At 35.8% G+C, this 144179-nt stretch overlaps 2 protein-coding genes and 1 long non-coding RNA gene across 7 annotated transcripts; 1 reads left to right on the plus strand and 2 right to left on the minus strand.

The window, feature by feature from the left end:
* Window positions 1-18303: 18303 nt before the first annotated feature.
* LOC149553803 (uncharacterized) lies at window positions 18304-21467 on the minus strand. Its single transcript, XM_089789164.1, has 2 exons — window positions 19935-21467; window positions 18304-18781 (listed from the first exon to the last, which is right to left on the minus strand). The coding sequence occupies exon 1, from the start codon at window positions 21302-21304 to the stop codon at window positions 20114-20116; it is 1191 nt and encodes a 396-aa protein (XP_089645290.1). The 5' UTR covers window positions 21305-21467; the 3' UTR covers window positions 18304-18781; window positions 19935-20113.
* Window positions 18304-87303, minus strand: LOC149553802 (uncharacterized). Of its 5 annotated transcripts, none has more exons than XM_089789163.1 (2): window positions 85986-87297; window positions 18304-18803 (listed from the first exon to the last, which is right to left on the minus strand). In XM_089789163.1, exon 1 carries the CDS (start codon window positions 87190-87192, stop codon window positions 86002-86004), a length of 1191 nt encoding a protein of 396 aa, XP_089645289.1. In that variant the 5' UTR covers window positions 87193-87297; the 3' UTR covers window positions 18304-18803; window positions 85986-86001. The 5 variants fall into 5 exon arrangements, with proteins under 5 accessions (XP_089645289.1, XP_089645288.1, XP_089645286.1 ...); XM_089789162.1 differs by lacking the exon at window positions 18304-18803 and adding an exon at window positions 52431-53209; XM_089789160.1 differs by lacking the exon at window positions 18304-18803 and adding an exon at window positions 71349-72493.
* On the plus strand, window positions 80003-80498 carry LOC149553804 (uncharacterized). The gene is made up of 2 exons (XR_016353425.1): window positions 80003-80079; window positions 80171-80498. It is a non-coding gene; the product is annotated as an uncharacterized LOC149553804 (long non-coding RNA).
* Window positions 87304-144179: the final 56876 nt, after the last annotated feature.

A 144179-nucleotide genomic window follows, 5' to 3' on the forward strand; every position in this document is an offset into this window, starting at 1 on the left:
CACCAGTCCACAGGACTCTTCTGTTAACTAGGACTTCTCCTCTTTCAACATCTTTGAAATGTGATGATTTGGCATCTTCATCAACATGCGCTAATCATGCTTGTCCTTCAATTCTCCTCTATGTCCTTCCTTGGTGTTGAGGACACTCAAATGCCCTATACCCTTCTTCTCCAGAACGAATACAAGTTCCATGAAAACCCCCTCTACCAGAACCTTGCCCTTTTCCTTTTCCTCTATGATCTCTATTATTATAATCATGGAAGTGATTGGAATTGTTTCCCCTCTAGTTTTGATTGCTACTATTGGCCTCATCCTTCTTATTTAGATCTTCATTTCAACCTCCATAAGAACATTTGTCAAATATTCCACCACGACCTCTACCACTATTCTTGTTATCAAACATCTTATTCAGATTTTCCTCAACTCTTAGGGAAAATTGCTATGCCTCTACAATATTGTTTATTTCAACCAGATTCAAGTCCTGTTGAATACTTGGCCTCAACCCATTAAGGTAACAGGAAATTTTTTCCTTCTTAGCTTCTACATGGCTTGATGAGAACTCGATAGAACTCATTGGTATACTCTTGAACAAATCTTCCTGCTTGCTTCAACCCTTGTATTTTCTTGAGCAGATCAAGCTCATAATCCACAAGAATGAATTGCCGCTTCAATTTAGCTATCATCTAGTCTCATCTGTGATTTTATCCTTCCCTCTTCTATTTCACTCCAATTGAATCTCCTACCACCAAAACTTCTCATGACCCTTCATTTTAACCTTGGCAAACTTGACCCTCAAAATCCTCAATATGTTCATACTCAAAGTATTTCTCCAATTTATTAATCCAATCAATCAACTCCTCTACGTTAAGATTTCCTTAAAATGTGGGAACCTCAAACTTAGGTATTTTTTTAATCTTGGAGATGACCCTAAAAAGCCTCTCTTCTTTTGGGTTCAAAAATTACTCTTCTTCAACATTTTCTTCTTATTCTCCTTCAACCTTAATTTCATCTCTTAAGGCAAGATTTATTTCTTTGTGCATTTGTTCTTCTAATGCTTTCATTTGTCTCTAGAGGGCTCTAAAACCCTTAGATTTAACACCTACGACTCTTCCACCACGCTCTCTTTATGAAGGCATTTTTGTGCTTTTACTAAAACCCTAGTGCAAACTACCTCACAATTGACAATCCATCTACACACTTAGCCTAAACCATGATCCAGGTAAAAACTGTCTCACAGTTGGCAATCACTTTACAAACTCAAGAACTCTCTCTCTGATACCACTTGATGAAGGGTGCTCCCTACAAATGAATAACATTACAAAAAAAATAACAACTTGCAAGAACAAAATATGGGCTTCTTATTATTGCCACAAATGTGAAATTACATTATTTTGAAATACAATATGCAAACCCACATTAGCATGTTCCTTACAACAATTTGTAACACGAAGTTGTGAACTATCACCTATAGTTGTCCCACACAATCTACAGGTCTTCCTTATATAGGCAATTTTACACTGCCTAGGAAGTTTCTAGACATCAAACCCTAAACCTTGAGGCTGGCCAAACCTAAAATTACATAGATTCAGCTTAAATAAATTATGCCATCTATTTTGGAAATTTTGGTTAGTCTAACTTTGAAAGACCATAACTTGAGAATCGTTGATCCATTTGGCTATTATGACACTATTTCTGAATCCTCGGCTTCTAATCTACAATACTGAAATTGGTGCAAGCTCCAATCAACACTGTTTTGGAGCCCATCTAGGACATCTAAGCCTTTCAAATTTGAGCTTAAAGTTTCTCTACAAAAATTACACATCAAAATTTCACAATGACTTCATGAATACTACTAATATGGCTCTAAGCCTTAATTGGTAGGTTGATATATCCAAGATGAACCTCCACCTCTAAAGTTAGGACATTCTGAGCTCATATGACTGACTTACTAAGTAGAAAGCCTCTAGAAACAACTATGCATTAAGGCAACCCTTATTCAAGAAACATAAATGAAATATTTTTGGGTGATGCAAGATTGCTCTTACACAGAGGATGCTCCTACATCAAGTTACCTTCTCTTTCTCACATTCAATTTGTTAATGGCACTGCTCTTGTGGGTATTGACTAGGTCCAAGAAGTTGAGTTCATTTGACATGCTCGACATTTATTTGGTCATGTAGGGCCAAAAAACTTAATGAACATGAGTCCATTATTTTAGCACTCTTGAACATATTCAAAGGGGGATTGTTAATATCATGTGGTTTCAAATTGGGTCACTCCATTTGACATATCGAAACATTCCTATTGTTGTTCTAGGCAGTCACGACTCTTTTAACAAAATGTGTTTAACAAGCTCTGAGAGAAGGTAAATAATTGGACTCATAGATGGATTTCTTTTGTTGCTCGGGTTACCCTTCTCCAATCTGTTACTCAGGCTCTCTCTATTTATAGGAGTATGGTTCAGGTTGCTCTTGTTTATTTTCTTGAGGAGTTTGATGTTTTTTCTTAATTATTTATTTGGAGTTGTAATTTGTGTAATTCTAAATAGAGTCTAATAAGCTAAGAGATTGTTTGTAGGCTTAAGAAGGACAGCAATCTTGGTTTGTGCTCTATTGTCTTAAGTAGCCAAGCTTTGGCTGCTAAACTTCATTAGCAATAGTGCTCTAGACAAAATCAACTTTGGGGTCGTATAATCACTAACAAGTGTTTCAATGGTGTTGATCCACATTTTATTTCCTCGCTTCCTTTGCAAGGTCATGGCTCTATGTTGTGGAACACTATAAAGAATGGTGCTTGGTTAGTTCAGAGGGGTTTTTTCTAGATATATAAAGTAGGCTTTAAGGATTTTTTTTGGTCCAATGCTTGGAACAGCCACCCTCACGTCTTGTCTATATACCCTCATCTTCAAACTCTATGTGCATCTCTTCTTCCTATTGGAAGAGATAAGGTGGTTCATTATAAGACCCCTTATCACTTGGGCCTCGTTGTTGGCTATAAATGGAAAAACTCTTCAAATTGGCCACTCAGGAGCTCAAAGGAGGACCACCAAGAGCTCTCTAGGATTTTTCCATCTAGGGAGTGTTGCTCTTTGTTGGGGTCAAATGTCTTGGGCTTAGGGTGGTACTCTATCTGGTAAATACTCTATTTATGTTAGGTACCACGAGCTTACAAGACAATTGTTTGGAGATGTTGTGGTGCCTTGGTGGAAACTAGTTTGGAATTTAAAAAATTGGTCCAAAATAAAAAATTCCATGTGGTTGGTGGCTCATAATTGGTGTCTTACATGGGATAATCTTTGTAAATGTGGATTTCAGGGCTCCTTATTCTATGTGTTGTGCAATAATGGATAGGAGTTTGTCTCCCATATTTTCTTCTATTATTCATATTCTACCCAGATTTGGTACCTTTGGTGGAATTCTTGGGGATGCCCTTGTAGGCATGCTTCCTCCTTGTCTTCCTTTTGGGATTGCTTGGGGAGTGCCCCCACTAAAGCCTTTCTTCTTCAAGTTGTGTGCTTCACTGGTCCTTCATTTAGTCTTTGACATATTTGGATGGAGAAGAAAAGACATGTCTTTCAAAATGTCTAGATCAGAGCCATGCAACTCTAGAGGAATTTTTCCCACTCTCTGCATGAAACAATTCATCCTAAGTGTATGTTGGATGGGGGTATGGTTCATAGTGACCTTACCATTTGCAATCACCTAAATTTTCACCTTTAGGGAGGGGTCCATGTGGCTGCAGGTCAATGGTTTCAAAGTTTTCCCAGACAACCTAGGCGATAGATGAAGTGATAGGTGAATCATGAAGGGCATTGGACTCCTCCACTTGGAGTTCTAAAATTCAACACCGAAGGTTCTTCGTAGCGAAATCCAGGTCCTAGTCGCACTAGGGGAGTAGCTCATTGTAGTTCTAAAAAAGTCCAATTTCTTTTCTCGATGCATAAGGGTTGTTATACTAACAATCTAATAGAGGCATTGGCCATTTTATATGTTGTAGGACAATGTTGTTTGAGGGGATCGCACGGGATTATTTGAGTCTAACTCTCAAGTGGTTGTGAACTTCCTTATTCACAGATGCTTCAAGATGTTAATTGGCACATGAATTTGGTTGTTAATCAAGCTCTTCTCCTTTGTAGATCTTTGGAGTTTGTTTGTTTAGCATACATCCCTTGAGAGTGGAATAGAGTTGTAGATTTCTTGGCTAAATGGGCTTCAAATCCTGGGTAAAATTAGAATGTTATAGATAGTGGAATCAAGATGTAGATTGTTTGGCTAAATGGGCTTTTGATCATGTGCAGGATTGGAATGTTATGGATAGGGGGCAATTACCCCCAAATTGTCTCATCAATTCGATGACCTTGTTGATCGGGATAGAGCTCATTGTTGAGATCTCTCCTTTATATCTCTTCTTTCCTTAGTAAATTTCTAGCCCTCGTTTAGTTATTGATAAAGAGAACACAAACCATTTTTAAAGTTTGTTCTCCCATAAGTAATTTGTATCCTTATTTTCATTAGCTCTTAGATTGTAGATAATATGTTTACCTTTTTCAAGCCATTCCTCTTAACCATGTACTATTGTTTTTGTTAGAAACAATTTGAGTTGATTTCTAGACTACTGAGTGCAAAATTCTTTTTTATCAATATTGTAGATCATAAAACATGATCTATCATCAAAATAAAAGTAGAGTGTAGAACATTGAGATTTTCATCCCATTGTTAGGATTTTCGTTGTCAGTATAAAGAAAGCCAAGAACAAAATATTAAGCTTTAAATATGTTAGAAATAGATAATATTGAAAGGGCGGTGAATCAGTATTCTACAAACTTTTACCCACAATAGAATATTGTTAATTACTTTATAACTTGAATATGAAAGTAAACCAACAATATTGAGCAGTTAATATAACCATACACATAGAGAACTCATAACACCATTATTTGATAACTAGGGAAACCTTGGCCAACAGAAAACTCCGGTGGGGTTGATACCCACTGGATGATTCACTAAACAATAGGATCCGATTAAGGATATTGACCCTGTTAGGAGTCTATGAAGTACATATAGTGTCTTGATTCCTTGTTAGAGGACTAGACCTTGTTAGAAGCCTCAACCCTATTAGGATTTGCTTCAACCCTGTTAGGAGTTGGTAGATTAATTACAATGTATGCAAGAAGAGCTCGCTGCCCTAACATGCAATTATACAATTCAATTCCTTCACAAAATAGATATACATACAATACTAGCTTATTCTTGTAACTCGCACATGCTCTGATCTTACATCAAATTTTTTAGTTTGCATGTCACATCTAATCATGCAACTTCCACAATATCTATGCATCACATACATTCACTATGCAACTCACTTTTCCACTATTTGTGCAACATAAGATCTTTACTCATATCTTGTGCATTTACAAATTGTTTCTTCGTCGGCTTCCATGTATTCACACGCTTGACATAATATAAAATAATATCCACATAGTCAGCTTAACATGACTTAGTAATTATTTTGAAACCAAAACAATTCCTAAACTTGTACAGCTCTATTTTCTACTATGTTATGTTTTGCATTGTTAAATACCAGCACAATTAAACTTAATGTAACTTGTGTTGTACTAACCGTACACACATGCACTGGTACATGTCATCGTGACAATGTTACAAACCTTTTCTCAACTGTGCATAAGATAATTCTTTGCACATTGTTCGTACTGTTAACATCTATTCACTATACTCTTGCAAATTATCTAATACTTAGACAATTTTCTATCTCTGAATGCGTAAATGAAATGTTGAGTATGTGTTGCCATAAATAACAACCATCAAGACATCTAACTAACCATATTGCCAACAATCTCCCCATTTGGCATTGATGGCAACATTTGGGAAAACTGGCTAAGTCCCAAAATGATGTCATACATAATAAAAACAAAAAAAAATAACTACACACAAATTGCCTTTAAAACATAACAATTTTATTCATGTTTTCGTGGATCATTACATTCCTTATCACTCATTTACATTGATTGATACATAAGCTCCCCCTTACATATACATTTATACAATTTTCCTCTACATAATAACACAATACTCCCCCTTTGACATCAATGGAAAAGGTGTCAAAAATTGTATCACAAAAACTTGTTGCATGTTGTTGATCAGCTCGACATTCTGGATATGCAATCTACAAAATCAACCTTCAGTATATCAAAGTCTTTCTTCTAGTTGCCTTTGACTGTATTTGATATACTGATGAGTGCACAAAGTGCATAGGATGCCACTTCACTTGTGCTCAAGTTAGTATAGGCGAATTTGTCATAGGAATTCTTTGTTGAAAGACATTCCTCCAATTGCCTCTACAAAATTACAACCTTGGGTGCTAGATATTCTCTAAGCACCAAGAATCTTGTTATTATCTTCTCCTTGTCACATTCAATGATTATGACAGCATTGTGGATCTTCTCAATCTCACTCTCAGAATCTTCAATTCTTATCCCTGGTTGTTGCAATCTTGTAGTGAGTGACTGAAGCTCACTCATATGGTCTTTGATCTTTGCATCAAAATCAGATAAGTATAGGACATTGCATACTGTCCATACAACTTCTTACCTTTAGCAATACACTGTCTCAATTCCTTGATGTTTCCATCAAGTGGCTTCAAATCATTGCGCACATTAGTCCACACTATGTTGAATAGTGTTGCATAATGATTATTTTGTGCTTGCACTGCTGCTACTTCAGCTAAGGTTGTGAATTCCCCATCAAAGGTCTTCACCAACTCTTTTGTCTTAGCTTGCAAGTCTAGATTAGCTACAGTTGTGGAAACTATCTTCTGCATGCGCTCCAAGACTTCAGCAAGGGTCTTCTCCAAAGACTTTACAAATTTGTTTTTCTCAAACAATTTGCTCAAGGTGCCCAATAGCTCTTTCTAGTCTTAATCATCATCAGATGGAATAGGTACTATTGTTGATGTTCCACCTATTAATACTACCGAAGATACAGTAGTCTTTTTCATTTGTTCCTCTGCACTCTTCTTTTCCTCAACCTATTTCTTATTCTTCTCTTCTTCTTCTATCTTTTTCTTTTCCTCTCCTTCTTTCTACTTCTTCTCATGTTCTTCTTTTCTTCATCTTCTTTTCTTTTCTTTTCTTTTCTTTTCTTTTCTTTTCTTCATGTTCCTTTTTCTTCTTTTCTTCTTCTTTTCTTCTTCTTCCTTCTTTTTCTCTCCCTCTTCATCATCAAAACTGGTATAGGCAGTGATATTTCCAACAATATTTGCCCCATAAGCTACAAATAGATTCTCCTATATATCCATAGTTATGTACGTACTATCCACTTACATGGATTCAGTACCCATAATAATGTGAGGTGGAGATAGTGCTTGATGTGTAGCTTCTACCTCTTCCTCTTCATTGGAAGGTGTATCTGCTTGTACATATAGTGGACTATCAGCCTTTGCTTGCACACTCTCCTTAGGTATTGAGGACATATATTTCACTATAGCCTCCTCTGCTTCTTGCCTTACCTCCTCATAATTGCCTCCCATCATAAAAATTGTTCTTCTTTTGTTCCTCAGCAAGGGCTCAATACCCCTCAAAATTTTCTCAGATTCCTCTTTTGATCCAACATCATATAACTTATTTATGGATGTGATCCACATATTCAAATCTTCTTCTACCACTCTTCTCTTCCTATTGATCAACCTATTCTATAGGTCTTCAAGAATCTCATTCTAAATGCTATAAAATCTCTTATTCCTCATAATCATATTTCTTATTATATCATTCTCTAATTGTCTCCTATCTGTACTACTATGCATGCTATAAAATTTATTCAACTGAACAAAATTGTCATCATTTATAATCTGCATGTTCAGATTCTCTACCTTTGGTTTCCATGCCTTCTTGCTTGTGGTTGTATTGGCTTCCTACACATCTTTCTCAATAGGTTTATCTTCATCATCATCTTCTGAGCTTCCAGAACTGCTCACTTGCATGGTTTTCCTCCTTTTGCCAAGCCTGCTACTAATCTTCTTTACTCTTTTCTTTTCTTTAAGTGCAGGTTCTTGCTTAACCTTTACCAGTCTCCCTAACTTCCTCTATGCAGTAGGTACTTCCACCTCTGACTATCCTCTTGTTTGCTAATAGCTTTCTCTTATAGGTTGCACTTGCAGAACTACTACATATGGTGCAATGGGAACTTGCGTACATGGTTGTGCCTCCTTCCTCCTTTTGAAGGTTCTGCTATTGCAATAGGTGTTGTTGCCAACAATTTTGTTTGCCGACTGGCCTTCATCACCAGTGCAATTCCCTTTATCTCATTGAATTCCTACCTGGTCATTCCAAATTCCTTGAGTATGGAATCTATCTCCTTCTCTACTTTCTTCTTACTCTCCTTGATGTGGAGCTTAGACTCGAAAATCCTTAACCTTTCATCATATGTCCCCCATCTAGGACATTTTGTGTCCTGGTCAAACTCGAGTATGATCTGCGCATACCCTTCAATAAGTTCAGTGCTCATCTCATAGCCCATAGGCTCAATGAACTTCACTCTAGGTATCACTGCTTCCATGCAGGTGTTGTCAATTTCCATCATGAAGCACAAATCATCCTTATACTTCTCTACCATAGAGGGAGGTATCCTATACCTCGATTTCATCTTAGACTGAAAATTCTTCATCATCCTATCAATATCAATGTCTCTAACATTCTCAAGTTCGGATCTATAGCTTTGAGTTACAATCTTCATTGCGCACTCACTACTATCCCAATTAATTACTCCAAGAAACTTCTTAGTAACATAAAAGAAGCCTTTGCCTTTTAGATTTGATAAGATGTGGTTGGCGCACCCAGGCCTGTATGAAAAAATCAAGGAGCGGTGGGGTATTGAGGTTGATGGAACAGCCATGTACAAGGTCGCTAAGAAACTTAGATTCATTAAGTTAGAAATTCGATGGAACAAATTGGACTTTGGAAATATATTTCATGATAAAGAGATGATTTTGGAGGATCTTACTAAGGTGCAGGAAGAGATCTAGGCCTGGGGTTATTATGATATTAAGATGAACTCTGAGAAGGAAATTCTTGCTGATCTTCACAACATAGTGGGGAAAGATGAAATGTTTTGGAAGCAAAGGTCTAGGTCTATCTAGCTCAAGGGGACAAAAACTCTAGATTCTTTCACCTTTCCACTATGAAACATAGGGCTGCCAACAGAATTTGTGAGATCAAAAAGGGAAATGACACTATCAAGGAAGATAATGAGATAGCGGAGGAGGCTATCAGGTACTTCTCTTCTATGCTTATTAAAGATCTTAACTTGGATGAAGAGGACCAGAATTTTATTCTTAATATCATTCCCATGTTATTAGTGATGCTTAGAATAGGGCCTTAGTGGCTATCCCAAAACTTGAAGAAATTAAAGAGGCAGTTTTTGCTCTGTCGGTTGAGAAGGCCCCTGGCCCTAATGGTTTCCCCACCTTTTTCTTCTAGATGTATTGAGAAATTATTCAATTTGATCTTGTCAAAGTTGTTCAGGAATTTTTTGGTGCCAAGAACCTGTCGAAAGAAATCAATGCTACTTTTTTGGTTCAAATCCCTAAAGTTACTGGAGCGAATTCTTTTGGTGCTTTCAGACCAATCAGCCTTTGCAATTCTTTTTGTAAGATCTTTGTGAAAGTCTTAACTAATAGAGTTATCAAGTTACTTCTGGAGATTATTGTGCCTCAACAATCAGGTTTTGTCCCTGGTAGACAAATTTTGGACTCCACCATTGAGGTTCACAAAGTTATTCATTCCCTTGAAGTTGGCAAACAAGAGGGTTTTCTGCTCGAACTTGATCTGTCTAAGGCCTATGACAAGGTGGATTGGGGATTTTTGAACAGAATTCTTGAAGCTTTTGGTTTCAATGCCAAAGTGAGAATATTTATCTCACAATTGGTTTCCACCCCTTCTTTTGAGGTCATGGTTAATGGGATCCCCTTTGTTCTTTGAATCCTCGAGGGGCCTTCGTCAGGGTGATCCTTTATCCCTTATCTTTTTCATCATTCTAGCTGAAGGTCTAGGTAGGCTCATACATTCCAAAGGGAGCAGACGGGATTTGGTGGGCCTGAACCTTTCTTCTGGTCCCCTAGTTTTCACTCACCAGTATTCTATGGATGATACCATTTTGGGGGATGAGGCCTCGGTGAGAGAAGCTAGAACCATGAAAAGCATCCTCAATACTTATTCCAATGCCTCTGGGCAGCTCATCAACAGGGACAAGAGTTTGGTGTTCTTCTTCAACACCCCTTTAGGCAAATAGAAGAAAATTGCTAGCATCTTGGGTTGTAATATTGGGGCCCTTCCTTCCATTTATTTAGGCCTCCCCTTGGGGAATAAACCTCTTGACAACTTTTGGGACAATCTAATTGACAGATTCAATAGGAAGCTAGCGAGATGGAAAGGCATCACTCTTAGTCAGGCTGGCAAAGTGTTGTTGATTAAATCTACATTGCAAAACTTACCCACTTATGCTCTTAGCCTCTTCTCTATCCCTTCTAAGGTGGCTAATTATCTGGAAGCTATTCAGAGGAATTTCATGTGGTCAGGCACCAACGAGAACAAGAAATACCCTCTGGTGGCTTGGGATAACATCTGCAAATCTAAGAAGAAAGGGGGTCTAGGGATTAGAAAGATGAAACAGTTCAATTGTGCTCTTCAAGAGAAACAAATTTGGAGACCCTTTAATACCAATGGTGAATGGAGAGATATTCTAAAGTTTAAGTATGTTGCAAACCTCAATCTTAAATAGTTCATTAGTAGGGATCCTGACCCTAGAGGCTCTAATATCTAGAATGGCCTTCTGAGGACTAAGTGCTTAACCTTTGAGAAAGCGAAATGCCAACTGGGTAATGTTGAAGATATTAATTTATGGCACGATGATTGGCTTAGGTCTGGCCCTCTTTTGGATATTGAGCTTTTTAATAGATGGGCTAATGTTTGTATAGAAAGATTTGCGAGCAGGGTGAGTGACTATAGGATTCATAATGAGTGGATTGATCTGGCTGAGTTGTCCCTAGAGTTGAAGCCATTGATGGACATGGTTAGGCATATTCCTTTGTCCCATAATAAAGATTCCATTATCTGGGGGGAGACTATGAATGGCATTTATACTGTGGCCTCTAGCTATGAGACTCTGCAAAATCATGGCCCAACCCCTGTGTGGGCCAAAGCCTGGTACCCAAGGCTTATCCCAAAAATTAACATTTTCTTCTGGATTATGCTCCAAAATCGTATCCTTATGGTGGATAACCTCACCAAGAGGGTAAATATGATGCCCAACAAATGCATTTTATGCAAAAATCACTTTGAGAGTGTTGAGCATCTTTTTATCCACTGTCCTTTCATCAGAAATATATGGTCTCTTTTCTTGTCTTTTTCAACATGTCCTGGTGCTTCCCATCCAACATTTTGGGGCTCTTTGAACAATGGAACCTTGGGATGTTAGGGTGTGACTCCATGGCTTTGTGAACTGGACCTTACCCCATGTGTGTTGGGAGGTTTGGAAAGAACAAAACAATAGAATTTTCAGGGATAAGGAAACAAACGCAGACATTTTTTTTCACAAATGCCTTAATGCCTTGATGGAAAACTACACCAATATCAAAAGCCCTATCCCTTCTCTTAGTACTAAGGGCAAGGACAATAACAAGAGAGATGGATGCAGATGGTATCTTCCACCTGAGGGTTGGCATAAGGCTAATTTTGATGGGGTGACCAAAGGCAGGCCGAGAAAGGCTGGGGTGGGAGGCATCATCAGAAATGCTTTTGGTATAGAGATTGGTGCAATTGTTGCCCCCCTTGGAATAAAAACTAATCATTATGCGGAGGCCATTGCGGCTCACCATACTATTAAATTGGCTAGAGAAATGGGAGTGAAATATCTTTGGCTGGAAGGAGATTCAAAAAATATTATTGATTGCCTAAATGAGAAGAATAAGCCAACATGGACGACTGCAAAAATCACTGATGAATGCATCCAACATCTCAAGATCTTTGAAAAAACCTATGTGGCACATGAGTACCGGGAAGCCAATCAAGTGGCGGATAGGCTGGCTAACTAGGCAGTCAAGTACAATGAAGTGGCTAAGTGGACGGATGGTTTTAATATCCCATCCGAAATTAATGAGCTAATCGAAAGGGAAAGTATCTCGAGTAGATTGGGTATAATTAAAAGGCCATTATGATTGTTAATAAGTTATGGGTAGTGGTCAAAAATATAATGTGTGGATTTATTATGATTGTTAGTGATTTATGGGGAATGTGCAAAATTGTGATGTGGAAGTACAATAGCACTTGTACTTCTCACATCAATAATATCTATCAACTTATTTCAAGGACCGATTTTGGGTAGAAAATTCACAAGGTGGAAAAAAGGTCCAAGAAAATGAGGAGCTCCAAAGTTTTTTCTGGAATTGAAGGGCTTCGATACTAGTTATAGAGCTTGCACAGAGGAGGATATCATGGTGGGGGAAAGACACAGGAAGGAACCAAAGGACGAAGCCCAAAAGTGGCAAAGGCATTCCAAGGTGTGGAACATTCAAAAAAAAGAGGAAATCTCGAATTTCATTGAATGGCTCCATGGTTGAAAACCCTCCATTACTAGGAATATGGTTAAGAGCTGGAGTGAGGGAATAGTTAAAATCGATGGAGTGGATTTCACGATGACGGAGGATGTCATTTCCATTGTTATTGGCATTCTCATCATGGGAAAAAAAATTCTACAGAGACAGGAAAATTTCAAGGCAAGCGATGGTGGAATTCACAAAGGATCAAGAGGAAAAAAAAGGCGTTAGTGAAGAAAGGAACTCCTTATCTTTCGAGCTCTATCAAGCTGTTGTGGAGATTCATGATGTGGGTTATCATCAAATATATCTCCCTCGACATCGGATTTGATCGCCTTTGCACACACCACTTTGTGTTACTCAATCACTTCAGGTATGGGGCAAAAATTTCTATTCCCTTCTACCTATACTCTTCTATGAATGAGAACATTAATGATTATCAAGAGAAGCATACTAGGAACCCGACGCTCCATGAGGGGCTTTTACTGTTAATCTATGAATTCTTCAAGGCTAGGGCAATGGAAAAATAAATTAAGTATAGGACGGAGGGCAAGAATGGCAGAGAGGATTCCGAAGAGTCGGAAGAGGACTATTTGCCCTCTGATACAGAGGACAGCCTTGAGATGCATACGGACCCGGAGGGGGATGACTCCCCACAGTGTAGCTCAGGTTAAAAAATCTTCAAAATGGAAAGGAAAGAGAAAAAATTTCATCCCGATCCCAAGCAAGGCCTTGACGCCTCCTCAAACATGGACTATAATGAAAGAGCTAAAGGCATGGGTACGGGGGGAGAAAGTGGAGAAGGAAAGGAGGATCTTAGAGAAGGGGGAGGCATGGAGAGGAAGAAGGGCAAGAGAAACATCACCATCAAAATGTCGAAAAACAAAGAGGACGAGGTCACGACATCTTGGAGCCAGAAAATGAAACTCTATGAGGCCAAGGAGGACAAACAGGGGGAGGAGAAGGAGGGGGTAGAAGGGGACCTCAATCAGAGTGAAATGGAGGAGCAAGAGAAGGGTTACAAGGAATTCAAGACCAGCAAATACAGATATGCTCGATCATGGGAAGGATAGGAATGTGGTGTGGCAAAATTTTGACACTTTTTCTGCTAAAATGGGGATCAATCGTGAGTTGATCAAAACTCTGGTCAAAGAAAATGAAGAGGGTAAAATCCAAATGGAAGAGCTGATCAACCCTACCTTAGTGATTTTCAGCGACACCGCTAAGGAATATCCAGATATGGACATCCTCAACAATGCCAAAAACATCGTGGTGGACAGCTTCCACACCACCAAATGGATTCTACATGAAATCCAAGAGCTCAAATACAGGGTGAGCAGCTTGGAAAGGGAGAACTACAACTTGAAGAACAAGATAACAAAGGAAGAAAAGAGCATGGGCAATAGAGTGGAGGAGATCAAGAATATGGTCCAGACGATGGAGAGTTCAATGCATATTATTGTGGAACAAAGCTATAATATTCTCAAAGAGGCCAATGAGAGTATTAAGTTGTTCATTAACAATATGGAGGAGAAAAGAATTAGTGAGGAGGAGGACCCTGCCCCCCACAGCGCAAAAGAAAGGACCCTTGATGATAGCTCAAGGAATCGTACTAGATCCAGCATGAGGAAGGACACCCTAGTACCTGACCAAGAACTCTTAGACATGGAGGCAGCTGGTAGACTATCAAAGTTGGAAATAAGTGTAGCAGAAATGCTGAGAGATATCACTTGAGCGCCCTAGCTTTCCGTGGCTAGTCCTAGATTTTTGTCTTCACTCCTTGTCTTTTTTCTGGCTGTATGTTTTGTTTGGAGAGTTGTTTCAACTGGTTGCTTTTAGTTTCTTTTGATACTTTAAGCATTCTGTTTTTGTCCATACTATGTATGTTTGGGTTTCAGGGCCCTTTTAAAACCTATTTTCCTTAATCAAAAACATAAAAGAACAAATGAGTCAATAGGGACTCAAATCTAAATATTGTGCTCTTTATTTCTTTATATTTGCAATATTGTCCAATAGCTACACTCTGACAATGTCACACAAATTTACTTTTCTCCTTTCAACGGCCATCACATATGTTGTATGAAGGAATCCAGCTGGTACAGAGTTTACCCTTGATCCATGGTTCAACTTGTACCCTATGATTTTGGTCAACAATTTGACTCCTTTTTCCTGAATAAGATCAACCCTCATATTTCTTCCGTCAAACTTTGTTCTCAAATCTGTCTCCACTATTTTCTTGACTTTTTTCTCATTAGCAAGACTACAACCTTCATTGCTAAATCATGTGACCTTGTGGATTAGATCATTGTCAATGACAATCTGTGCATCACCTAACCATAACATATCATCATGTACTATGTTCAATATAATTTGGGTCCACTCGTGATTGTTGAACTCTATGTAGAAACTTCACCAAATTCAAATCTTCAAGGTGTGTGTACTCAAATCTCTTCATCACCTATACTCTCAATCTGCAATGCATAGAACTCCTTATATCTTCTACATGTAACACATTTTCCAAAGCTTGCAAAAATGTGCCTACAAGATCATCTAATAAAGAAACAAATGGGTGTTTGAACTTGTACCTTTGTCTATCGCCAACATCATACACTCTTTGACCTGTCATTCTTCAATAATTGTAAATACTTCAATAAAATGGATTCAATATTTCGTAAAATACCTCAAATTTGAGATTTTAGGGCTTTTGTAATTTTGGTCTTAACAAACTTGCTTCGCACTTTAATTATTATCAAATCACTCTTCAATTTTCTCAAGATGCTTTGCATGAACAAATGGTACGTCAAATCTTGTTTGTAATCCTTAAATCATTTCAAATCGCACTGTACAATAAATGTGTATCTGCCACAAACTCATAATATTGTCTATGTTTACCAGTAACCTTGATCTTACAATTCCCACTTACTGCGATCACATCAAAACTTGCACACTGAACCATAGCTTTCTCTCTATCTTCTACCTTCTATTAACTGTGCAATTTCTAACTCACTCTCTAACATCAATTCTAACCACTGATGCTCGGTTGCTTCTACAATAGCTTAATTTAGACAGGTTGAGCCACAAACAATCTGTGACTTTGACTTTCCATTGGGTGCATCAAAGAATTGTTCTTCCAATACTATATGTAAACTCTCTGGATTACAAGCCTTCACAAATGCTTCTTTGAATTCCTCAACATGTTCCTTGATTGCTTCTTTCTGACTGTTGTTGCCTTCATTTTCATTACTTCTATCATTCTTCTTGTTGTTCCTTCTGTGATTAGGGTTCTTGTTAAAGTTCCCTATGTCCATTCTACAGAATCTTGTTGTGTGCCCAAGGTTATTGCATAACTGACATACAGGTGCATTTCTCCTCTGATTGTTCCCATTATGACTTTCCGGTGCTCTACAATTCCTTGCAATATGTCCAAGATTGTTATATTTGTAACAAACAAACTACTTTTTCTCTCCATTAGATCTGCTCTTAGATCTACTTCTTTCATTGCTTGTACAGTAAGTATTCCTAAACATTCTACTATTATTATTATCATCAACAAACTTAGGTTTCTTACATTCTATTGCCTTGTGTCCATAACCATGACAATTATAACAATAGAAATTAGTAATAAGTTTAAAAGACTTACCTGTACAATTTCTCTTCATATGTCCAACTTGATTACATGTGTAGGCATCTACCTCTGGATTCGTGTCTTACCTCTTTGGATGAATCATCTTGCTTAGGTTCTTTAACTTGCTCTGTTGTTCTAAGTTCATCAAATTTCTTTGTCAATTCAGTTTTTTGAACTTCATCAAACCACTTGAACTTTTCTTTAGGGATTTTTCTATAGAATCTAGTTCTATCATAATCTCATCTTTCTTTGCTAACTTCTCTCCAAGAAGATATCCAAGGCATGTCTTGTCATAAGGTCTTTGATGAAATATTTGTTCATCAATTTTCTTAGAACTTGTGTAAAGTTTCTCTGACTGTTATTTAGCTTGTGTCAATTCTACTTTTACAATGTTGTATTTTTCCAGATCTGCATGCTCTATCTTAATACTAATTCAGATTTCACTTGACTTAACTGGGATCTAAGGTCTACATTCTCAGATTTTAGATCAAGTTCACTCTTATTACTACAGTCTTAAGACTCAACTTTAGTTCAACAATTTTCAACTCATGTTTCAAGATCTCAATCATTTTCTTGAGATTTTGTGCATCATCATTAACACTGATCTGCGCATAAAGTTCCTTGTCAGATTTCAGAGCACCAATATCATCTTTCAATTTGTCAATGTAAACTTTTGCATCTTTGTATATATCTTTCAAGTTGTCTCTATCTTCAGTAAGAAGATCAATATGTTCAAGAGCTTCTTCAAGATTTTTCTTCAATTGTTCCATATTCACTAGGATCTTACTTAAGTTGTTAAGCCTCTTTAAAGTAACTGTGCTATGATACCAATTGTTAGAAATAGATAATACTGAGAGGGGGGGTGAATCAGTATTCTACAAACTTTTGCCCAAACTAAATATTGTCAATTATTTTATAACTTGCATATGAAAGTAAACCAACAATGTTGAACTGTAAATATAACCATACACATAGAGAACTCACAACATCCTTATTTGTTCACTAAGGAAACCCTGGCCAAGGGAAAACCCTGATGGGGATGATACCCACTAGATAATTCACTAAACAATAGGATATGGTTAAAGATATTGACCCTGTTAAGAGTCTATAAAGTACATATAGTGTCTCGAGTCCTTGTTAAAAGACTAGGCCTTGTTAAAAGCCTCAACCATGTTAGGAGTTGGTAGATCAATAACAATGTATGCAAGAAGAGCCCACCGCCCTAACATGCAATTATACAATTCAATTCCTTCACAAAATAGATATACATACAATACGGGCTTCTTGTTGTAACTCGCACTTGCTCTGATCTTACATCAGATTTCGCAGTTCGCATGTCACATATAATCATGCAACTTCCACAAAATCTGTGCATCACATACACTCACTGCACAACTCACTTTTCCACTATTTGTGCAACATAAGATCTTTACTTATATCTTGCACATTCACCAATTGTTGCTTAGTCGGCTTCCATGTCTTCACACACTTGACATAATGTTAAATAACATCCACATAGTCGACTTAACATGACTTAGTGATTATTTTGAAACTAAAACAATTCCTAAAGTCGTACAACTCTGTTTTCTGCTATGCTCTGTTTTGCACTATTAAATACCAGCATAGTTAAACTATCTGTAACTTGCGCTATAATAACCATGCACACATGTGCACTGGTACACGTCATCATGACATTGGTACAAACCTTTCCTCAACTGTGCATAAGCTAATTCTTTGTGCATTTTCTCCATTGTTGAGATTTGTTCAATGTACCTCCTCCAAGCTGTCTAATATTTGGACAATTTTTTGTCTATGAATGCATAAATGAAATGTTGAGTATGTGTTTCGATAAATGACAACTATCAAGACATCTAACTAATCATATTGCCAATAAAATATTCCTTACGACGATGGATCATTTTCTGGTCTTTACTTTCATCCTAACAATAGATCGTATTGTTTATTAACAATAAAAAATTAAATATATTCCAAAAATCAGTTGCATATAAAAACTACTAATTCAGATCTTACACAGTTCTAACTTGTAACCAAAAGTTCATATTGAAAGCCTATAATAAAGGAATGTTCTCAAAGTGCCAGTCATGCAGATTTATTATTAAGTGGTCCTTTGCTTTCCCTGTACACCTCTCAAACGCTGCCTTAGGTATTCTAGCATATACTTTTTTAATATTCAAAACTAGCAAATTCTTTTTTCATTAAATCTATCTTTGCCTTACAATCTCCCAGTTTACTATTACATATTATCCTTCGTGCGAGAACTCCCAGTCTTCTTTTTCTGTTTATGAAAAATTTAACCATCCATTAGCTATGCAAAGTTATATTTTTTCGTTCCAGGTGTATTCATCTCCTTTTCTGTATTGCTCCATTATTACAGTCTAAACGGACGTTGATTCTCCCATATGATTTTACCCTTGTCCCTGTAATTGGGGCTGCCTGATGACCCCTGAGACTCTCTTCCTCTCTATTCTTGAGTTGCCTTTACGATGCAGTTACTGACATCCATGCTCTGTAGGCTTTCATTCCATTTCATCCCTGTGCAATAACTTCATGAATACTAAAACAAAAAGGCAAAATTAAAATTAAAAAAATAATGCTAAAACAAAAGGCAAATTTAAAAAAAAAAATCATGTTGATCATTTAAATCAGATGGGTCTTAATTTGGGAAATGCTGAATGGTGGCAGTAGAAGGGATTATTTATACTATGCATATGGTACTCAAAATGCTAGTTATGAAGAGATTTATTGCAATATAACATATAAAGATGTAAAAGAGTAAATTCTTAACATTGTATTGAATTGGAACATTGAACATAAATAATTGAATCAACAAATAATAACAAGGAAACATCACCACTTAGTGAGCAAAGGGGTACTTGTCTCCATGTGTCTCCATGTTACTGTGATATAATGTGAATGTCATTATCACCTCTCAGATAAACTATATATTGCATCGTCTGAAACCTCTGTATTTTGTGTCGGTCTGTTTCTTCTTTCTTCTGGTTTAACAGAGTATTAGATACAAAGTGCAGGTCATGGAGTAGAAACAGCAGTTTAAGTCATGCACAGAATTATCTCCCATTACAGAGCTCAAAATAGCTTTTTATACGGTATGGAAAAGCTCAAAATGGCTTTATACGGTCCTCTATGAATACTTACAGAGCCAAACATAATATAAAACTGAAGAGTGAAAGATTATGAGAGCATCTGAGCAGTATAGTCATCCAGGGGTTGTAGAAAACAAACCAATGCATACTCAGAAGAAGAACTGGTAAACACTCATCTCTTAGGGCTGGCAAATCATATTTCTTATGCTACCCACTTCGTAGAAACTTCTCACAGAATTGCTGACCTTCTTTAGCTTTTATCTTTTGGTGGCTTCAAAACCTAATACCGTAACTCTGCATAAGCTCACATAGGTTCTCTCAAATTGCAGTAGATCAAACCCAGAGCTATGGAGATGGCAAATTTAGGCAAATTTTTTTCCCGACCTTTTTATATGATTACAAATGTGTAGTAGATGTATAAGTCCCAGACCACTTATCAAATGTCTTGTCCTAACATTAATTCGGGAATCAATCAAAATGATAATTACTATTTCAGTTGTTACAAGATTTTAGGCTACGTCTCAAACCAGATGACTACCATTTGCAAACTACTTGAGAATTCTTACACTGGGTGTGCTTACCGGCTTGAAGATCAATTACATAGAAAACCCCGTAGCAGTCCTTTTTCTTTCAGAACAGCACTTTTATATTAAGCTACCATCCCGTTCCCCCATAGGAAGAAGTAAATGCAGAAGAACTGATACACTGCCAAAGTTCATCGCTTCATCCTTTGAACAGGAGTGTCGCACTTCATAATCCTTTAAGCTTTACTTGAGATCTCTGAAGCATTACTCAAAGCCATTTCATAAATTGGATACAATGCCGGACGCCTTTGTAAAACATCGTTTAGAAACCTCTTCTCCGACATGAAAATGATACCGTGAAGCGACAGGCCCTTACGCTGCTTCCGCCCATACATGGACGTCATCGCTCGCCAAACTAGAAACCGAGGCCTAATAACCTTATTCAAGCTCGTACTTAAATATTGGGGGTACTTCACTACAGAATAGGCAGGAAGCTCCATTGTGTTGACTATGAAATCCATAAATCTACTAACCCTATCTGCTCTAAAACCAAGGGCTTTAGGACAAACTCTTAGCAACTCAAACGCTTTCTCCTCCGAGAGTCCGCACAGTTGAAGATTTTGCACTTTAGCTTCTAGTGTTTTCATGGGGTTAGTAACCATAATAACCAATACATACTGGTACATTTTGTTTTCTTTGTCGATGCCAATCTTGTGAAAAAAATCAACCTTATCAGGCGTCAAAGAAGAGTACTGCAGAAGGCTCGGCCGCGAGCTTATTAACTTGGTGAGCTCCGATCCGCTAAAACCAAACCCCTCCCAAAAAGCAAGCGAGGGTTTTAGGGTTTTCTCCACAGAATGGGTAAGAATTACCGAGTTTCTCCGCACGACTTTGACGAACAAATCCTGCGACTGAAACAAGTTTTGAAGAATCTCCATTTTGGGAAGAAGATCATCCTCCAATCCTCTGGTCAATATACGGGGTCTGGTAGTCAAAATATTGGCAAGGTCCTCCCCCTGAATGCCCTGCTCTTTGAAAAGTCGAATCTTGGGCTCCATTATTCTTCCCATACTGGTAGTCAGATACGTTGGCAAGCTCATCATCATTTTGGCGATCTGTTCTTCCCTGAACCCATTTTCGCTCAGCACATTGACGAATTGCTCAACCCGGTCGAGGGTTCGAATCCTCTGCAGCCACGGAGCACGATCGAAAATCGATTTAATGTTTCTCGGAGAAAGATTAAACTTGGTGGCAGCGAAATTTGCAAAAGGGTTTTGCATATGGGTACTGATGGAGCTTTCATTCTCATTCCCGGTCTCTGAAACTGTTGAAAGATTTCTAAGTAGAATGGAAGGGGGAGATGGGGAGAGAGGATTCAAGAACAAACTGTGCCGAGCAAGCAAGCGAACAAAGAGTCTGTTTCTCATGAGTATTGCTTTGATCTTCTGATGTTGGCAGAACAGTGAGCCTCTGTTGTGGGATCGAATGAAGCAAGGTTTTATTGTCTCTTCCCTTATCTTCCATTTCAAATGAAATTTAGGGTTTTGCTTTCGTTAAACACAATGAGCATATGATGCATAGATACAAGGGGTCTAATGGTCACCAATATAAAGTCCCTTGTGGAAACCCTACTTAAAAGGAAAGTGGACATTTACATACTCCAACACTATTTGGAAAGCTCGGTCACATTGATCTTCAGTCTTTTTCAATGCTTCTTTTTATTGTCCTTATTAACTATTTCAATTATCATTCATTAGATTTAGTTTATAAAATTATCAAAAATTATTCTAGGGCAACCAGTTCTTATTAGCAATATTCAATAAATGACAAAAAAAAAAATAATTAGATCAATTATATAACTTTAATTAGTAGGAATAGCATACAATTACTAGTGTTGTGTACATAAATATTAGATTAATTCTTCAAAAATTGTGGTTGTCAAAACAAAGGTTACTAGGGCAATTGCAAATATGTCAAACAATACTTTAGTATAACCATTTTGAGCCCCTGTGTGCATAATGAATTCTACAATATTTGTCTTCACTAACTTAAAGTCAAAACAGTAGTTACAAGTAGTCTAGTCGCATACATAAACAACAAAGAAAACATTGCAATGTGATTTACTCATTATGAGCTTAAGGTGTGTCAAGTTTAATATAACAACTACTAGTACCCTTCCCTTTGTTCAAATATTTAAGTGTTTTAAAGACCATGGTTACGAGGGCCTCTTATATATGTAATGAGAATTAATATATATACTATCATCTTTTTTACATGAAAAGTATCTTCAACAAGAACTCAAAAACCTTTCTAAAAAAGGCCATATTGTGCTTTTAAACGATTTAACATCATCGAAAACCTCATCTTGTTAATCCAAGAGACATTGTGTTTGACTTTAGAACATATAAAATTGATTGTATTGTAGGGCTCAATACATTGGCAAAATGGGTCATTCCATTAAAACTAAAATTAGGTAGCATAGTACTCACATCAAACATAAACATAGCACATAATCTCTCTTACAAAATATTCCTTAAATACCAAACAACATAGTTGTGTGGAGCTTATGCAAGTTAGAACCAAAGAAGATAAAAATTTAAAAAGGAAACTCAGATAAGCTACTCTAGAAACCACCCTTTAGATCTCAATTAAGAAAATGAGTGGAGCTTAAAGATTGAGTCGCATCCTCTACTTGATACCTATATAAACCCCCTCCCTCTCCATATTGTTGCACCCCCTTGTTTGCCTTCCTCCTCATCTTATTTGTATGTCAAATTTATCTTCCTCTTATTATTCTTTTCACATTCTTATACTCCTCAACTCCATTTGCTTATGTCCTTTTGACTAACTTTCGCATCTCCTGTCTTATCCTCATTCAATAGTTTCCACATTTTTCTTCTCTTAACCTCACTCAAGTGCATTTATCTATATATATTTCATCCAAAAATGTTTCTTTACCTATTCTTTCTCTCGTCATAATCATTTTTATATTTTTTATCCTTTGTAGTTCCTACCAATTTTCTAATAACCTTCTATTTTCTTATTAATTCATGTCTTGTGTTAATTGTTGTAATATTTACTTTGAATTCTCTATATGAATCTTAACTCTAGTTTACGCCATGAAAATTTAACTCTATACCATCTTCTCTAGTTTTTTCTTCATTTGTTATTGTTTTGATTAAGTAAAAATAGGTTTTAAAGGACCTGAAACCTTTACAACATCAAAAGTCTAGAGATAAACAAAATAATAGAGCAATAGTGAAAAGTATCCAATAGCAACATGAAACAGACCTCCAACAAAAACAACCAGGAGGTCACAAAAGACAGCTGAAAAAAATAGCAAAAGAACAGCAAAGGAACAGCAACCGACCAGCTAAGAAGTATTAATCAGGTCAACAACCTGATCCACCAGAGTTTGCATATTGTCAGCAGTAGCCTTCACCTCGTCCTTCTTACTGGTCACCTCATTCTTCTTAGAGTGAGCACGGGTACGTTTGCTTGGTCCCTGAGAGTCAACCGTAGGATGGGAATCCTGGCCCTTATCAGGCTCATTCCTTTTCAAGAGAATACTCACATTATCCACCAGTTGTTTGAGCAATTTCTCCAAGTTACCCATCCTCGTATCCAGTTTGGACACCTTCCCCTGAATGTTGCTAATGTCCTTATCCATGACCCTTTGTTTAGCTTCATTTTTATAATTATTCCTTTCATATAAATCTTTATGAATAAGGTAACCCTTTTTAGAACAACATCAATGAATTTTCATATACATTCAGTTTCACTTATCTCACTAAACTTATTTATTTTTGTTAATGAAAAATGACCTTGGACATGACTCTTTCAACAAAAAAATTGTGGTTGGAGTACATTCAATCACTAGTGTGGAAACAAAGAAATTCTAACCAAGTTATAGATTTACCTATTTACTCCATCTAAGAGCCATAGGAGGAAAATTGACCTATAAACATAGTATCCCCATAATTGGTTATAATTGAAAGGAATCTACATAGCAAGAAAAGACTCCAAAAATCATTATCCCAAAATCAGACAAACTTGTACCACATCAAAATTTCTAACAAGATTTGAAGTTTGCCTCATTCGGTACATCGATCCCATGTACTCCTAAGAAAATATGTAACTTTAACTACTAGCATTCAATGCCCCTCCTTCAACATCAAAGTATGGGGTTTAAGGCCCTATTAACCACTTTGTTAACTATCTAGGGAAGTTGGTTTGCAATAGAAAACTAGTTCTTACATAATAATCTTAATAAAAATATCTATTTCTTCTATTTAAATTCATATTACTAGATTTATGACATCTTCATATTTTTAATATTTTACATTTAATTAAACATCTATTAATATTATATTCCATTTGCTATTCTATATTATCTTCGCAAGTTTAGGAAGTTAGATAAACAATTCCCTTCTTTTTTTATAGAAAAAAGTTGAGGATAGTTCATCATCATCTTCATTAGATTTGAAAACTAGTATAACTAGATATTGTAACACATTTCTCCTTGCTATCGATTCAACACCTTTTCTTAGTGAACCCATGATGTTGCACATTTATCATAAACTTTATATGCAATTTTCTATAAGTATTTAAAGGTTTTATTTTTCTTATTTCTCAACATAAATTGTTTAGGTGAGCCATATATTTAATTCTAAAAATGGTATCATAGCCTTATATATTTGGAGTTAATGTTTTAGGGAATTGAAAGATTTACAAATTTACAATTTATAATATTTTTAAACATTCTTATGGTTTGTCTTGCACTCTGTTGATCTTCAGGATTAAAAGGGGTTAAATAATATGCAACAAAATTCTAGGTGTGTATGTGCTTTCCTTGCAATTTGGGTGATTGTAGGCTTTCTAGTGATTCTTTGTCTTTTTTTTCCTTATTCTTGTTTAAATTAGAATCTCCAAGAAAGTTGTAACTTTCATTTCCCTAAAATGAAGATTTTAAAAAATTGTAAATGAGGATTTAAATTAGGATCTAGAATAAATCTTTAAAAACATATAGTTTCGTGCCAAAATGAATCACACAGTTACAAATATAAGGGGAGGAAAACTCATATTATAATATATACATATATATTGTATCAATATTGGTACAAAGAAAAAAAATCCTACAAAAGCATACTTTTGTGATGTGGAACCAAATCAGACTCAGAGGTTTATTCGACACAATTTTCCTCCAAACTATTTCTATGGGAGCTGCCCCCAAAACGGGGTCAAGGGACAGCGGCCCAGGTGCGCTCCCTGTCATAGTACAGGGTGGGGTCAAGGGGCAATGCCCCTGCGAGGGTTTTTAAGGGCAGCACCCCCAAAGCCAAAAATGCTCTTATATTGTAAAAGGCATCAACTACTATTTTTCTATTATTCTAGCCCTAATTTTGTAAGCGACAAAAGCTTGTACTCAAAGGCTTAGAGTTAGGGATTTCATTATGAATGGTGATATTGTAGCTTCTTGCGGCGGTATTGAGCTGTAAGGGATTACAAATTACAATCAAGTTGTAATCACTGGATAATAATAATAATATTGGACTTCTTGGTGGGTGTAGCCTTGGGATTGGGTGAACCACGTTAAATCTTAGTGTCTTGTGTTCTCTTTTATGCGATCTACTATTTTATGGCATTGGATATATTTGCATGTAACTGTTATTTATGTTTGAGGTTAATCCTAACATATACTACCCTTTGTAAGTTGTACTATAAGGGAAGAAAAAATGATTGAAACAATAAATATTAAAAAATGAGGTTCTCACCATCTTAACTAGAACAAATCAGCATCAATTAATTGTCAAACAATAAATGAATTGCTAATAGTCAGTAGGTTGCTTACATAGCTTCACCCATCAATTACTAGTGTTATATTCTTATCATTAACACAACCCCTTCACTACTAGTTCACCACCAGTTGAACACCTTCAAAATTCAACCTATCCATCATCATATTGCCACTCAACCAAGTGACGCCACCCTCTAATCACTTGAGCACCAACAACCCTCATCTTGCCTTTGAGAACATTTTTTTATGGTAGACATAATTGTTTCCATAAGAGTCAATTTTTCCCAAATAAATAGACTAAATTTGGTGATGAGAAATTTTAGCTATTCTAGTTTTCATCATGTTTTTCTTCCTTTAATTCTATAGAAAAATAATAATCTTTGCTAAGGCAGGCAGGCCCAAGAAAGTGAAGTTTCGAAAAAAGGGGGTTAATCTTTGGAAACCGTTGGACTAATAAATGAAATTATTATTAAAATATGTTTCATTAACCTCTCTTGGATGTGAGTTACGGTTATGGCCTCTTTTAAGGGGTTTGGAGGCATGTTGGGCGGAGGGAGAACTTGATTTTTGCTCATTCTTTGTTATTCTTCAAAGGCTGCCAAACCTGTGGAGAAGGAGACCCAAGAACGGGAGTTTGCAGGTTTCCAGGGAGACCCAAGAACGGGAGTTTGCAGGTTTCCAGGAAGGCTAAGGATGGGGAGTTTGAAGCCATTCCATGTGCATGCTCATACAGAGTTTTCCTTTGTGCTGAACAGTGTAGATTTGTGGGTTTTTGGGTGTGTTTTTTGCATGAGTTTGGTGTTTTCAGTTGAGCATTTCATATCAGTTTTGGTTGCTGCTGTATTTCAGACTTTAAGCTGTTAAAATAGAGCTAAATATATGTATTGGGACGTGATTAAACTTCTGAGATAGTTTATTAGTGTTTGTGTGGTGTTTCCGGGCATTTTTGTGTTAATTTCGAGAGCCCGATGAGCATAGTTTTTGTCCTACATTTGAGAACTGTTGTGTAAAGGTTATAAGGATCTGGAAATGTCATTTTTGTAGGCTGTTATGCTGCTGAAATTTCTGTAAAAATGTCCACTTTCAGATTTATTAATAATTGGTAAAGCTGTGAAACTTTTGGCACAATTTCTAGCATACCCGATTTGGGGTTTCTTGAGAAATTTGGAGGATCTTTGTGATATTAGTTGTTTGATCTTAAAAATCTGATTAGAGGTTGGGAATATCATAAAAAAATCAGAAAAGGGACATTTCAATGGTATCAGAGCCATGATCTTGCCAGCCTGAGGGTTTGTAGAAGTTGCATGCCAGTTTTGACAACTACCCAGATCTTGCATTTCAGTTTTTAGAACTACCCAAATCTTGCATGTCATAATTTATGGTTGCATGTTGCTTCTAATCAGCTGCATGTCAAAATTTATGGTTGCATGCTACTTCTAATCATTTTCATATTAGTTCTTGGTGAATTTGGTGGTTGTAGAAGTTTGCATGTCAGTTTTGACAACTACCCAAATCTTGCATGTCAGTTTTGACAACTACCCAGATCTTGCATTTTTGACAACTACCCAGATCTTGCATGTCATAATTGATGATTGCATGTTGTTTCTAATCAGCTGCATGAAAAAATTTATGGTTGCATGCTACTTCTAATCATTTGCATGTTAGTTCTTGGTGAATTTGGTGGTTGCATGTTGCTTCTAATCAGTTGCATGTCAAAATCTATGGTTGCATGCTACTTCTAATCATTTGCATGTTAGTTCTTGGTGTTTGAAGAAGTTATATACTATTGGGGTTGCACTCTACTTTATCCAGAATGGACAGGTATAGTACAGAGTCTCAGAGGACACGATCTTGGACAATTGATATCCAAAGTCAAAACAGTAGAAAGGATGGTTATTTAGACATTCGAGATAAACTTATGAAAATAAGCCATGACATGTCTAAACAGTTGGTTGAGCACCACCGTATAATGAATGACATGTTGTCCGACCCAACTAAGGTGGATAAGTTGACTGGATTTCTATTTGGCAAATTTTCTCACATGACAGATGACACAATTCCCAAGAACTTGCATGAGGAGTTTGAAAAACTAGCTGACAGCCAAGTAGAGGTCTCAGATTCTACTCTGCCACAGGAGGTGGTGGGAAAGGATATTACACAGATTGATAGTAATGGTCAACTTGATACTCAAATTGAGACAATTGTTTACATGTCGTCACAGGGTGATGCCACAGGTATTCAGGATGGTATAGTTACAACAGGCAGTGACTACAGTGTAGTGGGTTCAGATGATGATTATGAGGATGTTGTTGTGCAGGATGGTGAGATACCTGGTAGAGATGAGCAAACATTGAGCATTCATGATTTTGCTAAGAAAGAGTACCAGGCACAGTTAGATGCTTCATCACATGAGGTTGAGGCTGGTAGTACTTCACATGATTTGTCCAGCCAGCTGAAGGTGAACAAAGATAGTATTGTGACTTCATTATCTCATCATGACAAGTATGTGGAGTTAGTTGGTATTGGTCATATTACTCAGGTAAGGAGTTTGCTTGAGTTACCAGTTGATTCTAGTTTATGGATATGGACTAGAGATTGTTATATTAGCGTTTGGGATTCAGGTGATTGGAGATCTTTAACACTTTTTGGTAGTAGTGTTTGTTTGGGTGCTATCATGGATTTGATTAGCAGATTACACGGTGTTGTCTTTTCTTGTGCCAGTATCTTATCTGATGTTGGTATTAGTTTTTATACACCGGTGTTGGGCTTTGTTCATATATCCAGTCGACCATACTGGCTGGAATGTGTTGATGATATTTCATATTTGGCAGTGTATACAGATGAGTCCCAAGATCATATTGGCATTGATGACATCCAGGAGGATGTAGTGGGCAATTTTGAAGACTTAGTTTCCTTGGGTACTGAGGAGTTGGACAGCAGTACTAATGTTTTTGATACTCCGTATGTTGATATGAGCTTTAGATTTGATTCACAGGGTATGGATTGTAATACTCTAGAGACTAGTGACTTTGAGGATACTCCTTTAGACAGTACATCAGAGGAGGTTTGTATGAGACAGTCAAGCCAGTGCCATCATGTGTCTAATCAGTTAAGAGTTAGTGACCGAGACATTGCTATCACTTGCCAGCATTTTGATGCTACTCGTCAGTTGTTAGCAGTTTATGGATGGGGTTCTCCTACTAGTGATGAGCAGGAAGGAAGTTATCTTTCCTTGACAGAGATCCACTCTTTATGGGAGGCTATTCAGATTTTGAGACAGAATTATATGCAGTTGGTAGCCGACAGAGATTATCTTATGGAGTGGGGCAGTACAGCATATGATGCATTGTTGGCCAAGGAAGATGAGGTGAGTGAGCTTACTGAGCAGCTTGAGGTGACTTTTGAGATTCTTGAGAGTACACAGTTGGCTTTCAAGGAGTCACAGTTTCATTTGGCTAAGGTGACCATGGAGTTAGAGCGACTACAGTCTTTACCTGATTCTATACAGTCACAAGCTATGGTGTTTGGTGATTTGAGGATGTCCATGGTCGAGATTGTCAAAGACAATGGAGATGGGGATGCATCCATCCTTGATACTAACATTGGCATATCAGGTTCATTCCCACTAGAGTCAGGTTTAGTCGAGTTGGGTGTTGTAGCAGATTGTTGTATGCCTGACAGGGTGGTGGCCTCTAGTACTGAAGGCACGGAGACTAGAGATGTATCAAAGATCATGTGTGATGTTGGTGAGTCAGCAGTTGGCATGGTTCCTGCTAGTAATACTACTCCCCTGGTGATATCTTCGGAGGTAGTAGTTAGTTCCAACATGGTTAATGATCAATTGCAGTTAGTTTCATCTGGATCACAGTCTAAGCCACTGACTAAGATTGGCGCATTCTATCGGCATTACACTATGAGGTACACTCATCAATTTACCTTTGATGACCATGTTGATGAGATGATGATACAAAGATGTACTTTGGTTCCTAGTGCTTGTCATCAGTTATGGGATAGTTTGACACCTCAGGATGAGGGTTGTGATGGGCATGACATGGCGATAGGTTCTACAGTTGACAGCTTGATAATACATGACTTAGAGCAGGAGTTTCAGAGTGATGCTTCAGCGGGTGTTGTTATTGATTCTACTCCTTTGGCTATGACATCTCCTGACTTAGCTGGTGATCAGTCACAATGGGTTGTATCACTTGTTCATGGTGAGTTGTTGACTAAGGTTGGTTTTTTTTATCAACATTATATTGCAACGTATGTACATCAGTTAGCATTTGATCCTTGTGTTGAGGAGTTGATGGCAAGAAAATTTGGTTTGGGTTCCAATTCTTGCTATTTATCTTGTGATGGCTTTTCACCATCAGCAGTGCATGGGAGTTATGTAACGCCCCGCCAAGGGATCCAAAAGAATTAACCTAAAGTTTTACTAAGTTTGCTAAACATTTTTTTTTTTTTTAACAAGAAGTATAACGTACACATCAAACACATAGTAGCGGAAGCAATAACATGTAATCATTGACAACATACATTGTAAGTTACATTTCTTAAAGATCCCAAGACGTTGAGTCACATTTAAATTTAATTAATTCTAAGTCTAACAACTATCACATACATATGAAAGAATAATCAGAAAGTCCCATGTCCATAATATACATTTGTTCCGAATGCCTCTCGGCAAATTAATTCGGAATGCTCAATCATCCACTATACAAGTCACAGGGTATGAAAGGCTTAAAAGAATATACATATGTAATAATAGAAATACATCAACCTCCATGAATCCATGATACAAAGTACAGTAAAGATATATACAAAACTATTCACCATACTTGATATGTCCATACATCCATAATGATAAAACATCTAACATAAAATCTAACCATCCATCATAATAATCCAAGGACATAGTGAAGGTAAATCCCAATCACGAAAACTCCAGCCACGGTGACCACAGAACGGATCTCAATGGTAAGAGTAAAAGCACTACCACCCGACCGCGTGGAACCTAAATGGTCCACTCCCACCGCGCTGAGGAGATAGTCTCAAGTCCCAAATAGGATAACAAAACCTATAATCATAAATACTCTCTAAGTCCAGGAAATCCTATAAGAATGCTAACTCAAGGGTTCCTAAAAAGATCGACATCTAAATCCCAGAGGTACCACAAGACACGTAGGAAACCTAATATGCAAGCGGGAAAGTGTCATCGCAAAAGTCACGTAGAAGTTACCCGAGCAATCCCTTAGGAATCCCGGGTCCCTACTGATCCCTGCGGCCACTAGTATCCTCTCGTACTGACGAGGCATACTATGGAGTGCAAGGTCGTAACCAAGCGTTCTCTCTACCCCATCCTAGTCTGTACTAGCACTCAAGGCATGGGAGAGAACATACAATTATCTTATTAGGTTCATTTTCCCTTATTTAGTGTAAATGTTTTCACTTATTAAAACAACTTACAATGGGTTACTCCAGGCAGCCTCTTAGGGCCCCGATCCCCATTGCAAGCCACTTCCCGACTCTACACATAGATAACCTACCCTAGGCTCATGAAATCACAAATCAAGAATCATAATAAAATCACCTCAGTCCTATACAAGCAACTGAAAAACATCATAAAAGATAAGCCACAAAATTACATCAGTTCTTCATGAGCAACAGATAAGCATCCAATAATAATCATATGATCACGACAGTTCTCTATCAGCAACTGAAGGCATCAATGATAAATCACAAAATCCAATGGTTCTCCAATGAGCAACCAGAAAGTATCCCAATAGTAAATTACAATACTGATCGAAGACTCCAAAATGGTCAAGTCAAAACATGACATCATCAAAAACATAACCAACACTTCAGTCCTCTTAAGCGACCGAAAAGCAAACCAAGTATAACTGATCGAGACTCAAAAATGGTTATCAAATATAACTGATCGAGACTCGAAAATGGTTAAGTCAAGTATCTCAAATACATACACCTCAGCTTCACACAAGGAAATTGGAAAGCAATAACAAACAGTAAATACATCCATCATAGAGCATACTATCACATTACCTTGGTTGGTTTGAAAAGATCGAGAACAAATCATCATAACATCACATTCACAACCCCGAGCCTCTGGGGACAACCTAAACTGGTCAATGCTAAACCAACCCCATAACACTCAAACATAAACAATATATAGAAAACATCATAGTCTCACAATTGGTTTTGATTTGAAATATACAGTTGAGTTAAACAATAAGGTTTCAGTTTTCAGTGTTTATTTTCAAATAAAAAGTTTTATAGTTCAATTTAATTGATAATATACTATTGAGGTTTCCATTTCCAGTTGAACGTATGTTTTAAACAGATAGAACCCATAGTTCACCTTTACAAAGTAACCCGTTCCTAACTCCAAATGAAACACCTAATTACCCTTAATTGATCTTAAGTCAAAGTCCTAAAACAATCTAAGGTAATAATTAAATTATTAATAATCCTTGTTGATTATAATAATCTGAGCTTCCATTAAAATCGATGTTATAATATTAAACTTGCTTACACAAATATTCGATTCAATTAATCTTAATTAAGTCAAACTATAACTAAGATTAATTAATGATACATAAAGAATCATATTATATTTATTAATAATTTATTTATTTATAAAATTATTAATAAATAATAATAAAATTTCAATATAATTTAAATTTAATAATTTTAAATTATCTAATAACAATATTAAATAAAGTAATTCTATTTAAAACATTTTTTTTTTTTTTAAACGATTTATAAAAATTTAAATCGTAATTTTTTTTTTTTTTTTTTTAAAATATAAAACAAATCTCCATTTTCGATTTTAATAAAATTATTAAATAATTAATTTTATTTTAAATAAGATTTATTTAATTTTATTTTAAATAAGATTTATTTAATTTTATTAAAACAATATATATATATATATATATATATATATATAAAATAAATAATGTTTATTTTAAATTTAGTTTGATTTAATTTTCATTAAGACAATATCCTCCAAGGAAAATATATATATATATTTTTAAAACTTAGAACTTTCAATTTTACATTCAAAATCCTTACCTAAATAAATCTTAATTTCTAAATCAAGAAAACAAGGGTTCTAATAATTCATCCAGTCTCCATGGATACAGAAATTATTGACGAACAATTAATAAATTCACAATATTGAAAGCTTAAAACTTTCATCACAGAGAATTCGGATTTACAAATCTCAGACACGAAGAAGACAGGAAAGGATAATTGCATATTTAATCGATAATCAACAACACAAGACCCTACCTGATCCTGATGCTATTATGAAATCCCCAGGAACTGCAAGAGAATTCGCTCCTCTCAATAACCTTCTTCCCAAAATCTTTCTTTGGTATTTGCCTTCTGAAAATCGCTTCCAAAAGATGTCTCACCAAAATTTCCCGTCCAACTTCGTATATCCCAAAAATGAACCCCCAAAGTTGTGATAAGCAATTTCTCCTCAATTCGGGGCACTAATTGTGCATTTACCCGAGAAGACTCTTTGCACAACTCAGTTAACTCCAAATTAACCTTTATTATCTTTTCTTATTCTTTTGCATTCAACTTTCATGCACATTAAGTTGAATTATTAAATAACTTTATCTAATATTCCACTTGACTTCTATTTTTAATCTTTATTACTTTTAATCTCATGCGCACTTTATAAAATTAAAGTAACATTATTATTTTCACTTATTTTATCTTTTAATAAATTTCTTTTATTTAATCTTATGCATAAGTCATGCGAACTAGAATCTTTTATTAAATAATTATATTTTCACTTTTTAAATTATTTTAGAAACTAAATTGGTAAAAATATTTATTAACTCAAATAATAATAATATTTAGCATTTATTTAAAAATGAACTCTAAATATATTATTATTAAATTAACTAAGTATTATCAAGTTCTAAATTTAGACTTAAAGCTTTTATCTCCAAATTTAATTCCTTTCATTTAATTAATTTCTCAATTTAAATAAAAAAATAATTAAATATTAAAATGTCATAATAATCTTCTATTAAATTAAATCATTAATTAATCGTTTTAATTAATTTCTTTTATATTTAAACTCATGCTTAGATCATGCGATCTAGAAACCTTTAATAATTTAATATCGTTTCCACTTTTAATTTATTTAAGAAACTTTAATTGATAAAATATTTATTAATTCAATTAATAATAATATTTAGCATTTATTTAAAAATGAACTCTAAATATATATTATTATTAAATTAAATAAATATTATCACATTCTAAAATTATACTTAAAACTTTTATTTCCAAATTTAATTCTTTTTATTTAATTAATTTCTCAATTAATTAAATACAATTAAATATTAAAATATCATAATAATTTTCTATTAAATTAAATCATTAATTAATCCTTTTAATTAAACTTAATTAATAGAAAATACATCAAGGACTCATAAAGCAACATATGAAAACCCATCATAGAAGAACACATACTAAATCAAACAAAAAGGGTTATAATCACAAAATAACATCATTTGATGCATTCGGAGGGTACTTAACTCAGATACTTGTCCTAATTATCAATTAGGACAATTGGCTAAAGGGTTTAGGATTTGGACTTAAGAGTTTATCTCCCCTCTCTTACCATTGAGATAAAGCGATAGGGTACGCTCATCCTGGCAATTCAGGGAAGTCGATACCCGGTACCTGCAACCTGCATAAAATTCACGCATGTACAGACACAATATTCTAAGCTAAACAGACAATGGCAAGAAGTGGTGCATCGTGTAGATCCCGACTAGCAGGTGACTACGACTCCCTTCCTTAACCACATCAGAAACACCATACATAAAGAAAACAAACACGCACACCATACACATGCAGTATGGGGTAAGTATCCATAAGAAAGCACGTGTGATAATAAACCATATAACTAATCATCATTAATAATTGAAAACATTGAATAATCATCATACATGCATGAAATATAGAGTACCAAGTCATCTCATCATATAATAAATTGAGTGTAAAACAACATCTGATAATCTCTAAAATAATAATACTAATCATCAAACATAAATTGGCCTAAAAAAGTTTGGCAATGATGACAGAAATGCAACTTAGGGGCAGGCACTACAAGTTATGGTTATGAGATAGTGGCCGGTGATTTGCAGAGTTGTGTTGATTGCAGGAGTTGTACAGTGTGTGGATTCTCCATACTTGGTACAGTTTCATTCGAGAGCATTCACCATTGTTGCAAAGTTGGATTGTACATTCTGTATAGGCCAGTGGGATGCGTTGATGGTATTTACTGCGTTGGTAGTTTGATTTGTCCACTTTACTTGAGTTTTGATGTTCTAAGAGTTTGTGTCTCATGGGTTTTTGACTATGGTGGTGGTGATTTTAGAGTTTGGTTGAGCTATAATTGTCAGTTTGATTATGGATTCCTCTTGGTCATATTGCAGAGGATATTGCAGGAGCCTGTGTTAATTGGTAGTAGTATAGTTCATGACTACATTTGGGATCCAGGTGGATTAATTGGTTAATTTTTCAGCCATTGCTTGAGGACAAGCAATGTTTGGGAGGGGAGGACTTGTCATGTCCCCTTTTCAAATAATAAAAAAATAATAATCTTTGCTAAGGCAGGCAGGCCCAAGAAAGTGAAGTTTCGAAAAAAGGGGGTTAATCTTTGGAAACCGTTGGACTAATAAATGAAATTATTATTAAAATATGTTTCATTAACCTCTCTTAGACGTGAGTTACGGTTATGGCCTCTTTTAAGGGGTTTGGAGGCATGTTGGGCGGAGGGAGAACTTGATTTTTGCTCATTCTTTGTTATTCTTCAGAGGCTGCCAAACCTGTGGAGAAGGAGACCCAAGAACGGGAGTTTGCAGGTTTCCAGGGAGACCCAAGAACGGGAGTTTGCAGGTTTCCAGGAAGGCTAAGGACGGGAGTTTGAAGCCATTCCATGTGCATGCTCATATAGAGTTTGCCTTTGTGTTGAACAGTGTAGATTTGTGGATTTTTGGGTGTGTTTTTTGCATGAGTTTGGTGTTTTCAGTTGAGCATTTCATATCAGTTTTGGTAGATGTTGTATTTCAGACTTTAAGCTGTTAAAATAGAGCTAAATATATGTATTGGGACGTGATTAAACTTCTGAGATAGTTTATTAGTGTTTGTGTGGTGTTTTCGGGCATTTTTGTGTTAATTTCGAGAGCCCGATGAGCATAGTTTTTGTCCTACATTTGAGAACTGTTGTGTAAAGGTTATAAGGATCTGGAAATGTCATTTTTGTAGGCTGTTATGCTGCTGAAATTTTTGTAAAAATGTCCACTTTCAGATTTATTAATAATTGGTGAAGCTGTGAAGCTTTTGGCACAATTTCTGGCATACCCGATTTGGGGTTTCTTGAGAAATTTGGAGGATCTTTGTGATATTAGTTGTTTGATCTTAAAGATCTGATTAGAGGTTGGGAATATCATAAAAAAATCAGAAAAGGGACATTTCATAATAGTCAGTAGGTTGCTTACATAGCTTCACCCATCAATTACTAGTGTTATATTCTTATCATTAACACAACCCCTTCACTACTAGTTCACCACCAGTTGAACACCTTCAAAATTCAACCTATCCATCATCATATTGCCACTCAACCAAGTGACGCCACCCTCTAATCACTTGAGCACCAACAACCCTCATCTTGCCTTTGAGAACATTTTTTTATGGTAGACATAATTGTTTCCATAAGAGTCAATTTTTCCCAAATAAATAGACTAAATTTGGTGATAAGAAATTTTAGCTATTCTAGTTTTCATCGTGTTTTTCTTCCTTTAATTCTATAGAAGTTACGAGTTGAAGGAATTTGTAACTCAAATATTGAATAGGTCATAAGTCTCACCTTGAATCTTCATTTACAAGAATGGAAGCATTAAAAAGTTGTTGGAGAGTTGTACACAACTTTAATATTATTATTTTTTAATTTTATATGTAACTTTTCATTTTATTGGAAATTTAGTATTGTAGCAATCTTTTAGGCCTTAAAATATTTAATAATATGAAATGGAAAGAAATTATAAGGACACTTAGTAGAAAGTGTCAAATTTGTGATATCTTTCAAGGGGTCAATTCCAAAACTAGTGAAGTGGGGAAGGTTATTAAGTGCCTTCTTACTAATTTTGTTTGGTCTCTTGTTTGCACCACAATAGCAACCACCACTACTATAATCTCATTTCTTTCTCTAAAATGGATCAAATAAAAGTGCATGTATTTGCACCTTATAACTATTTTATTTTTTAAGGGATAGATACTTGTGACCTAAAGTTAAGAACCACAAACATTGAGCTTTGTCTCTATTTAGACATTCAACACCAACCAAATGGGGTTTGTGTCTTGATGGAAAAAAACAACAATACCACAACTTAATCATCACACTATGTCACTTGCAATACCACATGACTATTTTGAATGACAGTCCAAAATTATGTGTATCTCTAATACTAAGGGTTGTTTGAGGTTACAATAAGACTTGAGACAAAACATGTATCATGTCGGAATCAACAAAATACTTGGATTAATCCAAAAAATAATTAAACATGTAGTGGGTTATTTTTTCATGTCAATTTATATAACAATGTACAATGTACAAATTCAAACAACTTACTAAAATCAACACCTCAAAACCTATCAATAGCAGAAAAAATGCCTCAAAAGATTTTAATGGTAGGTGGTCTTAGGATTCTATGTCATTTTTGACACAACGATAAGGTCCAAGAGGCACCAAAAATATACTCAAAACAACACATCTTAAAAAAGAGATTTAAAAATTCACAAACCTAGAGCTCTTATACCATATTATTATAGGTTTGGCAATCCCATAGCTCCCAAAGATTATTTGCAATCAAACACTTGTCACACAGAAAGAGAAATGCCTAGACTATGGAGGCCAAAGAAAAATTATTTCAAAAAGATGAATCGTACGAATGTAAAAACTCATTCAATAATGATAAAATGAATCCTTATAAAGGAAATCAAAAAGGTAAAAACAAAACCAAAGGTAAGGATAGTACTAGATCATGATGTCTACATTCATCTTATGGCTTGAATAATAAAAAGAAACACAACCTAAGCTTAAGTCTTGGGGTAGAAGATTACTTTAACAAGCCTTTCACTTCTATCTAAGCTAGAATATCACAAACTCCATTTTCTTATTTACATAAAGATCCATGCAACCATATAATGATGATATTAGCATATTGTCATAGTAATGTCATTTTTCCTAAAGACCAACCAAAAGATTCACCTACATGATGATAACATCACCAGATCTTTGATCAAATTGTTATCAAAGGTTTCCATTTGAGCTTAAAATTTAGCGCCAAAATATTATACATGATAGTTGAAGATGAATTCTTCCAAAAATAACTGCCAATTGAAATAGACCCATAATCAATGTAAAATGATAATTATAATTCAAAGTTATCGTACATGAGTAGTTAAAAATAAAAGAGAGAGGATTTGCGAAAGTTTGCTTCCTAGCCAAAACTTAACCAATGAGAACATTGAAAAGTGGCCAATTGATATCCATTTAAATCTCTACAAACTTTTCTTCTACCATTACATTTATTTTCTACCTACCCATTCCTTACATTGAAGGCACCTTGAAGATGTGGATTTTACACCATTAAAAATGTGATTTCAAGCTTTCACCACAAAAGTAAAATTAAGAGAATAAAAATGAGGTTACATAGTGAATTCACAAAAATTTCCTTACAATTAAATCAATAAATATAAGCTATAAAAATGTCAATTGCATTTCCCAACAAGAGATTATATGTTCACAACTCCATTTCTTCAAAGTCATTAAAGGTTTAACTCTTCTGACATAACTATGTACCAAACAAACCCTAATGTAAACTTAAAATGGCAATTTAATCATGGTTCCCTTTCAATTAAATATAGAAGTTGTTTTAATTGTGATTTATTCCAATTAAATGTGAAATTTACTTTGTTTAAAGCTTAATAATGCATAATTTGCAGCACTTATGATTGCTATAAGCGATACAAAAGAACTTCCAAAATCATCAAGTGAAAGGAACTCAAATCTAGAATAATGATTATAGTAATTATGGGACTTTCTTGTCATACATCTCTAAAAAGGAAATACGTTGAAGATACAAGTTACAAACTTCAAGAAGTGTCTTCATCATTACAATTACAATTGTAGAATTATTTTATAGACAAATGTAGGGCTATCAATATGACTAGCTTTCAGTAGAGGTGATTGAAAGTGTTGTCACTCTATGAGTTAAACAAATAGCATTAAGTAGATAGCACTAAGTTGTACGCTTCCCCGTGTATGTACTAACCCTTAGATGATTCTAGAGTGCATTCACTATTATGATGAAAATCAAAGATTAGTTATTAAAAAAGGTAATTGTATGCAAAATTGACCCCAATAAGACTTCACAAAACCTTCAAGAGTTATTATTATCCAACTTTGTATTATTTTGACAAACAAACACATGTTAAAGAATTAAAAAAATATGAGGAGAAATGTAAAATATCGAGTAGGCAAACTGGTCAAATGATTAATTAAGGGACATTAAAACTATACCCAAAGTCATATACAAGAGAACTTTCAAAAATGAAGTGATATATTCTCTCTTGATAAGATAGATAAGATAAGATAAATTTATTAATGTCCAACAAGAGACCAACGAGGGTCTAAGGGACTGGAAATAGTACAAAGAGCAAACGCCAATAAGGGGGAGCACCAAACAATGTCCGCGAAAAGTGTGTGAAAGCAAAACAACAAAAGAACCAAGAAAAGGAAGAGCAACAACTAAGAACCCCTCACAAGCGAGAAGTAGTCAAGAATGGAAAGGTGTACATTAGAGCAATCAGGTGCTCTAGAAGGTCACCTCTAAGGTCTACAGGAAGTAGTAGTAGTAGAGAGATGTTGCTAAGTGTGATCTCTGCGAGGTCTCATAGATTTGGGGTGAACCGAGATAGTGCAAAGAGGTTGCTTCAATCCTCAGGCAGGAACTGTAGGACTGAAAAAGGAGGTCATGAGTTGCACAGGGGTCAGTGCCAAGCAAAGCTGGAGCCATAAAGCGTGCTCACAAAGCTGCATGGTCTCCTGAAGGTAGAGTGCAAGATAGTGTTGGTCAATATATCTGAAAAATGAGGGAAGAGACCGGCACTCTCTGAACAGACAGTGGAATCTCCCCTGGATCTCAACCTCCCCAAGGTGACAAAGCTGACAGATCCTATCCTCCATGTCAATCTAGTGATCAGTCTGAATACATAGCCAGTGAGATCCCACTCTAAAAGATCCCAAGGAGATGCGAAGAGCATGAGTCCAACAACAAGTGAGGTACCAGCGGCGTAAGATAATCCCGTCTTGGATATCAAGAAAGTGCTCAGCATAGAAGGCCATATATAGACAGAGCCCACCTGGGGGATTCCTCTAGGTCGTGATAACATGATGTCTGTAGATGTCAAGTTTAACATGCTCATTCAACTCCCGCTAACGTGGAAGAAGATTGGTTGGAGTGTTCAGAGAAAACTGAAAGGGGGGAAGACAATCCATACTAATACCAATCGAGCCCAAGAGGGTAGAGACTTGGGTGTACCAACAATGAGACATGTGACCAAAGTCGGAACCCACAACCTCCATAGAGGAACAGTAAAGTAGGAATATTTATGATGACCGTTGGGGGAATCGACGAAGCTCCGAAGTCGGTGAAGAAGCAAAACTAAATCAAAGATGGTCCCCAATCTGAAAGGGTGAGCTCCAAACTATGCCAGAACGATGTTGTGCAGTGTGGACCGATGACATTTGATAATGTGCCGAAGGAAAAGAGTTTGGACTCTCTCAACAGAGGCTCAGTCTAACTCCAAGATGGAGGGGGCCCAAATAGTAGAGCCATAGAGGACAGTCAACTTGACCAGGGAGTGAAGAAGGGACATTTTAGTCATGGTGTCCTGGAAGTGGTGTCAAAAGCATTGGCGCTCAAGAATAGCAGGGGAGTCAAGCCCCTTGTTGACTCGAGGCTACATGGTTGGTCTAAGGCTGAATCGAGGTCCATAAAACTTAACCCCCAAGTATGTATATGAATATGCAATCTTGATCTTGGTACCCTAAAAGTAAAAATGGAGGTGTGATGTCTTCAAACAATTGAAGATCATGACCCAAGTCTTGCCCAGATTTACAACTAGCTCACGTGAGTCGCAAAAGGAGGCCAAGCCATCAAGGAGCCGCTGAAGAGCATCAAGGGAAGATGCTAGGAGAATCACATCATCAAGGAATAGGAGAATAGAGATCAACACCTAATGTAAGTAACAACCATTGCCAAGGAGTGAGCAATCACGGAGAAATGCCTCAAGCTTGTCGATGTAGATGTCAAAGAGAGTGGGGGAGAGAGGGCTGCCCTATCTGCCCCCGATAGTGCTCTAGATAGGGTCAGAGAAGCCCTATGGAGTCTTGAATCTACCCACTATGCACTCATATAACCTCATAATAGCTGTAAGGAGAATCTTTGAGATCCCGATGTCCCTAAGATGTTGAAACAGAATCGCCCGAGGAACAGAATCGCAAGTTTTACGAAAGTCAACAAAACAACAATAAACTTTCGCTGAGTGGTGGCAAGCCTCCTCAATGATGGCTCATAAGGTCAAAATGTGATCAGTGGTCTAAAAATCTATATGAAACTCGGCCTGACCCCTAGCTCAGCAATGTCGTTGATTGAGCTCTCTAGACAGGGTATCGTTTAGCGTAGTCACATAGAGTTTGGTAAAGGTATGCTCAACCATGATGGTCCTATAGTTCTCATGATCGGAAGTTGGCCTAGACTTATGGATCAGATAGATAATATGTCGTGATCAACAGTCAGGGAAGTCGACGCAAACCACCCGATTAAAGAGCATTGTAGGAAAGGGGCCCAAGACAGAGATACCCAACTTGAAGAATTCAGCTTGGAATCCTTCCTCATCCAGCGTTCTGTGATTGTTCATAACTCTAACTGCCTCACTAACGTGGGATAACGAGAAGAGGTGACAACGAGTGGGGAGGATGAGATGGAGAGGGGGATAAATAGTTTGTAATGTCCCCCATCTTTTGGGACCTCAATGGAGTTCTTAGCTTTTCATTCTCCGAAGGCTAAATGGAGAAATAAGGAGAAATAAATAAAATTAAAGTCAACAAATAAATAAATCTAAATATACGATAAGATAAAATAAAATTATTGATGTCCACGAAAAACCAAAACAATTTATGAGACTGAGCATACAAACAAAAGAGCCAGCCAAGCAAAGGCACCAAATGGTGACTAAAAAGGAACAAAGCAACAAGAAGAAAGAAAGACAAGGTAAGGACTAAGGGTCCTTCATTGTCACAAAGAAATCCATAATAGAGAGGTACGTTCGTGGACAATCCATAGTCTTCGGATGCCATGAAGAACCCCTATAGGACTGATGCTGCCTGTAGAGACTGGTACAATGTCTGACAGATCAAGAATGTGAAGTAGTGAAAAGCCTTTTCAAACCCTGCGGAGGAGACAAGGGAGACAAAAAGGTGGTAATGAGTTGATCAGAAGTCTGTCTCTGATGAAAGGACTACAGGGTATTCTCTCAAAGATGGGTGGCCTCCTACAGATAAAGTGCTAAACACTGCTGATCAATATAGTTGAAGAACATCGAGAGAGAAGAACTGTCTCTGAAAAGGCAATAGAATCTCCCTCTGATCTCATACTAATGAAGACAACGAAATATGAAGTGAGTCTCAGTCTCAACCTCCATCAGAGTGCATAACTGGCATAAACGATCAGCCTGATCCATATGGTGATCAATCCGAGCCCTGAGACGATGAGAACCAACCCTAAAAGAGCCCAAAGAGAACCGTAATGCATGATTCCAACGTCGATAAAGATAGGCAGGGCGAACAACAATACCATCCTGAATAACAAGAAAATGCTCAGCATAGAAGGCCATCTTAGGTCGCAACGCACCCAGGGGATGACACCAAGTAATGGTAATGTACTGCCTATAGATATCCTGTCTGACATGCTCATTCAACTCATGACGAGAGGGAAGAAGATGAGCCGAGGCATCCAACGAAAACTGATAGGGAGGAAGATGATCAATCTCAATCCCGATCAAACCCAACAAAGAGGTGGCCTAAGCGTATCAGCATCTTGATCTAGCAGAAGTGTCAGATCTCATAATCTCCACCGAAGAACAATATGCCAAAAAAGAGTATCTATGTCTGTCAGCACCTGTCTCCATAAAACCACGAAGCCGATGAAGAAACCAAATCAAGTCAAAAGGTGACTTTATATTTAATTAATTTAATTTTCTAGAAGCACAACTAATTATTGTATTAGAAAGGGGGAAGCTTCTAGAGAGTGCATTTTTTAGAAGTACAACTAATTATTGCATTGGAAAGGGGGGAGCTTCTAGAAAGTGCAATTAAATAATATTTTATTTCCTTCTAGAAGGTGAAGGCAAAGAATAAATAGAGGTGAGAGCTTCATTGTTAGGTATCTGATTATTGTCAATTGCATTTGATATAATTTCTGATTTCAGTTAGCCTTTGGAGAGCGTCAATTCTTCAGTGTTGCAACCATTTGAGGTGGTGAAATATCTACTGAATTTGGCATTCAGGAGAGCTTCATTCTGGAGTTCTATTTGTGCTTAAATTGGAGAATACATTTATTGTCGGCTGCTACAGTGTCGTCAACAGTACCCGCACTACAATACTTGGCTTGATTAAGATTGCGATTTCATCTCCTTCATTGGGTGATTTGTATATCAGGTTCTACAATCAATTTGTATCATTTAAATTGGTCATTTGGCATTGTAAAGGTGGTTGTCATAAGTAGTTGTAGATGCACATTTTTTATCAGATTTATAATGTCATTTCTACTCAGTTCTTTTGGGATTGCAAAGCCAAGAGCCTTGGAATATTATGTTAAGCATTGAATTAGAAAATATCTCATTAAAGGAGTGATAAGTTGCAGGTCTATATATTTGATGTAATGTACATATTTATATCTTCCATGATTGACATAATAGTATGCATGCCAAGTGTTTGACAAAATACCAATTGGTTTTAAGTGCACATTTTTCATTTAAAATTCATCTATATGCATTTGAAAAAACAAAAGAGAATTGCATATGCATTTAGTTCTTTTCTTAGATATAGTAGTAATCAATTACAGGCTTTTAGATTCCCTTTGATATCATTTCAAGCAAGCATAATCAGTCTGAAACTTAGAAACAGCAAGCATAAAGATCGTAATGGAAGTTTTTGACAATTTTCGTTGACCTACAAATCAACAAGTTGAGGTTCGAATTGACAAGGGATATTACAATGGTATCAAAGCTTGCTTGTAAATTGTTTCACAAAATGTCAGACAATTGAATTTGAGAAGGATTTGGTGTTTCACGAAGTTATAACCAGTTGGGGTTATTACAATGGTATCAAAGCTTGCTTGCAAAGTGTTTGACAAAATGTCAAACAATTGAATTTGAGAAGGATTTCATGTTTCACAAAGTTATAGCCGACTGGGGTTATTACAGTGGTATCAAAGCAATTTGATGACATCCTGTGGGGTAGGGAATTTATATTATTGTCAGATTTGTTGTTGCATTTGGAGTGACCAGCACTCTAGCAATTTCTAGCCATGGATAGACATAGGAGGACTGACAATTGTAGAAGTCGATGGAGTAATGAGGAAGTTAGCACGAGGATGAATGTTTTGCAAGAGAGTATGGAGAAACGTAAGCTTCATCAACAGAGATTGAGAGCCTGTTGGATCCATAAACAATTGAAAGGGCAGCAAGGTACATGGTTTCTGCCTTTAAAAGGCCGACATCGAGGTTGCAAGGAAGCTTGAGTTTTCCCTGATAGGAGTCCCTAATGTAGATGTACCTACATTTAGTACGGTACCTATTGTCCTATCTACAGTGTTGACAATGGACTTATTCCACAGGGACATGTGGTTTTGTCAATGGTAGCAGAGGATAGTAGCACCAAGCTTCAGCGGGTTGAGGCTCCTAGAGTTGTTGCTATAATTAGTGCAAAGACAGTTGATGCAGTTATTACCACTGATACTTTTGGCTCTCTTGAGGACATGATTATTATTGGAGATTTGTATGTGAGATCTCATGGTGTTGCTACAGTACAAGAGGCAGTTGCTTCCTCAAGTGGGACAAAGACACGTATAGAGTCACCTAGATATGATGTTGGTGATGTGGGTGTTTCAGCAGAGTCAGAAGATGTGGGTTTATGCTCTAGTATTATTAATTTGCAGCCTGGCGTTGAGTCATGTGTGCAGAGTCAGGAGACCGCAATTGAGGCTTTGTCAGGGGATGTTGATGCAGATAACATGGACACATTTGATGATGCTATGAGATGTACTAGGTATGACACCCCTTGTCAGATATTGGGTGATGACTCCGCGGAGGTTTTGGATGGGTCCCAAGATCAATGCTTACAGGATCTTACTATTAAGGTGGAAGCTGAGACATGCGAGGAGATTGATATGGCAAGGGATCCCATTTTTTTCGAATGAGGAGTTGGTTGAGGTACATGGTAGATGTAAGTCAGGTGCAGAATTGTGTGAGGAACATAGCACACATATGAGCCATCTTGTGGTGGAGAGTTTTGATTTAGTTTCCTATCTTGGTGCAATTAGTGAGATAGAGGGCTTGCATAGGAGTCAGGGATTAAAGAGACATCATGTGACTTGTCAGCTTAAGGTGAGTGATAGTGACATTTATTTAGCTCTTGAGCATTATGATGCTATCCGTCAAATGCTAGCTACATCTAGTTGGGGTGCTCCTATGTTTGATGAGAATGGTGATAGTACTTTTTCTCTAGCAGAGGTTCATGTGCTTCGAGAGCCTGTCAGGAACTTGAAGCATAGTTACTCCCAATTAGTTGCTGACAGGGATTACCTTTTGGATCAGTGGGGTAGCACCTACTATGAGACGTTGTTAGGAAAAGAGGAGGTGGTTGAGCTCACCCGGGAGCTTGAGGTGACCATGGACTTTCTTTAGTATACTCAATTGGCTCTTCAGAAGTCATTGCCACAGTTGGATGAGGTTGGCATGGAGTTGGAACGGGTACAGTCGAAGCCAACCCCAGACACCGTTCAGTTACATATTGTGGTTGGTGGTGAGTTTGTTTCTATGGTTGAGGATGAGGGATGTGATGATGTGGCGAACACATTCATCCAAAATATGAGTGTAGTATGTACAAAGGACGTGAGAGCATCAATGGAGATGGGATCTCATGGTGATTTGCTTCCTTCTACTAGAAGTGAAACTATTTCTTCTTTTCATATAGCTGGCAGCATTGGATAGTTGGCATTGTCACAATTTCAGAGGGATCAACTGTGGATTGTGGGGGCGCAGATTGATGCTTCCACATATAATTTCTATTGTACTGAGTCATTCATGAAGTATTTGCTTGAGAGCTCAAATTTGCAGGAGGTTTCATACAGTATATTTGAGGGTACTCTCATTCAGGGCTCTTGTGCTATACGACAATTGGTGAGGAAGATTGTAGAGACCTTGGCTACAATGCTTCCCAATAGGGATTTCATGGTTAGCTTTGCTAAGAGGGTTGCCCAAGATCTTGCCCGACCAATAGTTCAGAGTCAAAGAGTGGAGCCATCTTCTGATTCCCAGTTTGATGATGATGAGATTGGGAGTTTTTATCGGCATTACACTGTGAGGAGTACTCATCACTTTTCTTTTAATCCACAAGTAGAGGACTTGGTTTTCAGCATTATGGATGGTGACAGAAGGTTTGGTATTCATTATACCTACAGAGGGTGTACTCCTCTACCAAGGGATGGAGATTCTGAGATACAAGGTATTGTGAAACAGTTGGATGTGCTAGAGACGATTAGTGAGGAAGATTTGGTGTTTCACAAAGTTATAACCGGTTGGGGTTATTACAGTGGTTAATTTTCTCAATGTAAATATGTTTGAACTATGGATGCATGCATGTATGCATACTATATTTGATTTAAGAAATATGAATCACTAATCCTAGGCCATAAGTGACTCAATTCATGCTCAAATGGTAAATTTCAAAAAAGATCAAGATGTTTTATATACCTACATACGTGATGTACTATTATGTAGCGAGGTCATAGTTTATAGTTCTCACATGAGTGGACATATTTGTAAATGGTCCTAGTCCTAATGATATATATAGATATTACCCTCAAGTAGAACTCAATGAATCAGTCAATCATTATCGAACTAATGATGGTGATAAAGATCTAAGAATACTTGTCAATGTACATAGCATAATATGGTTGGTTAGAACTAATGATGGTGATAAAGATCTAAGAATAATTGTCAATGTACATAGCATAATTCATAACAAGGGGAAGTTGATTCGTCCATTTCCAAAATTTTACATAGGTCAATATAGAATGATTCACTATAAAAATTTACAAATTCAAAGATTCCCCAAAAAAGGTAGTGTCACTATAGGCTTTTATACAATTAATTAATTCTCATCAAGCTTATGAGGCAGAGCATAAGACTAGAGGTATAAATTTCTCCCTAGACTTAGATTGCAGGAAACAGTTGGTTGTCATGCAATCTTCACAAGGAGGATCTTAGCAAAAGGCCCAAGCTACATTTCATTATGTTTAGAAGGAGCTTGCCTCTTGTGCATACATGGGCACATGCTCATCAAATCATGAGACATCAACAACTCAGATAATTGACTTTTGTAACTCTAGGCATTTCACACATTATCGAGATTGGTTCACAAAGTTCACACCTTTCCCAATTTCTTTAGTAGTTGGAGTAGGTGAAGAGTATATTCTTGTTAGTAAAGGCATCATTCAATTTCACTTATGGGATGGATTCAATCGTTCTCAATGTATACTTTGTCCTTGGTATGAAGTTCAATGTATTGTCAGTCAGTCAAATTATGCTTCATTCTCCCTAGTTGAAAGAGAGTCTCACACTACAATTGTGTATTGGTAAGTAAAAAATTATTCTAATTTTTAGAGTTTTTGGTTACGTTTTTTAGGTCAAGTACATTGCATAGAGGTAGTTGCCAATAAAAATGCAAAAAGTGGTGAGGTTGAACCTAGAAAAGAGGTGAAAGAAGTGGAGCATGTACAACAAGGAGAAGGGCATTCAAGAGTTACACTCGCAACACTTTGACAAGCACCATCATATAATATTCTTTTTGTCTTAGAGGAGTCTTAAAGGGACAAATGGTAACAATCATTATTCATAATGGGGTTACTTATAATTCCATTAATGAAGTAGTCAATAGACTGGGATTGTAGACAAAGAACATTGAGGGGCTTCACAAAAATATTGCTCGAGGGAAATTTGTCCCTTGCACTACGAAGGTTCCCCAAATGGAGTGGACAATGAGAGAACATAAAATGAAGGATGGTTTTTATAATAACAATATGGTTATGGAAGTAGTTCTAGGAATTCAAAGGTCCTATTTAATTGATAAATATGAATAGAGTTATCTTGAACCAAGAAGTTCTTGCTCCAACACAATGCAAAGAAGATAGTTCTACATGGGTTATCTTATAAGGTACTCATGGAAGTTTCAACTAAGGGAACAAAATGAAGTTTTTTGTATGGATCAAGTAGCATGGGCAAATGAATGTTTTATTACATACAATGTTTATCAAAGGATTAAGAACCCTACAATACGGAATTCAATCTATTTTGGACAAGCATAGCATGGCTCAAAGATATTTTTGTTGGACTATAATCAAAAAAGGAATTTTTGATGTATTATTAAACTTGAGGAAAGAGCAAAACCGGTCATGATCACTCCACATCAATAGCCAAAGGTACAAGGAAGAGATTGTATGTCACAGACCCTCAATAATATATATAGAAACTTTTGATAGTTTTTATTTTACTTATGTTCAATATAATTATCATTGATATATATATTCTCAATTAATTGTTACTAAAATATAGTTAATTAGATGGCAACATAATTTTAATTATTTGTTATTACGATTAAATATAATTGCAATAATAATAAACCCCATATATAATTGTTTATTATCTCCATCAAACATAATTGCAATATTAATAAATAAATGCAATAATAATAAATCCCAATATTAAACTATTAATACATTCAAACACGACTATCATGATGAGGATTAAGCCTGCGGGACATGTCTTTTCCCACATCATCACCCCACCCTATAAAGGGATCGATTTACATGTTTTATGATCTAGCATATATATAACCAACAAGCAAAAAATCAAAAGGATTCCCATTGACGACAATACCAATTTCCAATCATCGAATCACATCAAGCAATACCAACGAGTGAATACAAAGGCATTGAATGGAAGCAAGCTTGGAATTTGATGATCGTATTGGTTGTTTTTGCACTTTTGAACCCTATATGATAGGCTAAGAAATTGTAGGACCATATGAATTGGTCTAAATTTTTAGAGAATCGTCAATATGACAACTAAGTTTATTACTAAACCATCAATATTTGTTATAGGCAACTTAGTATTTTTTTTAATATACATAAATGTGATTTCTTAATCTCTATAATATATGTCTATGATAAATATATATGATTTTATATTTATATGTTTCTATTGTTTTCTTTACATTTAGATATGTTGCTATTTTGATGATTGCATATTTCTATTAATTTACAAATTTGTTGAAATAAAATATTATGGATTTTAAAATTTTATTTTTAATAATTTACAATGCTAGATATGTATTTTTATATTATTTTTTGTTAATTATATTAATTTAAAAATCTCACATATGATTTTAGAAACTTGCTTCTTTTATTTCATTTTTTTGTATATATTACTAATTTATAATCATTAGTTGCTTAGAAAAAAAAATTGTGTAGGCTATTAATTAATATTTTATTATTTTATAATTTATAAATCATTTAAATTTAATATAATTTTTAAATTAGTTGAAAACAAAATAAATGACCATCAATTTTTTTTTGTAAAACGTAAAATGAAAGGCATGAAAAATATTTAGTCGTCCTTAAAAAATCATATGAGCAAGGGTGGCTGTCACGTCCTATCTTGCGACTTTTCTTGTTCTTGCTTATGTGGCAATTATGTGGTGACCTTGTCAATTTTGACTTGGTCAAACTTGTTTAAACATGGCTTAATTAATGATTAAGTTAACTACTACATTATGATGTGTTGGTTAGGATGAATTAAATGAATAATTAATGCATTGAAATATTTCGTTATGTTATTTAATGTTAAACATGATTATGTTTTTAAGTTATTTTATGATGATATAATGGGCTTCATTTTACGTTGATGATGTAATGAGTTAGATTGCATAATGATGAAGTTGTTGAGGATATTAATGTATGTATTATTATATTTACATTAGTGTGTCTATGATGTCAATTCAGTTATAAGTTTATTAATACTGACTTCTATATGGTTGCGAGTGTTTGAGTGATCACAAGTTGTTGAAGGCGAGGGTGTGGTTGAGGTAGAGAGGGTTAGCCTCTCAGAAGGGGATGTGTCGGATGATCTTACGGTCACACATACGCCACTTAGAACTTCATGGTTATTTGATGTCATATTGTTCGCTTAATCCGTAAAATGCTGAAATGAATTTAGATAATGCAGGGGAATGTGGCATTAAAAAAAAAATTGTATAGTTAGTACACAAATTAAATTAAATTAAATGTTGAGTGATTTATTAGAATGGGAGAATGGAAATCAGGTGTTCACATCTTGAATTTTTGTTTTCTTGATAGGACTTGATCGCATTTTTTTGGTATTTATGCATCCCCTCGATAGTATCGTAAAGTAATTCTAACTTGTTTAAATTTAAAGCTTTGTGCTACAATACAGATGGGAACTCCCATTTTGTTAGGGGAAACGTGTCAAGGAATACCCAAAAGATTGGGTCAGTTACGAATTAGGGAAAAAGATAAAATAGAGCTGGAGTTATGCGTTTTTTTGGGCAGCAGCGCCTGGAGACAAGGTAAAAGGGTTTGGACGAGAGCAGAGTTCACGGGTTCCCATTTTCTATTCTTCCGTTAAACTTCCCTCTTGAAGTATAATCTTGCTGTTAAGCATGTAATTTATATTTAAATGTTTGTTGAAGAATATGCATTTGGAAAACCAAACTGGTTGTTACATTCGTTTTATTAATTCCAAAACCCAAATGTTAAAGGATGTGCGTCTGACATAAATCGTTGAAGGTGAACCCAAATAAATAAAAAACTCAGACAAAATCTCAAGCAAAACTTAGCAGCAAGTATGCAATACAATTCGGAAAACCTTGGAGACAAATAGAAAACCCAAATGCTTGTGTTCTGAAATGATGGCCTTAATATATTAAAACAATGGTATTAACATCCTTAGCAAACAGAACAGCTTCCAAGGTTACGTTACGCTGTTGGTATGGTGTGTCCTAGATTGTGCAACTATTTCTTTAAAGTAATGTCGTGTGATGTCTATTTAATTTGTAAAATTTCTTTACGCTGAACTACTCTTAATTAGTGATTAAGAAGCTTTGAGATATTTTTAACTATGAGAATGATGTGCTTTCAAAACTAGCATACGCTCCAGATTTGTGTCTTCTCAATATTTTTCTTGCGTGTGAGATCAATAGTAGTCATACGAATGGTCAGTATAATAGAACCATCCTTTATATATTCTTTTGACTGGAAGTAAGACTTGTAATGAAACCCTCATTCCAGTTATATTTCTAAACTCGGCCATTAAATGAAGTACCAAGTTGTGCAAGAAGAATTAACCAGATTGAGATAAATCAGACAGGAAGCTGTTGTAGGAGAATGTTTGCGTGATTCATTTGGTAATAAAATTCGCTGAGCCTTACCTGTCTACTAGCCAGCACTTTTGCTGCATTCAATGTAAGATTTAAAGAAATATGTTTGGAAATCACATTACTTTTCCTTGGATGAAACATACAATGAGCTGTATGTATGCTTTTGGTACTGTCTGAAAACATTATTGAATTACCAATGTGTAAGGAGAAATTTAGGTTGAATTGTGACGTCTCGTAGTTGAGTATCTTGACAGTATGTTTCCAGCTTGCTGTTTGAAATCTGTACAGTTAGAGACTTTGAGCTCAATGTTTATAAGGCATTTTTATAATACTACCACACAACACCTCTACTCTTTTATTCTTTAAGTCCTTGTCTCCGATATGTTCGTGAACGAAGTTTTATCTATTGCTGAATATGAATTTGAATCCATCATGTTCATTGCTGAATATGAAATTGACTCCGCCATGTTCATTGATGTGTATGAATTTGTCTCGGTTACATTCATTGCTGCATATGTATTAGCTTAGTTATGAACGAAGTGTCGATTATTGTTGAATATGAGCTCTGAGATGTAATGTTGTTAATCGTTGATTATGAATTCAGAGATAGATGGTTAATATTTGTTGATAGCCTGAGTGTTGATGTTTAATTCCTTATGGAAAGGTGTAATGTGGCATTTGGGACGGTGGGGATGGATGCATTATGTTGTGCTTCTCTCAACCTGTCAGATCATGAAAAGTAGGATTCATTACGTTTTGTCTCTCCTTTCCAGTGATGCTGACGAATGTTGTGCTTGGCCAAGCCTTTTTTTTTTTAAATTGCATTTAAGTATGCTGAATTCTGACAGTAGCATATGTGCGTGACTATGCTTATTTTCATTTTTGCATGTGTATTACGAGGTAATTGGTAAAATACTTGCTTAATATTAACAGAGACTGAAAGGTCAATTTATATAAAAGAATGAGACAATGTTTCCTTAAGAAACGATCGTAAAGAATAGAAACATTTTATTTTAGAGAAAGCAAAAAATGAAAGCAAACTAAAGCTTAATAGATATTTACAAGAGATAACCATTCACTAATAATAGACAACTTATCTATTTTTGTAATACCCTCCTTTAATGGTTAATCTATCTAACACACCAAGCTGTCGTCTGAATTTGACAAACTTATCATGACCAAGAGGCTTGGTGAGAATGTCTGCAGTCTGATCCGTGGTAGGAACATACTGCAAATCTATAATCCCGTCTGTTGGTTCCCAAAACTGCAGATTGGATATCCAAGAGCCTGCCACTTCTCCGATAGGACTTCCCAATCAGTTCTGGCCAACGAATGGAAATACTTCTTGATTCCCCTGCACTTCAGGCTCCGCTACACCCAGGCAAGTAAACCTTTACCTCAAATGTTGACTGTTCGGTTCAACGCTTTTCTATAGCGAATTTAAACTTTTGGAGTTCTTCGGTTGGCAAGGTCTTCGAACTCGATGAAACTGAAACTGGATGTTGGATAATAATTGAATGTTTTGTATAATGTTTAAAGAATAATGAATTTGATGCTTGTAGAAGGAATATATAGATTTTCTGACTTCAATAATAAAAAGACCAGTGCCTCTGCTCATCCGGGCAATAGAGTCAACTTCAGTGAACTTTCACGTACGACTTCATAATGTTCAATCCACTTATACTGCCAACAATTTTAATAATCCAGATGCGACAAACCAATTATAATGCAATCTTAAATCAGTCCAGATTGAATTTTAACTCCGCTGAGAAGGAGACAAACTGGAAAGGTACAGAAACAATTTAATATTTCACAACACCTATGATGATCAAATCTAAAATGCTAATTCACCATGTCCACTTATCTGATATCAAAATCATATACAGAATTCTAAAATATAATTGCGAAAGACGATTCGCCTGTAGTTTTAAATCTCCACGCCATTCAAAAATAAACAAAAGACATTTTATTTTTAAAAAATAATGAAATTTACATTATGAAGCCATATTTAACCCTTATTCCTCCTCACACAAATATATAAATATAAAAAATGCTTCTTTTTATAAATGACATGTATGTTTGGATATTACAATTGTTCTCTAACTTCTAACTCTATTTATATCTTCCTTATATAAAAGACGTGACTTTTCCAAATGAAGAGTCGCGCCTTTTTAGTTAAATCCTTTTTCTCTTTAAATATTTATCGCTTAATATCTTTGCTGAAGAACTTTTAATAAATTTAATCACCGTGTCTTTTATTTTTCAGATTATGGATGATGGTCACCTTTTAATTCAAGCCTAGTCCGATTTATCTTTGCGATTTCTCTCTTTAATTGTGAAATCAATTGCTCTTTCTGCGGTGTATGAAGTTGCCCCCGATACCAATCCTTTTTAATCAGCCAATCGCAACTTTTAATCTTGTAACATTCTAAATCGTAATAAAACAATCAAGCCTCATGAATATCAATTATCATTTAAATATCTTAATCCGTGACTTAGGGAATAATCATATCCGTGACTTAGAGAATAACCGTAGATCTGTATGTGCTTGCATATTCATCAATTTTAATCTGTTGTCCTGTGCCTGTCGATGATCTACCCTTTTCTGTGTATTGTACAGCTTGGGACGTGGGCGGCTTCATTTTTGGAGTGACTTTTCTCCAACGTATAACTTAAAATATGCACAGGCGGCCAATGACCATTAATGGCAATTAAAGTTCCAAACCTTATAACTCCTAGTGGAAGTATTTGGGTCGCTGCTGTGACCCATATTTTCCACCTGAACATCTTCAATATTTTCTATTATTTTCCTTCTGTCATAGGTAGCAATAATGAAGTCACATATACCTTTGCTATATCTGAATGCTCGCTTCATTTACAAAGCACACGCTCATTTTATTCATGTTAGCCCTACAAGAAATGATATCGATGTAATTGGTTGAGACTCGTAGATTTTGATCTTGAGAAATTTGTACATCCTCCTCCATATTGTCAGCAGTATCCATCGAAGAATCTTTATTTTCTGAATAATCACCTTCTTCAACTCACAGGCAGAACTGTTTGTAAAGATTTGTGACTTTGTCTTCCTTAGATAATTGCTTCTCTCATCGTCTATATCCTCTTTCTCCCAACAAATGTCCAAATAGCGTAATGCCTTTCTATACTTTCTTAAAGCCATTTTGTAATCCCCTTTAGATATATTTTGGTAGATAACGCTAGAAGAGTTTCTGAGTGGAGATCTGTGCATTGGCATTTGAAGAGTGCCTTTTGGAGTACGCATTGGTAGTATAAATTTATTAAACCATACACATTCATATTCAGTGTGGCATCGTTCTTTAACTGTATCATATTTTGATCTATATATCTCGTGTTCTAACTGGGAAATGAAATACTAACCATGTATTCTGTAGTCAGTAATCAGATTCGAACATGCCAGAAGTAATAACATAGTTGTTCTTTTCCTAACTGACTTTCACTGAACTCTGATTAAATACATACCATTCAAGTACAACAAAGTGTATAACTTCATAGTTTTTATATGACAATACTTTATCCCCTTGAAACTCTGATATTATTTCTTAAATGGAGGTCAAAATTTTGCAAGAAAATTTGAGCTCCATCACCATCTTCAACCAATTGTCGTATGTAATGACAGTGAACATCCACATGCTTGGTTCGTTCATGGAAAACTGAATTGCGTGCTAACTTGATAAGACCTTCGTTATCAACAAACAAAGTAGTCGGTCCTGTTGGTGACATCTGCATATCTCCGAACATTTGACGAAGCCAAACAACTTCACATCCTGCCCTTACAGTCCCTCTGTATTCAGCCTCTATAGAAGAGAGAGACACTGCCTACTGCTTCTTGCTGGTCCATGTGACTGCAACGGATCCCAAACTGAACTCATATCCAAATGTTGACTTTTTATCATCAACAGAACCTGCCCAATCTGAACCTGTGAACCCATTGAGTTTAGGATTAGAACTTCGAGAGTGCAGAAGTCCATAATCTAAAGTGCCCTTCACATAACGAAGCACAAGCTTTGCTGGCATCCAATGATCAACTTTAGGAGCTATCATAAAGCGTGAAATATAGCTGACTGTGAAGCTGATATCAAGCCTAGTAGCAGAGATGTAGATGAGGTTGTCTACTAGTTGCCTCTATGTAGTATCATCAATAGAAGGAGAATAAGACTTTGTTGATAACTTGAGACCTTTCTCCATAGGTGTAGATGCAAGTTTGCGATCCTGCATTTGGAATTTGTCTAACAGGGCCCTAGCATATTTGGACTGAGAGATGAATATACCAAAAGACTGTTGCCAAACTTCAACACCTAAGCAATAATGCATGAGCCTAAAGTCAGTCATATCAAAAGACTGGCATAAGTTCTGTTTGATTCCATAAATCAAAGATGCCGAACTACCCGTGATGATCAGATCATCCACATAGATAACTAGAAGGATGATGTCATTGTCAGTAGCCTTGATGTACAGATTTGAGTCTGAAGAACTCTTCTTGAAGCCTTGATCACTGAGGTACTTATCAATCTTGATGTACCATGCCCGAGGGGGCTGCTTCAAGCCATAGAGAGTTTTTACCAATCTGAGAACCTAATGGTCTTTACCAACAACCTTGAAACCAGGATGTTGCGTCATGTAGACCTCTTCATGGAGATCACCATTCAGGAAAGCACTCTTTACGTCCATCTGATGGACCTTCTAGCCAAACTGCGCTGCCATGGCTAGGACTAATCTGATGGTGCTCATCTTTGCAATAGGAGCAAAGGTCTCCTCATAATCAATGCCCTGATATTGAGAAAAGCCCTTCGCCACAAAACGAGCTTTGTACTTGTCCAAAGTACCATCTGATTTGTATTTGATTTTGTAGACCCATTTGCAGCCAATGGGTTTCTTCCCTGGTGGAAGATTAGAAAGGACCCAAGTGTTGTTCTTCAGCAGGCGTTGGTGTTCAGACGTCATGGCATGTTCCCACTCTGGAATTCCTTTAGCCTCGAAATATGTTTGAGGTTCAAACACACTGTGAATGTTGGCCATAAGAGCAAAGATAACAGAATCTGTAGTTTTGCTCTTTTTCTGAGCAGTTCTCCCATCAATGAGCTCATCATCACAAAAATCAGCAAGTATCTTAGCCCACCACTTAGGCCGGATAGGAGAATGACCAACAGTAGTACTAGGAGATGCTTGATCAACAGGATCCTCATCAAAAGAAGTTGGATCAAACTCAGGTGAAGCATCGACAAAGCAAGGTGAACCTGCAGGAGAAGCCAAAGGAGTTTATACAAGTATCACTGGAATAACTGGAGCAGCAGGAGCTACTAGAGCCCTCCCATCAGGTGGACCTAATGGAAGCCAAACTCCCAAATTATGAGTCATCATAGGATGGTCTGTTGGATTAGGAACAGGAGAAACAGGCATGAATGGTCCTCGCTGCTCATCAAAGACTACATCACGACTATATATGAGATCAGATGTCTCAACATCGATCAGGCGATACGCTTTGTGAAGACTGCTATATCCAGCAAGCATCATTTTCTGACTCTTGGCATCCAACTTGGTGCGTGACACATCAGGGATCCAAACAAAAGCAAGAGAGTCAAAAACCTTTAAGTGATTGATTTTGGGCTTGCGACCTGATTAGGCCTCTTTCAGAGTTTTACCTTTGACCACCACTGTGGGTGACTGGTTCAATAGATAAACTACAGTGTTAACTGCTTCTACCCAAAATTGCTTTGGAACATGTCTGTATTTGAGCATGGAATGAGCCATCTCGGTGATTGTCCTGTTTCGTCGTTCAACTACATTGTTTTATTGTGGCGTGTGGGGTGTGGTTAACTAGCATTTGATGCCATATGTATCTAAGAAGCTGGAAAAAGCATTCGAACAAAATTCCCCCCCCCCCATTGTCTAATCTAAGAGTAATAATAAATTTCCCAGACTCTTTTTCAACTAAGGGTTTAAACTTTTGAAATACAGTAAATGCATCTGATTTCTTTTTAAGGAAATACACTCACATTTTTCTACTGAAATCATCAACAAACAACAAAAAATACCTAGACCCAAGAACAAAATGAGTGGCCACAGGGCTGCAGATATCGACATGAACAAGCTGAAGTACTTAAGAAGCTCACCATGAATCGCCACTAGTGAAAGGTGTGCGATGTTGCTTCCCAGCTTGGCATGCGTCACAAACTCCAAGGAGTTGAGTCTAAATCTCTAGCAATCCAAGAACAAGCTCATCCTGAGCAAGCTGTGAGAGATAATGCACATTTAAGTGCCCATATCACTGATGCCAAAGTGTACTGACAGAAGATCGCCCAGCAGCCATAGCTAAGTCTTGAGAATCACCAGAATTAGAAAGTCTGAAAAGACCATGATTCTCAAAAACCACAACTGTAAACGTAGTCGCTCGATCAGTGATGGTGCACTGATGTGAACTGAAGGTGACTGCCAAGTGTGGAGAATGTCGTAGCAACTGACTAACTGAGAGTAGATTGAGTTCCATCCCTGGAACATAGTACACATCAAGGAATATGAGATTCCTCCCATCAGACTGAATTTGAATGTTGCCTTTACCGACAACTGTGTACTCTTCTCCGCCACCAAAAATAATAGTCTGAATAAGGCTGGTAGTCAGTAAACAATCTCTGGGGTGAGTGAAATGACGAGAGGCACCTGAATCAATGTACTAGGCAGATGACTTCACATGATCTGCAAGTCTTTTAGCCATGAAGGCGTAAAAGGCTAATTTCGCCTACTCAATGTGCTCTACACTATTTTCTTTGAGCTGCCAACCTGATTGCTTAGACTGTGCAGCTAAGCATTTTCGACATTCAACCTTCATGTGTCCAAACTTGTGGCAGTAGTTGCATTGAATGTTCTTCTTTCTAGAATCATCTACGACTAGAGCAGAAGACTTCTGCTGAGATGGCTTTTGAAACTTGCCCTTATCCTTCTGAAAGGATTTCGCAGCAAAGGCTTGCTTTGTGGAGGTGGAACTGTAGCTGCTACTGAACTATTGTTTTCACCGATCTTGTCGAAACAACAGTGTGCAGAGATCAATGAACTTTAGATCAACACCAGTAGATGTGATGTTGAGAGTCTCGATAAAATGCTCATAGTATTTTGGTAAACTCCAAAGAGTGATAACCACAATATCCTCTTCCTCCATCTTGCGACCAATGGCAAGTAACTGATCATAGATTTCTTGAATCCAATTCAAGTGTGCCTGGAGTTTGGTGCGCTCATCCATGACAATAGAAAACAGAGTGTTTTTCAGAAAGAAGGCTCTACTCTTCTCAGAAGTCTCATGAAGACCTTTGAGATGTGTCCAGATTTCGGCAACTATCTTGTCGGATGGAATCTGAGAAAGCTGATCATCAGCTATGGATAATTTGAGAAACATTACTGCCTCTAGATTATTCAGATCCCATGTATCTTGATCAGGACTCAGAGAAGTCAGGCACTTCATAACACCCAAAACAAGTTGATCAGTGTTTCAATATTCAAAAATTGCGATGATGTGCTGCTTACAGGTACCATAATTGCGACCATTGAATTTGGAGGTATGCTCGAGTATAATATTTTTTAGAGATGCCATGGCATGTTTTTCAATGAAAATTTGTGAAAATTTGTGAAGGCACATTCTTCGAGGCAAAAATATGGAAGACCCAAAAGAATCAGAGACTGACCTAGAAGGAATATGCTATCAGTTTCTAGATCCACTGGCTTGAAAACGAGGCACAAAAATTGAGGCACTCAGAAAAATGGATGACAACCCAATTGACCTCTGGAAAAACCCACCAAGAATCTACAATTAAAAAAATTCGACTCTAAAAATTAGGGTTTCAAGCCAAAAAACCAATCGATGGACATGAAGGTCAAAATAACATTAAAAAATGGTATTTGCAAGTCTGAAAATGCCCGATTTGTTTTAGAACACAGGCATTTTGGCGATGACGACAGAGAGTGAAGATTTGTGGTAAAATGAACTATGTTTACTCCCTTAAAAACACAGGCCGTGACTTGAGAAAAAAAGTGAGTCGTCTTTAACTGAGCAGAGGTAAAAACAGACGCCAAACACAAGAAAACCGTCGTTATTGCAGCCTGCAGATCTCCCACTGTGATCGCAGTTTTTGAAAGAAAAAACCTGTGTTTTTCAAAAGAAAAACCAGAGATGTGCAGGCCACAGATTGCAAAATCAAACGCCAAACAAACCCGCAATTTTCAGAGAGGATTTTCGACCACGATTTGTAGAAAACGGGCCGTGATTGGATGTCCGAACAAAAACCCTAGCCGTGTTGTTTGTGAAAGATTAGAAATAATTTTGAAAAATTTTAACTAATTTCAATAGAAATTATAAATTTTTCAAAAAAAATTTAAGTATTTGCTCTGATACCATATTACGAGGTAATTGGTAAAATACTTGCTTAATATTAATAAAGACCGAAAGGTTAATTTATACAAAAGAATGAGACGATGTTTCCTTAGGAAACGATCATAAAGAATAGAAACATTATATTCTAGAGAAAGCAAAAAACGAAAGCAAACTAAAGCTTAATAAATATTTACACGAGATAACCATTAACTAATAATAGACAATTTATCTATTATTGTAATAATGTGAAGATATGCTTAGACAAAGAAATGTACATGTGGGTAGATATGTTAACAGTTTTTCTTTCACTGCATACTGGTAGATGTGTAGTGTTCTTTTTTTTTCCTTGTTGCATTCCTTGATTAGGCTGCTAGGCAGATGAATGCATGTAGTGTGTTTCACAACTGCACCGAATCCATCTAAACCATCTTGTTCTGGGAAGCTAGGCTTCTCGTGCCAGGGTCGAGGTATTCTTCATTATTAGGAAGAATTCCGGGAAAGTAAACACTTCGTGGTTGGCGAGGTAAAAACGCTTGGGCCACACTCCCATCTTAGAGAGCAGATGGACGACGTCCGATGGCTTTGGAGACCGGACACACCTTCAAAACATCTGTCAAGTTTCAAAATCTGTCTTATGTCTTGTATCTTCATCTTGGCGACGATGTACATTATCTTTCATTTTGATGTAATCTAGATTCGGATATTGTAACTTAAGTTGGTAAAGTACTATTGTTTTTGAATTTGAGGAACATGTGATGGATATGTCATGTTTTTCAGCACCTGGGTTCTTTGATGTAAGGTTCTTGCGACATAATCAGCAAATTTATATTATGCTGAATTTCTCAATAACTAATTGTATACTCAAGTTTTCAACAACATTGTAATGATGAGTTGTACTTTCAGTTAACAGCTTGCTAACCTTGATTACTTTTATACAAAGATGTTTGACTTTTCTTATTGTAGCTTTGTATGATGTGTTGTTATTCTGCAATTTTTAGCATTTTTGTGTGTTTGGAAATCTTGCTGTAGATTTTGGTTCTTATAGTGGCTGTCAAATTCCAGGCCTGAATGGAAGTCTAACCTCGATCAACACCAAATCTGACCCCACAGCAAGGAACAAAGATGTCAAAAACTCATAGAAAAACCATCGAAGAGCAGTACACTGATTCCCATCAATCTATGTGCAGATTTGACTAACAGTTTGCCCATGTGGGTTTGGGAAAAGGGTACCGAGCCTTGTATATAGGGATTGTTTATAATTTCATTCTCCAATTAGAACTATTAATGCTATTAGCCAGTCTATTAAAGTAATAATAAATAGATATTCCATCTCTTTAGGAATAGCATAAGGGTAGTTTAATTATTATTTATAAACTTGTTTAGATTTAATACAATTCTAACTTATAGAGTTTTAATATAAAGATAGGACTATGTAATTCTTTCTGGATATCAATTCACATTGGCATTATGACTAAATGTTAAACTTAACATAACTATGAGGAAAGTGTCATCTCATATCTGAGTATCATAAATTCAACTTGAACCTTTCCATATTCCTGATGAAGAGGGAGTTTGTGAAAGATAGAGAAATTCGAGCACAATGAGAAGAAGCAGAGTTGCATGGACATGGGTACGGTATCGGATACAGGTATGGTATCGGGTACGGGTACAGCCAATTTTTGAGACCTCTTATTTGGGAACAGCAAATACAACATTCTTAAAACATATATATATATATAAGAAATTTTCAGAGTCATTAAAGAAGTTTTTCATTATAATGAAAGCAATATGAACACATAATTGCGACATATTCCAAAATATTGTAGTTAGATATAGTTTTATTATTAAAACGAAATTCAAATACAGAAATAGTTTGGTAGAATCACATGCTATCAAAAATATCATCACTGTTCTCTTGAAACTCGAGATCTAGATCATCAAGATTCTCCAAAGAGTTAGGATAGCTAGATTGAGTACGGCCACCACCTAGACTCTCAGAACCCATTGACGATTCAGCAAAGGGTCCTCTGACCACGTCAGAATTCTCAACATTGAGGTTGAGATGTGTCAATGCATTTATGGATACATCAATGTCACTTATCTCAGGTTGTACATCCCAAAGTCTATTAGGTCCTTTGATGTAGTCTATGGAGGAATGTGACAATAGACGAAGATTAGAGTGCACATAGACAAGGTCCTCTACTTTGCTGGCTGCCAACCTATTTCGTTTCACAGAATGGATAAAGCCATATGTACTCCAATTCCTCTCAAATGCAGAAGAACTAGAAACCTACAATAAAAGAGTTTTATATTATAATTTATAAGTTACAATTACAAAGACACAAACAATCAAAAACAGTTGAAATAAGAAATAATTCTTATTAGAATAATCAATATAAAATCAAACCTGTGATAGAAGCTTGATTGCTAGCTTTTGTAAATGTGTAGTCATGGCACCATGGAAGTTCCACCACTTTATAGGATCCATTTTTTTTTATCTGCCATTGCATCAACATCTGCATAAGTTCCATCAAAGGAAGCAAATGTCCCAAACTCATCTCGAATCTCTGCAGCAACTCTAGGATCTGTAAACATTTTCTTGAAAGCTTTTTTATATCCTTCAACAACCTCAACATCCCTATTTGGTGCTGTCCTATTTGGCAATGCTAACATATCAGCATGGTAGTACTTAGGGTTTAAAGCATATGCCAAAAGTTGCAATGGAGTTTTCATTTTATCCCATCTTTTTTTTTATTACATCATATATTTGCTTATAAAAAAATTCAGAGGGATCTTGCTCTTTTCCTATAATAATATCTCTAACTTGCTCCACCATTGTATCTATGCAATCATAGATTTCACCTAATATTGGCTTATCGGTATCACACCGACGGATCAGGGTGTATATTGGCTCAGTGAAAGAGATAGTAAATAATCTATTTGAGCTCACCAATCCTCATCAAGAATTAACCTCCTGACATTATTTGCTCTATCTATTTGTGATTGTCTCCATACTGCCCAAATGTCACTAATCACCATAACTTTCAAAGCTTGTTTGACATCAACAAGCCTTTTGAGAACAATGTAGTGTGTGGCAAAGCGTGTCTCAACCACCTTCAATAAAAAAAAGACATTTTAAAATCATATAAATCTTAAATACATTTCAATAAAAAAACAAATTGAATATTTTTGAGACAAGACATTTACCCTTAACAACTCTAGCTTAGCGAATTGTCTGTAAATGGCCTATGACATTTGATGATTACAAATAAACATCTGAATCTCTTTGGCTTCTTCATAAATCTTTTATATCCATTGAATGTTGCCAATTTTTTTGTAGCATCAAATTCAAAGAATGAACTACACAAGGAGTCCACCAATTTTTTGGATATCTTGCCTCCACGACCAACCCAGCTGCTCTGCATACTTTTGCATTATCTGTGATCACTTGAACAACACTTTCTGGCCCCATAGATTCAATTGCTTCAATTAGAATATTGGCAATAAACTGTGTATCTTTCTCTTCAGCATTGCATTCCACTGCTCTCAAAAACATTGCCCCCTTTGGGCTCATTGCAACCACATTGATTAGTGGCCTATTTCTAGCATCCTTCCATCCATCACAAATGATGGAAACTCCTGAAATTTTCCATGAATCTCGAATCACTTGCAACTGTCTATCAATAATCTCTTTTTCTTTAATCAAAAGAGTAGTACGAACCTTCTCATACCCTGGGCTTTTGTATCCTTTTGGAGCTTCATTAATAGACCTAACCATCTCTTGCCAATATGGCAAGCGAACCACGTTAAATGAAATTCCATTCGCATATAGACGTGGTGCAATATTCTGATCTGTATCCTCTCGACTTTGCAAATTAAATGCCTTTTCAAGAGGTCCTAAATTACGCCTCTTGTCACCAACAGAGGTTCCTGAAGTTGGATGCAAAGGAGATTTATTGAGATTTGACCTTTGTGTTGACTTTAGAACTTGACTATTAGCTTCATCCTCTTCTTTTTGGTACTTTGCAATCTTCTCACGTGACAATCCCTTCCCTGGTTGACCATCAACCTTTGGACCAGGACACACTTCACATCCTGTACCTTTTATGTGACAGAGGTGTCCACGAACCCTGGTATAAGAACCGTTATAATCAATCAAACACTCATGACACCTCCATTTGAAACCTCCACCGCCTTGAAATTTCTCAATGATGGTTACATGTTCCCATAATGGATATTTAGCATTTGGTTTGATCCACTTGTCATTTTCTGATGCTCTAACATCTGCTGACGATTACGCCATGATTAGGTTCCTGAAAAAGATAAAAAAATTAGTAAAATTATGAAATCAAAACAAATTTGCATTAAGCTATAAAGCACAAATTTAAAATTAATATAATAATTTATAAAATAATTAAATTAAGTATATGTGCAATAATTTTTATTTCAAATTTAATTTTACAAGAATATAACTTTGAAACTTAAATCTAAATTATTTATTAATTAAAAAATTATAAATAAATTAAATATACTCATAATATTAATTAATTTCATCCAAATATAAATTTAATATTCTAATGGTAACTCTAAAGTCTAAAACAATTATTACGCTTTATGAATTATTAAATATTATTACTATAATTAATAAATTATAATTTATAATACTATTTAATATTTATTAATTTTTACAAAGTTTAAATTTAAAAAAATAAAAATAAAAATAAATATAAAACTAGTTTAAATTTTAATAATTATAATTGTAATTTTAATAATTAATTTTTATTTTATTTTATTTTAAAAACTAAATAATATTGATTTATTAAAATTAAACTATTAGATTTTATATTTATTTATATTTGTAAAATAAAACTTAGCAACATATAAATAGGGTTATATCAATATGATATAAACATTCACAAACATCTATAAAATAAAACTAAAACATTAACAAACATTTGAAAAATAAAACAAAAACGAACATTAAAAAAAAAAATCTAAAACAATTACTCCCGTATTGTGATGACGATGAACCGCGAGCAGGTATTGGAGGCCACTCGCAGGAGAATTCGGAGATGGAGGCCACGCACAGGAGTAACCAGACCGCGGCAGGAAAAACACACACAGGAATATTCAAACCACGCACAGGAGTAACCAGACCGCGGCAGGAAAAATTCATTTGTTATTTGAACGTTTGGGGTTTATTTATAGCTGCACGAGTTTTGTTTTTCCCAACGATTACAGGATATTTTCGGATTTTTCCCAATTTTTTCCAGCGATTACGAGTCTAACCAGTAGTCTAGTAGATATTTTCTTTAAAACGACATGAAAACGCGACATTCTATAAAAAATTCGGCTCAAATTTTTTAGAAATATGTCTTCACCGTCTCTAACACGGGTTCAAAAATGGGATCTTTCCAAAAACAGGCGGACACGATTTTCATCCGTATTTCCTCCGTTTCGTCTGTGTATCCGTACCAAATACGGCCATACGCGTGTCAGAGGTTGGGGGGTTGCGTTTCCGGTAACCCTGAGAAGAAGGTTTCAAATCAAGCTTTGTTCATGAGGGAGCCTCTTGGACCCTATTTCTACCTGAGCACAGTAATTCTACCCTTCATTATGGATGTGAAGTAGTGGTCCAAGGAAAATACATTTAGCTACTTAATATTTGTTATTATTATTATTTTACTATGGGATGATTGTTTCATTCTTTCATATTTCTTACTACTAGTCTTATTATGAAACTTGTATTTAAGTAAGGATCATTACATTATAAAGGAAATCAAGGAACCTTTGGATATGGGACATAAAGGCCTAGCTCTAGCCCTTTTGCATCATTCACAGTATTGTTCAACAAAAAATATGGAACCAGGAGGATGTGTATCGACTAAAGGAGCACTAACTAAAAAGACAAATCAAGAATCACTGCCACATACTGAGGATCAATGACTTAATTGATGAGCTCCAAGGAGTAAAGTATTTTTCCAAGATTGACTTGCAATAAGGGTGTCATGAAATCAAAGTCAAGAGATGAAAATATGAACAAAACAACATTTAGGTGTCATTATGGAGATTATGAGTTTTTGGTAATGTCATTTGGCCTAACCAATGGACCAGCAACTTTCCAATCATGCATGCACCAAGGATTCATTCTAAAATTCAGGAATTCTTTTTGGTTTTCTTTGAAGACATTTTAATCTATAGTAAGATATGGGAAGATCAATTGAAACATCTAGATGAGGTGGTGGGTACACTTGAACAGCATTCTTTTTATACCGAAGTGTTATAAGTGTGGATTTGAGTTGACTTAAATTTTGTGCTTAGGATTCAAAATCGGTGGATAAGGTATCAATGTGGATGAAAAGAAGATCAAAACAATCCAAACTTGGCCTTGGCCAACGAATTTGACAGAACTGAGAAGTTTTGTAGGTTTATGTAACTATTAAAGAAGGTTTGTGTAGGGATTCTCACGACTTGCAGCGCCTTTAACAATTTAACTAAAAAGGGAGCGTTTACATGAAAAACCACAGCTTGGCAAGCTTTTGACAAACTTAAAAAGGTAATAAGCTCGTAAATGGTTTTGGCAATTCCAGATTTTTTAGTTCCTTTCATCCTAGGAATGTGATGTTGTAGGAGAAGGTATTGGGGTTGTCTTGATATATAAACATCCCATAAGCATATGAGAGCAGAAAACTCAAGGAGTCTGAACGAAACTTCTCAATTTATGACAAAGAAACGTTCACCACAATGCATACTTGACCTAAATTTCGACAATAATTGGTTTGTGGGAAGTTTGTAGCCAACACAGGCCATAATAGTCTAAAATTCTTCCTCAGCCAAAGGGATTTAAACAATAGGCAGCAAAAATAGTTATTAAAAGTCAACCCTAAGATTTTGATATCAAATACGTAGAAGTGAACAACAATGTAGTGGCTAGTGCACATTTTAGCAAACCTTACCTTTATCTATAGCTGATATAACTGTTGATTCGAAGGCGACTGTAGTACCTGAATATGTGAAGAACCCAATGACTAATGATATCATAGAAGATAGGCTATAAGATTATAGAAATAAAGTGGTCAGTGAGCTCATTCTTTAAAAAGCCAAATATATCAATAGGGCTGCCATAAATTTATAGATTCTAGTATTCTACCATAGGGCTGCCAAAAGTAGAAGGAAAAGACTATATTCCTGGGTTGTGATAGGCTCGCTGAATTTTGTTATGTCTCCTTTCTAAACTAAGAATTAATTAATTATTTTATAATATTAAAATACTTATATAAATTATAATATAATTTAATCAATCACAATCTCCGTGAACTATGAGAGTCAACTATCCTCAGTCAGCAACCAAAAAGGAATAGCATTCACAACAGCAACTCATTCTAATCCCGATATGATGAACTCCACAATCCCCTGGCCTGAGCTGGACCAAAGAGGATTATGTGTATGCAATTATTTTGCATTAGACATGGATACTGGTGAAGGAAGAACAATATCAACATTGGTTCACAGTTCATACGATGGGATGGAGAGAATAAGTCAACAGCAGCATTGAGGTCAATAGCTAACCTCAACATTGAGGGGAATTATAAGCAGTGTATCCCTTGATAAAAATAGAGAACAAAGATAGGTTGGCATGATGATTATACCAACACAGTATTCAGGGATTAAGACTACATACAGCAGTGAAGGATTATAATTGATGTGGAGATAGAGTGATAACTTACAAGCAATATCTGAAAAGAATATTGAGAGTTGGAAGAGCAAATATGACACCTGAGTATCAATAATACAAGTTGAAATCGAGTAAACTTTACAGAGACGACGGGATGTTAACAAATTAATAATCAGAAATAACATAGATATCACTCTATTGGTAAATGGCTTGCTAGTCAAGCACCGTACATAGTCAGACCCACTATTCAAAGGGAATACCAAGAAAGCGTGATTATTGCACTAAGAATTAACATAGAGAGTTAGCCAATTCAATAATTATCATCATTATAAAGGTAATAAATGAAAGAATGAAGATCTAAACATAAGGAATGGGAATGTTTACACCTAAACATAAGAAACGGGTATGTTTAGTAATATGTTGAAGACTTGTAATGAAAAGATACAAGGAATATGGAAGGAAGGGGATGTGTCTTTCATCGGGTGACTAATCATTCCACTACAATTTATAATACATTCCAAAATCATTTAGGGGGATCATCAAATTGTAGATTATGAAAAATATATATAGAGAGAGGAGGTACTAATCAAATAGATTTTAATCAGGGAAAAGAGAAAAAAAAAAGATAGTAAATATACTTGATACTCTTCAAGGAAGAGAATTTTTTACAATCCCGAAAAGTGTTGTGTGACAACAATTATGCTGAAACATATCTATGATTTTAATATTAATTTAAAGAATGCTATATCTAAATTCTACTAGACGCTAAAAACCATTATACACACACAGATATATATATTCGTGTGTGCGTCTCTCTCTGTAATCTATAAGACAGTAGTATATATTTAGCCAATTCCTTAATCACTCACTAATACAGTTGAGAGGATAGGGGATTTGTGTAGAGAGAAGCAGAGTTATTCAGTCACGTGACAGGTAGGTCCCAAGATGGGTAAGAATCTTAAGGGAGTTTTCTTGTAGACTGTAGATTGTTTCATGCACCCTAGCATAGTAATTCTACCATCCTTCTTAAGGTTGTTGTTTATAGGAATGAAAGAAATTGGGAATTAAGTATGTTCACTGTCAAATGTATTATAAATTATTATTTGTTCCTTAATTTAATCGAATTTAAATACATTGTGAGGTATGTTAATCTGTAGAAATTGGCAGCCTTCATAGTGAGGAATGTTACAATTTTGCCATTCCCAAGCACAAGACAAACCCCTAGTTGGAAAATTTAGGTTAAATCAAGTAAAGTGCTTGTTGGGGACAATACAAATTAGCACATTTTCATGTTACATCTTCAGAATTTAAAGCTCTGCTAGATTTGAGAAATTTTCAGACTTCATGGGTTGCCAAAGAAAATTGTAAGTGACAAGAACAACAGGTTTCTTGGCTTGTTTTGGTAAGAACTCTTCCGATTTAACAGGTCTTGAGAAGACACCAAGTACTAGCTATCATTCCCCAAAGGACAGGCAAATGGAGATAGTGAACAAATGGATAGAATGCTATCCAAGAAATTATGATATAGGGCAGCAAATAGCTTTAATCAAATGGCTGCATTTAGGAAAATATAGCTACAATACTTCGTAGCACGTGACATTTGGCATGTCTCCTTTTAAGCCACTTTATGGTTATGTTGCTATTTAATTTATGAATTTGATTCCACTTGATAGTAGAGGGCCAGGTGCTAAGGATGTGACACAGAAAAGTAAAGATATCCGGGAATCAGCAAAAGATTTATTTCGATAGACACCAAAGTGAGAGGGTTTTTGAGGTTGGTGATATGGTATTTTTGAGGTTGCAGCCTTACATGCAGTCCTCTATGAAAGGGAATGGAGAGGGTTGGAGAAGTAGCTCATGAGTTGGAACTTCCACCTAACAGAAAATTTTTGTTGATGTTAGGTAGCTTCAATCAAATAAACCTATGAATATATACACTTATATCTCAATATATATAATTATATATGAGATATAATATTATATATATTGAGATATTATTTATATGTGTTCATTATATTTGATATATAAGTTTATTATTATATGAGAGAAATTAATATAATAATGATATTGTTAGGGGGTTGTCGTTTCACCAAAAGACTGATCTATCAATGCTCGATGGAACCACTCAACTTACAGTACACAAAAGGCGGTTAAGCCTTTGTCGCAAATCCTGATTGAAGCACTGAACAAATTTCTAACAATCTCCCCCTCAGCATTACCTGAGGATCTGAGGATTCAAACATGTGACCAAGCTCTTATACCACTTGACTGATGCAATATTTGCATTGTCTACTCTGAAGTAGGTAGGGGCATAACCCCAAGCATGCCACGCAAGTACTCAAATGTATCCTTAAGCAAAGGCTTTGTAAATATATCTGCAATTTGCTCCTTCGTACTAACATATTCCAGTTTGATCTCTTTCTCTACAACTTTCTCTCTCAAAAAATGATACTTAATAGATGTGTACTTCGTCTTAGGATGTAACACAGGATTTTTAGACATACTTACTATACTTGTGTTATCACAATGTATGATAACAAATTCTGAGAACTCTATCCCAATATCCTTCAACATATGTTTCATCCACATGATTTGATTGCAATTGTTTGCTGCTGCTACATACTCTACTTCTGTTGTACTCTGTGAAATATAGTCTTGTTTCTTATTTAGCCAAGAAACCAACCTTCCTCCTAGGAAAAATGCTCCACTACTTGTACTCTTTTTGTTATCCATATTGCATGCCCAATCTGCATCAGTATATGCACATAGAGGAAAGTCATTTGATATGTCATACCACAACCCAAAATCAGTTGTACCCTTCAAATATCTGAAAATCCTCTTTACTGTTGTATAATGTGCTTCCTTATGATCAACTTGAAATCTCACAACAATGCCAACTGCATTAGCTATGTTTGGTCTTGTATGAATCAAATATTGCAAACCTCCAATCATGGATCTGTACTTCTTCTACTCAAAAGTAGGTGTCTCATCTTTGCTAGATAACTTGTGACCAATTACCATTGGTGTACCAACAAGCTTACCACTCTCCAAACCAAATCTCTTCAGTAAGTCTTTCAAATACTTAGTCTAAGAAATGAAAATATCTTCATTATTCTACACGATTTGTAAACCTGAGAAATACTTCATCTCACCAATCATGCTCATTTCAAATTCCTTCTTCATTTCATCAGCAAATTTGTCACTTGCATCATCATCACCTCCAAAGATTATGTCATCCACAAATATTACCTTAATCAATAGACCAATATCAATTTCTTTTAGATACAGGTTACTATCTGCAGTACCTTTAGCAAATCCTAATTTTGCCAAATATTTGTCTTAACCTCACATACCAAGTTCTTAACCTCACATACCAAGTTTAGGTGCTTGCTTTAATCCATACAATGATTTCCTCAACTTGCATATCATATCTCCTTCTGTCAAAGGAAATCCTTCAAGCTGCTCAATACATACTTCTTAAAGATCTCCATTCACAAATGTTGATTTCACATCCATTTGATACACTTTGAATTTATTGTTTGTTGCATAAGCCTAGAACATTCACTGCTTCAATTCTGACAATAGATGCAAATGTCTCTTCATAGTCTATGCCTTCTTCCTATGAATATTCTTTGCATATCAATCTCCCTTTGTTAGAAATTGTATAAAACAAAAAAAAAATCGGAATCTAATGAAAGACATAGATTAATCAAAAGGAAATAAAATTGTCAGAACAAGAACAATCTCTGATGTAAATGCTCAAAGGCATAATAGCATCAATATTTCCTAATATGCAATACATAAGAGCTAGCCTGTTTATATAGGCAAGAGCTAGGAGGATACTTGGACAAGATTGAGACGAGTGTCTCTACTTGGAGGAAGTAGAGTCTTGATGGAATCAACCACCTACCATCCACTTACAATCTAGAAGTGTGTTGTCCAAATTGGAATAACCACGTGATATTTTAGGAGTAGTTAGAGTCAAAAGGATGACTCACAATATTCTCCTATGATTCCTCCTAATTTATGAGCAATATCCAAGAATATATGATTCCTTCTAATTTATGAGCTCACCTAGGTAAACTTAATATAAGAGTGAAATAGAAAAGAATCATTTACTCTAGCACACCCCCCTTAAGTGCAACTTAGGGAGTACTATAATGCAATATATAATGAATGGGTCCTGGCATCAAAGCAATGTTAGATACCCATGTACAACCAAAAAAAATCCTCATAACCGAAGAAAAGGAGAAAACCTCGTGGGACAAAACTCCTCTCCAAAAGAGAGTAGAAATGGAGCTAAAAAGCTCTAGAAGAAGACACAGGTCGCACCCCAAGCAAGGCACATAAGTGAATGCACTTGCTCTCAATAAAGGGTTTGGTGAAGATGTCTGCAGTCTAATCAAATGTCTAGCAGTACTAATGTTCAAGGACCTTCTCATGAATCAGCTCCCGGATATAGTGCATGTGAATCTCAATGTGCTTGGTCCTTTGATGATGGACAGTATTGCAAGAAATCTGAATAGCACTTTGATTGTCACAGAAGATGGCTATTGGCTTTTGGAAAGGAATGCCAAACTCGATAAGGATGTATTGAAGCCAAATAGCCTCAGTGGCTACATTAATTGCTCCTTGATACTCAGCTTCAGTGGATGAAAGAGCAATGGCAAACTGCTTCTTGCTTGACCAAGAAACTGGCCAAGAACCAAGAGAGAAGCAATACCCAGAAGTATACTTACTATCCTGAGAATCGTCTACTCAATCTGAATCTGTATATCCCACCAAGTCAATATCCACACTAGTTGCATAATGAATCCAATAATTGTGAGTACCCTAGATGTAATGAAGAATCCGCTTAGCTACTTTCCAATGCAGTTCATGTGGTTCCTGCATAAGCCTAGAAACCATGCCCACAAAATATGAAATATTAAGCCTTGTGTGAGTTAAGTATATGAGGCTACCAACCAATTGACGATGCAAGGTAGCATCGACCAAGGGGGAAGAACAAGAAGCCTCAAGTTTGACCCCTGACAGAAATGGAGTCGGTGTAGACTTGTCGTCGGCCATGTGAAATCTGGAGAGCATATCAAGACCATACTTAGGCTGGCCAATGAATATACTGAAAGCTGACTAAGTGATCTCAATCCTTAAGAAGTAATGAAGAAGGCCTAACTCAAACATTCATTTTGACTATTATGAAGTGAGATAAGTGACTCCCTGTGATCAACAAATCGTCAACATAGAGGATAAGGAAGGTGAGAGTATCATCTTGCTGCAAGATGTAGACGTTCAGATTAAAATGGCATCGAGTGAACCCAACTGATAGAAGGAAGGAGTCCATCTTGGCATACCAAGCTCACAGAGCTTTTTTAAGGCCATAGAGGGACTTTTGAAGGTGGTAGACAAGTGTACGATCCTTAATGAACTCTTGTGGCTGCTCCATATAGATCTCTTCCCGAAGGTCACCATGAAGAAATGCACTCTTCACATCCATTTGATGAACTTCCCAATGATGGGATGCAACAATGGCAAGCACAAGTCGGATAGAATTCATCTTTGTAATTGGTGCAAAGGTCTCTGAGAAGTCAATTCCAGGTACCTAGGAGAATCCTTTGGCAACTAGGCGAGCCTTATACTTATCAACGGACCCATCTACAGCAAATTTTGTTTGATAGATCCACTTGCACCGAACAAGTTTTATTCCCTTAGGAAGTGGGACTAAATCCCAAGTATGATTCCTCTCTAAGGAGCTAAACTCTTCTTGCATAGCAGTATCCCACTTAGGAACACCAGAAGCTTCTCGAAATGTTTGTAAATAGAAGTTGTAGTAATAAAGAGATGTGGAGCTTGCTCAAACTGAGACCTTGTTCTTCTCTCATCTAAAAGATCATCAACCCAATTGCCTATTGATTTTAGTGTCAGTCGAACCCAACGAGGCCCAATATCTAAAGCATGTGGAGAATCTGGAGGAGAACCATTCTCTGAATGATGACTAAAGGAAGATGGATCCCCATCATCATCATTTGAAGTAGAAGAAGATTCCTCATTTGGATCAGGAGGATCAAGAACTTCAGAAGAACTATCATCATGTAGTCACAATGTCTCCATACGAATGACTGATGGAGAATTGATAGAACTGGAGGTATCTTCTTCAAAGAGAACACTCGTCTCTCAATGAAAAGCTCATGTGTAGTCGGATGAAGAAGCCTATAGCCTTTGACACCATCCAGACACCCAACAAATATACAGGACCTACTTTGTGGATCCATTGCCTTGCGTTTCTCTACTGGAGTATGGACCCACGCAGGAGACCTAAACACTTAACTATAGGTTTTTGACCAGTCCAAGCTTCAAAAGGAATTATCCCTTTACAACTCGATGAGGAACCCGATTCTGAATGTAACATGCACAGTTGATGACCTCTGCCCAAAACTAGGTGCCAATGATTTAGAATGAATCATATTATTGGTCATTTCTCTTAAGGACCTATTCTTCCTTTCTGCAACTCCATTCTATTGTGGACTATAGGGAACTGTGTATTGAAGATCAATTCCTTCTAAGATAAAGAATTGCTCAAACCTTTGGTTGACATATTCCCCCATTATTTGTGTGTAAGACCTTGATGAACTTCCTAGTTTGTTTCTCAGCAAACGCTTTTAACTCTTGGAAATACTCAAAGATTTCAAACTTCTGTTTGAGAAAATATAGAAATGTGTATCAGGAAAGATCATCAATGAATGTTAAAACATATTTGGCTTTGCTGAAAGCAGGATGTGGAAATGGTCCTACCAAATCACTATGTACTAGCTCAAAAGTTGTGTGGCTCTCCGTGCTTTGCCTTTTATCAAATTTTTCTTCAGGATGCCTGTCAAGAATGCATCCTTGACAAACTCCATTAGAAAATCGAATAGAAGGCAACCCAGTAACCATATCATGTTGCCTGAGTTGATGTAAGTAGGAGTAGTTCAAGTGGCCAAACCGCTGATGCCACAAATGACTCACTTCATTAAAGTGAGTAATGCAAGTGAAGGTGAATCAGGAACAAAGTGGGAGAAGTGATACAATCTTTATTATTGTTTTATCTTTCCCACTGCAATTGTTGACCCATTGCTCATCTCACTAATAACCATCGAATCTGGAGTAAACTCAACCCGCTTGTCAAAGCTTGAGTGAGGGATCTAATAAATAGATAGGAGATCAGTTGACAAAGATGGAACACAAAGAACATTATGTTTTACCTTTCCCATTGCAATTGTTGACCCATTGCTCATCTCAGTAATAACCACTGTATCTATAGTGAACTCAACCCGCTTGTTAAAGCTTGTGTGAGTGATTTAATAAACAGATAGGAAATTAGTTGACAAAGATGGAACACAAAGAACATTATGAAATATCCCTTTACTCATGTCAATAGAACCTCTCCCATGCACTTCAGCAGAAGTGTCATCGCCCAAAAGAATGGATGGCATAGAACATGACCCTAACAAGGAAAAACACTCTTTTGATGAAGCCATGTGGTGTGATGCACCCGAATCAATAATCCATGAATTTGGTTGTGAGGCAACGGCTATTAGGGTCTTACCTTTTCCTTTTCCTTTACTTGATTCCTTGGAAGATTCTTGGGATGAATTTGACTTAACAGAATCGTACACTTTGATATTGTTCCTTTCAAGAAGATGGGACAAGTGATCAATTTGCTTTTTCAGACATTTATGTTCATCATGACCAAGTTTCTTACAATAGGAGCATGTTCTCTCCTTCTTGGGCTTATCGTTTTTTGAAGATGCATCATTTACTACTCTTGGAGTAGAAAACTTCTTTTCTTGATTGTTTTTTTGCTTGGTAATTTTGTTTCTTTCTTACTTAGAAAGCCCTCTTTGTCCTCTTGTGTCATGATTTGCAGTCAACGCATGAGACTTAGATGGCTTGATCGTGCCCTATATGGATCAACTTATCCTGCTCCTCTATGAGTTCATTTGCAAACTCATCAAGAGAAGGCATTATGTAGTTGTTGCCTAAGATACTTTTAGTAACATAGAAGCAAGAGACAAACACAAAATATGTAGGACCAAGCTTGGAAAGAATACTTAGAATTAGTTGTGAATCTTTCTTCTCAATTCACATTCTTTTAGCTGCAATCTTAAAGCTTTCAACTTAGTGAAGAAGTTTTGAATAGTATCAAAATTACATGGATTTAATCCTATCAATTCATTCTCTAATTGATGCCCTCTCAATTCATCTTGCTTTCCAAATAATCCTTCTAATGTTGTCCACAGATTATTAGGAGTTCTAGATGATTCCACATGAAAGAGAAGATTTGGAGATATAGCCATGCATAAGGTACCATATGCTTCATCACATCTGTTGTGTCATTTAGGCTTTTCTACAAGTAATGTTGGTTCAATTTCAAAACCTACTGTTACTCTATATAACCCCAACTTCTTAAGATAGATTGTCATTTTAGACTTCCACTCATAGCAGTTATAGGGTGTGAGTAATGGTATTGTTGATTGATCTATTTTAGTGCAAAAATAAAGATTGTTGTGCAGAATGAAAGAGAAGAAAAGTATACCCAAAAGCTCCTTTTTATTAGAACAAAAATCACCCCCCAAGATGCAATGATTTTGGCACTTTATAATTCAGTGCATGTACAATTGCCACTTTTGCAAAATATGGATCAAAGTGGACTTCTAATTTTGATAGTTACAACTTCAAATATGAAGCAATATGAGACTCGTACAATTAGAACACTAGATCACTCAAGGATCTAATAGAGTACAAGTGTCAAATTAGGCCAAGTTTGACCAAATTCTTAAAGTACTATGTCTACCCATAATATCTCAGAATTGATACGAAAGCTGATAAGTAGACAAAATCATGTACTTAAAAAAAATTGCACCTGAAAAAGTGACTGTATGAGCTCAAACGATGCCTCAGAAGTGCAAAATTCAAGATTGTACAAGGACTGTCATCAAGAACTATAAGGACCCATAATAGGTGGGCCCCACAAGGAGGTGGGCATTGTTAGAGGTGGACCCCACTTAATATGGGCTAGCTAGAGGTGGGCCCTACTAGAGGTGGGCCCCACTAGATGTGGACCCCACTTGGCGTGGGCCCCACTTGATGTAGGCCCCACTAGAAGTGGGAGCCGCTTGGTGTGGGCCCTACTTAATGTAGGCCTCTAGAAGTGGGACTCACTAGAGGTGGACCCCACTCAATGTGGGCCCCTCTTGATGTAGGACACTGCAGTTAGGTGGGCCCTACAAAGGTGGGCACCACTAATATTAAAAATCTATTTTTGCACATTGTCCTCAAGATCTAAATCCTTAAAAGTGCTACTATCACTAGATCAAGAAAAACAATATATATGCAAAAAAGATTAATGGGTCTTCATAAATCCTTTCCAATTCTCCAGTTCACATTGAAATGCAAGAGAAGAGCGTACAAGATTTTCCAAGACCACTAAAAATAATCTAATATTTCAATAGTTGCTATGATACCATGTTAGAATTTGTATAAAATAAATAAAAACCAAAATCTAATGAAAGACATAGATTAAACAAGAGGAAATAAAATTGTCAGAATAACAATACAAGAACAATCTCTAATGTAAATGCTCAAAGGCACAATAGCATCAATATTTCTTAATATGTAATACATAAGAGCTAGCCTGTTTATATAGGCAAGAGCTGGGAGGATACCTGGACAAGATTGAGACAAGTGTCTCAACTTGGAGGAAGTAGAGTCCTGATGGAATCAACCACCTACCATCCACCTGCAATCGATAAGGGTGTTGTCCAAATTGAAATTAACCACATGTGATATCTTCAGAGTAGTTGGAGTCAAAAGGATAACTCACAATATCCTCCTGATAATAATATCCAAGAATATATAATTCCTCCTAATTTATGAGCTCACCTAAGTAAACTTAATATAGAAGTGAAATGGAAAAGAACCATTTACTCTTAACATTCACAACCTCACCTTGTTCATTCATTTTATTTCTAAAAAACCCATTTAGTTCCTATAACATTTTTCTCCTTGGGTTTAAGAACTAATTCTCATGTCTCATTCTTCACAATTTGATCTAGTTCTTCCTTCATTGCTTGAAGCCAATGATTCCCTTAATATGACTAGCTGCATTGTTCCCAACTCTAACAATCCCTCCATTACAACTGTTGAACTCAACAAATTTATTCATATCACTAGTCATATGATGTGAACAACCATTGTATATAATCCAATCAGCTTTCTTCTCAACTTGTGACACTAGGGCTTTTTCTTCTCTGACTTTTATTTCAAGACTTTCTTCTTTTATAGTAACAAATCCTAACTCATCGTCATTTTTGCTCAGAACTCTTTCATCTAATTCATCATTATCATTTGCATACAAACATTGCCTAGGCTTTCTAGACTTGAAATTCTTATTGTACTTCTTTATCCTTTTAGGACATTTAACATAATGATCAAATTCATTGCAAGTCCAACATTTAAAGATTTTCTTAACATCTGATTCTCTTCTTACAAGCAAAGTAATTCTTTCTTCAATCTTTTTGTCTTCTTCAGATCTTTATCTAATGCTGCTAGCATAATCTCCACTGGTGCTTGCACTCCTTGATAGAGTAGGTCGAACACTTAGTGCACTAAAGGTAATCTCCACTCTAGGCAAATCTCCAGCTTGTTTCAAACTTATTTCTACTACTTCCAATCTTCCAAGAAGAGTCTCTCTAGAGAACTTCTCTATACAAGGTATTACTTGCTCAATCATCTATGTTCTCTGCTTGAATGGTGGTGTCAAAGTTTTCAAGATTTTTCATGTGATCTCATCTTCTTCTTTAGTTCCTTCACAAGCCTTGATTCCTACAACAATTTCTGATATTCTGCCAATATAACTTCTTACAGATTCATCTTCCATCATTTTAGCTTCTTGAAATAGACATATCCAATTTTGTAATCTAACCTTTTTAGCATGTTTATCATCTACCTTCAAAAGTAGATTTCAAAGCTGTCCAAATCTCACTAGATAACCCTAAAGATTTTACCTAGTTGTACTCATTTTCAGAAAGAGCTAACAAAAGTGTGGTACGAACCATTGCACCAAAACCTCGAGGTGCTAGTGAAGGCCGCCCACCAGGATCATAACATCCCACCATGCTCCGCAATCCAGACTCTAGGTTGGACATGCACCCATATGGTGGGCCCTCCCTTGGCTGTATGAGCCCCAGACGAACACTGCAATGTTGGCGTTGCCACCGCTCTGAGACTCGAACCTGGGTGGAGGGTCTGATACCAAATGGTACGAACCATTGCACCAAAACCCTGAGGTGCTAGTGAAGGTCGCCCACCAGGATCATAACAAAGTGCTTCTCTGGCAAGCATGTTACACATGAACAAATCTCTTTCAGCTTTAGTACACTTTTCAAGTTTGCTTTCTTCAACTATGGTCTTCCCATTCTTAGTGATCAGCCTATATCCTGGAGCCATGCATACTAGATGTGTCTTCCTCTTCTCTTTCCAACTATCATAATTAACTCCATCAAGCTTAGAACTTCCTTTTCTAAAATGACCTGCCATTGATCTCCTTTAGTTTTTCCTTCAAGGACCTAATGCTCTAAAACCACTTTTTTGAGTGGGGTTGTCATTGTACCAAAAGACCGATCTATCAATACCCGATACAACCACTCAACTTATAGTACAAAGGAGGCGGTTAAGCCCTTATAACGAATCTCGAGGGGAGCACTGAACAAATCTCTCTCTCTCTCTCTCTCTCTCTCTCTCTCTCTCACACACACACACACATAACTAAATTTGCTATTATATTAATTATCTAATTAATGAACAGACATGTCCTATGAAGCGACATGTCTCTTCATGGCTTATGCTCATTACAAATACAAGAGGTTGCTACATTAGGAAAACACATACCAAGTAGGCAGTGCTTAGTACATTTGCAGTGAATCTGGAAACTTGACAAATTCAAAACATATTCCATGTGTTGTGTTTAAACAAAGCCCTTGAAAGCAAGTCATTCGTTCATAAGAGCTACCCCAACTTAATTATGAAGGCAAATTGATTCTTGAACCTAAGATAGTGCGAGATGTCAAACAGAAGAAGCAAATGAATAAGATCATCCCCTAAATATTTGGTGAACTAGAAAGGACTAACCCTCAAGGATGCAATGTGGCAAGAGGTTGAAATTTTTTAACATTTCAATCTCAAATTGCTTGAGGACAAGTAATTGTGGGCTGGGAGGACAGGATGAACCCAAATTAAGGGGTGGCCCAGCCAACAAGGTGCTCCACTATAGGATTAACCAAAGATTAATAAATAAATGTTAATTATTGATAATTTTTATTATAAGTATTGTTGTGACTTACCTACTTTTTCTGTTGGTTGCTTTAGGTCTTTCTGTAGCCAACTTATCTTTCATGGTGGTCTGTGTGCACTGGTTGATGAGGACGCCTGTCTCAGTAACCTTACAAGGTAAGGATGAAGTCCCTTAACCTTGGCAACAGATTTTCCAAACACCTAAACAGAGATATTGACTGTGATTTCAGTTGTTTGGAATATGTAGGCATTCGCCCATTATTCAAGATTAATATTCAGCCAACAAGGGAGTTTGTGGAAGCTGGGGGACTCGGTAAGCAGGTTCACGGAAGGACTGAGCCAGCGGGAGTTAACTGGTAGCTGAGGTGCGACTTCAAGGAACTATTATTGTTAACCTTTAGTGCAGACCCATTCACTCATGAGTGACATGTTGGTACCTGAAGATTGTTAATTGTCAAGCTCAGAATGCTACACTATGATATATAATCTGTATGTTATTTGAGCATTATCTAAGCTTACAAATTATTAGAGTGGCAAGTACCATGGTTTTCTATAATCTGAATATGTACCTAAAGTACCAATCAGCATGATTATGTATGTGATGATAAGAGGATGCCAAAAACCTGCAAATTAATGTTTCAATCTCCAATTTTCCTGAATAATAAAATGCCTATAAAATTTGTGATATTGTCTGTGTTGTCTATACCTGTTGTTTAGGTTTTGGTGCACATAAATCAATGAGTTTGATGTAGAATATTCATGGATTAACAAGACAATCAGTTGCTTGGTGGGCACTCTTGATCCTTCCTCACTACAAGATGCACTCCAATAGGCATTAAGGTTAGAAGTTACAACAACTAAGGATAGGACGTATTCCAAAAATACACCACAGGGGTTGCATGAGCAACTCTCTGACAATAGAATTTGAAAACCAAAAGCATTGCCTTCCTCAAAACAATGGGGGAATTCAGGAGAAAGGGTTGAGTTTTGCTTGTAAGGGAAAATGGGAACCAGACCATCCATGTTTTAAAAAGGGGCAAATGCACAATGAAAGGAAGTAAAGGTAGCAATACAACTTCCAACACTAATCTGGAAAGACGGATAATGCCAAAAAAACAGATCTTTACAACAATCACAGAAACTTAATAAAAATAAGCATAAATAGCATGCATACCACAACACACTGGTTTACGTGGGGAAAACACTTTGAGAAGAGAAGCTTACTCTCCAACAGCCAACCAATCTATTATCCAGAAATTAACAAACTAGGAATATCACCAACCAAAGATCCGAAGGCAACTCAACAGCTATCAAATTCTCACAAAATATAGACATAATACAATGTCCTCATAAAATAGGGTCACCTTCCAAGGCAAGCAAAACACACATAATATCTATCATTAGATATGTGACCTAATGATAAATAGTCAAGGTTTACAATGATAAAATATGCATTAAATATGGCTTTCAGTAGGGATGTCCTTGAACCCCTGCTGAGACATGCAGACCCCCCACAAGGAGGAGCCATCTCACCTGAACCCCGCAAGGGAGATGCCCCCGTTGCAATTCATTGTGCTCATTTATCAACAATAACCTTTTGTTATTGCAAGTGTGCTTGGACAACTCACACAACTTTTTACAGGACTTACTCCATGAACATTACCTCCTCAATTCAACAAAACAGGGGAATCCAAGAGCGAATTTCAGAATAAAGAGTTGTGTTTTTCTTGTAAGGGAAAATGGGAACCAAGCTATCAATGTTCAAATAAGAGAGAAGATCACAATGAAAGGAAATTAAGGTAACAGTTCCCATACTAATCTTGAGAGGAGGGTACTGCAAAACTTTTCTAATGTTTACAACAATTATAGAAACTTAATAGAAATACAGATAAGTAGCACACATAACACAATACAGCGGTTTACATGGGAAAAAACTTTCGGTGGGAAAACCACACTCCAGAATCAGCCTAGTATATTATTTAGAAATCAACAATAGATTATACAATATACTTACAGAGCAGGCTTCTCACAAGAAAATCACTGACCAGAGACCCAGAGTCAACTCAAAAGCTATCAAACTCTCAAAATACATTACAGTATACGACAGTAATACAATGCCCTCCAAAAATAAGGTTTCCTTCTCAGACATAAGGTTTCCTTCTCAGACAAGTAAAGCACGCCTTATATCCATTATTAAATTTGTGACCTAGTGATTAACGGTCAAGAATTACAATGATAAATTATACATAAAAATTAGCTTTCAAGGGTGCTAACCCCGAGCCCCTGTTCAGGAGGGAAACAGACATGATAGTCCAAAATATTATCTACAGCAAAGATCTTTTGGAAATGTCACTAAGATGTTGGGATATGACTTTGAGATTGTATATTAAAAAGGGAAGGAGAAAATTGGGGTAAACATGGAAAATTCAATGCCTCAGAATACACAAAGATGGGATCATCCGACTCCTGCCCTGAAGAAGGAATACACGGTTACCATAATGGAGAGACCCTGGCGTAAACACAATCTTTTGGCTTTCAATAACCAAACAATGCTTCCGCACCAGTTGACATTACAACGGTCAGCAAAGGTTACAGTATATACCATTACACCTTTAAGACATTTGAATCAACAAGGAAAATAGACCTCTGCAATGAAGTGGGGAACATGGTGACAAGTATGCTAGCAACGGCAATACAGCTGCTATGTAACCAGAAACATGAAGACATAGTAAAATCCATATAGATAATAATAGAACCAACAGCAAAAACCTTCGCAGGTAGTAGATAGATGTAAACACAGACAGCAATGGACAGGATCAGCTGCAACACAAAAGAAATGATGACTTCATGAGGCACAACCAACATAGGATAGCTCCTGATGCTACCAAACATTAACAGGAAGGTAACTATGATAATTCATTTCAGATAAGGAATCTCAATGGGTAGACTAGCTGCCACTAGCAAAATGGTACTAAAACACTTCCTACCATATTTCATAAAAATCCTGTCATTTATGGCACCATACAGATACCATCCTGCATTCATCACAATCAACTTTGAGAGTGGCACTAAGAGTTCTAATGGAGATCTAATCAACACTATGACTAAAGGAGTTCTGATGTTGGGAACTAGGCTTTATTGAGATTGCAACCTTATAAGCAAATATCCCCAAAGCAACAAATAAAGAACAAGAAGTTTTCACCAAAATATTATGTTCCATATGCTGCAGTGGCAGAGAAGAGAAACGCTATAGGAGGCAACATTGTTGAAAATGTAATAGGGAATTTAATGTTATGTTTTAAATGCTTTTAATTTTTGAAGTTTGTAATAACGTCCTACATGTGGTGGCATACCTAGAGTAGCAGTTCGATAAGCTCTCCAGATATAGCCACCTAGGACCAGGTGTGTGGATCTTAAATTAGAATAGTTTTTTTTAAATTCGTAGGTGGAGTGTTTAATGATTTTTAGAATCCAATAATAGGTAGTAGGCAGTTTTTGGAATATTCCTGACTTAGAAAACGACTATCTAATATTGGTAGAAAAAACGTTTCAGATTCTTATCCTTTTTTTGGATAGAGGACGTTCTTCTTTTCTAAAATAAGAAGAAAACGTTTCACATCCTTTAATAGGAAAAAGAAAGTCAGTTTTATGGGTGAGCCAGTCGGCTATGTAAGACACGAATCGAATTTGGAGAGATATGGAATGTTTTTTTCATTTTGTCTTTGTGCAAGTTTTCGATGGTCTGAGTTTTGAACGGATTTTTCTTATCTTCTCACTGGAAACAAGTTGATAGTTTGCAGAAGATTAAAAAGTTTTTAGTTTTGGGTCGAATTCGGTATGTTTGCAGAAATTAGTCTCAGTGTGTGGGTAATATCTCCAAAATGCACCGTTGGATTTTCATGAGCTTTGGATATGTTATTATAGGCCTAATTACGCGCATCTTCACCAGAGCGATCGAAGAGTTTTGATCTAGTTCAAAAGTTATACATGTCTGTTCACGGGTCTATCTAGAGACAGCAAGAAGCAATGTTTTGCAGAAAAATGTACTCTGATGCGTGGTCAATATCTCAAGTTTGAACCGTTGGATTTCTCTAAAAAATTTATATGTTGTTTGAAACCTAGTTATGCCAAATCTCAACGGTTGGATTGAGTAAATCTTTTTTGGTTCGAAAGTTATTCATGTCTGAGTGCAGGTCTATCCGAAGGCAGCAAGAAAAAATTTCGGGGGATTTATTTTCAAAGTTTTGTTTTGAATCTGATTTTAGTGTGTGATCCTGAAGGGTGTAGATGCCTCTTGAAGCAACTCAGTTGAGTGACTGATTCCTCCTGAGTTTTCCAAGGTGTGGCTCTGCATCACCATACCAGATTATGCAAAAGATAGTGGTGTCATCTACAAGCTTGAGCTTCCCCCAACAAAGATACATCCAATTTTCGTGTTCTTGTTTAAAGAAAGTGTTTGAGCATAATATTCCTATGCAGGGAATACAATCAAAGCTCAATAAAGAAATAAAACTCATGTTGGAGCTAGAGTTAATTGTTCAGATACATACAAAGAAGTTAAGGACTAGGAAACTCATTATCTCATTCAATGGAAAATTTAAAAATTGAAGATTCCACATTATGAATTTGGAATTCGACCAGAATTATCCACATTAGATTAGCACTGAGGAGAGTGCTTCTTAGAAGAGGAAAGCAGTTGCACCCTTTATCCTAGAGCATACATAAGGTTATGAGTAGTCTGTTTGTATCTATCATAACTTTAAAAAAGTTATAAAGTTATAGATCATTATTATATTCATATTTAGATAGTTAGACTGTCTTTTATATTTTAAGTCTCTTGATTGGCCTATATGGCAGCTAGGGCATATTTAGTATATATCGAAGTAGCTTGCTATTATTAGTATTATCAAATATTTTCAGGATATTTCATGCTATATTCCTCTCTTGTGCAAGTTACTTCATTACACAGTAGTAAATATATACCCAAACCAACTATTTAGGAATATTCTAATTGAGCACTTCATAGGCTATCCCAAAAAAGTGTTAGACATAAATTCTTGCATATTGACAATGTCTAAAGTTGCCCTTTGTCAAGGAAGAAGAGCTTAGGAGCATTGGATTGGGTAAATATATGCATGAAAGGCTATGGGCTTGAAGCAGCAATGCGGTGGTGTGACAAGTTACAAAAATGCAGACACCTAATAGCCATAGGAAAAACCTAGCACCTGGTGGCTGGATCTTGGCTGATAAGTAGATCTCTCCTCTCTCTCACTCACTCGGAAATAATCAGACGAATGAACAGGCCCTGGGCAGACTTGGCCAAGGATCCAAATCTGAAAAGACGAATTCAGTTATGGCAGGGCACCCTGCAGTACTCAGTAACATAGCTTATATATGAGAAATGTATGACTGCTGATGAAATGCTGTCTTCTTTCCAAGGCAAATTTCTACTCTACATGTTCGGAACTGCTGATCTGATCCCCAGTGATAATTCAAAGTTATAAACATCATATGTTATCTTTGTACAAAAGTTGTTAGCTGTTCAAGCATTGTTTTTTGAAAAGCCCACAAGGTCGTAATGGTAAAGGCCTGAGTATTCAAGAGAATGAATAAGGTAAATGGAAAAAATTAACTCCTTGTGAACTTTCCTCAAGGAATCTCCTATTTACACAAAATCGGTTCCCGAGGAAACATTTCAGGAAAAAACATAAAGGAGAAGTAATGTATAAGGTAAATGGAAAAATCAAAATCCTTGTGAGCTTTCCTCAAGGAATCTCCCATACACAAAATTGGAGTCCTGATTGGCATTGACCTGAATATTACCTTTCTATTTGCCTTCGATTCAGCCCGTCAAATCTAAAATTACAAACTTTTACGAAGACTAGCAAACATGTGTACTGAAATTTCTTGTAAGATTGCGCTTTCCATGTTCTGGAATAATTCCTGGTGCAAAACATTGATACAATTTCTGAAGAGAATTTTATTTGTTACAAGAAATCAAGGTATATGCAACTAAGATAGTTACAGAGTAAGCAAACAAATGAAGTCTCGGGCATGCTTACCTTGCCTGAAGTGTAATTAGACGTTACTTAAGCTCTTCGTGCCGGTGCCACGAGAGACCTCCGCCATAACCTCTTCATAAATTGTATACATCATCGGAGGGCCTTTCACAACCTTGCTGAGAAACTTTCCCTCGGGCATGACCATGACAGAATCTAGCGACTTGAATTCAAGATCCCCGAGCACATTCACGCGTTTCATTCTTTGCCAAACTAGAAATCTAGGCTTGAGAACCTTTTCCAAATTAGCTATTAAAAGCTGTGGATATTTTAGCACACAATTTGCAGCGAGCTCCATGTCGTTAACTATAAAGTCCATGTTTTGCCTTACCTTTTCCTCGGATAGGCCAAAGATTTTAGGGAAAACCCTAAATAATTCCCAGGTTTCCTCACCAGAGAGACCGCACAGTTGAAAATTGTGCATTTTTTCCTGCAATGTTTCCGTCCGGTATGTGGCTACTGTGATCAGAGCATATTTATACATTGTACTATCTTTGTCAATACTAGCCTTGTGAATGAGATCAATTTGAGAAGGCGTTAAACTAGTGTACCGTAAAACATCGGGCTTCGACAATATAAACTTGGCGAGCTCCTTGCCACGGAAACCAAACCCTTCCCAAAAAGCAAGCGAGGGTTTCAGGGTTTTCTCCATGTTATATGTCAAAATTGACGGATTTCTCACTAGAAATTTGATGAGCAAATCTCTGGAGTGAAATACATTCTTAAAAAGAGTCAACTTGGGAAGAAGTTCCTGTTCCAGACTAGCGCCCAAGATTCTGGGCCTGCTCGTCAGTACTTTGGCCAAATATTCTCGCTTGATGCCAAAACCAATCAGCACTTGAATCTTTTGTTCCACCGCATTTTCTGCACTCGCCGTTAGAAGTTTGGGAACTCCCTTCATGATCTTAGCAATCTGCTGGCGTTGGCAGCCATGCTTGCTCAGCATGTCGACAAATTGTTCCACATTTTCGAGGTTTTCAAGCCTCTCTAATGACGGAGCGATTTTAAACATCTTTGAAATGTCGGCGGAAGAGAGATTGAATTCAGTAGTAGCGAAATGAGCAAAAGGATTTTGAAGACTGCCATTGATGAGGCTATCATTGCCTGCAACCGCTGAGAATAATTTTGGTATAATGGCTATCGAAATATTAGATTGAGCGATAGACAAAAATTTACATCTAGCATAGTAGCAGAAAGCTCTGTTGATCATGCTTGCTGTTCTCTTGATAGAGTGAAGCGAAGGATTTGTTCCACCAGCGAAGGATTTAATGTATCATTTTTTCTTGAAAACTTGTTTGAGGTGTTCACAATGTAATTGGTCTAACTAGCAGTTGTACGTCTATGTAAGTCCTAGGAGAGATTTGTCTAATTGAATGTATGCAAAAGAATAGGTTTAATTGAATGTATGCAAAAGAATAGGTTTTTTATTGCAATGTAGACTATCTAAGAGGTAGAAATATAATTTTAAATGATGAGTGTAGCAATATAAATCTGATATACTATATTAAATTGACATGTTAAGAAAGATTTAAAACAAACAAAGATAAGAAATATTTAATTGGATCATGCATATATTTTTTTACATGTTTCAAGTGATCTCCATATGTTAGTACTAATAAAAAACTAAATGAGGTAAGCATATGAGTGTATTAGCTCAAATATTCATTCTCATGACGAAAAAACTATTAGTTACTCATGGAGATAGATTCTTTGGTCCAAGAATGGTCAATGAAATTTGGATATCACAAATAACCCACATACACTCATTTAGCATCAAACTCACATCAAGAATTTGTACATTCTTTTAGAAATTTGTTTAAGATTAATTCACAAATTATATATTCTCATGTTGGAGAATTCAATTATTTCTTTATTGGCACCATTACCCTTTCATAACCAATAAATTATGCAAGACTTTTATGACAAAAAAATTAAAAATCAACATGCTCCCTATTATAGCATCTCTCAACATCTTTTACAAAATAAACAATTATATTGCAATCCTAGAATAGAATTTGCCAACAATATAGGTGAATATACTATTTATTATTTCGAGAAAAATAACAACTCCATTAGTATCCTTCAACAATCTTCAAATAATGGAATGGAAGTAGTAGTAACAATTGTGCATCAATATGAATACACTTGGTGTCATCAATAATTATTTCAGATTTCAATACTTATTTATCAATATCCACCTTATCAAATAGCATCTTTTGCTTCATAAATATTGGATTTAAACTAGTTTGTTTGCAATTAATAAGTCTTCCATTACATGCTCACGAATATAATGAAAAGAAAGATAGATCAATCCTCATATGACAATTGTTAAAAAAATATTAACGAGAGAAATTCAAGTGAAATAAAGAGAGACAGGCAATCATTCAATTAAAAATAAGATGTTTTGCATCCACAGGCAAATCGATGACTCGCGGTAACTCAATACTTCTCCATATCAAATTCATTGTGTATGTCAACTCTACATAAATTTAATCTGCTATGGAAAGTGTTATGGCAGAGTTGTTCAAAAAAGTCTTCAAATGATCTACAACAAAATAATAATCATTTTAGATCACTAGGGACTTAGATTAGTAGGGACGTCATTGTAACTGTTGCTAAAATTATACTCAAGGCAAATTAGAAGCTGCAGAAATTATATGCAAGGTGAATTAGAAACTTGCCAAAAAAACTAAACTTCAACTTTTAGAAATTTCTAAAAGTAGGTCTATCGAAAAAATAATTAGAAATTTGAAAATCGATAGAGTCTTACAAATTTGTCGTTAAAAAAATATATTTGGGACAATATAACCAATCGGCTTAAATATTCTTGTAAGGTGAGCACTTTGTGACTACATGTCATTAAGTCTTCATGTGTATGCTTTTTAGGTATCATTCATCTTTCACTTTCACATTTTATGTGGTACAAATTAGTTTGTGTAATCACCAATTTTTGGTCTAGTAAACTATAAATCTTTTTTAAATAATTAAATTAAAATACTAGATCTTATTATGCATTAAATAAATTTTGAATAATTAATAAATTAATAATCTTTTATCAAGTCGTCACACAATCATTTGTCTGATTATATCCTAAAGTTTGACTACTTTATCCAAAGTTCATTTAATTAAAAGAACATATCTCATTTTAATTAAATAAAAAAATTATTTTATCCTCAGTACACATGAAAAGTCATTTTAAAGAGAAAAAGGAAAAATAAAAATCTCACCCACCTAAAGGTCCACTTTTCAATAAGTGGAATCTTTTGACTACTCAAAATGCTTTTTTGCCTCTTTATCTCAACGGCTCATTGTTTTACCCCTTAGTCCAAGTCACTTAGTTTGTCTCTTGAGACATGAGCGCATGGATCGACAAAGACTTAATGTGCACCATTGCTCATTCTTTACCTCTTAATGTTGACCCCCCGCTCATTTCTTAATCTCTTTAAAAGGAGGCTCTCTCCTCACATACATCTAGAGTTCATGTTATAGTTATGATGTCGCTTTATCATTTGCTTTCTTGGGTACTTTACATCATCATTCTAGTTTAGCATTGTTATTTCCCTTCTTGCATTTAGAATAGCAAACCTAGCTTAATTGGAATGGAATAGTAACTCTTCATTCATGTTAGTTAGATTTGTTCATCTTGAACTCTTGCATCTCATTTAGATTACTTTGCATTTGCATGCATAGAGATCTTTGGATACTTCCACTCTTACTACATACTATATATTTGAGTCTTCCATTTAATTGTGCACCTTGCAGGGATCTTACTATTAGGTTCATTTGAGAGCCGCTATCATCATTTGAGAGCCACTGTCATCATCTACTTGATTCTTGCATGTCATGGATAAAAAGCTATGAGTCACCTTCTAAGACTCGAAAATTGGATCTCTTGGATACAAGGGTTTATAGAAGTGACTAGATTTTTGGTATATAGTTTGTAACTAGAAAATTAGTTTTTATTTTATTTTATTTTTATTCCATTCTTAGGGATTTCTTTTAGTATGATCATGCATAGAATAAAAATGTTTGATCTAGTACACTTTTTTCCTCTCAAGATGTCTAGTCTGTGTGCTTTCCTTGAATTTTCTTCAAACATGTGATTTTAATTCCCCGTTGTTGTTTAGGTACTCACTCATTTTAATACCCCACGTATTCAAAAAAAAATTATTTTTCTTCATCCACATGTTCTTTCTTTTATTAGATTTCTCTATTTTTGTCATTTTTTGCTAGCAATGTTGCTCCATGTTCTCTAATCTTTTTTAGTAGCCTAGCAAATAACACATAGTTTTCACTTCAATAGGAAAAACCCATGTCTTTGCCAACATAATCTCATGTTAAATTGATGATTTAACCTTAGGTCTACTTGTGATTAAATATCTTTGCAAACTCTCTTTTTGTCTCCACTTACTTGTTGAAGTATTGTTGCCCCCATACCTCACAAATGTATACTACAATCAAAACCATTAGAAGTCAAGAAAGAGTTTTTTTAGTTTTCCAATCTCATTGCTCAACACTTGCAATGAGTGTAATGTGTTTCATCCTCATTGTAACATGTTTACTCTATATGTTTATTGACTGAGCTTATTGTGAAAATCAAGATCCAAGCATTTGTTCATCAACAAGTTGTAAAGGGTTGTCTTCAAAGATAAATTCTCTAGGAACCTTCTCTCTTTTCAATGTAAATATTGTGGACTATAGTTTGTTGGTGCTTGCATCCCCACCTCATGGAAAGATAATTCAAGAGCTTTCAAGGTTATTCCAAATCACATGATAATTTTGCAATTAAAATAGGATAATCTACATTTAGGAGTAGCTTTATTACATAGCCAGTAAAATGGAGAACTTGTACTCTAGTGGAGGAGAACTTGTACTCTTGAAAGAGAGGTCACAAGTTCAAATCCCACTGGGGGGTAGGGTATGTACGCCTTGTTTGTAGCGCCAAGCGCCTCTCGAAAAAGAGTACGAGGTAGTCCCATATCACTGTCACCATATGTAAACCCAAAAACTATGGCATAGTGTCGTGGACTATAAAACCACCTTACCTTACCTCTTACCCTACCACCACCAAACTTGTCTAAGTATTATCTTAATGTTTTTTTTTTTTGTAAATTGTTATAAGTTTTCTTCTTAAATGAAAATTTTTAATTATTTTGATTTTGATTTTAACTATCATCCTTATAATTTAGAAGAAAATATACTTATATATCTTAAAATTATTAATATCATTTATTATTTTGATAAAATTATCTTTGTATTTGAAATATAAGATATATGTTTGAGGAGTTGAACTTAATTAATTAATATGTTGAGTTCTTGTTGTAGAAACCTTAGTTCAATTCATAAAGAAGCATATAATATAGAATTTTGACTTGTGATTCTTAGTGTTCCATAGTTGGCTTGTAGTGTAGATGTGGTTTCTAAATAATTGAATTTCTAAGTTGTGCCTCTTGGTCTTCCATTGGTGATTTCTAGGCCGGTTACTCAAATGGAGCTAGTATTAGTCTCATTAGTGTATTAGCAAGAACTTGTGTTAATATCACGTTGATGTTCAAATGAGAAGAACAATTATAAATGATTTAAGAAAATTGTATAGTTACATATACATAAAGACATTAATACTCAAATACATAAAAAAAATTCAATAATTACAAATTAAATAAAACTTATAAAATATGAAAAATAAGGTAAGATTATAAAAGAGTGTGTGTTAAATCTATTAGTGAGCAAATTTCAACAATTCATGAGATATATGTGTGTTGTTTATGAATCACATGGTATGGTCTAAAATATTGATGTAAACAAATACTTACACAATCAAATTCAAAATAAGTAATAGATGTGTTAAAGCTCCCATTTTGTTATCATAGAACTACGCTCTATCTTCTTATATGTGCATCCATAATTCATATATTGATCAAGGAAATATACCTAATCTTTTATTACAACATTTAATTACATATCAACTTTAGGATTAGAGATATTGGATGTGATCTCTTGGACAAGTAAGACTTTTAGTTGTCACCAACCATATCACTTACTTCAAGATATGTGCTTTTGGATAGTACTTTCTCACTTATTGTCTCCTACAACATATCTATACTAATAAAATATCTTCATAGCCTACTAATAATGGTATTATTTTGTGCTTGGCCCTTCGGTGAAATAGTGGGGCTTCTTGCCCGTAGTGCTTATAACCAAGGTTCAAGTCCCATGATGTTGTTATCTATCGTCGTTCTCAATGGAGAAATGTTACCCTTGACCCTTGGTGAAATAGTGGGGCTTATTTTATATAGATCTTAAAGCTATGGTTCAAAAACATTTAAAAGGGTGTGTGTGTGTGTATACCAAAAATTAGGCGCACTTCTATAAACCCTTATTCTCAAGAATACCCATAAAAGAGAGCATGTCAAGAGGCATCTTATAGCTATGTATCTATGACATGCAATGGTGCCAAATAGTACTTGCGGTGACTCTTAAATGAACCATTAAGCTATGCAACCTCGGAAAAAGTGCACCATAGAATGAGAGATTTAAAGATGAGAGCAAGAGTGCTAGCATCCAAGAATCACAATGCAAGTGCAATGCAATGTAAGTTAGAGTAACATGAAATGCAAGATGCAAGCTAAACTAATTAAATATGAAGAGTTACAAGCCTTCCTACTTAAGCTATGTGAACTACTCTAGAGTATAAAGAAAGCTACGCTGAGAATGCCATAATGCAAGTAGAATGAGAGCTAAGCTAAAATGCAAGAGTGCAAGAATCCTCGAAGTCTTCAATGCTCCAAAAGCACCTAGAAATATTATAGCATAACATTAGTACAAAGCACGAGGTTAAAGAATGAGGAGAGAGACTCCTTTTTAAAGGTAAATAGATGATTGAGATTAAAAGACAAGAGAGGTCTAATCAATGGTGGAGGATGCATCTTAAGTGATCCATGTGCACAAGCATCTCACTTAATCAAGATCAACGATGGGCTTTTAAGAAGCAAAAGAAGTGTGGAGGAGAATTAAAGATATTTTGAAAATAAAGATTCCTCTCACATAGAAAAGTGTGCCCCTCATATTCAAGACAAAAAACCTTTTTCTTTTATTTTCAAAATAGGAATAATGACTTATGTTTGCACACTTAGGATAAGGGAATTTTGGGGGCTTTATTTAATTAAAAGGGAAAAAGTTTTTTAATTAAATAGGAACTTAGGGTATAGTGGTCAAACCGTAGGATATAATTGAATAAGTAATAAAGCAATGATTTGATTAAGAATAAGCGATGGATAAATTAATCAAAAATGTTATAAAGGGGCCTCATAGTCTAGATGACTATTTTTGGGTGATTACATTTGTCCATCTTTGACTAATGTGTGATCGATCTAAGAACACATTACATTAAGAATGAAGATAGCAAGGAAGCATTAGATAAAGAGATCTAACTCCAAAGAATGAAGTGTAGAGATATACAAAATCCTAAATGTACAATTAAATAGCAGCAAAAGTGAACATTAAGAGAGTGATAAATAATATCAATACTCGATCGGAACACCAATATGTGAAACCAAGTAGCCAAAGTAAGAAAATGAATCAAGACCAAATAGATAGTCATAGCAAAAAAGAAATTTGCAGCAATGATAGAATATTCCTGCCCCCTCAGGATTGAAATCAAAATGAGCTAGAGAAGATACATGAATGAGCTAGATTTGATCAAATTAAGATAAAGCAAGTCCATGAGGACAGATGAGCGATTAAGACCAAAGGGTGACCACCAACTAGTAAAGATATGCCATAGTTTGACTAAGTTTGACCAAGAAAGATAAAGCATCAAAATTAGGTAAAAGCAAGAAGGAAGATGAGATGACATGAAATGAAATGAGTAAGAAGAGTGGAAGAGAGTAGAAATGATGAAGAAATGAAGAAATGATGATTGCCCCAACAAGATTCAAAGATTTAGTCTCAAAAGATCAACCAACTGCATAGAAGAAGGAAGAATTTTAAAGCACAATTTTGACCAAAAAGATGAACTTGAATTTCAATTTGGATCCCAAAAATGGATCTAGGACATCAAAATTAGGTAGGGGTGTAATTTTTACACAAATTTGAGGAGTTCAAAAATTAGGTCAAAATAGTGTCAAAAGCTTATATAAGGTGCCCAAGGGGTCATTTTCAAATCATTTGTCTTATTTGAGTTTTGAGAGCTTAGAGCATAGAATGAGAGAATAATGGCCCAGAGGAGAGTTCTGAATGAGACACATTGATTCAAGCACAATCGATTGCACAACCTGCCTCCACAGTACAGTCCACTAGTAAGTATATAACATTTAAGCACTTTTTATGAGTTATTTTGAGCATTCTAGCATGTTTTGCTAGGGTTTTAATAGGTTTTTGCAAAATATCATGTGATACTTTTAAAAAGTACCATATCATAGTTAGGAACTCTATCACACAATAGTTTTGGTTTGCACATTGTATCGTATGCATGTTGGAAATTATATTGTATCAGGCCCACCCACCTATTGTACAATATCGGGTGAAGTATCATACCAGAAAAAGTATTGCAAGGCAATAATAGGAAGTATCGTACAATACTTTTTTGACCACTTAATGATTTTTTGTGTGAAAGTTACCTTTTTCATTAGTTTTAAGTCTTTGTTTCTTGCTCGAGTGGCTATATGGAGATGTTTTCAGTTTCATTCTAATTCTTATCTAATCGATACTAACATGTTTGTGTGTTTTTGCTATGTAGGAGGTATTTCCAACACTATTGATTAGGGCACCCAAGGTGTTAGGGTTGAGACGTGTGCCCCAGTTGGATGATGTCAATAGAGTGATACTCAGGTCCATGGCTTTCAGTGGTTTATTGTGGTTGCCCCATATCTAGGGAAACCATGGATTACTAATAGCATTGGCTCAGAGGTGGCATACTGAGCACAACACCTTTCATCTTCCCAGTAGAGAGGCCACCATTATATTAGAGAATGTATACCACATCCTTTAAGTGTCGTGTCATGGAGACCCGATGAGTTGAGTTAAGAATTTTATATTGTCATGTTTACGCTTCCTATGTGGGTAAGGGAGATTAGTTATGGATCTCGTGGAGAGACTAAGATGAATGCCATGGGGACCAATGATACTAGCGAACATGTAACATGAGTAACATGAGATCGTGTACAAGGAGAGGATGATTTGGGCATGCAAAGTGATTTTGGTACAAGTGTGGGCATGGGACCACATCATAGTGATCTGACCCAGAGTGCAGTCATGAGAGAGGGGATTCCCATATATCTATAGATAATTAGGGTTCATTGTACAACCACATAGTGGAGATGTATCCTTATACAAGCAGATACTATATGAGTTGACCTCTTTCGAGTGAAGATCATATGTAGGGTGCAAGGGTGGGTAGGAGGTACATGATGAGCTGGGGTACATGTTCTACAGTTGGCCACTATTAGGGAGGTATGTCGGGATAGTGGAGAGGTTTGTGATTAGTCATGTATGGTGACAATTTGGGCAAGGGCAGTGGGTCCTAATGGAGATGATGACATACACCTAGTCTAGGGAGGAGGAGGACCTAGGGTGGTTACCCATGGTGAGTTATACAACATGTCTGGATGTGACACAAGGGTTACAATGGACATTTTGGAGGTATGTCCTAGCTCATACAAATGCGAGGGTCCCTCCCATGAGAGATGAGGAGGTCATTCCCATAATTTATAGTGTCAAATGCTCTACCAAGTGAATATGGAAGATGTGGATATGAAGGTGATGGAGAGGAGGGGAGAGGAGGGAGAGGGAGGGAGAGACCTAGTGGCTTTGGGGTTCCATATGGTAGTTGGACTAGGTCAAGAAGAACGGTTATAACAGAGGAGGGAGAGGAGCTTGTAGATGAGGAGAAGGTGGTTAGACAACCTTGGGTGGAGAGACAATAGAGATAGGAGCAGAGGTAGGAGCCACCTGCACCAACTAGGGGAGAGGATCTTAGAGATCAAAGGATTAGAGCACTGGAGACCAAGCTCCAACAAGCGCATACTACCATCATCGTGTAGGAACAATAACTTGTAGATGAGTGAGCCCATGGCAAGGAGTACCAAAGGGAGAGGGATCTAGCTTAACTAAGGGGAAAAGCTCCATGGAGTGAGATCTTCCTATTACTATGCAACATACATAGTTATTGTGTCTCTAGGATAGGGATTACAAAATTACTCTAAGCAAGTGGGGAGATTAGAGGGAGCAATACAACTACTAGATAGGACTTAAGAACCACCTCCATAACCACACCAAGCACAGGAGGAAGGGATTCAATCCTAGGGTCTAGTTTTGACAGACACTTATCCAGATTTTTTACTCATATTGGAAGTATACTTGAATTTGCACCATTTCTATATATGAGATTTTGGATTTCAAATAAGTATTGTGTACTTGCCTCTTTCATATGCTCATGTGATGGATGTGTTTTGTATGTTTTAGCACTTGTGTTTAAGTTTCCATGTAACATTGATGTTTATGTATGCTTAGTTTATGTTGATATGCTCATGGATGTATTGATGTGGTTTCTCTCATATGTTTAGCTCTATGTTATGATATGGACTCATGATTTGAAAGCTTACTAGTTGGATAGATGAGATATGATTATGAGATTAACCCCTTGTGATGACAAGAATTAAAGAAGAAAATATGTTAAGTTGATAAGACCAAAGAGAAGCAAAAGAAATGTTCAAGAAGAAGCAAGAGGAGCTAAATGCAGTTAGCTAATACGCCCAAAAAAGATAAGGAGGACTCTCTCAACATTCAAAATGTAAAGCTAGACTAAAAATGAACCCTATAAATGCAATTTAGTATGAAAAGGTGCAATTATAAGGGTTATATAGCTAGGTCTTAATTGTTATCATTGAACCTTATCAGGGACATTGAAAGATCATCCAGTCATCACTAGTATAAACTACAAGGATATGAATATGATCTATATTAGATAGGTATGTGGGAACCAAAGACATAAAGGTTAAGATGACAGTGTAGTTAGATTCCCTAGGTTCAACATAGAAATATTACATCTATATCAAGGCATAGATGCTAGGATAACCCCTGTGTGCAGTCTTCCAAAAATAGACAAGCATGATACACTGTAGATCCTAAGTGTCATGTGGGACAAGAAAATGCTCAAGACACCTAAGATTGACAAGGTATATCCATAGGTAGAAAGAAAATGAAAACTTGCCCTATACCCCCAATCTTCGAGTCCATGACATCATCAAGAGACTATTAGAGAGGGAACATTCAACAAAGATATTATCATAGACAACACACAAAGAGAAATAAAGCCAACAAGTCTCAACTAGTTTTGGTGTTTAAGTACATGTATGCAAGTCATATGACTATCTCTTTAGACTCAATTCTTCCAATGAGAAGTATTGTGACATCCTAGACTATAGCTAAAGTATCTGATAAGTGTTGAAAAGCACTCGATGTTAAGGAAAGTGTTGAAAAATTATTGTTGAGTGAGATGCCAAAGAAACACCAACACAACAAGGAGACCTTGATAAGCTATGTAGTTTGTACCCCCTAGACCTAGATGAGAGAATTCCAAGCTAGGCGAAGTAAAGTGAAATGAGGTGAAAGGTTCATGAGCACAAAGCAAGACAAGGGTCTTAAGTAGCGCATGTTTCTAGGTTTTCACCACTTGGAAGGATTTTTTTCATGACTTTTTATAATTTTTGAGATATTTGATTTTTTTGGTGATACATCAAAATGCCTATTATTAGGTTTTCACCAAGATGATAATTTTTTAGGACATGTTTCTACATTTTAGGATTTTTTCAATATCATTTATTTTTTAAAAAATAGATTTTTTCAAGATCATAAGATATGTACAAGTGTTAGCAGCGAAAGCACTAAGCATAGAACTTCTTGAGGTGAAGTATGTTAATGGGCTCATGGATCTATTCTCTCTCAGGTATAGAGAGTTGATAAGCATCGGATCTAAATGCAGTAGTAAGTATGTAGGGACCCAACCAATTAGGTTCGAACTTGCCCTTTTATTCTCTATTTTGCTTATTTTTTGGATTTTCTCTATGGACAAGATCACTAACTTGAAATTTTCTAGAATGAACTTTCTTATTGTAGCTGGAGGACATACATTTTTTTATAAGCCCTCATACGATCGAAAGCAACCTTACGTCATTCATCTACAACCTCAAGTTCATGTATCCTCATAGCCCTATAATCTTCATCAGTGATTAGCCCATTTCAGAGAGACTCGCAAGAAAGGAATCTCAACCTCAAGTGGAAGAATATCGTCAAAACCATAAACTAGAGAAAAAGGCTTAGCCCAATAGGTGTATGTATGCTAGTTCTATATGCCCATAACACAAGCTTGATCTATATATGCCAATCTCTCCCAAACTTATGTACAATTCTATGCAGGATTTTGAGCAATGTTTTGTTTAAAGCTTCAACTTGACCATTCCCTTGAGGATAGTAGATAGGGACTAATGTTGTTTAATCTTGAACTTCTTACAGAGTTGTCTAAGGTTCTTATTTTTAAATTGTCCTCCATTTTCAGTCACTATGGAGGAGGGAATGTCATAGCAACAAATTATATGATTCAATATGAATAGAACAACATGCTTTCCTATAGCAGCAAAAAGTGGGACAACTTCAACCACTTAGTGAAGTATTATATAGCTGTGATGATAAACTTATGTCCACTTGAAGAGCTAGGATGTATTTTTCCAACTAGACCAAAGGCTCACTATTGAAAAGGACAATATGTGATAGAAGGAATCAACTCATGTCTAAGGGCATGAATCAAATTACCATGTAGCTGACACTTTTTGTAGGACTTAGCATAACGTACAACATTTTCTTGCATAGTAGGCCAATAATAACCATCCCTAAGTAATTTTTGAGCAATTACAAGGTACAAGGCCATTCAAGTAAGACCCACAAATGTCATCATAGACTTTAGCTAATGCTCGTTTAGATTCATCTGTTTCGAAGCACCTAAGGAGTGTTCCATCTAGACCCTTCCTATACACATCACCAAAGAAAAGGTTATATTAGGAGGTATTATGAATGAGTTGGCATTTTTTTTATTGTGAGTGAGGTTACCAAGGACAATTTGGTCATGAAGGTAGGATTAAATGGTAGCATAGTAGGAGGAATCATGATCAATGACAATGCAAATGACTCGATTATTAGGGGAATCATAAGTGACGTAACATAGCTCTTCCACCAATAAAACAATAAAACTCACTCAACATGTGCTAAGTACCTCAAGATCCTACACAAAAATAATGCAGACTAGGAAAAATGGGTAGAGTTCGCAAGAAATTTTACAAAACATATCATAGTAGATATTTTTAGAAAGAAACAAGCCATAGCCTAGTTAAATGGGTCTAGTTGTTGATTAGTTGGATTGATTACAAATTCCTGTAGAACTATCATTAGATTAGGTACAGTAAAATGAACAACTAGTTGTTCCCAACTTGGAGGATCAAATACAGTTTTCCAAGGTGATAAAATTGCATATGTAGATGCATCACTTACATGTTAGGCATGAAGCACATTCCCCAATTTATAAAGAATGGTTGGATATAAAGGCTCTATATGCTAGCCCAACAATGGTAGCCAAGGATGTAACCATGCATGTATTGGCACAATCTCCCTGCAAGGATCCCAAGTATCTATTGTTGTTATCAATTTGGGCATTACTATATGATCCAAAATGTTATGAAGTACTAAAGCTAATGGTAACTTATCCCATGTCTCCAAAAAACCTAGCATAGGTTCAGGGCCCCTTGGTTCCCAAGAATTTGTAGTATCTATTCTCACTGCTAGAAGAATAACTTTAGTGAAGAGTTGAGAGTAAGGAGTTTAAGAATCAAGTTTTGCTTGTGTAAATGCCATAATCATGAGGCTCATTCCTTTCTAGAAGCCTCTACCACAATGACATTACCTCTAAACCATGCAAAAAATGTCAAAGTGGTTTCCAACCTTGAAACATTCTTATAAGCAATGGATACTTGGGATCATCATAGGGAGACTATGTCAATACTTGAAGCACTCTTATAAGCAAATGCAAATGCAATACATGACAAATTGCAACACTTGTATACGATGCAAAAATGGAGCATTGAATTAATCATTCAAGATTGTCGAGAAGAAAGGGTTAACTTGTGCCCTATATTTCCCCAACGTCTTCAAACCAGAGTGGATTAAGATTGTTTTAAGCAGAATTCATGATAGCTCTGTATGGTTAGAAAATGGGCCAGTAAAAATCACAAATAAGATTGTTCATAGGGTAATAGGGTACCCGACCCTAGATCGACCAAAGACCATGAGAAGTGAATCAAAGAAAATTATTGAAAAGAATATAAGGGTTGTATGGAATAAAAAGGGAATGACCATTGATACTATCACAGATCCCCTGATAGTTTTTGCAATGAGGGTAATAGCACACAACTTTTACCAATCTAGCACATTAAACAGTGTACCTTGCATTACAGTGGATGTGGGCTACAAAATTGTGAAGAAGGATCATACTTATGATTTTTTTGAGTTGCAGTTGCAACAATTGATTGAGAATTTGGGAGCCATAAGGAAAACCAAGAGTGCTTAGTGTAAATGTGGATCTATTCTATTATGTATTTTCTTTTATGTGTAGAATACATTTCCTACATTTGGTAAGGTTGCATGGAAGATGAATAGATCAATTGCAGTTCAAATAGAAGAATTTATTGAGCAATTAGGTGATAACTTTGAGTAAATGATGACTAGTTATTTTGAAGATTTTAAGCAAATAATCAAGAAAATACAAAGGATACCAATCTCACTAGTGGAGAAACATTTTAATGATGTTTGCTTCCTAGTTGATACTGATTTCATATATGTACAAGCAACAATTCCTAGGATAAGATGGCTAAGGCCATTAGGTTATGCAATCAATGTCGATGAGGCCTTTGCAACAATCACAATATTAATTGTATAAGAAGTGGATAAGGAAGCCAAAGTATTCGGTAATTATGACTTGGCCAAATCAAAGATCACTATGGAATTGAAGACTGTTTCAATGATGAGAAAGAAGAACAAATTGGTGAAGAAATTGAGAGAAAAAATTGGTGAAGGAGTTGAGGAAGACGAAGAGGAAGATGATGAAGAAGAAGAGGACACATAGGCTCAAGCACCATTGGAACTAACACAAGGTCAGGAAGAAGATCAACAAGAGGAGGAAGTAGAAACTATAGAAGGTGTCAAGGAAGAAGAAGCAAATAGAGCACCTATAACTATTGATAAGAAGAAAAGAAAGGAAAAGACTCAAGCAGTGAGCAAACCAAAGAAGGTTGCAAAACCTAATCAGCCCAAACCTATAACACCTACCACAAGGGCTAGTACAAGAGTCATTGCACAGAAGGCGAAAGAAGTAGCCAAGCCTATAAAGAAGGTTGGAGCATAGAAGAGACCGAGGAGGAAGTATGTTGCCCAAGCTAAATCTGATGAGGAGATGACTGAATTAGATGACAACAACCAATTCCAAGTGGTGAGTCACAATCCCTCCTCAGATCTAGACAATTTATGTGAGAATGTTAGAAATAATGCTAATTTATCAGGTTTATCTCACATTGATTTTGATAATCTTGGAAAGATTGAGAAGAGCCAAGTTGAAGAGGCAGTATATGCCATGATGGCTACATTTAAAAAGGCTCCTCTAGAACTTGCCAACTCCATACCTGAAAGTTTATATGATAGAGTTGAGCAAAAATGATGCAATTTCTTAAACATTGAAAGACAAATTAGGGAGACATCCCTTCCTCAAGTTATGCTAGAACTTAGTAAGGCTGGAATGTCTAAAGCCATTAAGAAATATGTTGTAAGATTTGTACCAAATTATAGAGCATTTAGCATATTATAAAACAACTTAGAGGATGCTGTACAAAAGTCCAAACAAATGTGGAAATTAACATATGGACTATCAAGACCAAAAGAAGTTGACCAGACACCTATTGAGGTTAGAGAAGATGAAGAAGATGATAATGAACAAGGCAAGTTGAAGGAGATGCTGATATGAATGTTGATAACCAAGCACCAACTAAGGAAGAGCAACAAACACAATAGACTGTACCAGATACACAAATGTTGAGTGCCAGCCCTCCATAAGAGACAAGTAAAAATACTGAAACTGTTACAGAAAAAGGTTAATTTCATTTCATTATTAAATTACCTTTTCTCCCTTCTTAAGATTTCACTTTATGCATTTTTTAGCTTTCTCTATTTAATAATTATTAAATAGCTTTCACCTTTAGGTTACTCTTTTTGGGTTATGATCTCCTTTTATAAGGATTGATCTCTTTGTAATTATAATTGGTTCTTCATCTGAATATACAACTTGCATGTTTTTAGATCAAACCCTTGCCTCTTCTTGTATTTTTCTTCTCCATGACAAGTTTTCTAAATGCAAATATTCGTGGGCTTCGTGGATTTGATTTGCATATTTGCTCAAATCCTACAAATCAAATCCTACATGGTATCAAAGCCTTGATCTGTTGTAGCTTGTTTGATATTTGGAGAAAAAGGGAGAACAAGGGTTTGACGGATTAGATTTTGAATTTTTTGGCTATTTCCTAAGAAAATAGGGGGTCATTGATTTTTGGAGTAGTTTGAGGCCAAATGAACATCACAGATGGATCCAAAAGGTGTCAAAACCCTCGTTTCCATATAAAGTTTGTCCATTTTGGACAATGTTGATTTGAGAGGTGAATTTTTTTGCCCGACAGGGCCGTACGACCTCTACACGCACTCCAAGACAATTTTTAAAATAAAAATCACAAAAAAAATTTAAAATGTAGATTTTTACTGGTACGGTTTAAGAAAACCACCAGTGGTCACCGAGACCACTAGCGGTCAGCGGTAAGCATCGACAGTGACTACTAGCGGTCCGACAGACCATTATGGCTCCTTCGTCGCCTGTTACAAGTGGAGACTACCAGTGGCACCTCCTGCCCACCTCCGCAGCCTTGCCCAATGATCACCCACCTTCCACCGCTTCATCAATAGTGCAAGAGTTTGGTTTAAAATTTATTATTATTATTTTTTTTTTAAAAAAAAATTATGCATTTCCAAGGGCCCTATTGGTTTTTTCTCCATAACTTGAGCATAGGACGTATTTTTTAAATCCAAAAAATGCATTGAAAAGCTAGTTCCAAGATGAAGACATTGGTGTAGGTGTTTTTTTGGTTTTGATGTAGTTTGGTTGCCTATTTTGGTAGTCAAAGCTGGATGTTCAATTTTTCACTTCGAAGGGCATATCTTGAGTGTCCCATCTCCATTTTTCAAAAATGTTATATTTTTGGAAAGCTGGTTCTGTCTACTTTTCAAAAATGCTATAATTTCCTCCAAATTCTGCTCCATGCTTTTTCTATCATGTTTTTCTCTTTTTTGCACTATGGTGGATATCTTGGGTGTTTCAAGTCCGGGGATTATTTTCTTGGCATGGGATCCCTTATGTTGGGCTATACTATTTGTTGTATTAACTCTTTGCCCTTTCTAATCATTGTTGATATCATTTATAAGCATTTTAATGCAGATGCACTAAGATAAAGTGCCACTCCTTGCTTTTCATGATCTTTTTCATCATTGTGATTTATTATACTTGCACTATAATATAAAGTGCCATGGGGGGATAGTTGTTTGCCTTTTAGTGCCCTCTTCCTTTGTCAAATGAGTATCCCTTCAATGCCATTAGCCTCATTCCTTTATAGGTGTCTGTACCTCTTCCTCACTCTAGATGTTCTTGGTTCTTTTAGTTTTGTAGGAGATTTTTGGCCCACTTTCTCAACTGCCTATCACCTCACTCTTGTCTACATTAGGGGGGTTCTTCTGTTGTTTCTAATGCTTCTTTGGTTCATTGGAGTGAGCTATGTATTCAATATTTGATCCTATGTACTAGGTGATTGCAATGGTTGGATACCTATGCATTTTGGTGAGATGGATCATCTATTATATAGAGACTCTTCTTTTCATTCCTACTTTGGTTGCAGCCTTCCTTGGTTTGATTGATCAACTCTTCAGGCTTTGGTGTTTTATGTCATCTGTATTTTCAAGTTCAGTTGTTTGCCTTTGTTTGCCTCCTGATTTGATGCAGATTACAATCTTCTCTACCTAGTCAGATTCCATTTCAGAGGAGGTTCTACAGATCAGCAATTTCCTTTTGACAGTGTTTGTAGCTTCTTCATGCTTCGATGGTTTTCTTCATGATCACTCCTTGTTCCTTTTTTATGGAACATTCCTCTAGTTGGATGCTTCTGCAGTCCTTCACTAGATTTTCTGCTATCTCTTTTTGGAGTAGAGTTTTTCCCACTGGGTTTTCTCTATTTCTCCATTTCATAGAGATTTTGTTGTGATTGGCTACCTCATCAAGCCTTGTTGCCAGGACCCAAGTTTTCTTTCAGCATTGCATTATAGTTTCCTTGCTCTTTCTGCATTGTTTGTAACTGCGTTGTTGCTCATCTTAAGGGGGGGTGTTAGAGAAAAAGGTTAATTTCATTTCATTTATTAAATTAGCTTTTCTCCCTTCTTAAGATTTTTCTTAGTGCATTTTTTTAGCTCTCTATTTAATAATTATTAAATAGCTTTCACCTTTAGGATACCCTTTGTCACTTATTAGGTTACCCTTTTCGAGTTTCGATCTCCTTTTATAAGGACTGATCTCTTTGTAATTATAATCAGTTCTTCATCTAAATATACAATTTGAATGTTTTTAGATCAAACCCTTGCCTCTTTTCGTCTTTTTCTTCTTTGTTATAGGTTTTCTACATGCGAGTATTTGTGGGCTTCATGGATTTGATTTGCATATTTGCTCAAATCCTACAAATCAAATCCTATAGAAATTGTAAAGGATGTTTGTAATACTACTAATCTGAACATCAATCCCCTTATAAAGGAAGATTTGAAAATGATACTTATCTAGTCCACTCTCCAGGTTAAATTATGTGACAACCCTGTACTGGTGAGTGTAGATGAAATTTTGAAGATAGAAACTATGACCATAGGGGAGGAAATGAAAATACAAGAAACACCTATAATCACTCCTCAAGTCACAAGTGTAAAACCTTTACAACCTATAGTTGTATATCAAAGGAAGGAGACAATAGGTTTCACTGTCAGCACACTGATGCAAGACACTCTAGTCTCAGGAAATGAACAAGAAACTAAAAAAGATAAGGTGGAAACACCAGAAAATAATGGGACTTAAGTCGTAATAGGTTAGGTTGATACACCTGCACCTCCAACACGAGATCAAGGTACAACTAAAACCAAAAAGGTAGAAAAGGACAAGTCTAAAGAGACAAGTTTGACACCCAAGCCGAAGGAGCTACTAGCAATCCAAGCACTAGTGACATTATTGAAATATGGTACTCCTTCCAATCAAACTCTTCAGAGGCCAAGCATAGATGCTACACCATTGTAATTTTCAGTGTCAAGTCCTAGCTCATCTAAGGTAGAAGAGGTAACTACTTGTGGAGATGTTAGCCTAGATGAAGAGATTGTATTGCCTGAATTTGATTATGCAACAATCACAATTGAGCAGATGGGTATATTACAAGAGGCCCTAGCAAAGAAGAAACATCAAGAATTACTCAGAAGGGGGCATAGGTAGAAGCAAGCTTTGATTAATATCAAAGAGATTTTCTTAGATGCATCTAGTCTGCCTAGTCTAGATGAAACCAAGCCCATCATTGAACAATTAACCAATATAGTGAAAAGAGTTAGTGACACAAACTTGGATACTAATGTCAAACTATTAGAATGGTCTAAAAAGAAGTTTCAAAACAAGGTAAATGAGAATATATCAAGTGGTATTGCACTGACATAGGTTGAGCTAGCAACCAAGATAGAGAGTGCGAAGAAGGTACTAGAGAGCATTTTCTCTCTATACACCAAATTATGTAATCCCACACTCTTCACACAAGAGGTAAGGAACCAAATCCTAAGTTTGGAGAGCCAAATGTAGTCATTTGGTGCAACATTGCCCATGTCTCCAACTCAAAGTGAGAAACACTTTACGAACTTATTGCAATCCCAGAGTTAGCATCATTACAAGCATATGAAGCTGACATCAGGGCTAAATTGATCAACATTTAGTTGATATTGACTCCTTACATGGATATTTTACACAAAGAGCTAGGCTATGCAGAAACACTTATGATGAAAGACCCCAATCTTTCTACATTAGATGGCTTAGTCCACCTTACTATTGAGTTGGACATCCAACTTAAGTCTTTGGATGTAGCTTGTGATAATTGAGATGCAACTCTTAAAATTATGCTTGAGGTCCATAACTCCTTTTTGGACAAATACACTATTATTGTATAACCCATTAACATCAATGTCAAAAAGAGGCAGTAAGAGCAATGGGGGAGTAAGCAAGCAAAACAAAGAGATATCTATACCCAAGGGGGAGAGGACACAAAGAAGGAGTCAGAGAACAACAAAATGAAAAAACAAGTTCAAATAGGAACATAGAAAGAGTATCAATTGATGCAAATCTACTCAGGAGGAGAAAGATTTTGATACAGAGTATAGTACATAATAGATCAAATAACTAAGGGGGAGTTATAAAATTTTGAGGTATAAGTCATGTTGCAAAAGTTTGATATTTTGAAATTTTGTATAGAAGTTGAATTGACATCTATGTTATGCTTGTAAGAATAAGATTATTAATGTATGACCAATTATTTTTGACACTCATGTCAAAGGCGGAGATTGTTAATCTTAGATTGGTTTTGACAAGTGAGTGTCTATACACTTAAGTCATTTACTTAGTTCATGCTGAACAAATAACATATGCCAAGCACAACATATAAGTTAGAGCATGCCGACTAAACAATGAGTGCTGAGTCACTCATATGCTAAGTCATTCAAGTGTCAAGTAGATAGTATGTGTCAAGTGATTTAGTTGTTGAGCAAGTAGTGCATGCCGAGTCATTCAATTACTGATAGACAACATTGAAGTCATAGTTAGTGCCGAGCACAAGGGACTTCAGATGCCAACAAACATATTTTTGAGATAGTTATTTGTATTGGCACAAACTACTATGTAAACCATTTTTGAGCTAACTTAAGGACTAATTTATGATATTTTGTTGATTAAGGATGAATCTTAAGTGGGAATCCCTATGTATTACATGCATCCAGTCAGGTAAAGGGAAGGTTTAAGCAGAAATATGGGTGAATCACAGTCATTGATTCATACCTAACCCTAAGTCACCTAGGTCCTATTAAGGAGGATAAACCCTAAACTTTATATGAATGATCAGAGAGAGAAGAAGAATTTGCATGCACAAATAGGACATTCATGGTGACCCATGTATTATAATTTGAATTACATTGTAGAATCAATTAAAGGAGAATAGAGGAAGGAAATAGTGAACAACAAAGAGACTTTTGATCAAGAAGGATCAAGTACACAACAATATAGAGGTGATCTAACATAAAGCAATAGAGTGCTAATTACAGGATCATTGTTGAGACATTCTAACAGGTGAATTAGTTAAATCTCTTAATAGAGAAGTCCTTATAGGCTATATTGAAATTGTCTAACATGTTGCTTACTTAATTATGAGTTGAAGTCCTTTAATTAGGCACACTTCTAATAGGGTACTGAAATCCTTTAACAGGGTAAGACCTAACAGTCTCTATAAGCTTTTAATAGGGTAGATCTTTCACAGGGTAGATCATGTTTCATGATCAAACATTGTAACCTTCATCAGATACACTTTATTACTACAGTAGTGAAGATTTGTGGGTGTCATCCCCACCTTAGTTTTACCTTCTCATTAGAGGGTTTTTGGGTAATCATATCTTCTGTCATATATGTGTGAATAATCACTTGTTTACATATTTTAGATGTATATGTTTTACATGGTATTTTAGTTTACCTATTGAATTGTGAGATGAATGCATGGTGAATGTTTTTATGGGTAAAATTTTTAAGCACTTATTCACCACCCCCCACCACCTATTAGAGTTTACCTTTCCTATTATACTTCCAACATGATTTTCAATTTTTTTGCAATTATCCCCAACACTATCACAATATCAATGTTGGCATTGCAATTGCGATGCCCATGTGAGTAAAAATAAGAAATAATAATATGACATAAATCATTCCCCATTTTTTTTTATTGTGGAGAGTTGTGTGTGAAAGAGGGTGGATAGCTCTTAATGTTGTCATGCCCTTGTGATTGGTGCATTTTGTTGCCATGCCCTTGTGATCTCTGCATTTTGTTGTCATATCCTTGCTTTGCAATTTTGTTGTCGTGTCATTCCCTTGTGATCTTCGTGCCCTTGCTCTACAATTTTCTTCAAGGGCTATGTAAATGTTCTTTTCTTTTCCTTCTAAACATGTATCTCTTTATATTTCCTTCTAAACATGTATATCTTCATATATACAGAGAGATCTTTTTTAGGGTTCTTATTACATCTTAGCATAATAGAAAACTTGATCTAGTTGCATACATATTCTAGAGTCCAAATAATAAAACAATAAAACTCACTCAACTTGTGCTAAGTGATTGACCTCAAGATCCTGCACAAAAATAATGCAGACCAAGAAAAATGGTCAAAGTTTGCAAGAAATTATACAAAAACATATCATAGCAGATATTTTTAGAAAGAAATCAGCCATAGCCCAGTTAAACGAGTCTAGTTACAGATTAGTTGGATTGATTACAAATTCTTGTAGAACTATCATCAAATTAGGTACAGTAAAATGAAAAATCAGTTGTTCCCAACTAGTAGGATCAAATATAGTTTTCCAAGGTGATAAAATTGCATATGCAGATGCATCACTTACATGTTAGGCATGAAGTGCATTCCCCGATTAATAAAGAATGGTTGGATATAAAGGTTCAATATGCTAGCCCAATAATGGTAGCCAAGGATGTAACCATGCATGTATTGGCACATTTTCCCTGCAAGGATCCCAAGTATCTACAATTGTTGTCAATTTGGGCATCACTATATGATCTAGAATGTTATGAAGTACTGAAGCTGATAGTAACTTATCCCATGTCTTTAGAAAACCTAGCAAAGGTTTAGGGTCCCTTGGCTCCCAAGAATTTGTAGCATCTATTCTCACTACTAGAAGAATAACTTTATGAAGAGTTGAGTGTATGGAGTTGAAGATGCAAGTTTTGCTTTTGTATAAATGTCATAATCACAAGGCTCATTCCCTTCTAGAAGCCTCTACCACAATGAAATTACCTCTAAACCATGCAAAGGATGTTGAAGTGGTTCCCAACCTTGAAACACTCTTATAAGCAATGGATACTTGGGATCATTACAAGGAGACTGTACCAATACTTGTAACATTCTTATAAGCAAATGCAAATGAAATACATGAAAAATTGCAAAACTTGTAGTCCTCTCAATATTTGGACTGTAAATTATCAAAGACAATTCAAAGTGATTCCAATGTCATAGTACCTACTGCAACACTTTCCTAGATTCTATCTAATGGCTCTCATATTATCTTCTATGTTGTCTAGTTGTTGTTTCTGTTGCACACTCTCTTTCTAAAGCTGCTCCTCCTCCCTCTGGTATATTTCCACAGACCCTCTCTCATGCCTTAAATTTTGATTATCAAACTTTTGAATATCTGCCTCTACCATATATAAAATCAATTCCACATTGTTTTATAACTTTGACATAAGTGTTTGATCATCAATAGCTTTCATTTCAACATTCAAGTTTTCAAGATTGATCAACACCCTCACTTGCGAATTGTTGGTGTTTTAAAACTACAGGTTCCAAAAACAAGTACCAACATGTAGAAGATAAATAAAAGCCTAAGGACTCGCTAGATCCCATATTCCGCAAAAATTATCTCAGATCTAGACCAACTTCAACAAAGCACAGAGGGGCTTTCTACTCTTTAGGCTTTGTAGGACCAAGGCAGGTGCATCTAAGGATTAATTTACTCTTTTACTAATATTCTTTCACAAATTTATCCTTTATAGTAGAAAATGGTTAGGAAACTTCTTGAAATGTAATCAACTTGTTGATTTACATCAGCTTACGATAAAATCATAAAAAGTTCTCACAATAAGGGAATGACTAGCAATTTAATTCTTTATTATAGAAATGGAAAATTGATTTTGATTTATATGTGTATTGTGCAACCATATGACTATATCAACTTGCATCTCAATTAATGATCAGTGCCCTATCCATTTGTTATACATAGTCAAACTAATAACTCTAGACCTATTTAATTATCTTACAATTAAACTTATCAGTTGTTAACCTTGAATTTCATTCTTATGACATCCCTCCCATATACCTAGAAACCCTACCAATTCATGAAATCATTTACTTAATTCCTTGAATTAAAAGAAATCAATGAAAAGATATACAACTCATCCAGGCTGCATCAAATTAAAAGAACTTTGCTCATTTCAATCTCAAAATAATAGATACATGAAAATTGAGACAAAACTCATAGACACACATATGCAGAACTCTCCTTTGTATTAATTTTTCTTGAAAAGCATACATTACTTGGTATGAAACTCAAAATATAACTTAGGTTATGACAAAACCTATCATTTAATGTTCACTGCATTCTTAGATTTTACAAAATTGAATACAACATACAATTGACACAAAACTTGGACCAACTATAATTAGCATATTACTAAAATTCTACAAGACTCGGACCTCTACTCCACATCTTGGGAATCCTTTTATAAGAGGATTGCAATGAGCTTCAAATGGGAGGATGCATGTCAAAAACTAATTTGAAAACAAAATAAAGAGATATTTCTACATGTTACATTTACAAAACATTCTTTGTGTTAGTTCAAAATTTGGGGAAATAGTTGATAAATTGGTAGGTGCAACTTTCTTCAGATGTCTTTAGCTTGAATCTATTTATACTCTAACTGCATGTCACTTCCTTGCCTTTTCTATCTATTGTGTATTTTATGCCTTTAACTGTATCTTCAATCGCTCAATCACTGTCCCCTAATGGTAAATACTTTATTCCTTCTATAACACCCCAAATGGCTATGTCGGTATCCACATCAGACCATGTAGCATCTCTGATACCATTTAAATCTTCAAGGCATTTATTCAATTTGGCATCAGTTATAGCTTTAACACATGCAATTATCTTTCCCATCTCTGCCTCTAGTCTATAGAACACATCTATAAATCATACACTACTACAATGTCAGCTTCACCATTGTAGTATGCCAAAAATCTAGAGTGATTTAGGATGTTGTTAAAGGAAGATGACTATTCTAGCCATTCCTTGACTCCTCCATCATTATCCAAAATGGTAGGTACAAAATTTGGGGTTCTCATGGCAATGACTTTCATCTTATTTTGGATCAACTACAACTTGCCCACAAAGAAACCATTCAAATCTTTTACCTTATAAACAAATTTTCTAATAGAAATGGTCATCACTTTTGGTAAATCTTTCTTCTATCTTAGCATAGGTATAAGGTTATCAAAAAATTAGGTATAAGGACCCCAAGTAGTGATTAGGGGAGAGAACAAGGCAATTTACTTAGGAACATTTATACTCTGCCCCTTGTAAAACTAGAAAGTTTCGATGTACATTCTGAGAAACTAGCTTCATGGAATTTATCTTGTGAGTTAGCAAGTTCTTGATGGCTCTAATTTTAATCTCATTGTTGGACTCTAATTCCTCTTCATCCATTGCCATAGCTTGGCCTATCATATCCTTTATTTCAGGTACATATCCCTCTATTTTTATGCCCCTCTCTTCAATATCTATAGCAAATTTGACAGTGTTTTTCAATGCTACCATATCATTTTCCAGCTGGAGGTTCTTTTGTTCCAAGACACAAGTTTTCTTCATTTCCTCCTCATTGTGCCTCCTAGTCTTGATATACCTCTCATAGGCTCCTTCCAACTACTGCTCTAGGACATCAATTCTATTTTTTCCTAACAATGATGCTAAGGTTTTCAACCCATAAATATGGCTGCTAGAGATAGAATGGACATTCCAAAATATGACATTTCCCTTAAGGGACTCTTTAATCTCCATGAGAGTGAGCTTTTGATGTTCTGGAGCTAAACCCCATATTGTCATGGTCTGGGTATTAATGTTATATCGAAACCCTCTCAACTCCCCTTGTTGATTCTTATCCTCAAATGAGATTGTCCCTTCTTGCCTCCTCATTTGATCCAGCAAAAATGAGGAATTGATATCCCATCCTAGGAATAGAATCATTCCACTCCATTATATTAGCTCTTTAGCTAGTAGGATCATACTCTTGTAGTTTTTGCACCATCTCAGCAACTACCTCATCAGAGTCACTTGGTTTCATCTATAGAGACAACTCATTATGTTTCAATTTGAACAAAAAGCTTTTGAATTCTTCAATTTTGATGAAATTTTCATCACTCATGAATTCATTGGCTTCAATGATTCTGTGATCAATCATTTGAGCCTGTAGTTGTAACTTTTATCCCTTTGTTCATCCTTAGTGGATTAAGCTATTAGGTAATTTCTCCTTACAGTATCAAAGTATTGGTTGTTCTTTGGTAGGATCTACAAGGCTTTTAGTTGGGCCTTTTGTGGAGTCTCCACCATTTTTTGCTTCTTGTCCCTCTACTGAGCTTATTCTAAACTTTCAGCTTGATCCTCATCATCATCACTTACCTCTATAATAATGTCCTCATCAAAAGACTCATGATCTACCTTCTTTCTTATCTTATCTAGCACTTGTGTTGATATCTCATCAAAGTTTCAAATACACTTATTAAACAGATGCAGGAGCATCTTAGGTCTTTTCTATTTACCCCAATAGTTTGATGTAGGGGTCATCATGTTATCCCACTAATTTTGTTGGTTGTTGTCGAGTTACAAAAATTATCGAGTGCCAATAAATGTTTATTCATTGTTGAGTTGAAGTTATCCCACGTCCTATTAACATATTGATTAGCATGTTATCCCATTTATTCTTCTAGTTTTGACTAAGTGATCCTTCAAGTGTCGAGTTGGTCGGTTGCAGTGTTTGTCGAGCTGCAATGTGTGTTGAGTGTTCCTATTAGTGTTGAGTGTTCCTTCATGTACTTAGTGCATCTGTTGGTGCTGAGTTTTCCTATATGTGCTGAGTGCCAGTATTAGTTTTCTGTGTTTGTTTCTAGTTTAAGCTGACTTGGCGCATATTTAATTTTGTAATGGGTATTTAATATTTGTTGAGAGCTGACTTGTGTCTTGGTTATGCATTTAATGCAAGAGTTTGTTTATTTGGTCATTTGTAATAGGCTGACTTATGGCCGTGTAAGTATTTAAAGGGGTCTTGGGTAGAGTCTTAGGGATTATGATTTAATGTTGGATTACTGTTCAAGCATGGAGATGTAGAGAAGCCTGAGGAAGTCATTTTAGTTAAGGGATCTTACCATGGAGTAGCTTGAAGATAGAAGTCTGCATTTGAGGTTGAAGATCTATCCTTCTTTGAATTATGTTTTCTTCTTTGTAATGGTCGTAACCTAGAAGGCCATACAGCTAGGCATGTTGGATGTAAACTTCTTGATTCAAATATATGAAATATTATCTCTCTAGATCTGAATTTTGTTCCTCTTGTTCATTTTTAGCTATGCATTTTTTTATTTGGTTTCTAGGTTACCTCATTTTGCGGTACACTCGAATTAGCACTACATTAGGTAGTATCAGAGCTCAATTGTTCTTGACTGTACAAGTAGATCACCAAAGTGTGAGGTAGTTTCTTCTAGGACCTTAGTTGGGAAAAGTTTATCAGAGAAGGGTTTTGATTTTGGAAGTCCTAGCTAGTTGGGGATTTTGTGTAGGGTTACAGATTTGTAGATTTGGCGTACACTTGCAGAGGACTCGTCATTCAATTATTATTTGTATGTGTAAATATGGTTCATGGAAGAAGAGGTTCGGATCCAAAATTATTCTACATGTTGAGGAAACTTGTAGCTGGAGTAGAAGTTATTGAGTTAGCGCAAGACCATGGAAGACATCTTGATGATGTTCAGAGCAATGAGTATGATTCTTTTTGGGATGATTTACATGAAAGGATTAATGATTTGGAAGAGTCTAATTTGAGTTGGCATCTAAGGATTAGAAAGAAGGTTTTTTGGTTGGTTAAAGAGATTATGAAGAGAAGAAGACAGATTTTGGAAGTACATGATGATTTCGCTAAAATGGAGGAAGTATCTTTTGGTTTTCATGTGTAGATGGATAGATTTGACATGGAAATTACAGAGCATCTTATTATGTACAATGAGATTGTTGACGAGGAGAATTTCACTTATGTTGGTAAGGAATTGGATGTTGTTATACAAAATGATGTTAATATTGGAATGGATGTGATTGAGAACTTATCTATTGCTGTCGTTGCTGATCTGGAGTTATATTTTCATTCTGTTATGAATGACGTTGATCTAGATGTTGCTTGTGGTAAGAAGATGGATTTACTTGTTGGTAATATTGTTAAGGGTTTTAGAGGTGTTACTGATGTGGATTTACATTACATTGTTGTTGTTGATATGGATCTGAACTTATATGTTGCTGCTGAGATGTTGAAGGATACATATGTTATTACTTATGTGGATTTTCAAGATGTTGTTGATCTATATGTTGTTGGAATAATGAATATACATATTGTTTCTATTATGGACTTGTATGTTGCTTCTATTATGGATCTAAGTTCATATATTGTTGCTGATAAGGTTTGTGATTTGGATATTGTTGTTGATCTGGTTTTCATGTATGAGAATGATGTTATGGATGATGCTAACTATAAGTTGCAAATGGAGCATTGTGATTTTCAATTGAGTTCGTATGTTGATTGGTTGGATGAGATTCTAATTTTTGAATGGATGAAGCATAGATGGTTTATTTTTAAATTTGATCTCTTTTCTTTGATGGAGTGGAAACCTTTTGTGAAGATGAAGTTGAGTACATAATTTTCTTTTAGAAGCAAAATGTGGGATGCATTTTTCTATTTACCTAGGGAGTCTGATGCAGGAGCATCCGAGGTCTTCTCTATTTACTAGTCTAATGAAGGGGCATCCTGGCCATCGTGTTATCCGACTAATTATGTTGGTTGTTGCTAAGTTACAACAATTATTGAGTGTCATTCAATTTTTAGTCATTGTCAAGTTGAAGTTATCCCATGTCTTATTAACATATAGGTTAGCATGTTATCCCATTTATTCTGCCAATTTTGACCGAGCAATCCTTCAAGTGTTGAGTTGGTCAACTGCAATGTTTGTTGAGTTGCAATGTGTGTTGAGTGTTCCTTCATGTGCTGAGTGTTCTTGTTGGTGCCCAATTTTCCTATATGTGTCGAGCACTAGTATTAGTTTTCTATGTTTGTTTCTAGTTTAAGCCTACCTGACACATATTTAATTCATGATGGGTATTTAATATTTGTTGAGATCCTACTTGTGGCTTGGTTATGCATTTAATGTAATAGTTTTTGTATTTGGTAATTTCTAATAGGTGTACTTGTGGTCATGCAAGTATTTAAAGGGGTCTTGGGTAGAGTCTTAAGCATTATGATTCAATGTTGGATTATTGTTCAAGCATAGAGATGTAGAGAAGCATGAAGAAGTCATTTTAGTTAAGGGATCTTACCATGGAGTAGCTTGAAGATAGAAGTCTACATTTAATTTTGAATATATGTCCTTCTTTGAATTATGTTTTCTTCTTTGTAATGGTCATAACGCGGAAGGCAGTACAACTGGGCATGTTGGATGTAAACTTTTTGATTTGAATATATGAAATATTGTCTCTCTGGATCCGAATCTTGTTCCTCTTGTTCATTTCCATTGTGTATTTTTTGTTAGTTTTTGGATTACCTCATTTTGGGGTACACCCCGATTAGCATTGCATCACAAACCTAGACAAGTAGTCTACTTCAGGATAAAATCCCTTAAAGGATGGATCTATCTTTTATTGACTTGGTGGTCATCACCTCCTTCGAGGTTTGTGACATGGCTTACTTGCCTCTCATGGATCTAGGTAAGTCTGATGTCTGTGATGTTCATTGAAATCTTGAGCTTTTAGTGCAATGACAAACATACCAACAATTGGAAATGACAAACATACCAACAATTGGTATCAAAGCTTTGGATCATAAGTTTGAATCTCGAGTGGTCTCCTTCATTTTGTTGGTGCAAAACCCTCAGTCAGTGTTGAGGAGGAGATTGTTGACTTGGTGGTCATCACCTCCTTCAGGGTTCACAACATGGCTTAACTGCCCCTTATGGATCTAGGTAAGTCTAGTGTTTGTGACATTCATTGAAAGCTTGAGCTTTTGATGCAATGACAAACATACCAACACCTTTTTCATCTCCTGTTCAAAACTTAGAACATCTCTATATTTGATCATTCTTTTTTTACACATATTCTTATCTAAATGGTCAATAATGACATCCTCCTCCCATAAGTACTTTTTTGGAGGTAAAGTATATCCCCTCATTTTCTTTAAAATGTTTCTTACTACATTGGAAGGGTCATATGTTCTTGCTGATGTAGTTGGAAACTTATAGCTTCTTAGGAAAGCATTAGTTTCCTCTATGACATTCTTCCCTATATCAAAATCTCCTACCTTGGTACATCTACACAAAAATGTTCCCTTCTTGAAAATTTTTCTTATATATTCTCTATTTAATGAAATTAGCTGCTAGAAGACTTCTATAAAACCTAGTCTCTCTGGGACATACTTTGGAAAATGGTGAGGTAGTTAAGGGAATCCATAAATTCTGATAACAATATAATCCTCAAATAGAAAAGCACTTCTCCTTTCATACCCTAATTGTTTCCCAGCATGAAAACATAAATTGGGCTTAACCACCTTCCTGACACTCCTAGGTATCCTTTCATGAACAACTCCTATCATATTTAATATAGGGTGCACAAAGCATATTTCTTACAAGCTCTGGAGTCTAATGATGGATGGGATCTGAATATAAATCAATAGCATGTATTATTTTGATAATTAGTACCTAGTACAACTTTTTATAATCGCAATATGTATTTAGCTATATGTAAATCCTTTGGTTATTCAACTTAAAACTAACTCCATTTTGATAATTGTTAAAATGATACAAATGGGCTGACTACATTGTAAGTCATGTTTTATAATATTATGGTAGTGTTTAAATATGGTACTCTTATAGCTCATGCTAAATAATTCATGACGCACTTGATGTAATTAGTTTTTACTCTATTCTAATATCAAAACATGGTGCACAAAGTCATTATAAAAAGAAATAACATTTGAATATGGGTAGAATCTTTTCCATACCCTTGTCCATCTTTGTACAAGTAGCCTTTCTCCCTGATCCTCTGTATATTCAAAGAAGCTCTGATGAAAGAACTATACATTTTTTAATAGCACCAAATGCATGATTAAGGAATAATGATGGAACCTGAAATTCTCTATTCTTCCCTCCTAAGTAGTAACAATTTGATCATGGATTTTAGTGATGATGTAGGTCACAAAATCATACCCAATATTTGTGTTTGGGTCCTGGATATTTAATGCCATGACTTAATGCCCACCAAGAGCATTCATGGTTCCATATGAACCTAGGGCTTTGTTCAAACCAAAAACAATGTTCTACATGTATCTTTGAAAGAACTCTATGGGCATAAGGTTTTCCACATCCTTCTTCTTTGGAATATCTCTTTTTTCTTTCCTTGACATTGGGATATGCCTTGTCATTGTTCTTCCCATGTAGAAGCTCTTTTGATTCTTAAAGTTTTCGTTCAACTTGTCCATGTCAATAGGCAATGAGATTGGACCTCCAAAATCAAAGGTTTCTATGAATGTCTCCTTATCCAATGCCAAGAATATGCTTCTATCTTTCCTGTAGAAGGACTTACTCACTGGATTGTACAACTTTATCAATGCCTTCACTAGGTCAACATCTACAAAGACATCATACATAATTAGTTTTCCCATGTTTCTAGTCCAAGGATTTGAAATTAGAACCTTCTCTATTATGTTTTTTTAGAAGAACCAAAACAATTAACTTCCATTCCTATTAGGAACTTCTACATCTCCACAAAATATGTAGAGATCTCTGAATGCATGATCATTTGCAAACTGTACATTGGAAGACCTTAGTAAAATTTGCATCCATTCATCTATGAATGGGCTAGGGCTTTTTTCTTTTAAGGTAGACTCTTTAATCTGTGCCTATGCAATCTATTCACCTTCCTTTTGCACCATTTCTTCAAAATATCTTAGTTACCTTGAATTCTATTATGCTAGAAATTCACTCTAATTCACTTTACAACTCAAACTCTGCTCTAAAATTTCAAACACTTATGCAACTAATAATGAAATCTTTGTTCTTTTTAGAATTTATCTATTTTTTCAAAAGAGTGTGTGGCATTAATGGTATTGAAACTAGCATGCTTGAAATCCTATGAGTCCTCAAAAAGTTGGCAATATCTTCATTTTTTCACTATTCGTACTTCCAATTGACATCTCCTTTTTCCAGCCTAGACAAAGATGTTTAAAATTGTTTCATGCTTTTAAAAATGGAGGTTGCAAAGTTGTAATTCCATTTATTCACCATTTTGCCACGGTTTCTTATCTTTCTTTATTTCCAATTGTGATCATGTGAGAACGGCTATATTAACTATTTTGCGGCTTTAGCCTTTTTTCTAACTACTAGGCCAAGCTTGCAATGTTGCACTTCCTTTTAATCACCACTTTGCAAATCTATTTCCTTGTTGACCACATGGGCTTGCGAGACTACGATTTCTTCATTCTATCCTTTATTGCTTCTTTGCAACTATTCATCACTTCATTTTACTAATCGTTGTGAAGTGGTGATAACCATCAAATTGACCATCTCACATCTTCCTGACCCATTATCTATTTTCTTTATTAACTACAGTGACCTAGTGAAATAGCTATTTGACATCTTATCACGACGTCATTCTTTACATTCTTAACTTTCACTTTCACCTATGAAGTAGTCAAACCTTTTAGACTAACCTTTTTGCAACTTCTCTGTAGTTAAGGACTTAACATCTTCATCTCTTGAATGTTGCAATGACTTCTTTAAATGACCTTTTATTCTATTTCGTGGCTTCACAACCAAAAATTTTAACTACAACTTAGACCTTGTGATGTGCAATAGCTATTCTTTTTAATTGTTAAATTATCTTCGAGGCTTCACAACTCAAAATTTGTATTCATAGCTTAACCATGCAAAGCTACAATTATAAGCTTTCTCCACTTCACTACCTTGACCTTAAGTCAAACTTTACCTCTTGTGAAGCTATGATGGATTAAACTTTGACTGTCTTAGCTCTTTGTCACTGCTTCATAACTTAAAATATCTTAACTGCTTTGTCACCCACAATATTACGATAATAATTTGAAGTTAACTGTTACTTTAATCACAACCTTGCAACATGAAGTTGTAATTCATCTCCTAACCCTATGAAGACATGATTACAAGCTTTCTCTTCTTTGAAACTATAATCCAATGTTAACTTTAACTATATGTGATATTGCGATGATTTAGACTTTCACCTTTATCACTTCTTTGCAACTGTTGATCACATAATTGATGGGGAAGCTTGGGATAAACTAGCTTGTGTACGCTCCTGATCCTCAATTGGATCTAAATATTCTTATGAGACCCCTAATGGTCTCTAGGATTCCTTTACACTCAAGAATCCCCTGACCTACCCAAGCCTACCCACCAAGTCCAGAATTCAAACTCATCAGCATTGCAAGTTTATTTTCTAGCAACCAACTCCTTAAAGGCTTATAAGGGGAATTTAGGGTTTCACACTATTACACATTCTAATAAGGTTTTTGAGGAGTTTTATAGAGGTTTTAAAACCTATTCCATATGATCAAAGTGATAGAAAGGTTGGGTTCTTACCCAATTGAGGACTTCCATCATAAATCTGGCTAGTAGAGGAGCCCCAATTAAGCCTCCTTGCTGATTTCTAGGACTTTTACCTACTTTTCCTTAAGGTTTGAGAAAATTTGGTAATAATAAATTTTTTTACCAATGACTAAACCTAAAATATTTTTTGGGTCTTGAGCCACCAAAAATTTGTACAACAATTATGTCAAAATTAAGGGTTTTTAAGGGTTTTAGGGGTTCCCTGTTGTCCCCACTTTTCCACCACCTTCCATAGCTTGTAAAAACTTCTCCTTCACCAAATATCACCTTCTAAGACTCCTCTTGAATCCCTCCAAAAGGATTAGCTTAAAACCCACTCCTCTGTATTCTAGAGCTATTTTACCATTGTACTCTCCTAGCTGGATACTATTGTATTCACCTAGAGCAAGCTCAAAAAAATGTTGCACATGCATCCAATGACCCTGCACTTTTTTACAAACAAAATGGGGTTTGTACTTCAAGATTCCAAGGTTCCATGGCTTTCCCATTGTAGAAACCAAATATACAACCCCTAATTTACATGGTATGCCAAAACTGGCAGCACATTGTATAGTTGAAAAATAATTTTATAAAACACTACCAGAACTACAAGAATCTAAACTATTACAAAAAAATGAAGACTAAGACACTGTTAAACAATAATGCATTGAAAATCTGCACAACACTCCACTCTATTCACAAGAAATCAGTCATGAAAGTGACTGTTCCTCTGAAATTGCTACATATAGTCGGCTATTTTATACCTTAGCCTTACAATGACATTCACCAACCCTTAGTTTAGGGTTTCTCATGAATTTTATAGCCTTCCAATTGGTATATGTGTTTGGTTAGGACTGTTTAGCCTCTTAATAAAGTTAGAAAAACAAAAACAAGAAAAGTTGCTAGCAACTTTTTTTTTAAAGCAACTTTTTGTTGCTTGAGCAACTTTTGCTCACACATTGCCAATGACCTTGTAAATAATCCTAAAGGAAAATGTGCTCAAAAACCAACCAAACACCTATCTCTAAGCTTCTAACAAAACAATGAACTCCTTATGCATTCATGGAGGTATTGTGCCACTTACTAAGAGTAACAAACTAAACTTGAAATTCTAGGACCTAGACACACCAAATGAGATCTTTAGCTCTTATTCTAATTACATACTTCTAATGATAAGTGCAACACAAGAAAAATGTGTTGGTGGGAGCCCTTGGAAGGATGCTTCTGCACCATACTCCCCCCCAACACAAACTAAGGCACTTTGGGGTTAAGAAGAGTTGGATCAATACCAAACTTTTTGAACCATCCTTCCTCAACCCAGGTGGCTTCAGATTTAGGTTGATCCTTCCATTTGATTAGATTCTCCATGTAGACTTGGTGCCTTGTAGCTTTCTTAACTCTAGATTTCAAGATTTTCTTTGCTTTGGCTGGCTTCTTCTTGGGTATTGCATCAGTGTCAATGTCTTGTAGTACCCTTGGTGGAGTTGTACCTTGCTAATTAATATCTCCTTTAAATCTAATCAGGTTTGCAACATTAAACATTGGTGAGATGGCTAGGTTTGATGGAAAGTCCACTTTATAAGCATTCTCTCCATATTTAGCTAGAACCTTGCATGGGCCAACTTTTCTCATCTAGAGCTTAGTGGGCATACCTTGCTGCATCCTTGCTTTGTTAAGGTGGACCATGAAATAGTCCCCAATCTAAAATTGTACTTTCCTATTCTCATCCATTTTGACCTTAAGTCTTTGAGTAGACTGCAACATGGTTTTCCTCACTTGTTCTTGAACCTCTCTGATAGTTTGAGTGAAATCTTCAACTTGTCCACTTTTTAACTCCATAGGACCCAAGTCTCTTAACTCACTCACTCCTCTAGGGTGTCTTCCTTACACTATCTCAAAAGGACTTCTTCCTGTGGTCCTTTTGACACTATCATTGTAAGCATATTCAGCTTGAGGTATAACAAGATCCCAAGTCAGCCCATACTCCTTTTTCAAGCACCTTAGCAAGTTACCAAGCACCTTGTTGATGACCTCAGTTTGACCATTAGTTTGAGGATGGTATACTAAACTAAAAGAGAGATTAGTTCCTAGCCTTTTCCATAAGGTTTGCCAAAAATGACCCACGAACTTGCTATCCCTATCAGACACAATACTCAAAGGAAGTCCATGAATCCTAACTATCTCCTTGAAGAAGAGATGTGCTACATAACTTGCATCATGAGTAGTTTTACATGGAATGAAATGACTCATTTTAGAGAACCTATCTACTACAACATAGATGATATCCATACTTGATTTGGTTTTAGGGAGTCCAACCACAAAGTCCATACTTACACATTCCCAAGGCCTATTTGGATTTGGAAAAGGTTGATAGAGTCTTGCATTGCTCAAATCTCCTTTAGCTCTTTGGCATATTCCACATTGTTCAACATATCTTCGTACATCTCTTGCTAGCTTTGGCCAAAAATAGTAACTCTATACTAACTCCAATGTTTTGTTTATGCCAAAATGTCCACTCAAGCTGCTATTATACTTCTCTTGAATTAGATTTTTCCTAGTGGATCCCTTAGGTACACATAGCTGATTACCTTTAAAAAACAATCCATTTTGAGGGGTATAATCTGCAAACTCACCATGAAAATGGTTCTCAAACTCTAGGCATACCTTGTAAGCTTGTGAGAAGTCTTCATCCTCTTCATATAAATCCTTGAAACTTGCTATTCCAATGCTTTGTAGCTATACTTCTTGGGCAGTCAAAAGCTTTCTACTCAAGGCATCTACTACCTTTGTTGAGTTGCCCCTTCTTGTGCTTGATTGTAAAGGTAAAAGATTGGAGATATTCCATCCACTTCGAATGCCTGTTACTAAGCTTCTCTTGAGTGTTCATGTAGCTTAAAGCCTGATTATCAGTAAAGATAACAAATTCCTTGGGTAGAATGTTATGCCTCCACTTCTTAAGAGATTGTACAAAGGCATACAACTCCAAGTCATAAGTTGAATACTTCTTCTTTGCCTCATTGAGTTTCTCACTGAAGAATGCCATAGGCCTTCCTTCTTGACTCAATACACCCCCTATTGCTACATTACTTGCATCACATTCAATGGTGAAGAACTTATCAAGAGTAGGTAAGAGTAAGATAGGGTTTGTAGCTACCTCTTATTTCAATGTTTGAAATGCCTTCTCCACTGCCTCGGTCCATTTAAACTTTTTTTTTAGTCCTCCTTTGATGGTGTCTAGTATTGGTGCACAAGTACCACTAAAGTTTCTCACAAACTTTCTATAAAATTGTGCCAAGCCATGCAAATTTCTAACTTCAGTCCCTGTTTTAGGGGCAGGCCAATCCAATATTGCTTCCACCTTACTTGGGTCTATTTTTATATTACCCTTAGATACTACAAAGTCCAAATAAACTAGTACTTGCTACATGAACACACACTTTTCTAGATAAATGGCTAGTAGTTGTTCTTGGAGTCTCTTCATGACTAACCTCAAATGTTCAAGGTGCTCTTCTTTTGTTTTGCTATAGATGAGTATGTCATCTAGATACACTACCATGAATCTACCTGTGAAGTCCTTTAAGACCACATTCATCAAGATACACTACCACGAATCTACCTGTGAAGTCCTTTAAGACCTCATTCATCAATCTCATGAAGGTGCTTGGAGCATTAGTAAGCCCAAATGGCATTACAAGCCATTCATACAATCTATTTGTAGTCTTAAAAGTGATCTTCCACTCATCACCCTCCTTGATTTTAATTTGGTGATAACTACTCTTCAAATCCAACTTGGTAAAGTACATATCACCTCCTAAACAATCCATCAAGTCTTTTGTTCTTGGAATTGGGAATCTATACCTGATGGTGATCTAGCTAATAGCCCTTGAATTTGTACAAAGCCTCCACTTTCCTCCTTTTTTTGTTGCCAAGATCACTAGGACTGCACATGGACTAATACTCTTCTTAATCAGCCCTTGATCCAATAATTCTTACACTTGCCTTCCCACTTCTTTATTATGATCCAAAGTAAGCTTATAGATTGCTTTGTTAGGTAGAGATGAATTGGGTACAAAGTCAATTTGATGGATCATTGCTCTTTTAGGTGGTAGTACTGCTTGTGTACCATCTAAAATAATGTCCTTGAAATCATCAAGAATCTACTGCACCTCAAGAGGTATTGGCTACAACTTCTTATCTTCCTCCTTTGGCTTCACCATAATAGCACATCTTATAGTCTCCTCATCTTGTAAAGCTTGCAAGAACTCTTTACCACTACTAAGTAACACATTAGGTGTCTTAGAAGTTTCCCTATCATCTCCTATTAAGGATTGAATTTTGAAAGTCCTTCCATCTTTCTTGAAAGAAATGGCATTCTCCTTTCCATCATAGATCACCTTCTTGTCAAATTTTCATGGTCTTCCCAATAGAAGATGGCATGTATCCACGGGAAAGACATCACAAAGCACTTTGTCTTTATAAGCTCCAATTGAAAACTCCACCCATGTCTGCTCATTAACTAATACACTTTGTTCTTGATTCAACCAAGTCACCTTGTAGAGGTTTGCATGGGGAACCTTTATAAGTTTTAGCTTCTTTGTTGCTTCTTCTGATATGATATTATTCATTGACCCTAAATCCATTGCAACCTTGCAAACTTTGCCTTGAATCTTGCACCTGAATCTAAAAAGAGCCTCCTTTGTTCGGTTTACTTTGATTAGCCTACCTTATAAGTACCTTCCTAATCATCAAGTTCTCACCCATTTGTGACTTTAATTTCCTGACTTCATTAGTACATGAGCTGCTGCTATATTCTTGTGCATAAGCTACCCTCTTCTCAATATTTGAGGTTGATGGTTTATCAGGACACCTATAGCTAGGGTGTCCAAGATGTCCACATTGATAACATTTCATGGTGGCAAAGTAGGAGTTTTTTCTACTTGCTCCTCTTCCTCTATTTCCTTGAGAACCTCTTCCTCCACCAAAATATCCTCTTGTGCTGATTTCAGAACTTTTTTCTAAGATTTTGCTCTCCCCTTGGTTTCTTGATTCACCACCTCTACTAGAACCACCTCTTTGACCTCCTCTAGAGTCTCTACTACTTCCTATGTTCTTAGAAGTGTGGTCCTGCTTTCATTTTCCTTTCTCTTCCACCTTTAAGGCCATTTGATAACATTGATGAACTATTTTAGGAGTGACTAGGCTCATGTCTTCTTGAATAGATCATTTGAGTCCATTCAAATTTCTTGCCAACTTGATACTTTCATCTTCTACCACCTTAGACCTTAAGCATAGTTTTTGGAACTCTTCAGTATAAGAGTCCACATCCATATCTTTTTGCCTCAGATTTTGTCTCCTTCTATGCAACTATATTTCATAATCTTTAGGAATGTTGGCTTGTTTGATTTTAGCCACCATACCTTTCCAAGTAACAATAGGACCTTTTCCTTCTTTCTCCCTCTCAGTTTGAACAAATTTCCACTAGGTTAGAGTAGTACCTCTTAACCTTGACCTTGCCACCTTCACCTTTTGAGCATTAGAAACACCATCACATTCAAAATGGTTCTTCATTCCTTCAATCCATTCCATGATGAGGTCAAGATCCATCTTGCCACTGAATAAAGGAATACCTTCCAAGGCTTTGTTGTTTATTGCCTTGATTGCCTTCAAGAAAAGCTCATTTAGTAAAATAGGGTCTAGTGTTAGAGTTTCTTCTTGCAACTCAATGTCTTTCTCTTTGGCTTCCTTCTCTTCTTTCTACTCTATCTCATCCTTGACTTTATCTATTGTGTCTTGGACCTCACTCAACAACTATTAAAGTTGTGCCAATCTTTCTCTCAAAGACCTGTTGTCTTCCTCTTGCTCTTCTACCTTTCTTTCTTGTTATTCGACCTTCTTGGCCAATTCATCATTGGTTACCATTGTGTTAGAATAATTGTATTCATTAGGTGATTGCATTCACCTTGCTTTGTTCTTGCTTTGTCCCACACCTTTGTAGGCTTTGATACCAATCTAATGGGGAAGCTTGGGATAGACTAGCTAGTCTATGCTCCTGATCCTCAGTTGGATCTAAGTGTTCTTTTGACACCCCTAATGGCCTCTAGGATTCCTTCACACTCAAGGATCTCCTGATCTACCCAAGCCTACCCACCAAATCTAGAATTCAAACTCATCAGCATTGCAAGTTTATTCTCTAGCAACCAACTCCCTAAAAGCTTATAAGGGGCATTTAGGGTTTCACACTATTGCACATTCTAACAGGGATTGTGAGGATTTTTATAGAGGTTTTACAACCTATTCCACATGATCAAAGTGATAGCAAAGTTGGGTTCTTACCTGATTGAGGACTTCATAAATAGGACTACTAGAGGAGCCCCAATTAGGCCTCCTTGTAGATTTCTAGGACTTTTACCTAATTTTCTTTAAGGTTTCAACAAATCTAGTAATAAGAACAATTGTTACCAATGACTAACCCGAAAATATTTTTGGGGTCTTGAGCCACCAAAAAGCCATACAACAATTATGTAAAAATTAAGGGTTTTTAAGGGTTTTGAGGGTTCCCTATTGTCCCCACTTTTTCATAGCCTTCCATAGCTTTTCAAAACTTATCCTTCACCACATATCACCTTCTAACACTCCTCTTGAATCCCTCCAAAGGGCTTAGCTTAAAACCCAATCTTCTACATTCTAGAGCTATTTTACTGTTGTCCTCTCCTAGCCAGATAATGTTGTATTCACCTAGGGCAAGCTAAAAAAAATGTTGCACATGCATCCAAGGGCCGTGCACTTTGTACAAAAAAAATGGGGTCTGTACTTCAAGATTCCAAGGTTCCATGGCTTTCCCATGGTGGAAACCAAAAATACAACCCCTAATTTACATGGTATGCCAAAACTGGCAGCACACTGTATAGTTGGAAAAGAATTTTATAAAACACTACCAGAACTAAAAGAATCTAAACTATTACACAAAAATGAAGACTAGGAAACTCTTAAACAATAATGCATTGAAAAGCTTCACAAAACTCCACTCTATTCACAAGAAATAAGTCATGAAATTGGTATGTGTGTTTGGTTAGGTCTTTTTAGCCTCTTAGTAAAGTTAGAAAAACAAAAACAAGAAAAGTTGCTAAGCAACTTTTTTGTTGCTTAAGCAACTTTTTCTCACACATTGAAAATGACCTTGTAGGTCCTCCTAAAGCACAAATGTTCTCAAAAACCAAAAAAACACCTATCCTTAAGCTTCTAACAAATCAATGAACTCCTTATGCATTCATGGAGGTATTGTGCCACTTACCAAGAGTAACTAACTGAACTTGAACTTCTAGGACATAGACACACCAAATGAGATCTTAACCTCTTATTCTAATTACATAATTCTTATGAGAAGTGCAATACAAAAAAAGTGTGTTGGTGGGATCCCTTGAAAGGGTGCTCCTACACCAATAATACCCTTAAGCCATGTGATGTTGCAACAACTATTTCAATGCTAACTGCCACCTTGTTTCACAACTTCGTGACTTAACATTCATCATGAACAAACCTCGCGAATAGTGCGATGACCATATACTGTTGCTTCACATCCTTAACTATGGATCATTCATAATTGCATGTGATGAAGCGATAACCATGAACCTAACTACTATTGTTACCTTTCACATCTTCACAACTTACAATTTTTAAAGCCAAAACCAAGCCGCAATCATGAGATCTTTAGTGAATCTCTCCTTCGCAACCCAAACTTGAAAGTTAGTACTAACATTTGTGACATCATGATGAATATGTTGATGAACATCACACTACTTCAGAGCTTCTAAAACAATTAGATCTCAAATTGGAGCTATTGAAGCGATTAAAAGGGCTACGTAACATCACAACTTAAAACACTTTAGAGACAAGACTTATAATATAAAAATGACCGAATGACTTAGGGATATAAAAGAATCAACGTATAACCAAGGTTTTATATGCTTCCTATTTTATACTTGCATGTCACTTTATGAGAAATTCAATAAAATATGAAACATTGTTATTTTCTAGGGTTTTTCACAAGGGGTGACACATTCTCAACAAACCCTAAGAAACTAAAACTTAATTTCTTCTTGATTTTCATTGAATATCACAAATTTTTTTGCTGGGTGAAAAATTAGGCCATCATGGACCTCTCATGTCAAGCACTTTATGTTCTATTTCAATGCAATGTTCTTGCTTTCAAGCTAACAATTCTTCAGGTGCATTTTCTTAGAAAATATTAATTTTGTTGAACAATTATAAACTCTTAGAAAGTGCATTGTTGTTTTCATGTATGTATGTATGTATGTATGTATGTATGTATGTGTATATGTGTATATGTATGTATGTATATCAATGTATGTATGTATGTATATATGTATGTGTATATGTATGTATCTATGTATGTATTCCGAGAGATCTTGTGGATTGTAGATTATGGATTATAAACAAAAAAAGAAGAAAACATGACATTAATCATTCCTCATTTGTTTTGATCGATTGTGGAGAGTTGCATGTGAAAGAGGGTGGACAGCTTTGAATGTTGGTGGAGATCTAGGATTTCATTTTCATTCCCTTGTGATAGCTGCATTTTGTTGTCATGCCCTTGTGATCTTTGCATTTCATTGTTGTGTCTTTGTGATCTTTGTACCCTTGCTCTGCAATTTTGTTGTTGTGTCATGCCCTTGTGATCTTTGTGCCCTTGCTCTACGATTTTCTTCAAGGGGAGAAGAGGTACCTATGTAAATGTTCTTTTTTTTTACCCTGCTAAACATGTATCTCTTTATTATATGTATGTGTACACACACATACATACATACATACACACATACATAGACACACATATGTGTGTCTATGTATGTATGTATGTATGTATATATACAAATAGATCTTCTTTAAGGTGCTTATTACATCTTAGCACAATAGAAAAATTGATCCAACTACATACATATTCTAGAATCCAAATAATAAAACAATAAAACTTACTCAACCCATGCTAAGTGACTTACCTCAAAATCCTGCACACAAATAATGAAAACCAAGAAAAATGGGTAGAGTTCGCAAGAAAATTTTCTAAAACATATCATAACATATATTACTTAGAAAGAAATAAGTCATAACCTAGTTAAATGGGTCTAGTTTCTGATTAGTTAGGTTGATTACAATTTCCTATAGAATTGTCATCATATTAGGTACAATAAAATGAATAATCAGATGTCCCTAGCTAATAGGATCAAATACAATTTTCCAAGGTGATAAAATTGCATATGCAGATGCATCACTTGCATGCTAGGCATGAAGCACATTCCCAAACTTATAATGATTGGTTGGACATGAAGGATCCATACTAATGCAAAGGTAAAGGTGGTGGGAGTCAAAACCAAGTTAATCTCGCTTAAACCTATAAGGGAAGTACAAGGTTCCCCAAACCCTCTACAAAGCAAAAAGTACACAAACAACTCCAACACCTCCCCAATGATTAGGATGGGTGTATTAGGAAAAATAAAGGTGGATTCAAAAGGTTTAAATTGATTTTTAGTTCGCAAGTTACATCCAACACCCAAATCCCTCAAACTATCCTCGAGGCTTAACTGATTTCCTGGTGGCCCTGAAGTGAGACAAAAGTGAACTTTCCTCTCAAATTTTCCAAAAAACTCCCCAAAAAAATGGTGGATTTAGATACCCATTAAGCCATACTATAACATATTAGAAGGGTTTCATGTGTTCCTTTGGACCATATCCTATTGTTACCATACTGTGGCTAAAAACTACATGAAAAGAGGGCAATTTAATAAAGCAACTACAAGTTTCCTGTATTACCAAGGCCCCAAACTCTTGGTAGTATCTCCTTTTTTTTAAATTTCCAAAATCCAAAAGGAATTAGTCCCAAAACTTTTGTAACCCCAAAATCCCTAAATTAGTCTCCTACAAATCCTCAAAGGTAGGGTTTTCTAAATTTGTGCCTTCCAAACGCCTTCAGACTCAATTGAAGATTGTTTCACCTTGTCTCTAACATAACAAAGCACTTCCAATCATTAAACATCAATCTCTAATGGTTAGAACTCCTGTTGTTGCTCCATAGCCATTAATTTAGTGTCCTTTACTTCACAAACTCCAATGGTGATCACCAATCCTTAGAACTTTTTGTCAAAAAATTGTTATATATGATTAGTACATACCATTACAAGATTATTCCATTAGAATTAGACTCCTACTTTCATGGAATGATCAATATTTCAAGTAGAAACTCAAACTTGTTAATGAAAATAATGAAACCCTTAAGGCAATGGCAACAAACTTGAAATGAATGAACTCCACAAATCTTAGTGCATTAGGAATTGATCAAAAAATATGAAAAAGGCTTATGAGATCATAAGACTGCAAGAAATCAATGATAGTCAAGCCACTATGCACCAAATTATTTAAAAATGAAGTTTTTATTAGCTCTCTTTACACAATCCATACAATTGATCAATTCCAATACTACTCTCTACATACAATGCCTCAAACATGACTTAATAGCATCCCTTACAACTATGCCAACCGATTTGGATTGATTTCAATGCCTAGTTTTGCCTAAAACTCATTAAATCTAATTTCCCCCCAAAATGGAACTAATTGTTGGGATTCAAATATTTGGATTTCTCAACTTACAATTTATTGAATAAAATAAATAATTAACCCACTAAACTTTCCTATTAGGTCCTTAAAACAAATTTAACCAATCCTAAACCTTTCTAAGACTCCTAAGGACCCAATTAACTCCAATATACCATTATGCCCATATTTCACTATCAAAGATTGTAAAGTCCTTAACTGGCCCTTTAGGATTCATTACATTTTTATCATATTTAAAGCCTTCAAAGGCCATGATTGACTTCAGCACATGTCAATTGATGGGTTTAAAATCCTCCTTGCCTCTAATCCATATTCTTTTGTCTTCTTATGGCATTTATATAGAAGAAAATTTTTCTTCTTCAACTCCTTACACTCAACTCTTCATTCAAGTTGTTCTTCCAACAGTGAGAATAGCTGCTATAAATTCCTGGGGGCCAAGGGACCTTGAACCTATGCTACATTTTTTGGAGACATGGGAGAAGTTACTACTGGCTTCATTACTTCATAACATTATATATCATATAGTAATGCCCAAATTGATAGCAACAATAGATGTAACCTTGCATGTATTGGCATAATCTCCCTGAGAGGATCCCAAGTATCTACTTTTGTTGTTAATTTGGGCATAACTATATGATCCAAAATTTTATGAAGTAATGAAGCTAGTAGTAACTTTTGCCATGTCTCTATAAAATGTAGCATAGGTTCAAGGTCCCTTGGCCCCCATGAATTTATAGCAGTTATTCTCACTACTGGAAGAATAACTTTAGTGAAGAGTTGAGTGTAAGGAGTTGAAGAAGAAAGTTTTGCTTCTACGTAATTGCTATAATCACAAGGCACATTCCCTTGTAGAAGCCTCTGCCACAATGACATTACATATAAACCATGCAAAGTATGTTGAAATGGTTCCCAACCTTGAAACACTCTTATAAGTAATGGCAAACCAAATACATATGCAATACATATATTACCATTATTTATGTATATGTATGTATATGTATATGTATATATGTGTGTGTGTATACATACATACACATACATATGTGTGTGCCTATTTATGTATGTTTATATACAGAGAGATCTTGGCACAATAGAAAAATTGATCCAACTACATACATATTCTAGAATCCAAATAATAAAACAATAAAACTCACTCAACCCGTGCTAAGTGACTTACCTCAAGATCTGGTACAAAAATAATGCAGACCAGGAATATGGGCAAAGTTCGCAAGAAATTTTATAAAAAACATATCATAGTAGATATTTTTAAAAAGAAATAAGCCATAACCTAGTTAAATGGGTCTAGTTGCTAATTAGTTGGGTTGATTACAAATTCCTATAGAATTGTCATCAGATTAAGTATAATAAAATGAACAATCAACTGTTCCCAGTTAGCCGGATCAAATACAGTTTTCCAAGGTGATAAAGTTGCATATGCAGATGCATCACTTGCATGCCATGCATGAAGTGCATTCTCCAATTTATAACGAATGGTTGGATATAAAGGCTCCATACACTGGCCCAACAATGGAAGCTAATGATGTAACCATGCATGTATTGGTGCAGTCTGTGAGGATCCTAAGTATCTATTGTTGCTGTTAATTTGAGCATCACTATATGATCCATAATGTTATGAAGTACTAAAGTTGGTAGTAACTTCTCCTATTTCTCCTAAAAATGTAGCATAGGTTCAAGGTCCCTTAGCTCCTAGGAAATTTTAGTAGCTATTCTCATTGTTGGAAGAATAACTTCAGGGAAGAGTTGAGTGTAAGGAGTTGAAGAAGCAAGTTATGCTTCTGTGTTGTTAGTACCCAAGGTGGTCACAGTTTTAAAACTTTGAGTGCAGAGTTTTTGAACCACTTCGAACTGAAGTTCGAAGTAGTTCAAAGTGGTTCAAAGTAGTCTAAATCACTCATGCAGGTCTGATGATCTATTCTGAAAGGTTCGTTCAAAGGTTTGATCATTCAAATTGATCAACATGCAGGTTCAGAATGAAATTACAATAGTTTGAAGGTCAAAAGTTCAAGGTTCGAATCCTGTGTTGCAGATTTAAGATGTCAAGTTTTAGATTAAGACTTAAGTCCCCGACATGCAGATTTGGGTATCATTATTTTCATAAGTGGGAGGGTTCAAATTCATGTTTTCTCATATCTCTGACTTCGCCAAAACAAAGCATTCATGATTCTATGTTCGGTTTAGCACCAGTCGAATAGAAGAAACAATGATGTAGAGGTCACGAATTTGAGAAAGGAAAAATAATGGATGTTGTCTGCACATGGTATCAAGCATGTAGCAATCCTATTCTTCTCATCATAATTCCATAATCTTCCATCGTTGTACATGAAATATTTGATGAAATGCCTACGATCAGAAAGTGAGTGGTTACATGGCAAAAGCATCGGGTCTAAAACCTATGCCCAGATTTTTTTATGAAGATGGCGCAGAATGAATGGACCTTGACACTAAAACTGGTCATGAGCAGACGCAATGGGAAGAAGGATGTGTTCCCATGAGATACACCAGCAATTCTCAGACACATATATCTTGTGAACTAAGTGACATCATCATTACCATAACCGTGGGTTCAAAAGATTTGGTCGGTCTCAATAGAGTGATTTCCCTTTCTCGATGTGCTTTTGGTCAAATGGGCATTGCATGCTGTATGTGGCTCTTTCCGCTCAGAGTCTTCTCCAATTTTAGAGCTCGTAGATCATTATCAAGGCCAATGTTTCACGTTAATAAACATGCTCTTTGCGTAAGCATAAAGTAATGCTTTGAGTATTCTCGGCCAGCACAGAGGTCTCTCCGTGAGGAACATGAACTAGCACATAGAAAGAGGATGACCAATGGTTTGATTGGGCCCTCGAAAATAGCTTTATATAACACAGAATTTGCTAATGCTCACCCATCTAATTGGATCAGTCTTTCAAAATTGGTTGTCGTGGGCAAGAGATAAAACAAAATTTTATAGCAAATAACCTAGTGCAGTGCTCAAATATATAACATGCTGAGATATATTTAGAAATCTTGTTTGACAGCGAAAGCATCTTAAGAACCAGAAGTTGGGTTTTAATTCAATTCATTCCTTGCAGATATGGAAGGCCGGTTGTAAACTATTTCTTATGATGTCAGTGCTACATTTAAAACATAGGATTGTGGAGTTGATAACATGTATTCAAGCTCATCCTTGATGAAGAACAGCGCAATATGATCATGAATGAAGATTTTTCAAACAAAGTTGTAGACAATAACATTAATACCTGAGCCTATCTCTCCAAGTAAATAACAAGCAACGACGACCAAGGTTTCATTCTAGCGGCTAAGTAAAGGTGAACTTTCAAGCAATATTAGAGGCCAAGCCCGATTTCCTTCTCATATATGAATACTCTGCGTCTTGGAAGCAAAGCTTCATGTTTCTATTAAGATAACCACATGGCAACATAAAATTTGGAAAACTCTTTATGTAGAGCCGTATGGTCCAAAGAAATGAAGACAGCTGGAAATTATCATGAACCCGCAACATTCAGATTTAAGGCCACGGCTTTAGTTATGGAGACACTTTTAATGATTTAATTATTAAAACAAAGGTCTCAAGTACCCGGCAGCAAGGAGCCTACAGTTAATTTGAGATGACTAAAGAAAAACAATGATTCATTCACTAACATGCTGTCGAACAAAATTAGATCAATGTTTCTCAAGAAAAGCGTGGTCTATCATAATCTAATATGAATGCTAAAGGGATTTGTAATGAAGTGTTTTATTATAAATTAAACATTATGCACATATGAAATGGTAACGAAAAGAAAAGAGGAAGAGAAGATCAAACGACAATTCCAAGAATCAGTTATAGAAGCTGAACAGTTTGCCCGCAAATTCTATAAATGATGAAAGCATTAAACAAGACACAATGGGGGGTTTTCCTGAGTTTTGGCTGGGAGACTTTGAGCTACAGCAAAACAGAGGCTGTGGATATAGGAGGTTCCACTTCTTTGGGGCTGGAGACTTTGATGCTGCAAAACAGAGGAGTTGAGCTGGGGGGTTCCAATTCTTCCTTCTTCCAGACTGCAGACTTTGGACTCGAGGCAAGGAGAGGATTTTGTAAAATCTTTTCATTTTCTTGAGAGACAGTGAGAGGCAAAGCATGGGCAGATTTTCTTTCTTTTCAGAATTGTGTGTCTGAGATCAAGATTAAATTTTGGTGTTTGATGTAATATTGTGAAGAAAGTTTCTGTTTTCTTTGAATAATGACTAGATTGTAATGCGTGAAGGAGGCTTTGTAATCTTTTACAGTCAGGGAAGGGAGGCTGAAGGTTAAACATATTATACTTTCGTGATAATGTACTTTTCCTTCCACTGAATTTGGACTTTGAGTCAATTCCAGTTTTCTCTGAAATTGCAGTCAGTTGTCATTGTTTCTTTATTACCTTGATATCCCAAATATTCTGCAAGGTTTTGATTTTAATTCTCTTAGGGAGATAAATGACACTGTTTCATCTTTATCACATAATGCAATGACCATCAAATGAACTTTGCATCATCTGTTGTTCTTTGCTTTCTTTTCATGCTATAGTATAGATTTTTGCATCTACGTTGTACTTATGGGTAGATGTTTGATATCCTTTTATGCTTTCTGGTAAAAGCATTCACATTTGGTTCATTGAATATTTCACACGGGGATCTGTACCCGATAAAATTCAGAGGAAAGTTATCAATCCAATGATAACTTGTCCAACTGTTAGTGCTGATTAGTCTTCTCATTTGAGCATTCAGGGTTATATTTGTATATATTTTCTTGGAGAACAGTCTGTTCACTAACATGTGTAAATTCCATAATCATGAGGCTCATTCCCTTGCAAAAGACTTTGCCACAATGACATTACCTCTAAACCATGCAAAGGATGTTGAAGTGGTTTCCAACCTTGAAACACTCATATAAGCAATGACAAAGAAAATTCATATGTAATACATATATTATTATTATTTATGCATATGTATGCATGCATGCATATATGTATATATGTATGTATATACATATGTATATGTATGTATATACATATGTATATGTATATGTGTGTGTGTGTGTGTGTGTGTGTGTGTGTGTGTGTGTGTATTTATAAATACATACACACATATGTGTGTGCCTATGTATGTATGTATGCACATATACTGAGAGATCTTGGCACAATAGAAAAATTGATCCAACTACATACATACTCGAGAATCCAAATAATAAAACAATAAAACTCACTCAACCCATGCTAAGTGACTTACCTCAAGATCCACACAAAAATAATGCCGACCAAGAAAAATGGGCATATTTCACAAGAAATTTTACGAAAACACATCATAGCATATATTTTTAGAAAGAATCAAGCCATAACCTAGTTAAATTGGTCTAGTTGTTGATTAGTTGGGTTGATTACAAATTCCTGTAGATTTGTCATCAGATTAGGTGTGATAAAATGAACAATCATTTGTTCCCAACTAGCAGGATCAAATAAAGTTTTCCAAGGTGATAAAATTACATATGCAAATGTATGTATGTATGTATGTATGTATGTATATATGTATGCATGTATATATGTATGTATGTGTATATATGTATGTATGTATATATATACATATGTATATGTATGTATGTATATATATACATATGTATATGTATATATGTGTGTGTATATATATATGTACATATACACACATATGTGTGTTTCTATGTATGTATGTATGTATATATACCGAGAGATCTTGTGGATTGTGGATTATGGATTATTAAAAAATTTTAAAATGTGACATTAATCATTCCCCATTTATTTTGATTGATTGTGGAGAGCTGCCTGTGAAAGAGGGTAAAGAGCTTTGCATGAGGGTGGAGAGATCTGAACATTGGTGGAGATCAGTGGGAATCTAGGATTTCCTTGTTGTGCCCTTGTGATTGCTGCACTTCGTTGTTGTGCCCTTGTGATCTCTGCATCTCATTGTCATGCCCTTGTGATCTCTGTATATGTATGTATGTATGTACATACATACATACATACATACATACATATATACATATATATATATATATATATATATATATATATATATATATATGTATCTATATATATATATATATATATGTATATATATATGTATGTATGTATATATATATATATATCTATGTATGTATGTATGTATATATACATATATATATATATATATATACATACATATATATATACATATATATATATATATATACACATATGTATGTATATACATATATATATACATATGTATATATGTATATATGTGTATATGTACATACATTGGTATATGTATATATATATATATATATATATATATATATATATATATATATATATATATATATATATATATATATATATATATATATATGTACATACATTGGTGTAGAAACACCTAGGAGGGCAAATGATTCTATGAAGACACCAAGGACTAAGGAGGAGATCTTGACAAGAAGACCAATAAATTGGAATATTTTTAAGCCTATTATGGCCTTTTATGATGAAAAATCCAATGTAATGGATAAATATCCTAAAGGTCCTAATAGAAACCTTAGGTCTAAAATGCAATGTAATGCCTTAGGAGTCTAGAGAGGCTTGTTAATAGGTTTAATAGGTAATAAGGTTCATTAAAAGATTTTAGTATTAGTTAGGGGGTCGGTTGGAGTCTTTTCATTAAAAGTTTCAAATTTGAAATAAGCCTAAATGACTAGTTAAGGTTTTAGTGCTTTTTAGGATCATTTTAATGTTTTATTAGTTGTAATCATTCCAACCGAATGGAATAAGTTATGATCAAAGTCTATAAAGCCTAGAGAGGCCTATGAACTTGATAAGAAGACAAGAGGAAGATAAGAAATAGCACTGTACGGAAACACAGATTGGGAGTGAATAAAATACAGTTTTCTTGTTATTTGCACTATTGCATTGAATGATTTCATTGTCTTTTCATTGATCCAACTCTGTGGAATGAATTAGTACTTTGTTATAGTCATTTTATAGTTGTTTAATGTGACCTTAAAGTACTAAAATCTCTTTGTTTTTCTGTTCACTCAAACAGTGCTGTAATAGTTAAGGAAATAACAATTTTGGGAGGTTCTGATGATGATTTGATCCATTCCTTGGGTATTTTCTTGTTGTTTCTTAAGAAATGAATCCCTTGTAATAGATATCTAATTCCACTAACAATTTTAAGTGCAGGAAGAATTGATTAGAGGGTGATCACCATGACTAACCGAGGAAAAAGAAGAGGAAAATGCTACTATAAGTACAACAGTAGAAGATTTTGCTTAATGAGGGTATGATTTTATGTTTGGATGAGTTAGGGCATGTGCTAAATATGGTTTTTGAACTTTGAACGGATCCTAGAAGTGATAGAAAGTGGGAGAACCCTAAAACCCTTATTTTCTATCATTTAATGAGAGGGTTTGTTGGAAAGTGTGCTTAGAAGTGTCAACTTGATAAAGGGACTAAATAATCCTTAGTTTGGCATCAAAATACCTTACTGTAGAAAGTTTGGAAGTCTCAAGTTAAGTTTAAAGGGTACTTGCTTCGTAAAAGTGGCCTAATTAGGCCTAATTTTGAGACAAAATGCCATGTTTCGTACAATCTTTCCAAAGAAGTGATATTTCATTTTTGGATATGTTATAAAAATCTAAAAAGGGTATCTAAAAATCATATTTATTTGCTTGGTGTTTTGTAATGTTTGGGAGAAAATTCAAGAAAATAGGGTCTGTTGTCCTAATGAAGAGAATAAGCCTAGTCAAGGTAACTTGGTTTGAGTATGAACTTGGGTTTTGGGGTTGTAAAACCTATTGAAACATGTCCATTTAGGTTTGATAAAGAACTTTGTGGGGTTGGAATAGGTAGTTGAAAGGTGCATTTAAAAGTTGTGCATTTGAGGGCTATTTGAGTGCCTTAAGAACCTAGTGACTTTGTACAATCTTTCAAATTGTGACTGAAATTTGGTTGTTACCTCCTTGACTCTACATCAGGTGGTATTAGAGCATTAGAAAGACTTGGTGAAATTTGGTAAATGGTAGCTATGACACCTAAGAATTAGATGGCAAGGGAAATTGAAGAATTGAGGGCAACACTTGAACAAAAAGAAAGGGAGAAGAGAGAATTAGAAGCAACAAGGGACAGAGAAGAAAGGTAGATGAGAAGAGAACGACTCCAATTATTGGAAAGGATGGAAGCATTGGAAAAAGAAAGAAGAGAACCTAGGAGAGAAGAGGTTCCTGAAGAAGTACACCATGAGAGACAAGTACATGAGGAGGATCTTGATGAAAGAAGGTTTGCAAGATTGATTAAGGCAGTACAAGGTACTGGTGGAAAAGGTATGGTAGATTTACCTATGTATCAAGGTAAAATGGAAAGTGAAGAGGTGCTTGAGTGGATAGAAACACTAGAAAACTACTTTGAGTTGGAAGACATATATGAAGACAAGAAGGTGAAAATAGCAAAAGCTAGGTTGAGGGGAATAGCCCTTACATGGTGGACCAACATTCAGAATGATAGGATAGAAAGAGAACTGGACAAGATTTCAAGTTGGGTTAGAATGAAAGCTATGGTTAAACAACAATTCTTACCATCAGATTTGGCAATCCAATTGAAGATGAGGAGGAACAATTTGAAGCAAAGGGAGATGGATGTTATGACATATACAGAGAAATTCCACACTTTGAGCATCAAATGAGGAGTGGAAGATGAAGATGAGAAGGTGGCTAGATATATGAGTGGGTTAAGGTATAATATTTTGAATGAGATAAGGTTGAATGTACCAAGAACCCTTGGGGAATGTTTTCAACTTGCAGTTAGAGCATAAGAAAAGTTGAAGAGGAAGAATGAAAGGCATAGTAACATTAGCAGAGGAAGTGGATCTATGAGAGGGAGAGGTGGTAGAACAAGTTCTGATTTACAAAGCAATAATGACAAAGATAAAGGCAAGGACACTATCTCAGATCAAAGAGGAGGATATAGAGGTGGCAGATTTGGAGGAGGAAGAGGAAGTGGAGTATTCACAAGTAAATGTTTTCATTGCAATGAGATTGGGCACCAATCATTTAGATGTCCAAAATGGCATGAATCAAATCAAGGCAGAGATAGAAGAGTGCACATGGTTCAACAAGATAAGCAGAAAGAAGAATCAAAGCTAGCAAACCCTGAACTTGAAGGTGACTTTTTGATGGTAATGCAAGGAGAGAAACTTCATCAAGGACCAAAGGTAACAATTTTTAAGACTAGTTTTTTATGCAAAGGAAAGATATGTAAAGTGGTTATTGATTCAAGATCACAAAGTAATATTGTTTCTCTTGATATGATCACCAAGTTAGGAATTGCCCCATTTGACCACCCTAATCCTTACAAGGCCACTTGGGTTAACCAACAGTAGCATGTAGAGGTTAGGAAGAGAGCATTTGTGAATTTTTCTATTGGTCAATATTAGGATAGAGTGTTATGTGATGTGGTCCCTATGACTTGTACTCATTTGATCTTAGGAAGACCATGGTAGTATCTTAGAAGGACACTTCATGATGGTTTCCATAACATATATGTGGTGCATAAAGATGGTCAAACCTATAAGTTGAAACCTTTACCTTTGGAAGGTCTGAAAGAGAAACCTTTAATATGTTTTGGAGAGCATTTTCTACTGTTAAAGTAGGGTGACACACAAGTTGATATTGGTTGGAAGGAAACTATTAGTTTGTAGTAGACTGTGAGGAAACACCGTTCTTTTCATGATGATTTATGGGATTTGTCTTTTGTGCAAGTTGGTTCTGTAAAATGTCCTATTGTTGAGCAGGGATATGTAGGTGTGAAAAAGAAGTTACAGGTTCAACAAGTGAATCAGTGAAGAGTAGATGTATAGACTAGTTATGAGTAGCCATGTCCTAGACAAGGACACACTAATGCATATTTTCTTTCTAATCCATTTTGTAATATGAGTACCGGTTGGCAAAGAAGGAAGCAGGTCACACTTGGGGACTATCTGGTCCCTAGTCAGAGGATGATAGCAAAAAGCAATCAGACTGATCATTGGAGCAACTCTTGGGACAAGAATTTTCTTATTGGTGGGGAAGTATCATGTAGGAGCATCTAGGAGGGCAAATGATTCTATGAAGACACCAAGGACTAAGGAGGAGATCTTGACAAGAAGACCAATAAATTGGAATATTTTAAAGCCTATTATGGCCTTTTATGATGAAAAATGCAATGTAATGGATAAATATCCTAAAGGTCCTAATAGAGACCTTAGGTCTAAAATGCAATGTAATGCCTTAGGAGTCTAGAGAGGATTTTTAATAGGTTTAATAGGTAATAAGGTTCATTAAAAGATTTTAGTATTAGTTAGGGGGTCGGTTGGAGTATTTTCATTAAAAGTTTCAAATTTGAAATAAGCCTAAACGACAAGTTAAGGTTTTAGTGCTTTTTAGGATCATTTTAATGTTTTATTAGTTGTAATCATTCCAACCAAATGGAATAAGTTATAATCAAAGTCAATAAAGCCTAGAGAGGCCTATGAACTTGATAAGAAGACAAGAGGAAGATAAGAAACATCACTATACGGAAACACGGATTGGGAGTGAATAAAATATAGTTTTCTTGCTATTTGCACTTTTGCATTGAATGATTTCATTGTCTTTTCATTGATCCAACCCTGTGGAATGAATTACTACTTTTTTACAATCATTTTATAGTTGTTTAACGTGGCATTGAAGTACTAAAATCTCTTTGTTTTGCTGTTCACTAAAACAGTGTTGTAACAATTAAGGAAATAACAGTTTTGAGAGGTTCTAATGATGATTTGATCCATTCCTTGGGTATTTTCTTGTTGTTTCTTAAGGAATGGATCCCTTGTAACATATATCTAATGCCACTAACAATTTTAAGTGCATGAAGAATTGATTAGAGGGTGATCACCGTGACTAACCGATGAAAAAGAAGAGGAAAATGCTGCTACAAGTACAACAATAGAAGATTTTCCTTAATGAGGGTATTATTTTATGTTTGGATGAGTTATGGAATGTCCTAAATATGGTGTTTTAATTTTTAATGGATCCTAGAAGTGATAGAAAGTGGGAGAACCGTAAAACTCTTGTTTTGTGTCATTTAATAAGAGGGTTTGTTGGAAAGCATGCTTAGAAGTGTCAACTTGACAAAGGGACTAAAGAATCCTTATTTTGGCATCAAAATACCATACTGTAGAAAGTTTGGAAGTCTCGAGTTAAGTTTAAAGGGTACTTTCTTTGTAAAAGTGGCCTAATTAGGCCTAATTTTGAGACAAAATGCCTTGTTCCGTACAATATTTCCAAAGAAGTGATATTTCATTTTTGGATATGTTATAAAACTCTGAAAAGGGTATCTAAAAATCATATTTATTTTCTTGGTGTTTTGTAAAGTTTGGGAGAAAAGTCAAGAAAACATGGTCTGTTGTCCTAATTAAGAGAATAAGCCTAGTCAAGGAAGGTAACTTGGTTTGAGTATGAACTTGGGTTTTGGGGTTGTAAAGCCTATTGAAACATGTCCATTTAGGTCTGATAAAGCACTTTTTGGGGTTGGAATAGGTAGTTGAAAGGTGCATTTAAACGTTGTGCATTTGACGGCTATTTGAGTGCCTTAAGAACCTAGTGACTTTGTGCAATCTTTCAAATTGTGATTGAAATTTGGTTGTTACCTCCTTGGCTCTACATAATAGATACACACACTTATGTGTATGTCTATGTATGTATGTATATAAACAGAGATATGTTGGCACAAAAAAAAAAAAAAAAAACTCACTCAATGTGTAGCATGGCCACAGATGCGATGGCAATGCCTATTCCTAAGTAGATTCGTCTTTTTCTGTCTCATTTTTTATGTGTTTATTTCACTTGAGCTATTATTTCTTAAGGGGCATTTTGTAATATTGGATTCATTTTATGCAGGAGGTGATGAGGGCATTCTTGGATGTACCCATGTTAGATGTATGGGAACACTAAATAATTATGATGAATTGCTCATGAGCAATGAAGATGGACTTCCTTTGAGAGTATCCCAACTTCTAGGTACTTTAAATATTGATCCTTTCTTAAAGATTTTAGATGTTAACAGGGAATTTAAATGTTGGGGGGGGGGGGGTTGCCAAATTAGCTTCCATCTTCATGTGGTTGGCCCTAATTAGTAGATAATATTAAACTATTCTTGAAACCAAGTGAAGCTCAACATTAACCTATGATTGTATGATAACTAACAATGTGAATCTTTGGTTTTAGGCAATGCAGAAGTAGGCCATAGTTCAATATTTAGTCTCAATTCATATGCATATGACATCAGGTGGAACTGAAAAATGCAATAGGTTTTCATTTTTGTTAGAGGTCTTTAATTAGGTATTTTAAGTTATAGACCACATGAACATTATAACTTTGACTCTTATAGGCAAGGGTAATGTCCTCATCATGCAAGAAAATCAAGACTTTCTATGTGTTAGCTTGTTGAGGACATTCTCTCAGCCATAGCAACTAGAGTTCTAATGTTCATGATGGTCCATAATTTTAAAAATTTAATAGACCTATTAAATAAATGTAATTGTGGTACATTTTTTTAGCTCTGCCCATTGTCCATGCATTTAGAATGTAGTTGCACATGCATTCTCGATTCAGAGTGGCAAAATCATATTTTGGATGCAATGGTGAAGTGACATGCACTAGAAGATGAAAAATGATGTCACTTTTGCAAGTTTGGAAACTTTTTTTGTACTTTAAAGATTAATCCTTTCTCAAAGATTTTAGATGTTAATTGGGAAATTAGATGTTGGGGGAAGGGGTGCAAATTAGCTTCCACATTCACATAGTTGGACCTGATTAGTAGAGAATAATAAACTATTCTTGAAACCAAGTAAAGTTCAATATTAACCTATGATTGCATGACAACTAATTGTGTGAATCTCTTGGTTCCAAGCAATGCAGAAGGTGGCCATAATTTAATATGAAATCTCAATTCATATGCCACAGGTTTTAGTCAATATGACATTGTTGCAAATTACTGCAAACATAATAGTTAAGAATGAGCTTTGGACATTGAAAAGAACATTAATGTATTTTTGCTACACTTGACCAGGAGGAGAAGTTTGTACCTAGACAAAGTAGACTAAGTAACCTTTGAACAATTTCATCATCCCAAGATCACCAGTTAGACTCCCACGTGAGTATCTTTGTTTGTCTTTAAAGATTTGATAGTTTTATGGGTTCCTATTTTGAAATAGATACATGTGATCAAGTGTTGTTTTAGCTCTTTGTTGGTTGATATTGCACTTGTAGCTGAACTTAACAACTGGAGAGGAAGTTGAAATAGAATATGAAGTAGATGGTTGGTTCTACGTGACCAAACATATTTAATAAAAAATAATGCATTGCATCTCTAGACTAGCCTATTTTATGGGATAACCTTTTTTATATCAAAATTATTGTAGGTAAGGAAAAAAATGACATGGAAGAGATGGTAAAATGGTTGGATTGGTCCCTGTGCTTTATGTGAGCCCTTCCTAGAGCATTTTTTATGTAGCAAAGAAATAGATATGTAGCCCTTTTGTCCCAATCTTATCTAAATTTAGACATGATCTAGCCTTGTTGTGTGTGCATTGTCG

The sequence above is a fragment of the Cupressus sempervirens genome, chromosome 6 (assembly GCF_028749045.1).
Source record: "Cupressus sempervirens isolate cs-2001-9-10 chromosome 6, ASM2874904v1, whole genome shotgun sequence".
In the NCBI taxonomy this organism is placed as follows: Eukaryota; Viridiplantae; Streptophyta; class Pinopsida; order Cupressales; family Cupressaceae; genus Cupressus; species Cupressus sempervirens.

Coding starts and splice junctions, on each gene's coding strand:
- LOC149553803 (XM_089789164.1), bottom strand. CDS start 21,304: ATGAGAAACAGACTCTTTGTTCGCTTGCTTGCTCGGCACAGTTTGTTC.
- LOC149553802 (XM_089789163.1), bottom strand. CDS start 87,192: ATGATCAACAGAGCTTTCTGCTACTATGCTAGATGTAAATTTTTGTCT.